General features: G+C 45.2%; 1 protein-coding gene across 2 annotated transcripts; it reads left to right on the top strand.

Annotated features, from left to right (window-relative positions):
- Window positions 1–302: 302 nt before the first annotated feature.
- On the top strand, window positions 303–110,892 carry RMP64 (ribonuclease MRP subunit p64). Of its 2 annotated transcripts, XM_086947884.1 has the most exons (9): window positions 303–424; window positions 35,728–35,882; window positions 61,066–61,142; window positions 61,270–61,401; window positions 69,077–69,154; window positions 70,623–70,987; window positions 96,763–96,824; window positions 109,132–109,403; window positions 110,275–110,892. In XM_086947884.1, exons 1-9 carry the CDS (start codon window positions 325–327, stop codon window positions 110,684–110,686), a joined length of 1,653 nt encoding a protein of 550 aa, XP_086804010.1. In that variant the 5' UTR covers window positions 303–324; the 3' UTR covers window positions 110,687–110,892. The 2 variants fall into 2 exon arrangements, with proteins under 2 accessions (XP_086804010.1, XP_086804011.1); XM_086947885.1 differs by lacking the exons at window positions 61,270–61,401; window positions 69,077–69,154.
- The last annotated feature ends 11,004 nt before the right edge of the window (window positions 110,893–121,896 follow it).

Raw genomic sequence — 121,896 nt, 5'->3', positions numbered from 1 at the left:
CTCGAGTCTCCGAAGTCTTAACGAACAGGAGTATAACATGGCTGTACTTTTACGTCATCAGCCAAAAGGCGTTTTATCGCACCCACTGAGGAAAATGAAACTGACTGCGTCCTTTTAATTACGACCCTTAATAGTAATCCTCGTCCCACTCTGAAGACCTTATTCAGTTTTAAATTAAATACTAGCAAATTGTGTCCTCTTTCTATGTGACTGAAACGAGTTAGGAGTAGGACCCAAACACTGAATGAAATCATGGCACATTGAGTGCCTCCGCCTATCACAATAAACCCCGCCCTCACGAGGACACCACGCGGGGCAAGCAAGATGGATGCGCTTGTAACGCACGTTGAACCTTGGAATCGGGTGGAAGTTCCGAAACCCGCAATCCACTGCATAGTGACCGTGCCTTTGAGTGACGTCACAGGTACGACGAGCCAGACTAACAGACTGATAGTGCATGTCACGTGCAAGAGTACTGTGTACTTCGTAGGCTTTTAATTTTTTTAGGAATACTAAATATCAAAATTAAATGATCACTGGAAGTGACAGACCGCCACTTTTAACTTTTATTTGCTTGATGTGAAATGAGGGGACACGTTTGCGAGGCATGTGGCTGCAAACGTCCCTAGAATGACTAAGGTTAAAATATAGCCTGTATTGTGTCTTTGGATACCCATATTTAGGGTGACCAACTGTCATGGGTGCAAATTCAGGACAGTGAGTGTAAAAATTCATGACAAAGGGTTAAAATTCAGGACAGGGGGCAAAATTCAGTGTAATGTTCTGTTGTCCCCCAATAAAGACGCTGCAGCCTTGGTCTCGTTAACTATTTATTTATCTATAAATGTCCCTAAAGAGCGCCGAGCCTCTACTGCCCGTACCGGCTCTTCGCGCCAATGAAGCGTGATGCGCGCGCAGCCTAAAGTGGCCCTCGGCACGTCACGTTGGTTACGTGACGTGCATACACTAGAGCGCGCTACTACATATCTCCCCTTTTTTTCCAATGCAGCAACAATAACATTACAGTCCACTGTTCCTTTCATAGTCTCTGAACCTGGCTGGTTTGACCACCACTCTACCCCGGCGGGTCAGTCTTACCGGGGTGTTGGGGGTCTCACTTTCGCCTCTTCCTCTACTCACTGGCGCAGCCTCGCCTCCATCTCTCTCATTCAATCCTCCTCCAGCCATCTGCTCCTGATCACTCATTCCTGTCTCTTGTCTTTGTCGGTCTTCTCCGTTCCCCTCAGGTACTGTCTCTGGAGGTTCCTGCTCAGCTGTTTCGTTCCCTTCATCTTCGAAGTCTGTTACACCTTGGTCCCAATTTAGGTTCTTGTTGCATCTTGCCATGCGGTCCTGCGACCACACGTTCCCGTCGCTCAGCAAGGCTGCTCTGCCCAGAAATTCTTTCACCTGCATGGGCTTGCTATATTTACTTTCTCCTTTCCTCTGCATCGTGGCTAGCTTTACTCGTACCCATTCTCCTTTCTCTAGACCAGTGCTCTTCACATTCCTTCTGTTGTCGTAGTGCTTGGTGTAGACTGCTTGGGCCTTCTCAAGGTTGGATCGTACTACGGCTGGGGACCATTCACTCATTACTGTTTTCTCCTTCCACACTCTGTTGTCTTGGGTGAACGGCTCACGTCCTCTCAGTATCTGGAATGGGCTATATCCCGTGCTTGTGGGGGTAATCCTATATGCCCACACCATGTGCCAGATCTCTACTTCCTAGTCCTTGTTGTCAGATATGGCAGCTTGGATTGACCCCATCACCACCCTATTAAACCGTTCCACTAGGCCGTTCCCGGCGGGGTGGTATATGGATGTGTGTCTGGGTAGGATGCCATTCCTATGCATGAAGTTGTTCCACTTCTCCGACCTGAATTAGGGCCCATTGTCACTGAGAATCGTCTTTGGAATTCCTTCCCTCACAAATGTATCAGCCAGGAATTTGATGATAGTTTCTGCGTCCATGGTTTCTTCTATCTTCAATTCTGGCCACTTTGAGTACCTGTCCACCATGACGCAAACATACTTTTGGATTCCCCGTATGTCCAGAATCGGGCCCAGGATGTCCACAGACAATTCCTCCCATGGGTTCTTCGGAAGATCAAATTGTCCCAGTGCTGGACGGAGGGGCTTGAGGGCTTTGTCGGCCCCCTGGCATTGAGTGCAGTTTCTGACGTGTCTTTCAGCTCTAATGTCCATTCCCGGCCACCAGTAATCTTGTCTGGCCCTCAATCTCAGTTTGCATATTCCGAGGTGCCCCTCATGGAGTGTGTCCAAAAGCTTGTTGATGAGGTTCGTCGGAGGAATCACCTTCTCTCTCCTGTGCACAAATATTCCCCTGTCGTCCATTGACAGTTCTCTGATTTCGAAATATGGCTTGAGTTCTCCGCTGATCAGCCTCTTTTCGGGCCATCCTTGGGTGATATGCGCCTTTACTTCCTTCAGGGCGTGGTCCTCCTCGTACGCTTGTCTCCACTCTTGGAGGCTGACGGAAGTCTCTTGGTCTTCTGTAAGCGCCACCCATTCTTCTGTTCCTGCATTGTCCTCCTCACTCAGTTCCATGGCAGCCGCCCTGCTCAGATAGTCTGCCACTCTATTCTTGTTTCCTGGAATGTGCTCCACGTCGTACCTGAACTCTAGTAGTTTCAGTGACATCTTGGAGATCCGAGGCGTTGCGTCGGCATGCCCACTCGACGTTAGCACCTTCAGCAAGGGTTTGTGATCCGTTCTTAATTGGAACCGTGTGCCCCACAGGAACTGCCTGAATCTTGTTGTAGCCCACACCACTGCCAACATCTCCTTTTCTATCACACTGTACCTCTTCTCCGTGTCGGTCAGTGTGCGGGATGCGAAGCTTATGGTGTCCATTTGTCCATGTCCCCTGTCCTGCATGAGGACGGCACCCAGCCCTTTGTCGCTGGCGTCCGTGGTCAGCACTGTCCTTCCTTGGGGGTCGTAGCCTTGGAGTGGAATAGCCTCCGCTATTTCCTTCTTGACCACCTCAAATTCTCCTTGTGCCTCCTCTGACCAGTGTAATTCTGTGTTTTCTCGTGTCAGTTGCCTCATGTGATGAGTCTTTGAGGCGAAGTGTTGCACAAATTTGCTGTAATATTCTGCCATGCCGATAAAAGATCTGACTTCATCTTTGTTGGCAGGTGGAGGTGCCTCACATATCGCTTTCGCATTTTCAGCTTTTGAGGTCACTCCTCTCACTCCAATTTCGTGCCCCAGGTATGTCACCGATTCCATTCCTATCCGTCACTTGGACCATTCTGCCGTGAGGCCCTTCCCTTCCAGGATTTGTAACACCTTCTCTAGTTTTGCGTCGTGGTCTGGCTTATGTCGTCCTGGAAGTATTGGACTCCGATGGCCTTCTGGAAGAGTTGGTGCATTAACTTCTGAAAGACTGCTGCCGCCGAGGCCAGCCCGAACGGCATGCGGCGGAATTAATAACATCCGAATGGGGTAATGAACGATGTGAGGTGGCTGCTTTCCGGGTGCAGGGCAATTTGGTGGTAGGCGGAGGTCAAATCGATGGTGGAATACCATTTGATGCCCCTGGTGCTGGTCAGCATCTCCTCTATTCTGGGTAGGGGGAACCTTTCCACCACAATGTTCTTGTTTAGCTCCCGTAGGTCGACGCACAGCCTGACCTTGCCGCTGGGCTTCTTAACTACCACCAAGGGCGCCAGCCACTCGGCGCACGTGATGGGCTCGATGATCCCTTTCCTCTCCAGGTCCTGGAGTTCTTCCCGGACTGCTTCACGTACTGCCAGAGGGATATTCCTGGCCTTGTGCACCACTGGTACCGCATTGTCTTTCAGGATTATTTTGTGTGAGAATTTTTCTAATTTCCCCACCGTGCCTCCAAATACCTTGGGGAATGCATTCCTCCACCTGTCCAGGTCTGGCCAGGTTCCTGGTTCCGTCAGTAATATCTGTTCTTTGCCTCCTGGGTCCAACTTGATGCCTAGGTCGCCTTGGTCTAGCCATCCCAGGACCGAGGGGCCTTTCTCCGACACGTAGAGTTTGCAGTAGGCGGATCGGCCCCGGAACTCAAAGTTCAGCGGTTTGAAACCCGCCATTGGTATGCGGTCCCCGTTGTAAGTGACTGGGCGGATGTCTAGCTTTTCCAGTTCCGGCCCTAAGTGCGGTGCAAATTTCTCCTCCCATACCGCTCTCTGGACAATGGTGTATGGGGAGCCGGTGTCGGCCACCACGCTGATCGTGATGCCGCCTATAGTAATTTCCAGGATGGGTTTCATTGTTCTTTTGCCGTCGATGCTTAGGACTTGTCCATCTATGCCCAGTACCTGGTCGTATATACATAGCACTGTGACCATGTCCTCCTCCGTCGCTTCTTCCTGGTCGTCGTTGTCTTGGCCTACAAATCTTACCATGCCCTTGGAGGCCTTTTTTCTGCACACCTTCTCATAGTGTCCGATTATTCCACAGTACATGCATTTGGCGCGAAACGCCGGGCATTTTCTGTCGTGGGCTTCAAGTGACCAGCTTCTGCATCTGTAGCATGACCTCCTGTTGCTTCCCGCTTGCTTCCCCGGGGGACCCCCGTTGCTGTGCCACCTGGTATGTCCCTTGTCTGCTACCTTCTTATTCTGGTGATCTTTACGGGGCTCTTCGTCGCCCACTTTGTTTACCATGGTGCTGGACGCAGTCTCCTTCGTCGCATCCGCGCACCTCCTTGCCAATTCTGCCCTTTTGACAATGACCATCACGTCTTTTAGGGTGGTTTCTCCGCTGGCCCATAGTTTGTCTTGCACAGATGTGCATGTGGTGTGCATTACCACCTGGTCCTTGATGAACTCTTCCTCCCAATTGTCATACTTGCATGTGGCTGCGAGTCGTTTCAGTGCTGCCACATATTCTTCTATCGTCTCTCCCGGGCGCTACTTCCTTTGTTGGAAGTTGAATCTATCCACTGACACACACACCGCCGGTCTGAAATGTTCGTTGAGGTAGTCGATTGCATGTGCGTACACGTCGTCGTCCGTGCTTGCTCTCTGCTTTGGTACTAAGCTTTTGTAAACCCTCAGCCCTTCAGGGCCTAAGTTCAACAGCAGGATGCGTTTCTTTCTTGACGGTTTGAACACCTCTTCATTCTCGTCTTCTAAGACTCCTATGAAACTGTCTATATACTCTCTCCAGTCCTCCCACTTCATCAGTGGTTCTCCCGGCCTGGGCAGAAACTTCACCGGCGCCGTCGCATATCCTGTTTGCGCACTCATCTTTTCGCTCTTGACCGTGGGCTGTGTGCTTGCTTGGCCTCTGGGGCTCCCCGGCGTGCTGTCTTGTTCTTCCTTGTTTGTATGGTTCTGGGGACTACCTGCGTCGGCCCCCTCGCTCTTTAGTAGGGTATCCAGCTCGGTTCCCCTGGTTTAGTGGATGGTGGCCTGATTTGGCGCGCTTCTTGTGCTTCCTCCCCGGGGTCTGTCTCCTCCTGAGGTGGTTGTTCTACCCCCTTGGGTGCTTTTGGGCTCTGCCGCGCTCTTTAGGGTACCTGTGTGGTAGCCGTCGATCTTCTTGGCCCTCTGGTTTGCTGTGGTGCTGCTTAGCATTGAATCTCCTGCCACCGGTGTTTTGCTGTGTCCCTCGGCGTGATTTTCTTGCTGTGGGGGGTTGGGGATCTGCTATCCCACCCTCGTCGCCATTGTAATGTTCTGTTGTCCCCCAATAAAGACGCTGCAGCCTTGGTCTCGTTAACTATTTATTTATCTATAAATGTCCCTAAAGAGCGCCGAGCCTCTACTGCCCGTACCGGCTCTTCGCGCCAATGAAGCGCGATGCGCGCGCAGCCTAAAGTGGCCCTCGGCACGTCACGTTGGTTACGTGACGTGCATACACTAGAGCGCGCTACTACATTCAGGACAAAGTTTCGGGACAAAAGGTAGGTTTTACAGACACATCCAAGGAGGTCTATTTATTTATTTATTTAATGTTTAGTATAGCGCGAACATGACCCGTAGGTATCAGAGCGCTTTACATTCCGAGGTAGGTAAACAATTAACATAGCTAACCAGGTACACAATTGACACCACTAGTACGCAGTTTGAAAATGAGGAGATATGAGGTAGGTTCTAAACGGCACTATATCTATATATCTTAACATGGGCGCTATATGAGGTAGGTCAAGGATTAATGTATCGTGCACAGTACATAAGTAATCCCATTTATATCCTAACATATTCATAAATTTGCAAACCTATCCATTGTGTATCCTTCCAGCCATCATTTCACTCCTCCACCCCTCCATCCACACTTTCACTCATCCATTCACCCACCTTTTCACCCTATCCATCCGTACACTAATCCATCCACTCTTCTATCCAGCCATTTATCCTTTCACCCATCCAGCTATCCTTTCATTTACTCATCCAGGCACTCATCCTTCCACCCATTCACCTTTTCAGCCATCCACCCACCCTCCCTTTCTCTCTCCATTGACACTTTCACTTAGCCATCCATCCTTCCTTCCATCCACCCATCCTTCTTCTCATCCACTCATCCTTCTTCTCATCCACTCATGAATCCATCCATTGACCCTATCATTCATCCATCCTTTCACTCATCCATCCACCCATTCACCGATCATCCACCCTTTCACTCATCTATCCATCCTTTCGCTAACTATCCATCTATTCACCCTTTCAATCATCCATTCAGCAATCCATCCAACCATCCTTTCACTTACTCACTCGCCCACGTTTTCATAATAATTATGAGCTGAGCCTTTGGCTGCAGAGTTCCAGACAGAAGAGGCCCATCAAGAATGTCACCCTCCCTGTAGTTCCTAAAGCAAGGGGTGGGGTGGCGGAGGGTTCACTATGCCCCTGCACATAGGCAATCTGAAAAAGTGGAAGTCATGAGTCATGCATGATGCACAGTGCTAGGGCGTGAGGCAACTGCGACATGGTGTTGTTTCCAGGGCTTTAAGCGGAATGAAAAAAGGGCGAGGGTCTCTCAAAAGGGGGTGTTCGATGTAATTAAGAGCGGGGCTTAAAACACCCAAGCTAAAAATCTGTGTTTAGCATAGTGTGCCGCCAGACTGGTATTTTGTCTCTTCTGTCATTGTATCCAGATAAATAACAAGTAATGTTACACCTACAACTAGCCAGAACTATTGGCTTTGTCAATGGCTGTTAGATGCATAAAATAAAAATGCTGCAACCATGGCTTTGTTGAAAATAATATTTAAACTGTACTTTTCTAAAATGATGAGACTGAAAGAACTCTAGCCCGAGCCTCTTCTTTTCAACTTGTTTCACCAGCTTCTTTGAATGAACTGGATTCTGTAGCCACATTTGCGTGTTTGCACATTCCTATCATCTAACAAAATACACTGCCCTAGACAGAAGCAGGAGGAGGCCCACCATGCAGTAACACTTCAGACTGGCCCATTGTCATTCTGTATGTGGCAATCAGCCTCACACAGAATGACAATGGGGGGTGGGGCTGCTCTTGTGCTCCGAGGTGGAGTGCGAGGCGCCCCATCAGGGAGCAGAGACCTCTCACAGGGAACAGCTCTGTTCCCTGCAAGGCCAAAATTACGGACAAAAGGCTTCCGTAAAAAGGATCTTCATGGACAACGGACGTGAGGTCCAATTTACGGACGGTCCGTGAAATTTACGGACGGTTGGTCACCCTACCCATATTACATGGATGAGAGTGCAGAAATTAAACATTCAGTAATGAAAGTGCAATGTGAGAGATTTGTCAGCGCGCATATGTGTCTCAAATTCTATCCCATAGGGCTTGCCAACGTCTAGGACTGGGAACGGTGTTGTCCCAATACAAACTTTGTTGCTCTCAGAGTGGAGGCCTCACTAGTTCTATTTACATAGACACGCGTGGGTATGCCGAATCATTCTTTTAAGAATGACAGACAAGAATTGTCATTTCAAAGCTTTATATTAAGAAAGAATTGGCAGATTTCAATAAACATACCATAAGCAAGTCTAGCAGCAAAGCATACAAATCATAAGTACAAAGAACTCACTACAGTTTTAAGTGAAATCCAGCATTGATTCACTTTCTAAAGGTCCGGGAAAAGGGGCTTTTGTGTTACAGAAATCCACATACTTTTATAGGACTCTAGACAAAGACTTTCCTACATTCTGTAGGAATACATAGTTCTCAGCTTTTACACCAATTGGGAGCAACCTAGAAGAAACATTTTACCACAAAATGCATTCGAGGATTATCTCATGATAGTAATACATTGAGATTCAGTCATTCTCACAGCTTTAACTGAGCAGTCGAACAGATAAATTAATGAAACTCTGATGTGCATTCATGGCTGATCCCCCGATAGTGATGTGTTATTTAGTACTTTGAATGGGAAGGTTTATGGACTAAGAAGGATAAGTAGCCGCTAGCAGTGGAATTAAGGAAATTTGTTGAAACCCTACCTACGTCAGATTTGATACCTGATGATATGTAGGAGGGCACATGGGAAACCTTGCAAGGGTAACTCCAACAATGGCAGGTAGCCTTACAAAAACATTTTCAAACAAGTCGCATAACTTTAATAGATTGATTCAATAAGCTTATTAATCATCTACAAAGAAGGCAATATACCTTTTACTCCTAAGAGTGGAAAAAGTGGATTTCTTGTTCGAAAAGAAGAACTAGGTGGGTGAGAATTAAAAAAAGATCAATCTCTGATAACATCTAGGGAAGAATAACAGAAGCGGTGAAGTGTAAAAATCAGTAAGTCTTATGGAAAATTATAGGGGAGAATAGTGGTTTTCTCTAAACTAAGATGAATATTATCATCAGCATGTATTGGCGAAAATATATAACTTCCTAGTACCCTTGAGTATAGTTATATACTACCACATGGGCTGCTTGTGTTTCAGTTCCGACTCCATCCTCTGTGCAATATATAACTGAGTTGAGTTTGCAAAGGAGATCAATACCTAGGAGGTATAGAGGACTCCGTGCACTCTCAGAGTTGAGAAATCAACAGCTAGTAGTCCAAATGGGGGCAAAAAGTGGGTAGGGAAACCTGCATAAAGCATGTTTCCTCACACTGCTCCAATAGGAGCAGTGCAGCCCTAGGTGCCACGCCAGGTTCTCACTGAACTGGAATAGAAACAACTGACCACCGGTTTCGCCCAGGCTAAGGCTCTTCAGTCGGATGTAGTTTGTTCCCAGTGGCACAGTGAGCACGGGACTCACATCTGGGCATACTTGTTTGCACTTAGGGTGCCGCTCTGAAGTATACAAAAAAGTGATGGCTGGAATGCTTGAATTAATCTCAACCACTGGTAATTACTCAGGGCTGCCTCCCGGTCCATTGTTATTTTGCACACCATGCCACCTCACTTTGAACCCAGTCATATGCAAGCCAATCTTGACCCTGCTCCAGTAGGAGCAGTACAGCCGAACTGCCATGCCAGGTCCTTTTTGAACAGGCAGTAACACAAGCCACCCAAGAACGTTTTTCGCCCTAGTTACGATTACTCAGTTTGTTGTCGCTTGGTTCTAGTGGCACAGTGATCATGGGATCCACGTCTGGCCATTCCCTTAGTGTGATACACTGAAGTATACAAAATAGTGATGGCTGGAGTGCTTAAATTAATCTCTGCCACTGGCAATTACTCAGCGCTAATCTGAGGTGGAATGGTGGGCAAACAAACAATGGATTGGAATTCGGTCCAGAGCAACTAGCAGTGGCTGAGAATAATTCAGCCATTCTATTCATCACTTTTTTGTTTACTTCAGTGCGGCCCGCCACTCCCCCAGGCCCATAAATGCATCATGTACCAAGGCCTGAGTTTTTATGCAATGTGTGTAATACAGGAAATAAAAACAACTTTAAAGTCTACTCTTTAGTCATACTCTGGAAATAATATACATGTTCCTGTGCTTTTAACGACAGATTGGGAGGGGTGGGGAGCAACACAGAGTCCAAGGGTGGGTATTTGATGGGGGGAATCACAGACGAAAGAGCTAGAAAACCCATGCACTCTTCTATAGTGCTAAATGAAAAAGGTTGTTCTGTAACTTTCAATACTGGAGGGTACGAGTCAGCCATTCAAAATGATGGGACAGAGGCTATGCTCCAGAAAAGGGGCTAACACAAGAGGAAGGCAATTCACTATATAAGGCGTAAGTAAATGAGATTGACAATAAAATTAATTATTGAAAAGCAGTGGGCGGCTCCGTGTCCACTGTAAGATTTTGGTTTGGTTCGCGAGAGGCTTTCGGCTACAGGCCACTAAAAGCTGTGTGGTAGGCGAGACTTTAAAACGGTCTCCATTTCTGATTTTGTCAGCAGTTGTAATTCTCTGGAAGCAGTACATGATAAATATGCAAAACAGGTGATTTCCTTTGAAATGCAGATATTATTGGGACATAGCATGAAACCTGTCCTCAAGTGCAGATCCTTGGACAATAAACAAAACAAATGCCAGTGCTGCAAAGAAATGTTATATTAATGCTGAAAAGCAATGATTAAAACAATTGCCCTCAAGAAACTGCTATTTCTGTTTCAAATAAAAAATTCAAAAAATGTTTTATTTATTTTTGTTTCTTTTCTCTTTTCTTTGTGATTTGTTTTTTATATACAAGTCTGTATTCTACTAACAACGAAAAAACTTTTTCTTTGTTTTAAGAAAACCCCTTTTATACACTCCAACCCATTCACTCTCTAAGAACTCTCTATGATCAACATCCCTCAAACATACTGCGACAGAATCATTCTCCTATTTCCCTTGTCTTCACATCCATACATACACCATGGCACACTCCACTCATACGCTACCTACCCCGGTGTTGTTTTTAGAAACACTATTCTTAATTGGGATAAGACATCAACACATCAAAACAACATCGACCATCTATATACAAGGCCATCTGATCAATGTACTGTGTTAAAGAACTGTGGACCAACTTTTGAAAACACAGATTGGCCTACACAACAAAACAAACAACGGTCTACGCGTTTCGAATCACCCCTTGCACAAAGCACAATGAATTGAGTACTGACCATCTCATCAGTACTCTGGGGTGCCTTTTTGACTCAGGACTATCATCAGCCGACAGAGGGATCTTAAAGCCCTCTGTGCCAGCGCTAAGACTATCTGCCCGATTGCTTAGTTCTGTTAATTGCAGATGGAGGCCTCCTAGTGTTTTAGGACCCATTTCAGTTGAAATCTATGAAATGCACTAGCATCGCCTCTAGTTAGTTGCGGTCATGGGTTGCTTACAGTGAAACCATTCTTTAATACACTGATTTGAAGAAAAAAGCCAGGACTAGTAAAGTAGTTTCTATGAAGCTAGGTGGGGAAAACCGAACAGTGATCCATGCCGGTATGTGACTGAAGACGAGTAGTGTCCCGTCAGTAATTCAGGGGTGCTGGAGGCGTAGTGTTAGCAGAGGGTTCCATGTCCTTGGTGCACAATTTTGCCAGTCCTAGATACCTTGTTAAAAGATTGTTTGCCAGTGTGTTAATCCAGTTTGACTGTAACAGGACTATGACTCCCTGAATGCAATGATTTGTGAAGTGCAAATTTTAGGCTGGAAAAAGCTGGCCTGTTTAAATGGAGTCATCTGGTAGTCCAGCACTTCTTTGAATGGCAGCACCTGCGGCAAACAGATGAGCTGAGCGCTGGAATGGAAGTGTCTGCATATTTGTCGAGATAATGCTCCAGTAATATGGACACAATGAAGAATTTTGAACCGATCTACTCCACAGGGTGAAGGACTAGGACGAGCACTGCCTTTTCTTTCACGAAGCGTAGCTTGAAATCCGCTCCTCAGAAAATGAGTTGGGTTGAGCTATTGGTCGCAGATTCCCCCACTCTTGTCCTCAGCCTTTGAAGAGGCGGAGCATGGCAAGTGTCAAAAGAAACCAAGATCATTCATACTCCTCTAAGAAAGTCAGAAGGAGACATATGATTGATCAGCACTGGTAGGGCTACTGTCCCCTTTGGGTAAGATGGGAGCACAAGTGAGGCATGACTCCACATCCATAGGTGTAGGTTCTGTTAAATAGCTTTCACCTAGCCAGGTGTTTATTGAGCTCCCACAGAGAAACCTTGGATAGGATGGTCAACCGTTTCTATTTCTGTTGGATTCTCCTGTCTTTGAAATATCCATCGGTTATTCCGCAGTGAGTCAAATTAAAATGCCAACTGTCCCCTGCTCTGCTCTTGATGCGACAGCACAATCTAATTGACTTGTGAAGGTCTCTGAGAAGAACAGTTAATCTGTTCAGAGCATCCCAGTAATAAGGAAGAGGTAACACGTAGGCGTGGGCTGGAAAGGCACAAGTGGCCAAGCAGGATGTCGGAGCATGGCACTAAGCAAGAGGAGCTTTCCAGAGGTGAGCCAGTATTTGGTGTATCTTTGTAGATAAGGATTTCCTTCTGGGAAAAACTCACATATGCTTTTTCAAATCGCAGCTCGTGCCTAAAGCTGTGCTGTCTATTACTGCTGCAAACGTGATTGTTTTCATTAGTGAATAGCATTCTGACAATACCTCCTTCTGCCAAACAAGAGTCCTGACATTAAACATTAGGTAATTATTTATGTAATTATGACCTTTATCGTGAAAACATATTTGTATACTGTAGTAAAACACTGTGATGTGAGGCTTTCTATTGGTACAAAATACCAAATATTGTATACACAGCCTCCTATGGTATAGATCAGTGTCTGAACTTCAGTGCAGTTTTACAGATTGTTTACCCAACTGTTTTGTTATGTGACTTGTGAACCTATGAATGGTTCATAGATGAAGCTGGCTGTCATCGAAATGGGTTGTACTCGATACTAGTGTTTTACTCAGTTAGTCTGAATATCAAGTCACAAAGCATAGAACTTGATTCTTGAATGCATAAATCCAAATTACCTTAATGCTTGGCCATTTTAATCAGTTATAAGGCCTCACCAAACATCGTAGGCCCTGTGCAGCAAGAAGTATTGTTTAAAGTTCAGAGGGCTAACAACCTGCCACAACATACCGCTAGGTGTTTTCGTTGTCTATCCTAAGTTCAATCTTTCAATTGCTTAGCTCAACAAGGCTTATTTTCCTTTCTCGTGCCAGCTCCTTCATGAAGCATGGACCAAGTGCATGCGTTCTTGCTCGTCTTTGTTCTTCAGTCTTTTTGCAAAACGCTATTTTTTGTATTTTATAAACGTTTCAGTATTATTCCTGGATGTGCAATGTGGTTTCCTACTTTTACCACAGGCATACGGTTTCTTAATAATATTGCTTTTACCCTTCCTTCCATCTATATTGACACTTTAGTTACTTACACCCACAACTGTATTACTCTATATTACTCCACTCTATGCCACTAAACTTTAAGCTACTCTATGCCACGCCACCTGCCATTCCACTCGGTCACTCTACATCACTCTCGTCCAGCCCCTCTTCTCTGTTCTAGCTACTCTGCACCTCTCCACTCAGCGCCACTCTCCTCCAGCCACTCCTCTGTATTCTATGCTACTCTGCACCTCTTAATTCTTCGCCACTCCACTCTATGCCTTTCTACTCTGCACCACTCCACTCTACGCCACTCTTCTTAATAGTGGCACTCTACTGTACGCCAGTAACGTTTAGCTATGCTAAACCGGAGCCACGCTGCTGTACAACATGGCTAAAAGACATTGGCAAAGGCAATATTTTTCACATAGGCGAGACCTAAATGCTTTACTCCTCTTTCTTACCTGTTTGGCTTGCATTAGCCTGGCTTCCTCCGCTTGTGTTTATCCCTCTCTGGGAGCATGCCTCTTTACCATTCTTATCATTGGCTAACTTGTTTCATTCCACTGCTCACTTTTAGGGAACTACTTTTATTTTATTTTTTTGGGTCTAGCACTCCATAAAAGTGCTTGTGTTTTACAGCTGTCTCCCTTGTGTGCTTCTCCCCTCTGTGTTGCTCTCTATACCGTGCTGCTTGCCCTCTCTTGTACTTCTCCATGCCTAAATCTCCTGCCAGGTGTTTCTCTCTGTTGCATGAGCTCCTCCCCTCACCTCTGTGTTGCTCTCTCCCGTTTTTGCTGCTCTTCCCCTCCACTGCCTGTATTTGTATTTTATTTCCCACCACTCGCTTCTCCGTTGAGCCCAGTCCTCAACCCCATACCCCCCATGATGACTTTTTCCCCCCCTATTTTATGTTGGAGAAGCAGGCAGTACTTTGTTGCCAGCCACTCTATCTCAAAAACATGCTTTTGCGCTACTCAAATTTCATTTTAATACATTTACTGAGCTATCTCTGTTCAGTAAATAAAAAAATGGCGTCCCTGTCCTATCATTGACATGTGCATCCATAGTGGCTCTTGTTATGCTTATGATATGACCGGACTGGATCATCATGCTTTTTTATGTTCTGGCTTGACAGTCAAAAGCCGTCCCCAGATAAATATTTGAGCTTCATTAAAGAGAGACTTTTGCTCCACCCACATGGTGAGAGCCAGGAGTGCATGTTTTGATTAGGCAGAGTTTGTGTGCTTTCACAAAAAAGTGCTTGCCCTCCACACCACTAAGATAATTTTGTTTATTCATCCAGCTGCCTAAGTATGTTTAATGGCACATACATGACATTGGAATGCTATTAAAATGTCTTAGATAAATAGAGAATTCATGTTTTTGCCCTCTGGCAGCAACACAGATGGAAGGAGGATAGTCAATAAGCTAATTAGATTTTAACTCTGTATTGACAAACAATGGCAGTATTATTCTACAGTTTTCTGCCTCCACACAAATACATATCCATCCCATGCTTTTTACTTGTAATGCTGCCTCACATTACCATACAACATTTCTTCAAAGCCAGACCTATTGGCATTGCCAATGTTTGTTTCTCCTTTTGGCCGATGCTGTACATCATCAGCAAAAGATGATTTTTGCTGATGCTGGATAGCATAGACAAAGGCATTAGCTGAGCCAATAGGTCCCAAAGACGAGACCTTTTGGCTTTGCAATGTTTGTGTAAAACATAACTTTTTCAGTGCTTTGGAACTTAAAAAACTCTGTAAGGTGTCTCCTTAAAGTAGCCAGAATTTGTTAGGAGAATACGTAGAATAGAGGACATGGAGCACAAAAGATCTGCCGGGAGACCACATCAGTAGGTTTATCGGCACTAATCCGGAATGATGAAAACACTGACAATAAAGTAGCTGTAAAGCATACCAGCAGCCCTAATCAGCAGTGCCACCTCTGAAACTTTTAAATTAGTCTTGAGGGTAATATCCTGGAACCCCCCATTTTAAGTAACAGTTTGAGCAATTTTATTGTCTGAAAAAAAATAATTTATATAATATATACATTTTGGACTATATTTTCCACCAGTCTAGTATGTGTTGGAAATTTGATTTTTCTGCCTATATTTATTATAACCATAGTATACCAGCAAATACCGCATTTGAGACCAAATCATGTTTTATTGTAGTTTAATTGGGGACAGTGGTCCGCGTGGTCATTACCTGTCTTCTATCTTCCATTTGGCTATCAGAATTATGTATGAATGGAAAGCACACCAAGAGCCTGTACTGGGAATATTTCTTTGGTGCTCATTTCCTGTTTTGAGACTACTTTAAAGTGCCTACCTAATGACCGATAAAGGGGCATGCCATTGTATAAAATGGTAGCTAAACTACGGGGTTGGATAGAGGGGTGAAACTTCACAGAAAGAGATCCACCCCTCTAATATGCATACGTATATGGTTCACACCTCAGATTAAACCTGTTCCTTTGCACCTCAGGTTTGCGCAGTTGTATACGCTGGCTGAATATCTCAGCAACTCATTGTCAGCCCGAAACCAATTACTGCTGATCTTGAGTTGCAACAGACCCTGTATGAGTATTCTAACTTGGCATCTGCAAGCGACTGCACTACATGATGCTGCTTTTAGGGAGGGTCACTAAGGTACTGCATATACGCTTACTTCAGAGAAAGCACAAGCTCACAAGGAGATACCCATGTAGAGTGGGAGGCATCAAGGGCATCATGAGGGTGGTCTGTGAAAACACCTGATGTGAAGTTCACATGACATCACACAGAGCCCTGAAAGAACTCAAAGATGACATGAGAACATTATAGAAATTAGTGACAATTGGCCCTACAGGGATGACTGAATTCTGAGGCACAAGTAAACAATATACCAAACTGCTGGACAGGCTAAGGTATTTGATTAATGTGAACAGCTTAACAGATAACACACTGCCGTTGTCCACACCGATCACCTATTTGACAGATAGGCCAAATTGGATGCTTGCCATTCTCCTGTGGCTAGGTTGCAGCTGGAGACCGGTGGACAGGTTTATTCTTAGTCTGACATCAATACAACTTTTTCTATAATGCTCTGTTATGATTTCAACCGTACGACCTAGATAAGACAATGATAATGTGAGTATGTAAAGGTTGCAAAGTTGAACAAACCGACCCAAGATGAGAGGTACGTTGAAGGCAACCGTTATCGTGGAGTAAATAAAGGAGCCATGAAAATGTGAGAACAGAGTATAACCCAGGAATCAGTGTTTCCCCATAGGATTTTACATCATATTTAGTGGCACCAACACTACTCCAGGAAAGATGTTTTCAAAAATCAGATGAACACTACTGTGCATCACAATGGAGGCTATCACTGTGGCCCAGCCCAAGCCACGTTGTGGCTCGAATATTGTCTTGTCTTACCTCCCACTATTGATGCAATGACTTCATGGTAAGAGTCCAAACTGGTGGAGTCTTCTCTGGCTCATAACCAGTCATGAGAGCCATAGGGGAGGGTGTGTGTTGTTACACCATGTATCCAGTATTACAAACTGGATACATGGTGTGTGGGCTTCCCTTTTATAAATCTAATTGGGTAGGTTAGTTCAGTTATTGCTATTGGCAATCAAACTACAAGATGCAGAATGCGCCAATTTTAATAAAAAATATCCTGGGCTTTAGATATTGTGTATTCTTGACATGCATCGGGGTGATAACCATAGTGTAGGAGTGTGCTTTTTCGGCTTCTCACCGGGTGCTAGTTTCAGAATGGGGTGCATGAGAGTGCTACTCAACCTCCAAATGTGTTCCTCATCTGTGATGAGTGAGAATTTGAGGCCTCTAAATACGAGTAATTAGGATACTTTAATGCAGTTTGAGGGGTTCATTTATACTACAAGACTAAGGGCCATATTATCAAGCAAGGGCGATACATTATCGCCGCTTTTATCGGCAGGAAACTGCTGCTAAAGCGGCGATAATGGGCTTGATAATATGCCCTTGTGAATTCCCATAGCAGCCCAGGTTCTGGTGTTAACCTGGGCTGCTATGGGAATTCACAAGGGCATATTCTCAAGCCCATTATCGCCGCTTTAGCAGCAGTTTCCTGACGATAAAAGCGGCAATAATGTATCGCCCTTTCTTGATAATATGGCCCCTAGTACCTATTTCGTAACGAAACAGATTGTTTTCTGTTTATGTTGTAGGCGTATATGTGCACAGCTGAGCCCACGGTCAGCTGTGCAAACAATTGGTCAGGTTCCTGGTATGAGAATGAAAAAGATTGATTGACTCCTGTTTGGGAAAATGTAGTGTTTTACAGTTATGAGTAATTCTTGATTTGATGGTATCTGGGGTGATGCATTCCGGTCACATGGCCTTATTCCCCCCCCTCCACCCAAATTTCGTGGGTTGAAACTAAATAATTGCTAAGTGGAAAAGAAAATGTGTGACTATCTGTATGAAAGAGATATGCAAATGTAAATTTCGTATGAGACTAACTATGGTTATGTGGAGGTAGACTTCGGTACTGGCGAGTCACAATTTGCTTGAGTTTGACAGGTATTTTAGCGATTTGAATAAAATGATTTACATAAAAGATGAAAGGAGATTCTAAATAGTCTAGAGCGGAGATACCAAGGTGATGAAAAATCTTCATAAAAACGTTACAAAAAGGATAACTTTTTTTTAAATTAAAGCCATCTAGATGGAGCATCTGCTTTTTAGAGTGATCAGAGAAGAACCGACGCCTACACTTTCAGGTCTTTCCTTGTCCTTGCTACCTCTCATTTATATTATAAGTGCACACCAGATTGAATAGAAGACCATTGGCCAATTTTGAAATTCAAGCTCGAAATCTATACTACTATAATAAAGGAAGAACTTTGCACCTTTTGAGGCGGGTAAACTCAGGAACCACAGCGCCAATCCACACACCCGATACATCATTGTAATCGTCAGGGTGTGCAGATGGACATAGGCTATATAAATAAAAAAAATACGTTATTTAAAAAATTGACGATAAAAAAATAGTTCCTTGCAAGTAGCGCCAGCCGCGACCTGCGTGGTGACATCAGGAGTGCGGGGAGGAGTGGAGTGCAGGAGCGGAAGAGGAGCGGCGGACATGGCGCGGGGGAGAAGCAGTGACGAACGGCGGAATGGCGGTGAGGACCGGCGGACAGGCGGGAGGAGCGGTAAGCGGTGAGGAGCGGCGGAGCGGTGAAATGAGGAGCGCTGGGGAGGAGCGGCGTCTGAGGTAAGGCTCCGGGCAGGCGGGGGTCGGGGCGGGCCGGGGACGGGGCAGGAGGGGGTCGGGGCAGGCGGGGGACAGGGTGGGCAGGGGCCTGAGCTGCTTGACCATGTCAGGGCGGGCGGGGGGCCGGGCTGCTGCACAATGTCGGGGCAGGCGGGGGTCTGGGAAGCCTGATTGCTGGCGGGGGATGGGGCGGGCAGGGGCCCGAGCTGCTTGACAACGTCAGGGCGGGCGGGGGGCCGGGCTGCTGCACAATGTCGGGGCGGGCGGGGGTCCGGGAAGCCTGATTGCTCCCGGACAAGGTCGGGACGGGCTGCTAGTCTCCTTATAAAACCAAAAGCTGAACCTGGTCTCCTTTTTGCGGAGCTGGCTGCCATTAACTGGGTAGAGGCCATGATAACTGGGCTTGAAAGTTTTCCATTTGCTTTATTAGTTCAGCACCTCCAAAGACATTTAAAAAAAGGTTATATTCGTGCCATTGGCATCTGGATCCAGGGGTCTGTACAGAGACTTTTGCTGTATCCCTTGCTCAAAGGTTGGACTTCAGGTGAAGACGAGAACATCTTGTCTCTTTTCTAACTCTCACTACTGTTAAACACTCTCCCCGTCAATCGGGAGAGAATATTCTTAAGAATTTTAGAAGAAAATGTTTGGGAGTAATACAGTTATTGAAAACATTTATTTTTCAAAATACACATTGATCCATTTTTTAAATGTTATCAAAAATATTTTTGTCTGTAAAATTACTTCTAGGAACATTTTTTTTTACCAGTGAAGTTGTCCTTAAAAATTTACAGCAAGAAACACTGTGAGAGTTGGAAGAATGTGCCCTTCACCTAAAAAGAACAAAGATTAACTAAACCTTGAGATTAGAATACGGAGAGAGTGGTATAATAAAATCCAATTTCTCTCCTTTTTTCGTACAGCAAACTTTTCTCCTAATTGTTTTGACCAAGCATTGTCCGCATCAAGAAGGCTCTATTTTTAATTTCAGCTTTGTGAGGAAAGCGTTTATGGTAGAGAACAGCAATAAAATGTTTAAACATCAGTAGTGAACTTTCAAATTGCTTCACTCATCACAGGGGCAGGATATTACAAGGAAACACTTCTTCACTACTGTTAATTTTGACCAAATTGTTTGCCCCTAATTGTTATATACCTCTTTATGTAGCAGGGGTAACACCAAACCAAGAATGTCTTAAAAGCAGAGGCTAATAAAAAGTGGTTATGAAAGTTGATTAAAAGTCGGGCTAACCCACTGTAAAGTGCTAGAAATTTTCTAGCAGTAGCTAACTTTAATAAATTAGTACATGTCTTTTAGAAATAGCAAGCTATAATAAAAGAGTTAATACTAAACATTTAGCGACAGTGGAGGAATTTTTGCAAACTCCTTTCGGGGCAAGGCTAAGAGAGATTCTCTTGACAATGTTCGGGAAAGTGTAGAGTCTGTTAAAGACATGGAGGCGAGTATTCTACTTCTCTGAATGTTTACTGTTCACCAGTGCAAAGATAAAACTAACATTTCCTTTGATGACCCTTGAGAGGAGCAGATGTTGTTTTTCGGCTTCTTCTGCTAATACTTCGATTTTGCACACATTTTTAAAAAACATACTGATTTTAGCTCTCTTCTGATTGTTTTTGCTCTCTTTTCTTTGTGGGGAACATTTGATTTTTGGGAATCTGATATTATTGGGGGGAACTTGAGAAATTTGGATTGAATTGAAATCTGGGCTGACGGGGCAGTCGGGACTCGAACAGGGGTGTGCTTTGTAAAGGACACTCCCGAGCCGCCATTTTTCCTGCAAGTGAGCGGTCTAGTTGCTCACTGGAGGCTTCAAAATGGGACGCTGCGCGCGAGACCTTGAGAGGAGCAGATGCTGTTTGTCGGCTCCTGCTGCTAATACTTCGATTTTGCACACATTTTTAAAAAACATACTAATTTTAGCTCTCTTCAGATCGTTTTTACTCTCTTTTCTTTGTGGGGAACATTTGATTTTTGGGAATCTGATATTATTGGGGGGAACTTGAGAAATTTGGATTGAATTGAAATCTGGGCTGACGGGGCAGTCAGGACTCGAACAGGGGTGTGCTTGGTAGAGGACACTCCAGAGCCGCCATTTTTCCTCCAAGTGAGCGGTCTAGTTGCTCACTGGAGGCTTCAAAAAGGGATGCCGCGCTAGCGTGCAGCGGACGCGCTCAGCGGGCACGCCGCTGGCGCGCCGAATGCGTGCCAAAGGCAAGCACATCTGCGCCAGTCAGCGTCCCGGAGGTGGCCGGCGAGGGAAATGCTGCTGATTACCAGGAGAAAAAGGAGGTAGGAGCGCTTGTAGGATTACATATAGTCGCGAGGTCCTTCTTCAAATGGGTAATCAGCATAGATGCCACACTCCTATATAATTGTCCATTGACTTGGCACCTCTGATTTGTAGTGTTTGTAAGTGAAAGGCAGCTGTTAAAATAACTGAGGAATGTACTTTTGTGAGGAATGATCCCACACATCATATTCCTGTTATGCAAACAAATAAGGGGGGGGGGGGCACCTCTCAGCGGCCTTGATAAATGCAAGATCCATAAGGAAACACAAACTGCAACTTTACGATTTACTCTCTGAAGCGAAGGTGGATACTCTGTTTATTACAGAAACATGGCTACATGAGGGATCTAATCCCACTCTGGCCAGTGCCATCCCTCCCAACTATAGAATAGTCAGGAAAGACAGACGGGAACAAAGAGGGGGGGGGGTAGCTGTTTTTTTAAAATAAAAAGTGCTTTTCTTGTATGTCCATCTCCATTACAGGCATGGAGGACGCCGAATATCTGGGTTTTCACATAAGGATTTCTGCTAACCAGTCGGTAGCGGGGTGATTATTTATCGACCGCCAGGGCAGACTGGTCGCTTTTTGGAGTCCATTAGCCATGCTCTAGCACCCATTGCAACTCGGTACAGCCAATTCTTTTTGTTTTAGGAGATTTTAACATACATTTAGATCAAAAGAAGGACCCGGAGACAAGGAAACTGTATGAGTCTCTGGAGATTCTAGATTTGATCCCTTGTGTGATATCCCCCACCCATGAAAAGGGCCATATTTTAGACCAGATTTTCGCCACATGTAATATTGAACTTGATGACCCGATTCCAATGGTATGGTCTGACCACTTTATGCTGACTTTTAAATTAAATATAGACCAGAAGACTAAGTCTAAGCCCCTACCTGGGGCCATCGAATATAGATATTTAAACAGATAACGTTGGATTCTTTGGCTGAAATATTAATCCATCATCCTATCCATTTGAAGGGCTCCCTGGCGGAGAGTTCGCTTGCTCTGGAGAATTGGCTCCAAAAATGGGCATTACAGCTTGACCCCCCCCCCCCCCCCCCCCCCCCCCAAGGCGCGTATCGCGGATAAGGGGAAAACTTTGGCTCTATGGTTTTCAGGGACACGTAGAGATAGCAAAAAAGCATGTAAATGTCTTGAACGATCATGGAGGTAAGATTTTGACCCCATAAAGAAAAATATATATAAACTGGCACTTGAAGAACACTATGCCAAAGTTCGGGAGGAGAAAACGAGCTTTTTGAATAATAAAATTGCGTTAGCCAGAAATAGAAGCCGCAGATTGTTTAAAATTATGAAGGTTTTTGTCTCTCCTAATGTCACTAAGAGCCCTTTTATTCCTTCGCTTGAATGGACGAGTCGGGTGGCGAAATTTTTCTTTGAGAAAATTGATACAAGACTCATTTGTGAACCATACTGATTTAAACCATGATATGTCGCCAGCACTGACTGTTGACTTAAAAAAGGAAATGCAGGCGGACTTCCCCCCTATTCACATGGAGACCTCCCTTAGTATTATGAAAGCGCGTAAATCTGGGTCACCATCTGACCCATGTCCTGCAAAGATAATGGCGTAAGTTGCGGAGGTTCTGAACCCTGGTAAGATCCTCCCTCTTTTAAAGAAACCTTCGGCCGATCCCTCAGTAGTAAGTAACTACAGGCCCATAACATTGCATCCGTTTTTTGCTAAAACTTTGGAAAAATATGTGAATTCGGTCCTTACTGATTTTATTGAATCCACCAATGCTCTTCATCCCAGTCAATCGGGCTTTAGAACTAACTACAGTATTGAAACGGCTTTACTGTTGTTGCCTCCTTTCTCAGCGGATATTCCCCAATTGAACGTAGGGGTGCCTCAGGGATCAGTATTGAGTCCTACTCTTTTTAATATCTATATGGCCCCTGTGGCCCCCCTGGTGGAGGAATACAGAGCAAAAATTATAACCTACGCCGACGACTCACAGCTGCTGTTTACGGCTGAGAAAGACAAGCAGCTAAATGAGCATGCAATCCTGTTATTCCTTACCAAGGTATTTGATTGTGAGGAAAAGTGTTTTTCTGATCAGTATCATCTGTACCGGGACTCCATTGTTTTTTCATTGCCATCTCGTGTCAAACACTTCCACACGACCCACCTGGTCATTTCTGCTGATGCCTGAGGAAAATCTAAACTGACACAACAAAAACCATCTTGCAGCCTGTATCTCTGCCCAGGGACTGTCACAAACCCAACCCACTGTTCTTTGCAGTTCAACTAAGAGCCACAAGACACTCACACCCTGAGTAAATGATTTATTTTCCATCTCCTGCTCCCAGCCACGTAAACATCCGTGACACCGTGATCAGGTTATCTGGACAATGGTCTGACTGCTGGTCCTTGATCAGGGTGATTAAACAATGACTTGAAAGACCAGGCTTTGATCAAGGCAATTGAACAATGACCTGAAAAACTGAGCCTTGATCAAAGCCGAGTGAACAATGATCTGTGTACCAAGCCTTGACCAGGTCACTAACTACAAACATCGTCTGGATCTGGTTATCAACTGTAAACACTGCCCTGATTAAACAATGGCCGGACAGCCAAAAGACTGGGATGAAAAATGTATAGGCTTGTAAGCTACAGAGTGAAGTAGCAGCCTCCTGGGTTTTGTCTCTGACTATCTTGGGACTCTGTTCCATAGCCCGGGCTATTGAAATAAATCTGGGTTCCTCCTGCAGACGAAGGCTCCTGTGTCTCCTTTTACGAAGTATGGAAGGTATGGAAAATTTGGGCGGTTCCCTCGCCACCGAGACCCAGTAAGTGGGTTATCCCGGTTCTTCAATTGGTTGCACCAGAACCAATTATCTTGCAATTCAGCTAAAACGGAAATAATGTTTTTTGGACCTACGCCCAAAGATAAATGGCGAAATTGGTGGCCCCAGACTCAGACACCTCCTGCATGCCCAGTCACTACTGTCAAAAATCTGGACTCATCTCTGTCCATGAAAGCGCAGGTGCAATCTGTGGTAGGCACGTGTTTCGGACTACTGAAGATGATGAGAAATTTCCCTCCTCTGCTTCCTCAGTCCCATAGGCAAACTGTGGTCCAAGCCCTCATTTTATCTAGGCTGGACTACGCAAATGTTCTGTATTTGGGAATCCATTTCCGCTGTGACGAGGAGGTGGGAGAGATCGATGCGCTACAGCACCACAACTAAGAGGCCGTATCCTAACTATAATAAATAACAGAAGGGTGCCGTCCGAGGAACGTGAGCGTTTGTTAAAGCACACAACGGTTTCCTTTGCTGTGTCACGCTTCTGACCACCGATAGCAGCATTTGAGGATCGTGCCTCTCTGTGAGAATAAACAAATCCATAAACATCCCTGTGCACTATTCGCTATAAGACGACCTAAGTGGACCTGAATGCCTGAGACCTCTCTCCCTTGTCTTTACATTATTAAAGGAATGATGATGAATAGTGATAGGTAGTAGTAAGATGGAGGCAGTGAACACTGACTAAACAGTTATCACATACCGAATCCAAATGTTATGAAGGAAAGGTGCCTTACTCCCTAGAACTACTGCATATAATTCCGGCTTTTAATCAACTTTGAAAAATTGGCTGAACATCCGTTTCTGTCCTGACGAAGACAACCAAGTTTGTCGAAACGCGTTGACACACGATATACAGCCATATGTTATGAAAGAAAAAGATTTTAAAAAAAAAACTTTATGAAGACGTTTTTTGATAACAAACAAATGAACTTCCTGAAATAATATGTCTATTGTGTAATTTATTTACTTTTTATGTATACGTCTATCTTATGTGTATATTAAAGTGTATCTTTTTGATATCATTTCAGTCCATTGCTTAAATCATTTTTTATAAATTTTGTGCTATTTTAACATTGTTTCTATAGTCAGCCAGCTTTTGTACTTTTCAGTCTGCCTGGGTATTTATCCTTACAAGAAAAAATATCTTGGGACTCTGTTCCATAGCCCGGGCTATTGAAATAAATCTGGGTTCCTCCTGCAGACGAAGGCTCCTGTGTCTCCTTTTACGAAGTATGGAAGGTATGGAAAATTTGGGCGGTTCCCTCGCCACCGAGACCCAGTAAGTGGGTTATCCCGGTTCTTCAATTGGTTGCACCAGAACCAATTATCTTGCAATTCAGCTAAAACGGAAATAATGTTTTTTGGACCTACGCCCAAAGATAAATGGCGAAATTGGTGGCCCCAGACTCAGACACCTCCTGCATGCCCAGTCACTACTGTCAAAAATCTGGACTCATCTCTGTCCATGAAAGCGCAGGTGCAATCTGTGGTAGGCACGTGTTTCGGACTACTGAAGATGATGAGAAATTTCCCTCCTCTGCTTCCTCAGTCCCATAGGCAAACTGTGGTCCAAGCCCTCATTTTATCTAGGCTGGACTACGCAAATGTTCTGTATTTGGGAATCCCTAATTACCTACTAAGCCGTCTTCAGGTGGTCCAACATGCAGCCGCGAAAGCTATTATGCTGGTAGGACCTAGAACCCGCATGACGAGCCTTTTGAAAACTCTCCACTGGCTCCCAGTGAAAAACAGGATACTCTTAAAGGCCCTTGTGTTGCCCTTTAAGGCCCTGCATAATAGTGGGGCATAGTACATTCGAAAGAGGATCATATCATCTTGTCTGGCGAGGACGTTGAGATCATCTACACAACATCTGTTGCTGATACCAACATTTTCTCTGGTCAGAAAGGGTGGTAGATCCTTTCAGGTGGTAGCCTGTAAAATATGGAACTCCCTTCCTCTTAGTCTTAGACAAGAGCATGAGCTTCTTAATTTCAGGCGCCAATTAAAAACCTGGTTGTCCCATCAATAATCGCAGATTTTTAGAGCAGTCTCTCTTCATCTTTTTTCTCTCAGGGGGTTTTTTGGTCTGTCAGCGCCGGGACACTCTTCGGAGTAGCCGTGTGCTATATAAATACCCCATAACATTACCATTAACATAATAACTACATTACCACCATGTAGTAGAATAAACAACCTATAACAACCAATCTGAAGCACTCAAGCCAATAATGTCCAGAAACAGCAACCTTTTTTCTTTGATTTGAAATTCCACTGAAATCAATAAAACTTGATCCACATTGCTTTCACCGTCGACATCAGCCCTGCTGCTCATGCTGTTCTTAGCACATCGTCTATCAAGAAAAGTCACACTGTTAATATCCTTGGCTTGGGAGCAGAAAAAGGACACAATTCAACCCTCTTTCCAGTTACTACATTTTCCCAGTTACCAAGACCGAATTGTTACAAGCATTGTCCTCATAAACTAGTACCAGCAATAACCGTCATATCTACTCCCTTTGTAGGTCGAGCATATCAGACAGCGCAAGCCCTGTGATTGCGAAAGTCATTGTGGATTTACCAAAATCATAGAGGGGCTTGAGGCCTCCACATTGTCTTCCACTGATTGGCATTTCTGTCACTCCTTTAGCATCTTCATATTTTAAGGCATTTTTGTCTATGTTGTGTTTGTCCTTCTGATGGAGTATAGCCTCTTCACCATCTCTTTGATTGGCTGGCTTCTATGCTTCCTTTGTTCACTTATTGGAAACTATTTTTTCTATTTGTTTAAGCACTCTGAAGTCACGTGTTTTCCAGCTGTCTTCCATATGAGCTTTTCTTCCCCTGCCCCCGCTGTCTCTGCCATGTGTTTCTTTCCATCCACCCGCACTCATGTTACTCTCTCACCCATGTGCTTCTGCACCCTGCACTCCCAGTTGCTCTTTTTCGCCCACGTTCTCTATCTCTTGTTGTTTCTCGCCCACCTTCCCAGTGTATTGCTTCGCACCGCCCCCTCTACAACCTGCAATTCACTCATTGATTATTTTTTTTAAAATAGCTTTTGAACTACTTTTTAAAACCACTCTTTTGCTATAACCAATCTATCTCGGATTAGCAGATTTAAAAAAAATGGTATGTCATATGAAGGCAGGTGACTGCCGGTTAAACACATGCATTTTCCTTCAAAATGATGTGCCAGTCACGCAATTGTGTTTTGTATTTTAGCTATGCTGCATTGCAGCCACGATGGCTGAAAAACATTTGGAAAGCCAATAGGTGAGACCTATTTACTTTGCAATGCTTGTTTGTGTTGGCAGGGATAATACTCACCTCCGTGTCTGTAAGAGAATCTAGACTTTCCTTAAAACTGTCCAAAATTTTTTTTTATATGGCAAGATGCAGAGACTCCTATTATGCTATTTCAAAGATTACTGATCACATTGACAGCCACTTCCTCACGTGGTGCAAACTTAAATTCTTTGAAGACTGAATCATTTGACCAGTCTACTGCTCTCATAATATTTTCTAGATGTGTACCTAGCTGGAACGCCTTCATTCTGTATCCATGCGAATAACCATTGTGTCGCTATCCAAATAACCCCCAAGCACTAAAGCATCTATTTTGGCCTCCTGCAGCACTCACTTCACCAATTGTGCCAACGTGGGCAAAGCCATTGCTTAATGCAGGGTGATTCATCGCAATCCATAGTTCCCTTACCCCTTTAGGTCGCAAGTCTTTTGTTCACTTTTGATACTATTTAAGTCCTCGTACAGTGCAAAGTATTACTTGGTCCAGAAAAAACATTGATGTGAAATTAGTCTTCGCTCTACCTGAGATCATAAGTCTTCATTCTGGAGAAAAGTATCTGCCTATCAGATTTAACATTCTCACCTCCGACACACTCTGACACAACACCGTACACCGCAATATCCCTAACCTACCTGACAGCTCCTTAAATGACAGTTCTTAATTGTTTAGTTATCTCATCAATAGTCGCAGCACCTCATTCACATCCCACATCCTATCTTAATGGGCCTGTGAAGAAGTTTGCGCTCTCACTCCTTTCAACAACCTCCACACTAAATAGCTTTTTCCCACCTGTCTGCCATGCACATAAATGTAGCCTTCTGATATAGCTGATCTATATAAATTTACAATATATAAACCATATCTTCCTTAAGTGCGAGGAGGAAATTTAGGACATGAACTACAGCTGAGGAAGAGAAGTCTAGCTCCTATTCCATACACGAGCTAGAGCATCTATTCCAAGCTGGACTATAGCTCTCATGCATGTCTTGGGCCCAAGATTCCTTGAGCAGCATGGCAAAGTTCCCTGGAAGTTCTCTGATGCCCCATGATTCCCTCAGATTCTGCAGCCAGTGCATCTCAGAAGATCCTTTTATATCACAGTATTGATCTTTCTCTGCTGGATTCATCACAATCGTTGTACTGTAAGGTAAAAGTACAAGTTGGTCCACTCGCACGCCCAGATACCATATTTGCATCAGCCACCAAGGAGTAATCAAAGTCAGGTCTGCTGACTGATTTCTGACTTGCACAACTGCTCGCAATCATCCTGAACAGATAAAATACATAACTCAATGGAAATTCAGGCGGGATGTCCACCTGGCAAGTACCCCAGTGTTCTTGCCACCATTATACTACTTATTACTTTCACTTTCAAGCTATGAAATTCACCAAATGGTGTGGTTCTCTATCCACCGCTCTATTTTACAGATTCAACAGGTGCTCTGATCTCACTGACATCTGGCGGTCCAAGCAAACATTTCAGCACTCCTTCACCAGATGGGCAAAAAACCTTCAGTTTTGCCCCTCGTAAATGATTGATGTACCACACCGCCCGTACGTTGTTCATTCTTAGAAGATCCCAGCACTACCCGTAGTCCTTCGCGAACATCTTCATCTCAAAGGTTGTGCCAATAGCTCCAAGTAATTTATGTAAAGTCCTGTTTCTCGTTTTGACAGTGGACCTCCTGTTGACACGGCCTCGCAATGTGCTCCCCAGCCTAAATGACAGACGTGCAAGTCTGTCATAGTATCCAATCTTTCGTCAAATATGGCCTGGCCTTTCAAGGTCTCTTTGTGACTGAGTCACCACTATTGCTCTGTCCTTGCCTCCACTGAGCAAGGGACCCTGTCTGCATAGGAGAGGCCTCTCTGCAAATGGAGTATCTTCATTTTCTGTAGGGCCCGATAATGAAGGGCCCTGGAAATCGCCTGTAATAATGACTGTCGTTTGCCCATAATATTTGCATGTCTCTGAGCAAAATCTGCAATTTGCCAATACTTTCCTGATCTCTTTCCCAATAAATCAAATATTTTGCACGGGTAATCTGAAGACTGTATTGAGTCTGTTTTTTTTTTTTTGATAATTCTTTATTGTCAGGAATTCAGAAGAGATAGCAGTACGACATTATGGCATTGCAGTAACATAACAGTAGCTTGTTCCCAAAGTGGGGATAGTACGCAACATAGAGTATAGTAACAGTTACCGTGTTCATGCAGGGCCTAATAGTTGAAGTTAATAAACAGATATATGTAGCACAAGGCCCAGTGTCTCCCCTTCCTCGAAACCCCATCCCGCCCACATAATTCCAGGGCAGAAGGCTGAGTTTTCTCTTACAGAGCATGAGCGGGGACTCATAAAAATAAAGAAAACCAATCAAAAAACCAAACAACCGTCATCATGATATCAGAGTCTGCGTACGTTCATCTATACCTTCTCACATGCTTACAAAATCAGCATTACGTTTAGAGTGGTAATGCGTGCATTACGCCTCCCGGCCCCTCCCCTGTGCACAGTAGCCCTCTATAGCCACTAGTCATCCTCCTCCTCCGAGTCTGAGTCCTCACCCTCTGGCAAAGCTTCACAAGGGTCAACTCTATATGCGTTCCATTTCAGCCACACCCGGTTCCATTTGCGGGGACAGGTATTGAGTCTGTTTTGAATCAGAAGAACTAGATCTCTTGGGATGGACTCTGGACTGATTTTTCACTTGATCAAAAATCCCAAGTCCTGAAGCAATGATATTGCCAGCTTCACCTAATGTTGAATCATTTCCTTGTCCTGTGCCATGAACCGCTTGTCCATAAAAAAAGATCATTTTAACCCCTCAGAACCTCAAAAAGGATGCCACCAATTTCAACAATTATGTGAAACACTCTGGGGAGGAAGGCCATCCAAATGGCACACAGGAGAATAAATGTGTCTTACCTTTTCACTGAAACTAAAGAAATTGATGATGACACTCTGAGTTCATAACCACTAGATTTTGTGTCTTTCAGATCCAGATGCACTTCTCAGTGTCTCTGTTGAAAAATATCTAGAAGGAGATGGAACGCCTTCTGTTTGAAATGGTTTTATCTGAGCCAGCCATTCAATTCCTTCAAGTTTATAACCGTTTTATCTCTAAATAGTCTCTTTCACCCAACAAAAACAGATTGCTTGATAAAGCTGGATCTGCTAATCGCACCTTCGGTATGGCTTATGTTTTCCGCACTATTTTCGGACCTCTTAAGCCAATAAATGAGACTCTTCTTGATTTCAATTGTTGTGCCTTGGAGACTTAAATTGGATTGTATTGAACTCCAGAGGAAATCCGGTTACAGCCTGCATTACCCATGCACCTTGGAATATAATTGGCAATTGTTTAAGCAGAGCTAACTTGCCCCCCAAACGGGACTCTCCCTTGTGGTGTCTTACCTGTTTATGTATACTGCATGAACCGCCCCCCCCCCCCTCCCATAGTCTGATGATGACACTTTTTGATGTTTTTTATACTCTTTGGCGAGAAGGTGGACTCAACATTGGTATGGTTTAAAGACCGCAGAGCCACAGTGCGTTTCTTGGGGCTTTTGACTTCTTTAATACAGTTCCCATACAATCCCCACCCGTCTGTTCCACAAATACAAAGGCTATTCCAAGAAGTTGAACTATGGGAAATGGTAGCCTTCCAAGCCAGTGGTGCAGCAGACAGCCTAGGTCTTGCAAAGCCATGGGCATAGCACTAACGGACATCGCACAGGATAGCAGGGGCATCAGCCATCCAGCTCCTCATCCATTACTACCATGGACACCAAGCTGCTTTAGTTGTCCTCAATGACTCGCTTCTAACTGGTGGGGATCAGGATTTATTAATTTCTCCCAGTCTGGCAATCCAGCATGTCCGAATGAAGGGTCTTGCAGATTGTTCAAAGGAACTGACCATGCCTTTCATTTCCTCGTCACCCAATTGTCCTCCCACACCAGAACTAATCTCAGAGGAGCATCTGTCTGTTCAACTGCAGGTGGTGTATCTCTAACTCTGCAAAGGTGCCATTGAACAGGTACCAGGCTTGTGAGATAACGGCTGTTATTCATACTACTTTATTACAGAAAAGGGCAGAGTCCTCGGACATATCCTGTACTTTCAGGCTCTTAATGCATTCCTTTGGAAGAACAAATTCAAACTGCTTAAGTTGGCTCCTAATCTGTTTTGCTCTCGGCTCACAGGCCTGAATAGTGTCCTTGGACTTTCAGAGCACATATTTTCATATACGTCTCCTGCAGTCCCACAGTCATTACCTGCAGCTCAAGGTGGGCTAGGAAGAATTTCGATTTCCTGTGCTCCCCTTTGGCTCTCACATCAGGCACTTGGGTATGCATGAAAGTGATAATAGTGGTTGCTACCCTTTTTTTGATGCCAGGAGTTCCCATGTTCCCGTACCTTGTTAACTGGCTACTGAAGGTTGGCTTACTGTAATCGGTTGTAGCCCATCTCTGGATGACGGAGGAACGCTTAGTCTTTGGCTTTCACCATGAATGAGCTGAAGTTCCATCTGATTGCGTCCTAGAGGCTTCCATTCTTCAGGGCAATTCTGGTTACAGTGAGGTTTGAGGATTTCCTCCATCACAGATCCAGGACATTTGGGCTATGATTCAGATGTTTCAGGTTCAGTCCTTGATCTCTGTGATGCTGGATCCTAGGCTTTTTGTTCTCTTGGCCTTGTGGAACCTCCTAGGCAGCAGCTGGCTCATGTAGGCTCTGCAATGCACCTGAAGTCTGTATTAACTCCACCCTGGCCTCAAAGAAGACTGTGCAGGATCTACAGTGGTGGCTAACTGACCCATATTTGTCTTGCAGTAGACCTCTGTCCGCCCAAATCTCCTCCCCCGACTCACAGTGGTGCCTGATACAGATGCATGAATATACGGTGCAGGGTCCTCTGGGAGGAGGTGGAGATCGGAGGAGACCTCTGGTCCCCAGGAGAACCCCTTCTCCACAGCTGTCTCCAGAAGCTTCAGTATTCGTTTGGCCCTGAAGGTTTTCCTGCTGTCTATTGGGAAAAATTCTCATGGACAAAACCACCGCCATGTGGTACTACATCAAGCAGATCAAGTGGAGCACCAGGCCCTGTTCCAAAAGACTTTGCTTCCCTCGAGGTGTCTGGACCAGCAGAAGATATTTTTAGTGGTTAGCCGCCTTGTGGGGATCCCTGAATGTCACAGAAGCAGAGTTGAGCAGACATTGCCTTGCGGATCATAAGTCGCAACTGCAACCGGAGATGATGCAGGGTGTATTCGATCACTGGGGACAATCCTGGCTGGAACGTCAAACGCGAAGTGTCAATAAGTTTGCATATTAGTTTTCATGAGAGCATGTTTTAGGAGACTCATTCCAGCGGGAATGGAACAAAGGACTTAATGTATGCATTCACGCCGCTACCGCTTGTCCCAAGTTCTGAAGAAGTTCAAGAGTGACCAGGCCCATCTTGTCGTAATTTCTCTGACTGGGACAGGAAGGTGTTGTACCTGGACCTCCTGAGCTTGAGTGTCTGTTTTCCGATCAGGCTGCCACTTTGGGAGCAACTCCGGTCATAGCAGCAGGGTAGGGTCCTCATCCAAACCTCTGCAACTTACAACTTCATGCTTGGTGATTAGGAGGCGGTAATTGGCGGTGTTTGAGCTGCCATCTAAAGTGGCAGATGTACCTCTTGTGGCAATATGTCCTTCCATGAAATCCCTCTGTGCTGGGCACTGGGACAAATATGTTGCCTGTTGTTGTGCCTGGAATACTGACCCCTTACAGGCTAAGCTATCAGGAATTCTGTTCTTTGTTCTTTCTTTGGCCCAGCAAGGACTTACGATGATCAGGCAATGTAAAGGTTCTTTTTGAGCCCTGTTGGCCTTTCTACAGCCATCCATTTTTTTTATACAAACAGTTGTGATGTGGTTTATTTAAGGTTTGAGTCTTGTTACCTCCCAACTCATTAGTGATGCCCCGTTGGGCACTTAACTTGGTCTTAACATTTCTTATGTGTATGCCCTTTGATCCTTTGCATAGTTGCTTGCTGTGGCTCACAACCCTGAAAACTATCCTACTAAAGATTATATCCACTTGTTGCATTAGTGAAATGCAGACTCTTTCTGTACAACTGCCTCTACCACTTTCTTTCCAGACAAACTGGTGCTGAGGACTCGGGCAGCCTCCTTACAGAAAGTTGTGACTCTCTTCCCTGGCGGGCAATTGATCACTCTGTCAATGTTTGCTTCCCCTCACCTCTCAAAAGGACTAGAGGCTTCATTGGTTGTATCACTAAGGCACTTTGAGTTTTTAGATCAATCGCTCCAAGACCAGCGAGTGGACTACCAACTCTTTGTGGCTTTTTTCTAGAGTGAAGAAATGGAAGGTAGTGCAAAACAGTACTCTGTTGAGGTGGGTACTCCTCCGCTTGAAAATCCGCTACGCATTGGCTAAACAGCAGCCCCACTGAGGGCCTAAGAGCCAAAATCCACCCAGGCCAGGCCACCACAACAGTGTTGGCACAAGGGGTGCCTGTATTTGATAAGTACCAGTCTGCAGCATGGGTGTTGGTCCGTATGTTCACATAGGACTGCTGCATTAATATACAGGTCCGATTGAAAAGGTTACTTTGCTCCCTCTTGTCTGCAGGACTTTGTGATCTGAGTCCACTCCCCAGACACGCCACCTGTGGGATGTACTGCTTTGTTATCTGTTCCAAAATTGAACAGTCTGTGGTTAGAACTGTCCTTCAGACGAACACATTTCTTAACTTTGGTGATGCTCCTTCTGATGGATACAGTAATCGCAGAACCTTCACACCTGCCCACTGCCCCTAATTCTGTGGAGGGACCTCCTACATCTAAAAAGGGCCCAAGTTAGAGATCAGCACACTGCCAGCAACAATTGTTTACACTTTGTGTCAGAAGAAGTAAAAAGGACACCTTCCATCTAGAAACTGTTGTCCGCTCGCAGAGGTGGCCCTTATAAGTGACACTGCTCCATCGCTTCCAGGGCGGGAAAGAGCCAACATGGAGCTGCCCAGCTCCAGCTACCTCTGTGCGGAAGCACTGTTGAAGATTCTCTAGATCCAGTGTGGCCCCTGGGGATGTTCTGAAGTTGAGGATTCCTAATATCCACCAGAAAGTGCCTTACCAAAGGTAAGTAGCTTCTTCTTGTGGAACATTTTGTGTGCGCGTGGGGAGGGGGAGAGAATGCACTACTGCTGCCTGTGATGTACCTATTCTGTAGGTGCAAAGGGAGTTTTCTTTCAACACTCCTCCCACCCTGATAATATCAAAAATTCTGCCTCTTAAGTAATGAAAACGTGTTTAAGAATCTTCACAAACGCTCAACACGGGTTCAGTATGGGTAACAAAGAAACTGTAGTGCGATCTTCCCTAACTCGAAGAATGGTCGGCAGCAGTGTGTTTCGGCGCACATAGCACCAGCACGTTATGTTCAGCAGCAGCATAAGGTTCCTTATGGGTGAAAAATAAACCTGGCTACTGCTTCTCCTGTGTCTCCTCTTCTTCATATTACTAAAACGTCCCCAAAAAATGCAATATACAAATTCTATTTCACTGCTAATGCTTATTTCCATTTTCTGAGTAGCTCAATAGTTTCTCTCCCTATCTGTTAGTAAACTGTATATTGTACATTCAGTTTTGGCGGAGTAAGCTGTATTGATAGGTGCTGCAATTCTGTTTCTTAGAAAAATGCTTTACTATGGGACCAAATGATCTGCAAAGCTCTGACCTGCTCAATGTCCACGTGTTCTGCTGAATTGGTTTCGTAACAAAAATTCTAGAGCAACTCCTAGTTTAGTTTTTATATTTATTCATATATTTTTTTAATGCAGATTTGTAGGTCAGGCCTGACCACAGTGGCATTCATGCAGTTTTATGTATCAAACAGTTTATCATTCAACTTGATAATGTATGTAGAATCCTGTCAAACTTGTTGAAGGAAAAGATCATGATCCTGCCTCTTGCTGGGGATTTGACAATTTCAAGCAGTGGTTTGTACCCCTTGCCTCTCTTCTGCTTTTAAAGACACCATTTCTTCGGCCAAATGAGAGTTGATACCTTCGCTGGACAGTTATCATGTACATCCTAGGATGGGACCAGACATTGATCATAGATTGCTGTCCTTGGAAATATGATTGTTCATGTCTTCCTCTGATTCCCCTTGAGATCTCTCTTCATTATTTTACATATTGGTCATATTGTCTAACTGAATCAGTTTGCCTGGTGAATTAAGTATTTCTTCTCAAGTTAGGACCATGTTAAATTCCAAAACATTTTAATTCTAACCATGGAAATCAGTGCCAGACTGGGAACCGGAACCGGCCCTGGCAAACTGCTCCGCTCGCCCCCCTTGGGGCGAGGGGGAGTGCAACCGAGCAGTTTGCAAGGGACGGTTTCGGCCGATTTTGTTACAGGGGGTAAATATTGCCGAACAAAAACTACCCCAGGGGCCAAAAACCTGCCCCCACCCTAGAGGCCTACCGGGGAAACGATCTGTGCCCGCTATGGTTAGTCCGACCCTGATGGTCATGTCCACCCCCATTCTTTTGACTTCCTTGGCTCATAACTGTTGCGTGATGTTTTTTTGTGCTGATGCAGGAGTTTTTATTTGTTGTACTGTCTGTCGTTTATGGCTGAAGCAACATTTTTCTGATATTGTGTATCAAATCAGGCAATGTGTGGGCAGATTGTACACACTTGTATGCCAATACTGATCCTGGTTTCCCTATTCCCACCTAGGAAAAAATGTTGGAGCAATTGCCAAAGGATGTCATGTGGTGTGTGCACTGCTTAAGAGTAAAGTATTAGCGTCTGAAGTGAAGGTCCTGCAGGCCATTCTGTACATAAACCACAATCCGCTGGGATCCCACAGCACGTATCTTGCTCTGAAACAGGTAAGCTTCACTGATGCATGCAGTTGTGATAGGTGGCATTGCCTTTTTAAAAAATATATATTTTTATTAAGGATTTTTCCCCCGTATATACATGTACAGAGCACTTAATTTATAAACAGGAGAGACAAAACCATTCTCAATTACTACAGGCTAATACATTACAATTACCTTCATTGCATTCTTAAATTAATCATATTTTTATATACATACCAGTCATGAGAGAACAGTCGAAGTGTTAAGTAAATTTGTGCTACAGCTTAAAGAAAAGAGTTAAAGATGAGGGAAAAGAAAAGAGGACAAAAGAAGAAAAAAACGAGAGATGACTTTTTTAACAGAATAGAAAAATGAGGAGAGCAATACCAACAAGCCAGATTATATCATCTAGTTTAACGGTTTAACAAGAAATTCCCTCCTTCCATAATGTGATAGGTTCCTAAATTTGTGTTCCTAATTTTTTCCCCTTTTTCCCCCTTCTTGCATATATTGCAATTTCTAAATTGTATATTGACAATAATTTACCTAACCACTGGGAATAAGTTGGTGGCAAAGAGTCCAACCATGCCGTGGCTATTGATAATCTCAGGACTGCCATGTCCAAAAAGATAAATCTATTGCCATACATCTGCATGTCTTCGTTATTAACTCTTAAAAGTATTATTGTTGGGGTTAGGACTATCTCCTTTCCTAGTAGTGTACTTAAAAAAGTTTCAATAGGAGGAGCTTCGCAGGCAACCAAGATGGCCGCGTGAGCTCGGAGCTCCGAAGACCCTCCGATCCTTCGAATTAATCCTGTCGCCTATCCTGCCCCACGGAAGTGGGAACATGTTGTTGAACTGCTGCTGACACGGGACTCGTTCTCCGATTGAAGTTCCGAGGTCCCTAGGTGGAGTTACACTGTGTGGAAGTTTGGGGACGACGACGTCATCATTGCCCGGGCCTGCATGGGTGACTGCGACGCTGTTGCACGGCGGTGGTCTGGGGAGAGAGAGACTGTCCTGCCTCGAAGTGTCACCCGTGTTGCTCTGGAGATTGTTGGAGCTGACCGAACGGTGCGCACGACTGCTAGCGCTTGCTGATTTGGTGGTCCGGCAAGGGCCAGGGGGTCTTCCCGACCGTAGTGACTTGTCGCCTAACATGGCTGGCGAGGTGATTCCGACAGAGGGAAGCCCCGGGTCAGTAGAAAATCATCTCTCTCTGTCCACCAACACAGAACGTTATGCCCACCCAAAGAGTTCGCCCGGTGTTGCCGCGAGGCCTAAGGACATGCAACGTGATGTGTCGCCGGACGACTCGGCCCCAACCCTCCGGGACGTCATGGGCGCTATTGCGGGCATCAAAGCCGAGATGCATAAGCAACATGAGGTTCTGACGCACAAGGTCGACACGCTGGCCATTGAGATCAACTTGATTAGGGCCGATCTGGGCAAGACTAATGACCGGGTCAAGTCACTCGACATAAAATCGTCTAGCCTGACCTCGGACGTAACGGACCTGCAATCGGAGGTCCGCGACCTAAAAGTTGCGAACTCGCTGTTTGCCCGCAGGCTTGATGATTTTGAAGGACGGGCCAGGCGCCAGAACGTTCAAATTGTAGGTGTCCCGGAGGGGGCCGAGGAGGACGCCACCGATCTTTTTGTTGAGAACTTAGTCCAGAACCACCTGGCCTCTGGTGGCCTCAGCAAGTTCTTCTCGGTGGAGCGAGCTCATAGACTGCCCGGAGGCCGCCCGAAGCTAGGGGCCCTCCCGCGTCCTATCATCGCCCGTGTATTCAACTTTAGGGACAGGGACGCTATCCTGCAGGCATCGAGGAGAGGTGGACCGCTGAAGTTTCAAAATGCTGACATTAACTTTTTCCCGGACTTCACCCAAGCGGTACAGAAGCGAAGGCAAAGTTTCACGGGCGTGAAACGTAGACTGCGCGAGCTGGGGATGAAGTACTCCATGCTGTTCCCCGCAAAATTACGTTTTGAACATGATGGCCGTGCATTGTTTTTTGACATGCCTGAAGTGGCCGGGGACTGGCTGGACACTTTGCCTCAGCGCCGGGAGGAACCCGAGGAACAGTCGGAGGGGGCAGCTGGTGGCCCCGATCCTCAGGAGTAGAAGGTCCCTTTAGACTATGTTCGGACGATGAGTCTGCCCAGGCAGTTAGTTACACAATATTGTATTTTTGCTGATATCCTTGCTTTATGAACGGGGGAAACGGGGGGGGGGGGGGGGGGGGGGGGTTTGGTCAGTCTCCTTTCTCCTCTAGGGGCTTTTCGTAGAGTAGTTTTTTGGGGCGAGAGGCACACTGCTAGTTGGGTGGGGCTCTTTTAGTCTAATGCAGGGGTGCAGGGTGGGGGGCGGATGGGTTGTTTGTTTTCTATGTATTGTCTTTTTCTCTCCTTTTCCTACTTCTTGGCAAGGCAACTGTTCTGTTGTTGATTATGTTATAGCGACGCCACTCTGCAGGGCTGGCATGGACCTCTACATTGACGATGGGGGTAAGAAGTTAAATGTTCTGAGTTGGAATGTTAATGGGCTGGGTGATCGTATTAAGCGAGGTGTGGTGCTGCAAATGTTTAAGAGATGCATGCCTGATGTCATCCTGTTACAAGAAACTCATCTGATTGGGAATACGTGCCACGCACTCAATAGAAAAGGTTTCAAAATGGTGGCACACTCTGGGTTCTCTTGGGGGTCCCGTGGGGCGGGGATTATGGTGCGCATGTCACTCCCGTTTGAGGTGGAATCCAGCTTGGTCGATGAGAGGGGACGCTACGTCGCCGTCACGGGTAGGTGGGAGGGGCGTACCCTGGTCTTGGTCTCTGTTTACGTCCCCCCTGGTTTGCAAACAACTACGTTTCAGGATCTTGAGGGCGCCATTTTGAGTCTGCCTGAAGGTTTGCTTATAGTTGGTGGTGACTTCAATGCAGTTGGATCTGGGACTTTAGATCGTCATCCATCCAGAGATCTTCGGAGCGAGCAGTCCTGGCTTCTTGGATACCATGGGGCTTATTGATTGCTGGAGACTGCTTCATCCCTCTCAGTGTCAGTACTCCTTTCACTCCGGAGCACATGGTAGCCTCTCCAGGATTGACTATGTCCTGGCATTGGCTGCCCACGCTTCGGCCGTCTCTGAGGCCCGTCTGATGGCCAGGGGCATTTCGGACCATTCCCCGGTCTGGGTGTCCTTTGACTTTGACATCGTGGTGGCTAAGCGGGTGGCGCCAGTCAATCCGTGGTACTTCCGTAACCCTAAGACTCGTGGACTCCTGGCTAAAGCCATTGAGCTCTACTTTTCTGAAAATACGGGCTCAGTGGCGTCGGCCATATCCCTATGGGAGGCCTTCAAGACTGTCTTGAGAGGTGAGGCCTTCTCCTTAATAGCCGAGGTGCGCAGACGTAGAGATAAGGATGTGGTGAGGCTGGAATCAGAGATTGCGGACCTTGACTCCCAATTGGAGACTGATCCGACGCCTGCCCTGCTCCACGCTCTCTCACTTAAGCAGTCGGAGTATCGGGCCACTGCTACTGACGCCGCCAAGGCAATGGGCAGAGAACAGCAAGGGAGGATCCACGATGTCGGGGATAAGGCAGGCAAGCTTATCGCGTGGCTTGACAAGGAGATGGCCTCCCGGGTGGTCCCTGAGGTGCTGGGGGAGGACGGCTTGGCCGTAACCGACCCCAGCGCTATGGTCACGTTTTTTGCCGATTACTTTGAGTCCGTATACACCTCGGCTTCTGACATGTCCGAGGCGGACTCTGCCGCTCTTCTTGAAGAGGTGGACCTTCCGTGTTTGTCGGACACTGAATGCGACGACATGGACAGAGGTATAACGGCGGACGAGGTCGCACTGGCTATACGCTCTTTAAGATCCGGCAAGGCACCCGGCCCTAATGGCCTCCCGGTGGAGCTTTATAAAATAAAGGCTGACGCCATTGCAAAGCCCCTACGGAATATGTTCCTTGAGGCGCGCGAGAGGGGCGAGCTCCCCCCCGGACCAAAGGCTGCCCACCATAGTGGTCATTCACAAGGAAGGGAAGCCCAGAGACCTCTGCCGGTCGTATCGCCCTATCTCTTTGTTGAACGCCGAGCCCAAAATCCTGGCTAAACTGCTGGCCAATCGGCTGGTGGGTGCGATTAGCGATTTGGTCCATCCGGACCAATCTGGCTTTATTCCTCACCGCAATACCGCCCTTAATCTTAGGAGGCTCCACGCGGTCATGGCAAGGATCAGTACACTCCGGGAGCCGACCGTGTTGGCATCCCTGGATGCGACAATGGCTTTTGATTCCCTTGAATGGAATTACCTTTGGGCGGTGCTGGCGAAGTTCGGGTTTGGCCCTGAATTTCTTAGATGGGTCAAGCTTTTGTACGCTAGTCCACTCGCCAATGTTGCGGTCAATGGCCGAGTGTCTGCTTCTTTTGCCCTTCGGAGGGGCACCGGGCAAGGTTGCCCCTTGTCGCCCTTACTGTTTGCGTTGGCGCTGGAACCTCTGGCTGCTTGGTTAAGGGTTCACCCTGACATCAATGGGATACGGTGGTCTTCCGGCTTCGAGGACCGCTGGTCTTTTTACGCGGACGACATTTTGCTCTACCTCACCTCTCCTTGTAGATCCCTTATTGTGGTTTGTGACGTGCTGCATACCTTTGGCAGATACTCGGGCCTGGTCATTAACTGGTCAAAATCTCACTTATATGTTTTGAGCGGTGTGACTCCGCGACTTCCCAGGGGCTGCACCATACAGATCGCGAGGCAGGGGTTTAAATACCTGGGCATCTATATTTCAACCGATGCCCGGACACGTTATGCGAACAACTTGCTTCCCCCTCTTGTGCGCCTTCGGCGCGACGTAGAGGGGTGGCGGAAGCTACCGCTTTCCCTGCTTGGACGTGCGGCGCTGTTCAAAATGATGTCCCTGCCCAGATTCTTGTATGCGCTTCAGAACACTCAGGACCCAGTCCCCTCCGGGTACTTTAGAGAGGTCGAAGGTTTGCAGCGGACCCTTCTCTGGGATGGCAGACCACGTATCGCTATAACCAAACTGACGCTTCTGTGGTATGACGGCGGCATCGCCTTGCCTGATATCCAACGGTACTATTGGGCCTCTCAACTGGCCGCCCTTAACCATGGTTTCTACGGTCCAGCCGATAATCCGGGGTACCCCATGGACCGGTGGCTCCTTGATGGTGGGAAGTACTACAGTGCGTTGTATTCAAGATCTCTGGATGGTGGAATGACGGGCCCCACTAGGACAGCTGTGCACATATGGAGGTCTGTCACAAAGGCACAGGGATGGAAGGGGAGGCTTACGTTGGCCACCCCGCTTTACGACTCCGACCTATTGGGTAAATTGTGGCACACAAAGGGGTTTGATCGGTGGGACCTTATTGGTATCTCTAGGGTCGACGACATGATGGCCAAAGGGGAGATAAAGTCTTTCGCCGCTTTACAAGTGGAGTTTCAGCTGGGAGCGACGGAATTCTTTAGATATGCCCAACTGCGACACGCCCTTATGGCGGTGCTACTGTTGGGTGAGAAGGTCCCTGAGTCGTCCCCGCTGGAAGACAGGGTGTTGGATGGTCATATGCCGGACAGTGCCATCTCATTGGTTTACAAAAAACTGATTAACGTCCGAACGTCCGAACTGACCTCATTTTGAGTGTGAGAGACCAATGGGTGAGGGATGGAGTTGAACTGGATGATGAGGATTGGCAGTGTGCGGTGTCTTCTCCCAAGGAAGTGGCAATCCCAGCTTGGTCCAATTAAAAATTTTGCATAAAGTGTATGTGACCGGCCTCCGGTTGATCCATATGGGCCACTCGGTGGACGGTCTTTGTAGGCGTGGTTGTGGTGCTTCCTATTGGAGACGTGTCCACGTGTCCACGCGGTGATGCGTGAGGTGACTGGCGTTGATTTGCCGGCAGAGTTCAAAAAGGATCTCGAGAAATTCTCAATGGAGAAAATATACCCCTACAGCAGCGACAGTTATGTAGCACCCACATTCAGTCGCAGTGGCAAAAGAGCCGGCTCTAACTATGGCACTTCAAGTTCAGATGGGACATCCAGTGACTCAGATACATCACAGCCCGGATCATCCAATCAAGCCCCACGGGGTCGTGGAAATAAGAGAAATTGGAGAAACCATTCCCAAAACTTTGGTAACCACCAACCATGGTGGCCTATCAACCCATGGATGATGGGTCCAACCTGCCCTCCACAGATGGGTCCCCCCTTTTATCCACCACAGATGCAACAAGGCCCGGGATCGTTTCCTTTTTTAGGTTTTGGCCAGAGACGAGGCCGAGGCAGGAGGAGACCAGGGGCAGTGCAACAGCAAGTCCACTGGAACACGGACACGAACATCCCGCAACAAACGGGAATGGGCCTACGCAGCGGGAAGAAAGTCCCCCAAGACGCAGCGGGAACGAGCAACCAGCCGGCCTCGTGATAAACCTTAGTTCACACACCCTGTCCACCAATGAGGAACTTCTCCTGAATAAAGGATTGGGATTTGTGGCTACCCAAAAAGGTGATTCCTTTTTGGCCCAAATTGAACTTTCCAAACTCTTCAGGAAGATACGATTACATTATTTTTTTGCAAAGAGTACCTCTTTGGAGACCACCTGTATGGACGTTAACACTGGCTTGAAGAGACCGTCTTCATTCAATCCACCCAGTGCCACACTACCGCCGAAAGTCCTCACCTTCGAAACGGCTGTTGAAAAGGATGTCACGGACCTATACAGAAAGGATGTTAAGCCATTTATGAATCTCTCCAGAGATGAGAAACAAGCGTTGCGCTCACTCACCGCCAACGATAATATCACCATAAAACCGGCTGATAAAGGGGGAGCGACTGTAATTTTGGACACTACAGTGTACAGAAATGAGTGTCTACGTCAACTCAGTGACCGTAAATCCTATTTACCACTGAGATCTGATCCTACTGAAGGTCTACAAAACAGAATAAGTGCCTTGGTAGAAGAAGCCACGAGTGAGGGATGGATAACCTCACAGGAAGGACAATATTTGGTCACGCAACATCCAACAATTCCTTACTTTTATTGCTTGCCCAAAGTCCACAAGCCTATCAGGCCACCACCTGGGAGGCCCATTATCTCTGGCATTGGGTCAGTATTGGAACCCCTTTCTACTTTCGTGGATTACTTCCTCAACCCGATGGTCAAAGCCATGCCCACCTTTCTCCAAGACACCAAAGATGTCCTAAGACTTCTTCCGACGATACAACACAATATGGAGACTGACATCTTAGTATCGTTCGATGTCGAGTCCTTATACACCTCGATCCCTCAAACTGAGACTCTAGAAGTAGTGGGTGCACTTCTGGAGCAGAACAACCATCAATCGATGACACCAATACCATTCATAATGCAACTTGCAGAAATGGCGATGAAAGAGAACTACTTCTGCTTTGAAGACACGCTATATCTACAAACGTCCGGGACCAGCATGGGCAGTGTTTTCGCGCCGAGCCTGGCGAATCTATATGTGCACCATTTTGAGCAACAGAATGTTTTCACTAACACCAACCCATACCTATCGTCAATACACGTGTGGAAACGCTATATTGATGATATTTTCGTAGTATGGCGGGGCACTGAAGAACAACTGCTATCATTTCATGATTGGTTAAACAGTGTAAACCAATATCTGAAGTTCACCATAGAGCACAGTAGAACCTCACTGGCATTCCTTGATCTGAGACTACATGCTACCCCTGCAGGTATTGAGTCCGAGTTATATCGTAAACCCATGGCCAGGAATGCTTTGTTACGGTATGACAGTTGCCATCCAAGAGCCCTGAGGGACAATTTACCCTTTGGCCAGTTTTTGAGGGTCCAAAGAAACTGTTCCCAGAAGGAGTCCTTTGAAACGCACTCCAAAAACCTGGAGGAACAACTGAAGGAGAAACGATATCCTAAGAAAATCATTCGGAGATCTAAAAAGAGGGCCTCTAACAACCCGAGGGATGCGCTTCTTGCAATCAATCCTCCTAAAGAAAAATCAGACCGGATTGCCTTTGTAAATACCTTTAACAGCCGATCCAACCAGCTGCAGAAAATCATAAAGAAACATTGGTCCATCCTAAAAACGGGAGGTGATAATATTCCCCAACCCATGTTTGCATATAAAAGAGGACCCAATTTGAAGGATCAGCTGGTTCACACACGTCCACGCAGTAAAGAAGAGAGACAAGTAGGAACCCTGTGGGATTTACCAGCTGTGGTCGGCCACCACCCATGTGGTAACTGTTCTGTCTGCCCTCAGACTAATAAATCCACAGAGGTTGACATTGGCACCAATCGCCCATGGACACAGAACAGGTTTACTAATTGTAACAGCAGCAACCTGATATATCTTATCAAATGCCCGTGTGGATTAAGGTATGTCGGTATGACTACTAGAAAGGTACGCACACGCATCCAGGAACACAAAAGCACGGTGCGTTGCCGCAAACAAGCAACCAGGCTTACCGCACATTTCCTGGAGAAAGGCCATGGTCCAGAAGATTTTTACTGGACAGTTCTTGAACAACCGCACATTCCAGACTCATGTGCAGATATAAGCAGGTTCCTGTTCAAGATAGAACAGAAATGGGTATACCGCATCAACAGTGACAAGGATGGACTTAACGAACCCATACCTTGGATGTCCCTCTGATTGTGCGTAATCATTACATACCTCAGCACTGCACATAATACCCTTTGTAAATCTGTTCCCACTGTCCCCCTTCAAATATGCTTTATAATATTAATAGCGCATCACTATTCCCTTGTAGCGCATTAATAATAACATCAGCAGTAGTAGTCATCTTCCAAATCCACGGCGCTTATGTGCATCAGCTCCAAGAGCGCATAGCGCGTTCATATTATCATCATTGTTAGTAGATGTCCCTCCATTGCGCAATAAACCCTGGTATTCGTAAATACTACTTTCCACTCTTTTGCGCATCCCTGTAAATCACTTAGGACCCATACTTTACTCTGGTAATATCAGTATACTTGGTCCTATGTAGTGGGCTCCTAGAGCGGACTACAACTCCCAGCAGTCTCACCATCACGTGACTGCTCGTCAACGCGCTGGTTCCGTGAATCTAACAAAACGCTGGCTCACTCGGCGGTCGGCGCCCCCCCGAGCAGTACTGAAGACTGCCTGGAGACGCCGACGGCCAGGTAAGCTAACGCATTAGGCGTAGTCTTCTGATGCCTCGCTCGACTTTTCTTGCCGCTAGAGGACAGCCTAACACCAAGCATATGCGGCGCCTCTCTTTATCCTGAAACGCCGCTTTTTCAATGCGCAGCGTTTTTTTTTTTTTTTTTTTTTTTCTCTGCGCGTTCTGAAACTGACACGCTTTCTGTAACTTTAATATTAAAGCGACCTCTGTCAGCATCTCCTAACTGACGCTGTACGGCCCCTTCGTATCACCTGTCCCCCGCGTGTGGCCACGGCCCCTGAGTTATGACAGCACACGGCGCCCACGCATAGCCTGGTTATTAATAGCCCGGTTTATCTGCCATCTCAAAGTCTTTCATGCTACTCAAATGTGTTAGTGATTTATCACTGACCGCTCTACTAAACGTCATGTGATTTCTCACAGAGCGGTGCTCCTTTTACCTGAGCTGCAGCCAGGTGGGGTGAAGCTCCTCAGCCTACACATAAGGGTGAGTGCTTGCCTGAAATAACGTTCAGGCATGATTGAACATACTGTAATGTCATTACGAATACAAATAATAACGTGCATTGTATTATTTGTTTGTTTGTCTGTCGTTTTGTTTTACATGTTGGATCCCTAACCATTTCATTGACAGTTTACGGTTGAGAACGCCTGGACTTTCAGGTGACACTTTTAATTATTAATTTTTGAAAGCAGTAGTGTATATACAGGTCCTGAGGAATGCATTAAGAACATCTTACAATATGCTGAAACATGTCGACCACTAAGTGCGGTTATTATTTAAAGCCTGCACCTACACCTGCCTTTTAACCTTAGGGTTTGGGGGTTATTATTAAAATTTTCTCTACCACCCATTCACCTAATTTTAGTACCCTTCACTTTTTTCATCACTATACACTGCTTTTTTCAGCAGCCACCACTACACTTCTCTGTTCTGCTCTCATACCTCATATTACATCTCGGTCACGGTAATTTTTACCGGCCGTCTTGCCTCCTGGGTAAGGAGATCCCATATGATGATAATAAGGGCGGTACAGTGTGGCTTCTGATGGGAACAATATTTCCCTCCTGGTACCCTTGAGTCTTGACTCGACCACACTTTTACTATTTCTCACTGTTACTGTCTGGTATAGTGGATCCTACTGTCAAAACTTTTCTTTCTCTTTCTGACCCCCAGATATCAATTGTTGTGATAGATTGTGTTAGGGGCGTATATCTGGTTGGTCGATAAACTTGCCCTTAGACCCTCCTCACTTGTTGTTGTTGTGTTACTGGTACAGCTAAGGCTGTGGGTCTTTTTTTAAAAATCCTGTTGTTGACCACATTGGTCACAATGCAATAAAATATACTTTGAGTATCTCGCTCTGAGGCTTGACTGTTCCACCTGTCGAAACTCGGAGCTATGGCTACTAACTGGGGGTTAGCATTCGAAAGTGCCGAAGTACAGAACATCTTAGATGAAAACCCTAGCCTTCTGGACAATGTGTCCGCTCCATCTCAGGCAACTAACAATGATGATAATTGGAACAAAATCTTGGTCTTGAAGAAATCCCACTCTCGTACCTCTGTTCATGGCATCATCATGGCCCAATATCTTAGGGGCAACTGTGCACCCACAGGCCTCATCGTCAATAATGCACCACGCCTCTTTCTTGACGATAAGCAATTTCTTAAAGATTGGGCACTAATAGCCTGGAGATGCACGAGAGATTGGTTAGTCCTGATCATTAAAACCGCGAAAAGAGTCGCGGATAACATTCTAATTGAGATTCAGGTCTTGGAAGGTCACATAAAAGCCACTCTTAAAAGTGGGCAGTTTAAAAAAGGACAGGATGACACGGATAAGACCAATAAAGACTTCAAGGAATCGATCTTATCGATAAAACTAGAGAAGTTCAAAAAGGATCTCGAGAAATTCTCAATGGAGAAAATATACCCCTACAGCAGCGACAGTTATGTAGCACCCACATTCAGTCGCAGTGGCAAAAGAGCCGGCTCTAACTATGGCACTTCAAGTTCAGATGGGACATCCAGTGACTCAGATACATCACAGCCCGGATCATCCAATCAAGCCCCACGGGGTCGTGGAAATAAGAGAAATTGGAGAAACCATTCCCAAAACTTTGGTAACCACCAACCATGGTGGCCTATCAACCCATGGATGATGGGTCCAACCTGCCCTCCACAGATGGGTCCCCCCTTTTATCCACCACAGATGCAACAAGGCCCGGGATCGTTTCCTTTTTTAGGTTTTGGCCAGAGACGAGGCCGAGGCAGGAGGAGACAAGGGGCAGTGCAACAGCAAGTCCACTGGAACACGGACACGAACATCCCGCAACAAACGGGAATGGGCCTACGCAGCGGGAAGAAAGTCCCCCAAGACGCAGCGGGAACGAGCAACCAGCCGGCCTCGTGATAAACCTTAGTTCACACACCCTGTCCACCAATGAGGAACTTCTCCTGAATAAAGGATTGGGATTTGTGGCTACCCAAAAAGGTGATTCCTTTTTGGCCCAAATTGAACTTTCCAAACTCTTCAGGAAGATACGATTACATTATTTTTTTGCAAAGAGTACCTCTTTGGAGACCACCTGTATGGACGTTAACACTGGCTTGAAGAGACCGTCTTCATTCAATCCACCCAGTGCCACACTACCGCCGAAAGTCCTCACCTTCGAAACGGCTGTTGAAAAGGATGTCACGGACCTATACAGAAAGGATGTTAAGCCATTTATGAATCTCTCCAGAGATGAGAAACAAGCGTTGCGCTCACTCACCGCCAACGATAATATCACCATAAAACCGGCTGATAAAGGGGGAGCGACTGTAATTTTGGACACTACAGTGTACAGAAATGAGTGTCTACGTCAACTCAGTGACCGTAAATCCTATTTACCACTGAGATCTGATCCTACTGAAGGTCTACAAAACAGAATAAGTGCCTTGGTAGAAGAAGCCACGAGTGAGGGATGGATAACCTCACAGGAAGGACAATATTTGGTCACGCAACATCCAACAATTCCTTACTTTTATTGCTTGCCCAAAGTCCACAAGCCTATCAGGCCACCACCTGGGAGGCCCATTATCTCTGGCATTGGGTCAGTATTGGAACCCCTTTCTACTTTCGTGGATTACTTCCTCAACCCGATGGTCAAAGCCATGCCCACCTTTCTCCAAGACACCAAAGATGTCCTAAGACTTCTTCCGACGATACAACACAATATGGAGACTGACATCTTAGTATCGTTCGATGTCGAGTCCTTATACACCTCGATCCCTCAAACTGAGACTCTAGAAGTAGTGGGTGCACTTCTGGAGCAGAACAACCATCAATCGATGACACCAATACCATTCATAATGCAACTTGCAGAAATGGCGATGAAAGAGAACTACTTCTGCTTTGAAGACACGCTATATCTACAAACGTCCGGGACCAGCATGGGCAGTGTTTTCGCGCCGAGCCTGGCGAATCTATATGTGCACCATTTTGAGCAACAGAATGTTTTCACTAACACCAACCCATACCTATCGTCAATACACGTGTGGAAACGCTATATTGATGATATTTTCGTAGTATGGCGGGGCACTGAAGAACAACTGCTATCATTTCATGATTGGTTAAACAGTGTAAACCAATATCTGAAGTTCACCATAGAGCACAGTAGAACCTCACTGGCATTCCTTGATCTGAGACTACATGCTACCCCTGCAGGTATTGAGTCCGAGTTATATCGTAAACCCATGGCCAGGAATGCTTTGTTACGGTATGACAGTTGCCATCCAAGAGCCCTGAGGGACAATTTACCCTTTGGCCAGTTTTTGAGGGTCCAAAGAAACTGTTCCCAGAAGGAGTCCTTTGAAACGCACTCCAAAAACCTGGAGGAACAACTGAAGGAGAAACGATATCCTAAGAAAATCATTCGGAGATCTAAAAAGAGGGCCTCTAACAACCCGAGGGATGCGCTTCTTGCAATCAATCCTCCTAAAGAAAAATCAGACCGGATTGCCTTTGTAAATACCTTTAACAGCCGATCCAACCAGCTGCAGAAAATCATAAAGAAACATTGGTCCATCCTAAAAACGGGAGGTGATAATATTCCCCAACCCATGTTTGCATATAAAAGAGGACCCAATTTGAAGGATCAGCTGGTTCACACACGTCCACGCAGTAAAGAAGAGAGACAAGTAGGAACCCTGTGGGATTTACCAGCTGTGGTCGGCCACCACCCATGTGGTAACTGTTCTGTCTGCCCTCAGACTAATAAATCCACAGAGGTTGACATTGGCACCAATCGCCCATGGACACAGAACAGGTTTACTAATTGTAACAGCAGCAACCTGATATATCTTATCAAATGCCCGTGTGGATTAAGGTATGTCGGTATGACTACTAGAAAGGTACGCACACGCATCCAGGAACACAAAAGCACGGTGCGTTGCCGCAAACAAGCAACCAGGCTTACCGCACATTTCCTGGAGAAAGGCCATGGTCCAGAAGATTTTTACTGGACAGTTCTTGAACAACCGCACATTCCAGACTCATGTGCAGATATAAGCAGGTTCCTGTTCAAGATAGAACAGAAATGGGTATACCGCATCAACAGTGACAAGGATGGACTTAACGAACCCATACCTTGGATGTCCCTCTGATTGTGCGTAATCATTACATACCTCAGCACTGCACATAATACCCTTTGTAAATCTGTTCCCACTGTCCCCCTTCAAATATGCTTTATAATATTAATAGCGCATCACTATTCCCTTGTAGCGCATTAATAATAACATCAGCAGTAGTAGTCATCTTCCAAATCCACGGCGCTTATGTGCATCAGCTCCAAGAGCGCATAGCGCGTTCATATTATCATCATTGTTAGTAGATGTCCCTCCATTGCGCAATAAACCCTGGTATTCGTAAATACTACTTTCCACTCTTTTGCGCATCCCTGTAAATCACTTAGGACCCATACTTTACTCTGGTAATATCAGTATACTTGGTCCTATGTAGTGGGCTCCTAGAGCGGACTACAACTCCCAGCAGTCTCACCATCACGTGACTGCTCGTCAACGCGCTGGTTCCGTGAATCTAACAAAACGCTGGCTCACTCGGCGGTCGGCGCCCCCCCGAGCAGTACTGAAGACTGCCTGGAGACGCCGACGGCCAGGTAAGCTAACGCATTAGGCGTAGTCTTCTGATGCCTCGCTCGACTTTTCTTGCCGCTAGAGGACAGCCTAACACCAAGCATATGCGGCGCCTCTCTTTATCCTGAAACGCCGCTTTTTCAATGCGCAGCGGTTTTTTTTTTCTCTGCGCGTTCTGAAACTGACACGCTTTCTGTAACTTTAATATTAAAGCGACCTCTGTCAGCATCTCCTAACTGACGCTGTACGGCCCCTTCGTATCACCTGTCCCCCGCGTGTGGCCACGGCCCCTGAGTTATGACAGCACACGGCGCCCACGCATAGCCTGGTTATTAATAGCCCGGTTTATCTGCCATCTCAAAGTCTTTCATGCTACTCAAATGTGTTAGTGATTTATCACTGACCGCTCTACTAAACGTCATGTGATTTCTCACAGAGCGGTGCTCCTTTTACCTGAGCTGCAGCCAGGTGGGGTGAAGCTCCTCAGCCTACACATAAGGGTGAGTGCTTGCCTGAAATAACGTTCAGGCATGATTGAACATACTGTAATGTCATTACGAATACAAATAATAACGTGCATTGTATTATTTGTTTGTTTGTCTGTCGTTTTGTTTTACATGTTGGATCCCTAACCATTTCATTGACAGTTTACGGTTGAGAACGCCTGGACTTTCAGGTGACACTTTTAATTATTAATTTTTGAAAGCAGTAGTGTATATACAGGTCCTGAGGAATGCATTAAGAACATCTTACAATATGCTGAAACATGTCGACCACTAAGTGCGGTTATTATTTAAAGCCTGCACCTACACCTGCCTTTTAACCTTAGGGTTTGGGGGTTATTATTAAAATTTTCTCTACCACCCATTCACCTAATTTTAGTACCCTTCACTTTTTTCATCACTATACACTGCTTTTTTCAGCAGCCACCACTACACTTCTCTGTTCTGCTCTCATACCTCATATTACATCTCGGTCACGGTAATTTTTACCGGCCGTCTTGCCTCCTGGGTAAGGAGATCCCATATGATGATAATAAGGGCGGTACAGTGTGGCTTCTGATGGGAACAATATTTCCCTCCTGGTACCCTTGAGTCTTGACTCGACCACACTTTTACTATTTCTCACTGTTACTGTCTGGTATAGTGGATCCTACTGTCAAAACTTTTCTTTCTCTTTCTGACCCCCAGATATCAATTGTTGTGATAGAGGCCCGGCGCTGCCTACTGAATGTGTGGGGCCCCACGGACTACAATATTGCCCAAACCCAATGGGCCACTCTGGGAAACATGGTGGCGAAGCGCGACATCGCTCAGAAATGGGGCGCCCCGTCACCTCCCTCTGTGGAACTGTGGAAGACCAACATGGATTGGTGTATGGTTCGCGAGAAAACGGTGTACGTGGCCCGGGGCAAGCCCAAGAAGTGGAATATGATCTGGGGGGCTTGGAACGAGTACAGGGGTGATATCTGTCTCCCTCCCGACACTGCCCCATTGGATATACGACTTTCTCCCTAGCCCTTATTTCCAACCTACTTACCATTTCATTACCATCCTGTGTTCCTTTCCTCCCGATATCGTCCATTTTGTACTGCTCAGTTGCACTCTTTGGGCATAAGGCCCTGCCTTCTCCTGCGTTTGGGTATTGTCGCACTTGTGTACTTATTCCTTGACTTTTCATACTGGTTTTGGTATTTCTTTAGGTTCTTTAATTCATAGGTTTTTCGTCACTATAGTATAAAACTAAACCTGGTACGATTTTATAATATGTACTGTGTGCACTGATCATCCTTCTTCCAATAATGCTGCCTAGCCTCAGGGATGTAAGGCTAAATAGCTGTGTGCCTTGATTTGTAAATAAAGGTTTTCCAAAAAAATAAAAAAAAAGTTTCAATATCTTTTTTGTTGTTTGCAAATGGGGACATAAAGCAAATATATGTGCTAGATCTGCCTCTGAACTTCCGCATCTAAAACATGTGATGCCCGCTACCCCTCCTCATTGGGCTATCTTTTCAGGTGTATAATATAGATGGTACAGGGTTTTATAATGTTGTGCCTGTAATGAGGCTGAGCAGAGAGTTTGTTGCCCCAGCTCCAATGACTGATAGAAAATTTGCACCCCAGTATCTAGACTATTTGCCCACATTTTTCCATATCATCTTGTTTTGATTTTGTCAGTTCAGAATATAGTCTTTTAATCGTACAATCAACACCCCTTTGAATAATTTCCATTATTGGGTTTTTACCAAATCCAGCCGGTCCCCCCCCCCTTTTTGTGAAAAGAAAGCTTCTGACTTGCAAATATTTAAAACAATGTCTCGTATCTAAATCATATAGAGCCTGCAGTTCTGAAAATTGTAGCAATCCTTGTGGACCACTCACATTGCCAATCATAGTTATTCCCTTTCTCCCCCATTCATCAAAGGCTAAACCATTAAATACCTCATACGGAAAGGTAGGGTTGCTCTTCATCCTTGTATAGAAGTTGTATTTCCCCAGGCCCGACTTTTTAGCAAACGCTTTCCATACCGTATATGCAGCCTGAAGTGTCTTAAATCTAGTCCTTTTAAAATAACTCGCATCGGTGAACTTCAATAACAGTTTTTCTGCTTCTGCCCCCATAACCAGGCCGTATATGGCTAATGTACCTAATTTATCTTGCCCTTCTACCTCGGGCCCCCCCTAAAAGGCCCGCCATATACGGAAAGGCCGCTGCCCAGCAATAGAGTTTAAGATCTGGGAGAGACCACCCTCCCCTTTCACGGGGAAGTGACCTATATCGCAGGGCTCTCCTAGTTTTCCCCTTCGCCCATAAGAACCTGTTAATTATGTGCTCACAGCTTTTAAACCACTTGGCTTCGAATAGTAGTGGAATGGCTCTAAATATATATAAAAATTTGGGTAGAATCATAATTTTTACGACATTAGTGCGACCAACAATTGTTAAGTGTAAATTATCGAGCCTATCCAGCTCCTTCCTTACTTTAGCTATTATGGGTGTGATGTTTTTTCCCACTAATATGTTCAAGTCAGCAGTAATAGTCACTCCCAAATATACTCCTGGCTGAGCTACCCGGGTATCAGAGCAATCTGCCTGTTGATTTTTGATTATCTGCGTCTTGGTGATATTTAGCGCATACCCTGAGATTTTACCAAATCTATCGGCCTCCATCTCTACCTCCCTTATCGCTTTCGTGGGGTTCGGTGTAATCACTGCCACATCATCAGCATATGCAAGTATCTTGCATTGACCCATACGTGTGTCCAGTGGGATAATTCTCTCACTCATCTCTGGTTTGCGTATCAAAGGGTCCATGTACATTGCAAACAGAAGCGGGGAACAGGGACATCCCTGCCTTGTTCCTCGCCTAACCTGAAAGACGCGTGTGGATCCTGAATTAACCCGTATAGAAGCCGCTGGGGCAATATACAATGATTGGATTGCTTTTATGAATCCTTCTATAAACCCTGCTTTGATTAAAACCTGCCACAAGTAGTCCCAGGAGACCCGATCAAAAGCCTTCTCAGCGTCTAATAACATAACCGCCATCGGGTCCCCTGCGACTTCTGCTGCATCAAACAGAGTAATTACTTTACGTGTGTGATGGGTGGTGCCTCTACCCGGAATTAATCCATGTTGGTTGTCCGAAACAAGGTTTCCTATTATTTTGGCGAATCTTTGAATACATTTTCGTGTCCGAATTCATTAAAGTAATCGGCCTATAAGACCCTGGCTCAGTAGCAGGTTTTCCCTTTTTAAGTATTATTACAATTTCCGCTCCCCCCCAGGTCCCTGGTATGGATGCCCCCATCTGTGCCGATTTCATAATTGTAACCATATCTTCAGCCAGCACATCCCAAAAAAACCTTATAAAATTCAATTGGTAGTTGGTCTGGGCCAGCAGCTTTCCCTTAGGGAAGATGCGTCATGGCTTTTTTGATTTCTTCCAGGTCTAACGGGTCCTCCAGCCTTTCTGCCTCTTCTTCTGACAAAGTGTCAAGCGGGATTTCATTTAAGTAGTCCTTTATTTCCCCTAAGTCGCTGTCCTGCCTGTCATCGTATAGTGTCTCATAAAAATTCCTAAATACTTCCCGTATTTCTTCAGAATCTATACGCAAGGTACCTGTAGTGTCCCAGATTTCCCTTACTACTCCTAAAGCCGCTTTTTGTCTAGTGCGAATGGCCAGCATGCGCCCAATCCTGTCGCTGAATTCATAGCATTTCTCTCTTTTTATAATAAAAATTTTAGCTGCCCTTGTTGCAATCTCTTCTTCTGCCTCCATTTTCACTTTTAAAAGCTTGTTTAGGACATGATCCAGTACGGCCCCTATTAATACGCATTGATGTAGCTCTTCCTCGACTTCGAGGATCGCATTGAACATTTCTCTATTTCTAAGTTGCTCTTGCTTGCGTTTAAAGGTGCTAAAGCTTAATGTCTCGCCACGCACCCCTGCATTAAAGGCATCCCAGACCATCCCTACTGTCGTGCTACCCCTGTTAATTTCAAAAAAGCTTTTAATCCATTTTTTCATATGGTGAATATAGTTATCATCTTGTAATAACGCTCTTTCAAAGGTCCAGATCCTTTCTTTTCTTCTCTCAGTAGACGGTGCTAAAGTTAAAATAAGCGGGTTATGGTCACTAAATATGCGTGGAAGTCTATCAATACTAGATTTAGAAAGTAGTGCAGCTGATATATAAAAATAATCCAGCCTTACGCATAGTCGATGTGGGTGTGAGTTGTATGTGAACCCCTTCTCCTTTGATCTAATTTTCCCCCACACGTCTGTAAGCCCATTGTTCGTTGCCAAACTAAGCAGTGCTCGGTATACCCTTTTTTTCCTGCCCTTATATTTTCCAAATGAGCCGACCCCTAACCCGTCTGTCCCATTGATGTTAAAATCTCCAGCAATAATCACTCGAGGAGACAAAGCAGCAAGCTCCATATCTAAGAATTCAAAAACCTCAGGGTCATCTTCTGTAGAACCGTATACCACACCAAGAGTAGTCCATTCCCCTTCCAGGTAACATTCAGCAAGTGCCCATTTTCCCCACTGATCTCCCATTTTTTTCCTAGTGATCACGTTTTTATTTCTTGCTAATATAGCGAACCCTCTATTTTTAGCACCTTGCTTTGAGCATACTAGTACGTGAAATCCCAGCTGTTCCAGCAGATTTTCCTGTGAGACCATGATATGCGTTTCTTGTAAAAAGATAAAATCTGCATTCATCTGCTTTAATGTAATAGAAATCCTTTGTCTTTTTTGTCGATCATTGAGGCCACAGACATTCCATGTTGCTAACCTAATACCCATATCTGTTTTGTAGTATATTTCCCAGCTGCGCTTTCTAACAGGCCCTTCTGCAATTTACTTAATCCAATATCATATTGCTCAATCTTATCTTTTGCCCATATGTCTCTGCCTGCTGTACCTAATCTTGACAGTATTTTGTCTATTCCTTCCTTGTATTCTTCTATTGTGTAGTGCTCTGTACTCCCCCACTCCCTCCCCCTCCTCTGACAACTCACCCTCGAATGCACTCCCCCCATACTGGCAAATAGGTCAATCCTGACCTATATCTGACAGCCAGGGCCCCTGGGTGGTCCCTCCCTCCCCCTCTCCCTTGCTAATATACCAATCCCTCGCACACCCTTCCCATCGCAGTGAAAGCGTAAATCTGATCCAAGATCATACTTTTAAAAAAAATGTCCCCACCTTCCCTATTCCACCCTGTGTCACCCGATAGCCACATTTCCTAAGATAACTACTCGTAGTTCAAGGCTACCTCTTAGTTGTTGGTTGTCTCACTGCAACTACTTGACTGCTCTCACCTCTGTTCTCTCTGAGAGAGTTGAGATAGTCTTGGGCCATGACCTCTGAATAAAAGATTCTAAAGTGACCGTTAAGACCAACTTTTAACCGTGATGGAAACATTAGATACTCCTCGCAACCTGCATTTTGGAAAGGAGTAATTAGCTGACGCATACGCCACCTCCTTTCTACCGTGGCGTGGCAAAAATCAGGTCGGGCAAAGAAGGTTATGCCTTTATATGAGCGCTTGGCATGTGGTTTTGCCTTGCTCATTATTTCTTCTCTTAACAGATAGTTCCCCACATAGACCAGGATTGCCCGTGTACTACTAAACGTGCTCCCCTTTTTCTGAGTCAATGGGAACCTGTGTGCCCACTGGATTTCATTTTCCCAGCCCCACTTATCTATATATCCGGGAATGCACCCTTGAGTAGATCAACCACAAATGCCCGCACATCTTGCCCTGCTTTCCCTTCCTTCCCTTCCTTCACCCCAAGTAGTCTTATGTTGTTGCGTCTCTGTCTATTTTCGAAATCTTTGATCTTCCACATCACATCTGAAGTAGTCTTTTCTTGTTCCGTTCTGGTTTCTTGAAGTTTTAGCACTGCGTCTTCTAATTTGCCGGTTCTCTCCTCCACCGCTGTAACTCGTCCTGCTACTTCAGCATATAGTTTATTTACTTTTCTTAATGTTCCCTGTATCTTTTTATTAGCTTGTCTTGCCCTACGACTCTCAGTTCTGGCTTCACTCTGAATCTGTTTTAGAGTAGTGAACAGAAGGTCGAAATTGGAATTGGGTCCAGAGCTCGCGTTAGGAGTTGACCCCTTTGTCCCTGCTTGTAATTGCAGTGAGTCGCTAGCTTCCTCATGGTGTAACTGTGAAGTAGCTGAATAATCCCAGTCTCATTCTTTTGCGACTTCTGATTGCTCAGGGCTTAAAGAGATCTTAGCTCTACTGCGCGGCCTATGTTTTATCTTGGTGACTCGACGGTTAGCTCCTTTCTTTTGTATAGTGTCCAACTCTGATTCTAGGTCTGATTCCTGGCTCTCTCTTGAAAGCGAGTTGGGTTCAGGCTCAATATCCGTACCCGTATCCGTGTCGGTTTCAGGGCCCTCACTCGGAGTTGTCTCTGAGTCTTCCCCCAACTCGCTATCCTCTTCGTCGTCATCTTCGCCATCTTTCCCGGTAAAGAAACACTCATCGCTGGGTGAACCTATGGCTAATGTAGAAATGTTATTTAAACCTCCATTCTGCAACTTGGGGTCAGCTTGTATCTCCTCAGTGCTTATACTGTTCGTGTTGGTGTTGTTCCGACCCTCTGTATTGGAGACATTCTCGGTTACCGACATGGTTGCTTCGGCGCATTCAGCCTGACCTGTCAATTTAACGGATGGGGTCAAAGTCTTTTCCCCCGTTATAACAATGCTACTATTGCTGCCAGTTTGAGCTGTCTTGGCACCGTTAAGTTCAGCGTTAATGTCAATGTCATTACTGGGCTTATGCAACACATTGCAAGCTCCATCATAGGTTCCTGACGTGACTCCGTCTGCCCCTTTTTGTATTGTAACACCATCTGTGCCATTGATCCTCACTGCCTCCCCAAAATCAGTCTGCGATGTTGCTCCAACGTGCCCTTGTACCTGACTGTTTATGGCTAAACGAACATCCAAAGAGTCAATTTCTCTTGCTTCTTTCACTTCTCCCTCCGCCCGTTTCACTCTCCCGGCCTCTGCTATGTCAGTGCAAGCTCCATTGCTCACCTCTCGCTTGTCCTGCATCTTGCGCTCTGTGACCGACCCTGTCACCTGCGCGTCAGCTGCTGGCTAGGCGCTCGCTCCGTCGCTGCGTTCTCCGTTATACTCCACAAGCATAACGGCTTCTGTAAGTTCGGGCGGTGGAGACATGGAGAGCGGTACCTGCTGCGCTGGGAGCTGAGGAACAGATTGTCTCCGCGTCTCCCCTTTAGCCTCACTTGTAGCCTCACTTGTTTTCAGCAACGCATTCCCGGGTCTTGCGGTAAAGGATTCGATAGGTGGCATTGCCTAAATCACCCTTATTCGCCATGTGTTCAGAATGGATTTCACAGCTTTAGTGAGTTGGTGCAAACATATGTCGGTCTGACTCTACACTGATTATAACGGAAATAAATGTCAGTATTATAGGACACATGGATCAGTAGCACTTGGTGCAAGGATGACCATATTCATGACCATGCTCCCAAACAAAAAAAGTTCCAAATCCTTCCCTTTTCTATCCCTCCGCTATCCTTTTAAGTCCAAATAACAGACTAACATGTCCACCACTCAAATTAATTTCATATTTCACTATAATAATTCACCACTAATCCTTTATGGGTTACGGAGTAGCGTGCTACTCGCCGAAAAAGCACTTTGACGCCTTCCTCAGGGGTAGTTAAGCGATATATAAAAGCAATTACAATACAATAGGTGTATTTGTGACTATATATTTATTCCCTGTAAAAACCAAAGGTTACAGGGACATTATAGTAAGGCTCAGATTTCGCAAATCAAAGGACGGTAGAATTGGATACAAGGCTCGAACATCAATGTTAAACATGTAAAAATGGGCTGTCAAGTACACAAAGCGATCTACACAAATCAAGAAGCAGAGAGGCATGTAACGGTGCCACTCAGGGTTAAAAACACCCTACTACCTTGGTTACAGAAAACATAGGTACCCACAAAAGTAACCTGTGAAATAGGATTCAACAAGATATACCCTGGCACTCCTGGTATTTAAATTACAAATATGTTACCTTATTGAGTCTGAACTAATAAAACAGAAGTCTACTTTAACACAGGAAAACACCAGAGATTTGTTTATACAAATATTCCTAAATTTGTTCTGTACACAATTTCCAATTTAGCTAAAAACATTTCAATTGCAGTATTTGACAGGACTGAGTACACTACAAATGCACACAAATAACAGTGAAATAATGTTCCTTGAATAGTAGTAACATAAATTAGTCCTTGTAACAGAACACAAGAACAGCCAAAACATGTTTCGTCACATCCGTGACTCCCTCAATGCTCTGGAGAAATAATTACGTTATTAGATGACAGTAGTTCGCCAATAATTTCACGCAGTAGGTATGTCACTTCACATTCCAAGTAAGGTCGGAAGGTTCAACATTCAACCATGAAAGTCCTAAATGACCTGAGTCAAATCCCAGATAGTGCAATTAATGGGGTCTTCGAGATAGAATTCACATCTTATGGCCATGGAAAATCAATAGCCGCCGGGTAGTAACCGTAGTACAAATTCATAGGCAACTCCTGACGGACTCTTATAAGCCCATGTCTTAATTGTGGAATAGCGAACAATTCAATGCATATCAAATGCGATACGGACGCATCGAAGTCCACGATTACGGACGGTCTGCTACAACAGAGAGGGACTTATCCTAGTTCTTCCAACTAGCCGTGTGTTACTATAAATACGGCTCTTTTTTGAATTGTTCGCCATTCTACGTTTAAGACACGGGCTTATAAAAGTCCTCGTGTCTGTTACAAGGACTGATTCACGTTACTACTATTCAGGGGACGTTATTCTACTATTATTTGTGTGCATTTGTAGTGTACTCAGTCCTGTCAAATACTGTTATTGAAATGTTTTGAGCTGAATTGGAATTTTTGCATAGAATAAATGTATGAATATTTGTATAAACAAATCTCTTGTGTTTTCCTGTGGTAAAGTGGACTTCTGTTCAATTAGTTCTTACTAATTAAGGTCACAAATTTGTAATTTAAATATCAGGAGTGCCGTGGTATATCTTGTTGTAAGGCTCAGAGTTTTTACTCGTATAAAACCAGTGAAATTCAGCAGTTATAGTTACCTGAATTAATTATAACATACGCCTCTGCGATGCACTGCTTATGACCTCACATATTACATTACTCATGACATGGTCAGTGACATCAATGAAGTGTTTATCTTAGCTTGTTGGTTTCTACCTGGGCTGTGGTTTTGAGCCATAAAGTGGAATATAGTGCAACAAGGAGAAAGCGTAATAGAGGAAAAGATCCTAGTGGAACTGCACCACCAGGGGATGCACATCATTGTCATACAGTGGTGACCACAATCCCTCTTTCTGTATTTATATACTTGGGCCCTAGACAGCAGCTTAACGTGAGCATTGTGTCTCATCTTCTTACATCCTATTTTGAATACGTTTTATCAATTGGGTTATCGACACCGTTAAAATGAAATGGCTTCCTCTTGCCGAGATACATCATCCTGTCGTTGGTTGTGCAATACGGGAAAATGGATCAGTTAATTTTTTTTACTGAGAGATACAGTCTTTGGATGAAAACAGGTGTTTCGGCTGGGGGCCTTGGCGGAAATACAGGGCACTGAGGGGTGTCACGTTGAAGAGGAATCAAAAAAAGCTTGTGGTCTCAAAGTTCAATTCACAGTAAGGACTGATGAGCCACATAACTTTGTACCACCATAGTTCCCTAGGCAGCTATGTTTACTCAGCCCTTGATGAATACTCTCCTCTGAGCATCTTACTTGTTGACCTCAAGAAACGAGTGCTTGTGTTGCTCTCTAAAGTTTACCCTCTTTAGTCCTAGTGGAATACCACCTGGTCTTGTGCCCTGTTTTCTTTACTGAGCGCTTAAACTTACCATACTATTCTGACGTACCTATGTCTTAAAAGTCTGAAAATAGGAATGTTTTGACCACCAGCGACCATAGAGTTGAACTTTGTCGCAGCAGTGCAGCCCACGAGCCCTATGTTTGTGCTTTATTGCCTACATTTTGATACATGTTTTGTATGTTTAGAATGGACATTGCATAGTCTCTGTCACATGCAGAGTTAGAGCTTATCTGGCAGAAGTATTTCCTACTTTTTCAACTATGTTTTGCTTGAAATAAAGGTGATCTAGAAATTAAAAGCCAACAGTATTAGACTGCCCGTTGTTTTTTGTTGACTGTATAATTTTTGCCAGAGGTCTTTTAGGAAACCCTATGTGAATATAGAGAACTTGTATCCAATTTCTGCAACTTTTCTCTTTCAGGTTCAGCAATGTTTGGATCGTTTAACAAGAATGAATTTGGAAAGTTCAATTCAAGACTTTGTCGAGTTGTTCCCAAAGTAAGTAACAGTGGTGAGAATCAAAGCATTTCACCTGAAAAAACGATATTCATGTCCATAGTTTTTTTTTTGGTGCCATGAAAAAGTTTATTGTAAATGTGATCCATATTTGTTTCTTCCTCTTCAGTAAAAAAGATTTGGAAAATACTGAAATATGCTCAGTTCCTAGCCAGCCCTTGATCGAGTTTGTGGCAGTGAAGATCTTGGGTGGTTGCAAATTGTTACTGCGGCTACTGGACTCCTGCTGTAAAGCATTTCAGTATCCTTTTTCGTTTTAGAATAGGTTTTAATTTTTACATATGAAATATTAAGTCTGACATGAATTGTAAATAAACCAGAGCTTAGCAATTGTGTCTAGTCTTAGTATTGCATAACAAATGCATGTAACAACATGACACATGTAAAGTGACTACAGAAACACCACAGCTGCATCTAGCTTGCCAGAATGCAGCAGCATCTTAAATCCCTCTTCCTAAAACATGAGATCTGAAGTAGGAATACTCTCCCATGGCAGTCCTTCTGTTTCATATTCCAAAATTGCTTATCTTCTTTTCTACCCATCCCTCTTCCCCCTTCAGCGTAGAAAGCGAATGCTTTACAAGTTACAAACCTTTGAGGATGCGGTCTTTTCTCAATTATATAGACACCTCAGGGATATCCACACCAATTGCTTAATTGATGCCTTCCTCTCAATAAATTGTTAGCCAGCCATTCTTCATGAAACATTCTAGAAGAGATTTGAAAATAGAGTAGATCTCCCCCTTTACAAATGAATGACCCCACCACGAGGCACACACAAACGATTTTTCATACCTAACTTCCTTGAGCAAATTCTGTGATGTGTCAGATTATTCAGAGACTTACTTTAACCCGTTGCGTGGGCCGTCCGAAACACACCCACTCATTAATTCCCCAGCACCGCAGCGGAATTTGCGCTGTGGTCAAGGAGTTAACGTTCAGTTGATTTAGGCCAGATATCCAGTTTAAGTTGATCATCCCAGAGCTATGACTTGCTACTCATAGGCACTTGTTCTTGTGTTTCTGCCACTTGAAGTTTGGTTGGTGAATTACATTCATGAAGATTGAACGAAGGTTTCTTTTTTTTACCTGGTAATGGGCCAGGGCAAGTGTCTCGCTGCAAACCACTTCTGCCTGTGTTTCAGTGGGCTGGTGGCAAACTCCACAAGTAGCCATCCACTACAGTACTTTTACAGTTGCGTTCATGTACAGCCATACTTCATTAGTGACAATTTTTAGTTTGACTTTGTGCAGGGTGTAATAGCAGCCTAGTTTTTAGGATACTGGTGTAAATACAACTAGCACCTTGAATTTGGGCATCGCTGTTCCATGGTGGGTTAGGAGAAATGGTAGAGATCTTAAAGAGGAAGGAGAGTTAGAAGTTGGTATATTTTTGGTGAAACATTTGTCCATCGCACAAGTTGGTGATTGCCAAGCCTTTAGCTTTCTGTTTTGGTATTGATTCTGCCCCAAGCGTTGTATGTCACGAGAAAAAGCGGTATTTTTGTTGCCTAAGCTCTTCCCATTGCCACGATGTGTGTTGGCACATTTAAGACATTGGTAGTTCTCCTTCAACAAAAAACATACTTGGTCAAAACACTTTCTAGATGTAACCACATATAAAAAGATGTAACATCTCAACTGATTTTAAATGAATACTAATGTATTACAATGATAGGATGTCAATTTACACAATGAAATGCAAAATCCCATTAAAAAGTGTAAACAAAAAATAAATAAAAAGATGTAACATCTGACTTTGGCTGATTGTAGTTCACCCTCGGTTCTTCAAATGAATATTTAGTAAGGAATGCTCATGCTCTGTTTATATATACACAGCATTGAATAGTATAGATACATTTTGGAGCATAAACAACAACTTAAAATGCCTGTGACACATATTTCTTAATGGAATCTCTAATGCGTGCACCTGGGATATTTCCCCTTATGGAATTGCCTAATTATAACTTGTTACATTTGCTGTTATGCAAGCTGATTTACAGCATGCCCGTATACCTCTGAATTGATTGGTAATGAGCAGGGCCTAGTTCAGCTTGATGGGAAGTATGATCCATTCCTGCAGATTTTGGTAATGTTTTCCAGCCTAAGTATGTCACTGGTAATTTCATCCAGGTCTGTGGGTCTTTGGAGAGCTCAATATATCTTATTTATGCTTTAAATGGCATTTAAATGAGGGTGCAGACAAACCTGTCCACAGCAAGCAGCAACAGTCCTGCTGCAGACCAGACCTTAAAGAATACAACTGTCAGGATTGACAACAAACTGTTGGAAATTCAAGGTGACGAAGGAAAAATTTCCTAGCTATCATAACAGAAAACTTCAATTCTATTAAAGACTCGGAGCTAAAGAAGGATTATGCTTATCTCTCTTTGCTTCATTCCAATAGCAGAGTGATATATCAATGGGGTAACCCTATAGACCACTGGGCCCGGGTAAATAGTGGTACACAAAAGAAAGGTCACCGTGGAAATGATAAGCAAAATGTCAGAGAACACATATGTGGAAAATGCACATAGAATTATGACAGCACCAGATAACAAATGCGATGAATGACATTAAACAGGGGTTGTCAAAGGATCAACGATTCAGATGATAGAAAGTATGTCAACATCTACATTTTGTAAAAGCAGGTGCAAATAAAGTGACAAGTGCAAAAGTTTGGGCTGGTGCAGGTAATGTGCAAGGGTAAGGTAGTGCATATATATATACATCCATAATTGAATTAAAAACCTATCCTGCCAGATTTCTGGCATATACAATTAATGCGACAACATAAACAAAGGAAGCAGTTATAGAGTCCCTGTCAACCAGGTTTGGTGTGGAAGACAAGGGAAAAGGTCAACGTTTCGCTTGTCACTTTATGCTGCAGGGACTTCGGGGTTTATCCTGTGAATGACAGCAAAGAGTGTTCTAAGCTTAAGCGAGGTGGAGCGGTGCGGGACGAAGCCAGATAGAGCCGGGGATATAATTAATTCCATTATTCGGGACAGGCGATTTGCTATGATTTTAGCTAAGATTTTGTTGTCCAAATTTAGCAGGGACAGAGGCCTATATGATCCACACTGGGAAGGGTCTTTACCAGGTTTGGGAAGGAGTATTATAACCGTATTAGAACTTTCTCACGGAGGGTAGGGTGGAGCAATGCTTTTCTAAAGCCTCCGCGCATACTTCTATGAGTTGCGGTGCGAGTAAATCTTTATACTCTTAGTCGAAGTCCCCAGTGAAGCCATCCAACCCGGGGGCATAGGAGCCCCGAAGCCTGTCGATGTCTCCCATTACATCTCCTATCAAAATGAGATCTGCCAAAACATCTTGCATATGTTGTTCAAGATAAACCAGAGCGATCTCATCAAGCTTTTGTTCTTGTGCTTCGTGAGAGCTTTGAAGCGTACAGGGTTGAAAAAGAAGCCTTGAATTCGTAATGAATGTCGATTGTGGAAGTGAGGGAGCGGTCGTCTGCAGTGCGAATCTCAGTGATGAATGCTTTATTATAAGGCGGACGTAGCATCTGGGCTAAAACCGTGCCTGGTCTCTCGCTTTCCCTGTATCGCCTAGCATTCTGGTATTTGCCCAAGTATAAAATTTCCCGCTCAGCTGTTTTCCTGTAATCGGCCAGCAGAGTCAAGCGCTGCCCTTCATCCGCGGCGCATAACGACTGAGCCGAGGCACTGTCTAGCACCGCAAGTTTCGTTCTATGCGTGATAAAGTGGTTCGGAGATCTTTAAAGACCCCGGCGTGTTTGGCAAAACAAGCACCTCTGATGACTGCTTTGAACCCCTCCCAAAGCACTGCCCAGGAGTCTACCGAACCAGTGTTAATGGAGAAATAGTCTATGGCCTCACATATTTCTGCCTTAAACAGTTTGTTGTGTAACGCGCGGCTGGGGAAGTGCCTTTGACGTTCAAAGCCCTCAGGGCGGGGGATCGATAGGTGTAGCAAAACCGGGGGGTGATCGGAATATGTCAGAGGGAGCGTTTGCACCGACCAGAGACATCCGGGGTGAGCAGCCAAAAATCTATCCGAGTCCAGGTCTTGTGGGGGCCTGAATAATGCGTGTATTCGGTAGTGGCATGATTGCGTGTGCACCAAATGTCCAAAAGTGCAAACTGCTCACAAAGCTCCAGAAGGGCGTGACGTGCGCAAGGTTTTGTGTCTGGAGCAGTGGAAGTGCTATCCAGGTCGGGACTTGATAGCAAATTGAAGTCCCCTCCTACTAGTAAAGTCTGCGGCGCCAACCTAGCTAGCTGGGCATGAAGAGCATGGAAGAAGTCTGGAGAGTTGGTGTTAGGAGCGTGCACACATACAAGAGCAACTTGGAAGCCAAATAGGGACCCTGCAACGATAAGATACCTGCCCTCCTCATCTCGGATGATTGAACCAAAACTGAATGGGACCCTCCTATGAATCAAAATGACCGTCCCTCTCGCATAGTTACTGAAGTTGGCAAAATATTTTTGTGCCCCCCAGCTGGCACCAAAGCGTGCCACGTCAGTTTTGGAGAGATGCGTCTCTTGCAGGAAAGCGATATCACATTGAGTCTTAAAAGGTAATGGATAACCGGTCTCCTCATGCGTGTGTTATTAAGGACCCGCACATTCCAGGACACCAGGGATAGGTCTGAGGGCCCAACTATATTACCCAACCTGCCCATCTTGGCACAACATCAACATTGTTATAGTCAATAAGCGAAAATAAAACAATATGTACAATAGTGAACTGAATGGCATTGCCAATAAACATTTTGTGCAACCATGAACACCCCCCACCCAGCCAAACCCCAGAAGAAGTGTGGCCAATCCCAAAAGAAAAATTGCTCTTAAAGTACCGATCAACTTTGTGTATGCGTGACAGTTCCCAAAAAAGGTACCCTAAAACAAGAAGAAACAAATCCGAAGGATACACCATGGGGGGTGCCAACCCCAAGGGGCTAAACCAGCTATCTAGAATATAATATAAGAGGATGGAGAACATATTCCTAGTATTGAAATGTGCAGCGAAACATACACTTTATGATGAAATTAACCCAAACCAGAGCCAGAGAACAGGTCTGCACTAGCGTCTGAACCACTATGGGGAGGAGAAGGATTCCCTGCGCTTTTTGAGGAGTGGGTTTTGTTTTGCTTATAAGCCTGATAAAAATTCCTGCGCTTCAGTAGGAGTATCAAAAATGCGAGGCCTCCCACCCACATCAACTTACAATCTAGCAGTGTACAACATGCCATATCTCAAACACAAGTTCCTAAGGGTAGCCTTGACGCTATTGAATTTGCGGCGGGCATCCTGCACCATGGCTGTGAAGTCTGGGTAAAATAATAATTTGGAACCTTGCCAGTCAATGACCCCATGTTCCCTAGCAAGTCTCAAATTGGAGTCTCTGTCACGGAAGTTCATGAGGCTTGCGATGATGGGCCGGGGAGGGAGGCCAGGATTGGGCCGGAGCCGAAGTGATCTGTGCGCCCTTTCTATCACGAAGCCAGGGGTGAACGATTCTTTGCCAAACAAATCTGTTAACAGAGTCTCGACAAACATGTCCATACGACCAGAGGAGGCTGTCTCTGGAACACCAAGGATGCGTATGTTGTTGCGCCTGCTGTGCGCTTCGAGGTCCTCGTTTTTGATCGCCACTTCTTTGAAGATGGGCTCCATGCGTTTCAGTCTCTTAACAGATTGGGCTGTTCGTCCTCATTGTCAGAGATGCAGTCCTCAGCTACATCAAGCCTCCTGTCGAGAACCTGTATCTTAGACCCAAGGCTTGCGATGTTTTGATCAAGTAAATCGAACCTGCTATTCAGTGCTTTGAAGCCGACCATCATTCCCTGGAGAAGAGATGTGGCCTCCTGGGGGGGGGGGGCGCGGGGGGGCAAGGGGGGGGGATTGGGCAGGGAGGGGGGGGGGGGGGGATTGGGCGGGGGGGGGGGGGTCCATCGGCGCGCTCTGCATTTTGGTCTTTGTCCGCCATGCTTGAGATGTGAAGTGGAGCGTCGTCTACAAGTTTTTCAAATGGAAGCGTTTTTTGTTTGAGGTCTATACCGCGAGGGAGCAGGGCAAATAACAGGTTGGTACAAGAGCAGGATTCCCACAGAAAGAGCCCCTCGATCTACTTGTGTGCTCCTTCGCCATGCCTCTCCACAGGGAGCTGTGTATCCCAAGGAAATTGGTGAAGGAGCAGTAGCTATTTGTTTGAGGGAGGAGAGTGCAGAGAACGGAGCCAAGGCAAGGAGATTCAGCCATGCTAGGGCCGGGCGGCAGAGGCAGGCAAACCGCTCCAAATCCGGGACTCAGCGCTACGCTGTTAACGCTTAGTACAGTGATTGTGTCCACGTTGGCCAAATGGGAGGCTCCCACCTCAAGACGATTAAGAGATAAAGCATGGCAAATGCACACCACAGGGGACAGGCAGGTCATAGGCCAAGTGTCTGCCAAAGTGTATGTCTCCGCTACAGTCACCGACCTCCAGTAGGGCCGCAGAGTGAAGGAGGAGGCCGCTGTCATGCAGAGGGGCAGCGCCAGCAAGCGCCGCCATTTTGTGTTGGGTCGCCAGATAGAGCGGGCGGCAGGCGCGTCACACTCGATCTCCCCCCACCAGGAGTCCCAGCTCGTCTCGATCAGGTAGTCTGAGGACGGGCCCTATCCCCGCCTCCAACCTGCATCAGGAGAGGGTGCGAGGCCGCCAAAGGAATGAGGCAGTGCGTCATTGATCGCTGAGAGTGGGGGGGAGATTCCCGCCGCTAGTTCCTACCCGGCGCCGCCCCGGGCCGAGGCCCGCTCACCCAGGTCAGCAGAGTTTCCACTGCGCAGGTCCACGAGCGTCACAATAGCGTAGCTCAATTTTCAGTAGGCCGCTCCAGCGGGGGCCTCACGTCGCGTTATCTCCGGTCAGGGGGCAGCTCGGGATTCTGTTTTTTGACCGGACGGGTCTGGTGATATTCTGCTCAGTGGTGCTTCGTGTCTCGCAGCATCAGTAGGGCTAGTATCGGTGGAATATGTGCAGAAGCTTGCGAGCCCGTCGGAGCTTCAAAGCCAGGCGGCCATCTTGGTCGCCGGCTCGGCCAAGGCTAAAGGCAGTTTACTAGACAATTATTCTCTTTGGCCTAATTTTCAAGGTGGGATTCAGGGCATTCCAATGTTGGGGTCAGGTTCTTGCTTTAAGCAAACAAAAGGTGACACTGGCAATCGCTTGGCTCTTTTGCTCACCATGCCACCTCAGTTTGGACCCAGCCATATGCAAATCATTCTTGACCCTGCTTCTCATGGAGACAGCCAAGCCCTGAACACAAGCAGTCCAGGTCTGGTGTTGCCCTATTTATGGGCTCATCAGCTCACTGTGTCACCGGAACCGAGCTGTGCCCGGCTGTGTTCTGGATCAGGAAGGACCTGGCCTGGCAGTTCGGGCTGGACTGCTCCCATTGGAGCAGGATCAAGACTGATTTGCATATGTCTGGTGCCAAATTGAGGTGGCGTGTTGTGCATATAAACGAGGGACTTGGATGTGGGCCTGAGTAATTACAAAGGGCTGAGATTAATTCAAGCATTCCATCCATCACTTTTTTGTATACACTGATGAACAATGACCACAGTCGTCCTGATGTCATCACCTATCTGTATCTATGCCATATTGTCAGAGCTTCTTTTGAACACCCATGACACGCAATGAACATCCAGCCGTCCTCTTGAGCTCCATTCCATTTTAGTTTTTACGTTACAACAATGTGCTGCCACCAATCTGGTCAGTGTTGCAGTCAAATGACAAGACTGTACCATCCTAGACTGCCGTGCACTGATCTTTCTGACCAGCTGTTTAGCATTTACATGCTGCAGGTTTATATTGTTCACTCCTTGGATATTTGTTGTAATTTTTCATAAGATATCTATTTATCCTTAACGTGATAATTCAGTTTGACTGTTCAACATCTGTGTCTGAAAGAATACATAGTACTCAATGTTGTTGTGCTAGGATTGCTCAGCAGATTATGGTTTGTATTACTCACATATACAGATTCTTTGAACCGATAGTATATGATGTCTTGCACACACCTACTCAGCATTGTTGGAAAGGAATATTTGCCAAGAGGATGAAGGAAGCGATATCAATGCAACAATATGTCATAAGCGGAGCATCAATGCTGAGGATTGGTTGAATAGAGCCATTACCAAACCTTGCTTGTGTTTTTTTCTGGTTGTACTTTGTGGACTCGGCAGGGTAAAGGTTGGCAGTTACTTGGTGACTGCAGCAGGCTCAAACCTTACTGCTGCTTTGGCTATACAGTTAAATGATTAATTTAATTTTTATCCAGACCTATTGTCATCACAAAATCAAAGTGGGCCCTAGAGCTTTAAGCCCTCACATCACATATAGATCTTAAAACCACAATTTATTTTCCACATTTATTTTTAAAATGAATAACTAGGTTTCGTCATGGAGGATTACAACATGTGACAAACAACGATGCTTGTCTCTTTCAATGAAACAGCTGTTTGAAGTAGAGGAAATATGATCAGCACATCCTGGTAGGAAGCCATAGGATTCTGAACCAAAAATTAGCATTTTTTAAACTTTAGCTTAAGAGTGCAAGATTAATAAATGGATAGTTCTGATTAGAGAAGGTACTGGTGAAGTTTAAGTGTTTTTAAATTGAAAATGAAATGGTCTGGGAAAGTATATATTTTCTGTCTCTTTGCTATTTAGATTTTGCCCAGGTTTCTTTTCTGAGATCTCACCAACCTTTGGGGCGGATGTTTTCAAAATTACAAAAAAAAAAGATTTGTTCATGGGGTACATGTTTGGCTGATGTCAGATATGGTGTGAAAATCTTAGAAAATAGGATAAACATGCTCCTTAGACATGCAAAAGCTTTCTTCAATTTGAAATAGAATGGTGAGGAGGTCAGGAGAACTGTGTAATTCTTTATGCTCAGTTCTACTTCTGAAATCATTCTCTCCCCACAACGCTAAAAGTTAATAGAACTGTCTACTGATAAGTCATTCGTTATGATCACTTGTTAGAGCATATTATATCCACTCAATGAATTGAGCTTTCTGCCTCTGCCTGATGTTTTTGATCTGGTCTAGTTTTTTTATATTAGACTGTTTGATGGACTCCATCCACTCCGATGCTGTTCCTAGTCAGGGTCCTTTATGTGATTTTTAAATTCCACTTCCAACAGCATACAAGGCAATACAAGACACAGTTCCTTCGCTATCGGTTTTGATTGGTTGCTCCTTGATTTTCTTCCTTTATCTCCGGAATGCCTACTATGCTCTTTGCTCAAGAGACAATTATATCTCAACGTTTTGAGATCTATGTGGCAAATGTCCTTAACAGGCCAAATAAGAGCCAGCTTCAGCTGGGGTGCATGGGTGATTTTCAGAGTTAGGGCAAATGTAGGTGATTAATGTCACAATTGTATTGTATGTTTAAATGTGTTTTCTTTACATTCTCAGGGTTCTTTTCAGAGGTATTTTGAAAAGCTTTACTCCCATATACGGGCCACTATATGGTTTGCTGCAAGACGTGTCCATGGTGCAAAAGATGCCATACTTTAAAGGATTTACTTTTCCGCTTAATATCATAGATTTCCTCGGCCCAGGATTTTCAGAGGTTGTGCCTCAGCGGTTGACCCCCAAGATACCTCTGCGAAAAGGTGTCACTAAACTGCTAAATAAACTATTTCCAGGTGCTGAGCTTCTTTCTAAGCCTCGGTCTGCTTCCGCTTCTGCAGTTCGAACAAAGGTGAAAACAAAAAATAGACCCGTCGACCAGAGTTTGGATGTCGGGAAGCCAGTATGGAAGAAGCGAAGGAATATAGGTGAGGATGTATATGTTTAGGTCTCGCCTAAGACAGTGCAAGCGTTATCTGTTGCAAGACATATTGTTATCTTACAATGGACGTAGAGCCTCTTGTTGCTTACCATTGGTTGCCTTAATTGTCATCTGCTTACTTCTTAATCGCATGTGGGCTTTCATTCCACTTTTTGTTTTTGTCCCGCTCCAGAACACAAACACATTACTGTGCCCTTTCACTGCTAATTTTTACAGGCGCTAAGAATGCATGTGTTTTCTCACCATCTCCCTCATGTGCTTCTCTTCCCACATCACTCGTTGTCTTCCTCTTTCTCGCCTATGTGCATCTCCCCTACACCCCTCACTTTGCCTTCTCGCCTGTATGCTTTCTCTTTGCCAGCTCCACGTTGCTGTCTTTAGCTCATTTGATAAATCCATTCCCACCTCGTGTGACTTTCCCACCAATGCCTCCACCCATGCTTTCTTGTTGCTGCCGACCCCCCACATTATTACTTCCGTATCTTGTCCTCTGTGTTGTTTGCACCCCAACACATGAATACTAATCCAACTCGCATCGGTTACTAAAATGGAAGCATTTGCGCCATTTTGTAGGCAAGCCTACAAAATGACGCAACCAGCAGCATCAAAAACATTTTTTAAATTCTTTAGCCATGCACCACATCTTTAGGAATGCTGTACCATCGCTAAATTACAAAGCAAATGGGCCCTAAAGGCTAGACCTATTTGCTTTGCCAATTCCGGTGTTATTTAGCCTATAATTTTGTGCTTTTGCAATTCTGATTTGTTTGCTACGCAGATTTCTGCACATATTTCATTTCTTTTGTTTGAATTATTTGTTGATGTCAACGTGCATACAGACCCATCTGAGAATTATCAAGCAAGTCATAAATTAAGTCTTCCATGGTGTCTGAGAAGTTGTAACGCTGATGTGACCCACATAAATAAGTCCAGAATACAACCGGGTGAAGCACTGTTGTCATTTTTTAAAGATCAGTAATTTTTCTGAGATTGTTTTAACAAGAGTTCATTGGAGCAGTGGTTGTAGTTGTTGCTATGCTGTTCCATCCAGGGCTCTTAAAAGCATCCCACAGGTGAAATGTTATTCACGAGTACAATTACAGTACTTCTGTTGCTGGCTCTCCATTGTCTATTGGAATTTCTGTTGACTGTGAACATTATTAATAAACCACCATCTGCAGTCTGTTTGCTATGTCTATAATATTATGGTCTTAGTAAATGGGCTATCGTCATCTACTCTATGCAATAGATAATAAGCTGTTAACTATGAATTTAGTAAACAGATTGTTGACATTTCCAGTGGCACAACTACTTTTAATGGACATATCACAGTAAGTTGATATATAATATAATTTTCCATCAGCTCCACTTTTTACTTATAGTACTGGAAGATACGCGGCACAACACAACTTCATAATAAAGTAAATGATTTCCGTTTGAAAAAGACGCTGCACGATTACGACCCAAGACGCCTCAAAATGTCCAGATACACCGTCAATGATAATGCGGACATTTTTTGATTCAATGAGTATCAAAGAGTACCAACACGAGGCCCATGCTCGAGACTCTGCAGCAGATGAGGGCTCCTTCTTCCATGGCGACAGTTTGGGGTCCGAGTTCGAAATCCAGGACATTCCACCGGTACACACCGGGAGTACAATCCCCCATTCATCCTGACCACTGTGTCAGCAAACATCCCAAAGGGCTGACAGTCTGGTTTGGAGCGACCAAAGCCCTCGCATGGACCGCCACTGCTTTCAGGCCATTGACAGCACCAAACAGCTGTACCGGAAACACTTAGCCCTGGCTCCGAAATAGCACATGGCCCATGCCACCAATCATCAGCCTCAAATTGAGATTCTGAATCGAGAGCCCTGGCGCTTAACACTTGGTCTGCCTTTGCACCAAAACCAGGTACATCGGACCAGAAAAACACTGCATTGAAACCATCAGCACTGAAAGTCGCTTTGTGAACAATAGTCCTTTACCACAGCAAACAAAAGACCATGCTCCAAAACTGTGCAACCAGTACTTGAACATTTACAAGAACATCTCGATGTCAGGCAAAAACAACTATTGATTCTACTTGACATGGCAGAATTATGGTTACACCTCCCCAAACCAAGGAAAAGCCATCAAAGAGACTGACCTTGGAGAGCCCATGCCCAACAAGGCACAGAAAAAGCCCACCACCAGTGACACCAATGGCAAACTCTCCACCACCTTCACCTCCTCCCCAGAGAGTTCATTCGCTTGGGGGGGCCATGGTGACTGAGTTGATGAAGGGGACCAATACTCTGTTCCCCCTCAAGGTGATCTGTGGGACACATATGACACAGAACCGCCTGCAGACACGGATCCCAATCTGTATCAGGCTAAACCTTAATAATAAAGTAGCTTATAAAGCGCCTGGTTAAGCCATCCCGGCGTGTCCCCGCGCTGTGGAGAGAAACCGCAAGTAGCATTATCATCTCACCCGCCCACACCTTAGCTTTATAAATTGTACAGATGAGTTTTAAGAAGACTTCTGAACTTGACCTCCGATCTTTCTAGTCTGAGGCAGATCGAGAGTCTGTTCCAGCTTAGAGCCGCTACGACTCCAAAAGATCGACCTGCCATTTTAGCTCTTTTTACACTGGGAATCGTCAGCTGGCCCGTCCCTTCTGATCGTAAAACTCTACTCGGCTCATACCTATGTATCAGGTCTTGGAGATAGGATGGAGCTTTTTGCCATAGTATCCGATGGCATATTAGGAGAGATTTATACATAATCCTCTTCTTGACTGGTAACCAGTGAATAGCCGCAAGAGCAAGCTTAGAGGTTGCTCTTTTTAGGAGTCTCAGAACTAGTTGAGCGGCCGCATTTTGAAGAACTTGCAGACGTCCCAGACTTTTTTTTTAGTAGCACCTAAAAACAGGACATTTCCATAATCCATACGGGACGTCACAAGTGCCTGGGTCATGGTACGTCTAGCTTCAAGAGGAAGTAGATCTAAGGCAGAGGTCTTCAAACTTTTTGATGCCGAGACCCCCTTGTAAAACCTTTTTAGGCGTAAGGACCCCCTTCCGAGAAAAGTTTCTAGAAACTGGTACTCCTCATCATCAACTTTTGACAACCATAAATGCGCCTGTTAGACCTCATCACATCCCTCCATCATTCATCCACCCACACTTTCACACATCCATTCATCCACCCTTTCATCCTTCCATCCATACATCCATCGTTCATCCATCCACCCTTCCATCCATACATCCATCCTTTACTCATCCACCCTTCCTTCCATCCACCCATCATTCATCAACCCACCTTTTCACACATCCATCCATCATTCATTAATGCAACCTTTTATCCATTCATACATCCATCCACCCTTTCATCTTCCCATCCATACATCCATCCTTCATCCATCCACTCTTTCATTCTCCCATCCATCATCCCTCCACCCTTTCATCCATACATCCATCCACCCGCCCTTTCATCCATCCATCTACCCATCATTCATCCCCCCACCTTTTCACACACCCATCCATACATCCTTCATCCGTCCACCCTTTCATCCCTCCATCCATACATCTATCCTTCACCAATCTATCCTTCATCCATCCACCCTTTCATCCTTCCATCCATACATCCATCATTCATCCATCCACCCTTTCATCCATCCATTCACCTATCATTCATCCACCCATCTTTTTACACATCCATCCATCATTCATCCATCCACCCTTTCATCCATCCACCCTTTCATCCATCCATCCTTCATCGGTCCACCCTTTCATTCTTCCATCCATACATCTATCATTCACCAATCTATCCTTCATCCATCCACCCTTTCATCCTTCCATCCATCATTCATCCATCCACCCTTCATTCATCCATTCACTCATCATTCATCCACCCACCTTTTCACTCATTCATCCCCCACTTTTTCACACATCCATCCATCCATTCATCCATCACTCATTCATCCACCCTTTCATCCATCCATTCACCCATCCTTTACCCATCCACCCTTCCTTCCATCCACCCACCTTTTCACACATCCATCCATCCATCATTCATCCATGCAACCCTTTATCCATTCATACATCCATCCACCCACCCTTCCATCCTCCGATCCATACATCCATCATTCATTCATCCATCCACCCTTTCATCCATCCATTCACCCATCATTCATCCACCCATCTTTTTACACATCCATCCATCCATCATTCATTCATCCATCTACCCTTTCATCCATCCATCCATCCTTCATCCGTCCACCCTTTTATTCTTCCATCCATACATCTATCCTTCACCAATCTATCCTTCATCCATCCACCCTTTCATCCTTCCATCCATACACCCATCATTCATCCATCCACCCTTTCATCAATCCATTCACCCTTCATTCATCCACCCATCTTTTTACACATCCATCCATCCATCCATCATTCATCCATCCACCCTTTCATCCATCCATCCTTCATCCGTCCACCCTTTCATTCTTCCATCCATACATCTATCCTTCACCAATCTATCCTTCATCCATCCACCCTTTCATCCTTCCATCCATGCATCCATCATTCATCCATCCACCCTTTCATTCATCCACCCACCTTTTCACACACCCATCCATCCTTCAGCCTTACATCCATCCATCCATCCACCCATCATTCATCCACCCACCTTTTCTGTGCCTCTCTCATGGGGGGGGGGGGGGAAGGGGTCAGTATCTCTCTGCGTCGTCGTCCTTCTTCTTTCCCACTCACAGGAGGGCATCTCTGTGCCTCCCTGCTGGGGGCGGGGGACGTGTCATGGGACCCACAGCTCCAGGTGCGCAACATCCATTGAACTCAAAGGGCTAAACTACAGCCACTCCCCCAGCCAGCCTCCCAACCCCACCCCCCCAGCTCCCCCCAGCTCGTGTATGTGAGCCAGGCTGAAACAGCTTCAGGGACACACACACAGTCACACCCAAGTACTTGAAAGGTCTTTAAAAGACCTTTTACCTGTTAATGAGGCGTTGATGTTTTTCACACCTCGGTGTGAATTAGGCCTCCCCGTGAGCTCCCTCAGCCCAATGCCAGGAATTGCACTCTGCAGAATCTGCGACCCCCCTTCCCAGGACTCCACGACCCCCCTGGGGGTCGGGCCCCACAGATTGAAGACCGCTGATCTAAGGTGTGATTAAGTGTTTTTAGCACCCCAAAACACTTTCCCACTAGGCGACGAATGTGGCCTTCGTAGGATAGTATGGGATCAACCCATATCCCCAGATTCTTTGCCTCCTTACAGGGAATGGGAGTGGGACCCAGGCATGGTGACCACCAATCCGCTGTCCAGCTGAGGTTAACCCCACCAGCCACCAGCACCTCGGTCTTGGCGCCATTTAACTTCAAACAGTGCGAGTTCATCCATGAGGCCAAGGCCTGCTGCATGCAGGCCTTAAAGTTGGATGCCGCAGTTGGAGGTGCTTGAAACAAGGAGATCAGCAGTTGGGTGTCATCGGTGTAGGATACTAACTCCACTCCATACGCTTGCACCACTTCGGCCAGGGGGGCCATGTATAAATTAAATAAAGTTGGACTCCGGGCAGAGCCCTGAGGCACCCCCTGTTCCAACGCCACCTCTGTGGATTGAAAAGAGCCCCGTTAGACCTGAAAACTTCGACCCGTAAGGAAGGATTTCAACCACCCCAGTGCGGAACCTGTGACACCACCACTGTTTAGACACTGCAGCAAGATGGAATGAGCTACAGTGTCAAACGCCGCACTGAGGTCTAACATCACCAGCGCCATGGTGTGTCCGGCATCTGCCCCTCGTCTTAGGGTCTCAGTAGCTCTCAGAAGGGCCGTCTCAGCCGAGAATCCTGACTGGAAGCCCGATTGGGAGGAGTGCAAGATGTTAGCCTTCTCTAAGTGTGCCATCAGTTGAGAGTTTGCCACTTTCTCAGCCACCTTGGCTAAATATGGTAGTAGAGAGATTGGCCTAAGGTTCTCAAGTACTTCATGGCTCACATTAGGTTTCTTCTTTATAGGAAGAACTACTGCTTTCTTCCAGTCTCCCGGAAGGGTTTGGGAGACAAACGAAGTCTGAAGTACATGCCTGATGTAAGGTTCCAGAACCAGCAGGCTCTCTCCCAACACCCTAGGGGGTGCCGGGTCCCTAGGGGAACCAGACTTAACACTTAGACAGATACTACATAGCTCCTCCGGGGGCGCGACCATAAAGTACTCCAGGCAGCTGTCCGTCTTGCTTACCCCGGTCACTTCTTCAAAACATAACCCATTTTCTGTTTTTTTTTTTAAAGGAAGCGTAAATATCCCTGACCTTCCCTGCAAAGTATTCTGCTACTCTGTTGCACTCCACCTCCGAGTCATTGTCTGGGGCGTTAGAGCTCGCCACCAATGAAATCTCCTTAAAGATTTCGTTCCCCTCCAGATGATACTACCGCACACCATGACATCATAGGTAGAGTGGCTGGTTATCATAAGGTTCAGCTCCACACGGAACAGGAGAGATGATTTTCTATTCGAGACAGTCTTCCACTCATCGGTTGGCCCAATCTCTGACCATGCTTAAAGGTAAGACAAGACATAAAACAGATAGTTTAAAGAACCAGTAAAAGCAGGGTCGTTGCACCATGACTGGATAAAAAATATAAGCCGTTACCTACCGACCCAATATACATAATGAGTCAAGTAACTACCACCAGACTCTCTCTAGTGCTTTCCATAGCATCAAAGACTGCAAACTTGCAAATGGCGAGGCACCCCCACTAGTCAAAGAGACTAGGAAAATCGATGCTGTGGGAAAGAGAGTGGCAGCACAATCACCAACCATTGGAGGATAGCCAACTCCTTTGGTCTCCTTTCCCTCTACGACAGGGCACACTGGGACGAAATGGAGGCATTCCTCCAACATCTCCCAGAACAATACAAGAAACAGCAATTTGAGATGGCCTCAGAGGGCAAACTAATAGCTAACTCCTCGATCCGCTGTGTACTAAATGCAGCTGATAGAGATGGAATTGGCATTAACACCAGATTCATCATTAGAAGACATGTCTGGCTCAAGGTTTCAAGCTTCAAGCCAGAAGTGCAACAAAATATCCTTGCACTTCCTTTTTATGGTGAAAATCTCTTTGGCCCTCAAGTAAACAACTTACATGGGAAATTTAAGAAGGACAATGAAACGGCCAAAGGAACAGTGGCGTTACAAACATCTACGCAAATAGGGACTATTCGTTGCTCCCACCATCGTGGAGCAGCAAAAGGTAAACCTGCAGACACCTCCACTGCATATCAGCATCCCCAATCACACGATACATCGTGCAGAGGATATTATAAATTATCCTACAGAGGAAATAATTGCTGATGCGGAGGTAGAGACGATTACAATAACCATCAGCTACCGCCACAAAGCCTTGACTTAACTGCTGTTTCCCCCGTATACTACGCCTGTTAGGGTAAGATTTCAACAGTTCTTCCCTGCATGGCGAAATATCGCGTTTGACTTGTAGGTGTTGCATATTATTAAACATGGTTATTGCCTGGAGCTTACTTCAATACCACCAAACATTCCACCCCACTCACACAGGCTGCCAGCAGACCATCGACAGCTGCTCAAAGAGGAAGTAAAATCTCTTCTACAAAAGGGAGCAACTGAGTATGTGCCGATACACCAATCGGGCACAAGACTTTACTCGCTTTGCTTTCTCACTCCCGAGAAGGACGGGTCTGACAGGTCAGTCCTAGACTTCAGACCCTTAACAGGTACATTCTCTCAGAGCACTTGCATATGGTTACTCTACAAGATATCATTCCATTGCTACAACAAGGCAACTTCATGGACGCATTGGACATAAGGAACGCCTACTTTCACTTTCCTGTTCACCCAGCATATCCACAGTACCTCAGATTTGTACTAAATGGAAAACATTATCAATTCAAAGTACTTCTGTTCAGAGTCACTACAGCCCCAGTGTGTTCACCAAATGTCTAGCAGTAGTAGCAGCTCATCTACGCAGACAAAACGTGCACATTTTTCCATTACTGGACGACTGTCTCATCAAAAGTTCAAACAGTCAGAACTGTTTTCAACACACTCAAACTACTATAAACTTGCTTCATCGTCTAGGTTTCATAGTCCATGCAATCAAGCCCCAGCAACATGTACAAATACAACTTTATCTCGGAGACCTCATACATTCTCAAACAGGGATAGGTGACCCAAATTCAGCAAGGATTCAATCCTTTTAAACACATCCCACAGTTTCAGCTGCATCAGCAGATAACAGTAAGGGCAGTGATGCACCTCCTAGCCACCGTGGCATCATGTATAGCCATAGTACCTTATGCCCTATGCGCCCGTTGCTAGAATGCTTAGCGCATCAATGGTCTTAAATGGACTGTCAGCTAAAAGATCTAGTGATGATCGTCTGTCAAGCTTGCCCCTCTAACACTCTTCTAAAAGGACAGCCTTTCGTAAACCCAGTTCTGAAGAGGACCATAACAACTGATTTATAACTCAAAGGTTGAGGAGCCCAATCACAGGAGTTGACCGTTCAGTGTCACTGGACACCCAGTCAGACTCCTCCCCATATTGGTCACCTAGATCTGCTAGATATTCATCAAGGACTGAAAGCATTCCTTTCGCACCTCACAGGGAAAGGGGTTCTCATCCAAATGGAAAACATGACTATTATATGTTCTCTGTAAAAACAGGGGCACCAGGTCACCTCAGCTATCTCAATTAGCACAGACCATTTGGAGGTATGCTCTCTGACACAACATTCACCTGTTAGCAGAATATCTAACAGGAGTGGACAACGACTTGGTAGAACTCCTCAGCAGGAGACTGCAACAAGTCCACAAGTGGGAGCTCCTCCCACTCTTCCAACAATGTGGTCACCTGAACATAAACCTATTCGCCACAGCAGAAAACCCAGATGCTCAAACTTCATCTCCAGATTCCAAAACCCACAGTCCAAGGGCAATGCACTATGGATGAATTGGTCAGGGATATTTGCTTACGCTTCTCCCCCTCTCCTGCTGCTTGTTTGTGATTCACAAACTGTGACCGACATCTCTGACCCTCATCCTAGTGGCTAATACATGACCTAGACAACCATGGTTCACCACCATACTGGACTGGGGGAGGTATTCCCCTTCCCCATAAAAATGAACTTGGGCCTTAAAATGGCATGGGGCCGCACGCCCACTCCCAAAAAATGTATGTGCGTATGTGGGCTTTTATTTCATACAGATGGGAGCCTTTTTTTAATCAATTTGTTTTATTTTACCGCAGTTCCTCTGCCGATCCACAGTATCATTTTAAGTTTTTGGTGCCGGGGAGGTGGAAGATACGCCTACTCATAAATGCATGGGGGAAATACATTTTGGTACTCCCCCCCCCCCCCACCCCACCCCCCTCCCAATTTTCAGCCCCCTGCTTGAAGGATCACTCCAATACATTCCATGAAGATACTTAGGTGGTAGACTTTTATTTTAAAGTACTGTGAAGATGCGTCAAATAGCACCAAAGTTATTCGCAAACCAAAGAACCTATTTCCTGTGGAAACATGGTCCTAACTATAATGTAAATGTGGGTGTACTTGTAAAGCGCACTGCGACTCCATGGAGTATCCTGGCGCTGAAGACCGCTGGGGAACCCGTCCTGGTTTTCCCTGTGAAATGGTCCCTTTCTGGGTATCTCCAAGGTGAAACCAGGCATCCCCGGCGTCTATGGGGGGCCGTTGTAGAGATGAGGCAAGTTTAATGCCCACAGTTGCCGAGTGTGTTCCCTGGTTAGAGTAGGCACCGAGGCGAGAATTATCGAGTCCGTTTTGTCCCTGGTCCACGACCCTGCCGCGTCGGGAATTGAACCCTGGTCCCGGGCCGTTCTCTGCTTACGGGTCTGCCGCCTCTAACCAGTGAGCCACACCAATGACTCCATGGTGACCGCCACTGGGATATCTCCAGTGGCAGTCCCAATGGGGTACTATGTTTCCATAAGTAATAGATTCTTTGGTTTGCGACTAACTTTGGTGCAGTTTGAAGAATCTTCTATATATATATATATATATATATATATATATATATATATATATATATATATATATATATATATATATATATATATATATATATATATATATATATATATATATATATATATATATATATATATATATATATATATATATATATATATATATATATATATATATATATATATATATATTCTCCATCCATGCTGGGTTGGCAGTTCTTGTTTGAATGTAAGATTATCATGTAGACATTTTAGAGTTGATGGCATCAGTTTAGAATGTATGTTAATTTGATTTGTGGATGGCAGTTGCGTCTGTGTAAGGTGGCGATCGGACGTATGTAGGGCATCAACATTCCATCATCCGTCCAATGATCTTCTCGCAGTGTAACCATTCATAGTAAGGTGTGTAGCTCGTGGCATCTACACCCGATCATCCGTCCAATGAGCTTTTCGCAGTGTAACCATTCACAGCAAGGTGCGTAACGCGTGGCATCTACACCCCATCATCCGTCCAATGAGCTTCACATGGTGTAATTATTCACAGCATGCTACCCAGTGGCATCTACACCCAATCATTCGTCCAATGAGCTTCACGCAGTGTAACCATTCACAGCATGCAACCCAATGGCATCTACACCCATCACCCGTCCAATGAGCTTCTCGCAGTGTTACCATTCACAGCAAGCAGCTTAACTCATGGCATCTACACCCCATCATCCGTCCAATGAGCTTCATGTGGTGTAGCCATTCACAGCATGCAACCTAATGGCATCTACACCCCATCATCCTTCCAATGAGCTTCACACAGTGAAACCATTCACTGCAAGGCGCGTAACTCGCAGCATCTACTCCCTTTGATCCATCCAATAAACTTCACATGATGTAGCCATTAACCTCATGCCACGCGTGCCCTGCCTATAGCCAAACGTTTGTCCATTGAACTTCAAGTGGTGTAATCTTTCACAGCATCAATGGCTAACCTTGACATCAACATTGCATTATCTGTCCAATGTCCACGTGGTGTAACTATTTACAAAATGCATCTCGACCACCGGCATCTACACCCCATCATCCGTCCAATGAGTTTCACGCGGTGTAGCCATTAACAGCATGCCGCGCGTCCCCTGCCCAGTGTTATGTTGTGCTACTTCTCGACACCCTGGACTTATAGCTAATCATTTGTCGAATGAACTCCATATGGTTTAATCATTCACAACATGCACCGAGCAGCTACGCCGCATCGTTTTTGTCCAATGAACTTCACATGGTGTAACCACTCAAAGCATATATTTTGGCCCTCAAGGTGAGCCTGTATGTTTTTTAGACCAAAATCTCCTAATTGTACATGTAAAGTATGTGAAGGGACTATTTACAGTTGAAAGCACTGTTGTTAATCACGTACTTAAAACATGCAACAATTGTTTGCTTGGTGCCTTATAATAAGTGCCATCATTATGTAAAAACTTGCAGTGCTAACTAAATAGAGTTAGGTCTGAAAATGTTATTAGCAGTAATCCATCTTTGCTGCCAAGTCCCACTTCTCTCAGGCAAGTATAGGTTTGACTCCAGGCAGGGTTATTCAGAATTTTCATAATCCTACCCAGTGTCGCATTGAGCAATGCGTGATACATATTTCGCATTGTGTACCTTGTAAATACAGTAGTTAATCAGCACTCTTTATGTTTTTGTCTTTTTATTAAACAGATGTGATAGTACAGCGCTTAGCCATGCAGCCTTCAAAAATGACAACAGTTCAATAGCAATCAAATATTACAATACTGGTTAAGCATATTATCTTATCGCTCCTAGGTCTAGTCAAGGTCTGTGCCCCCTTTTTCCCTCCGCAGTTCCTCCGTTGGGGAAATACATATATCACACCTCAATGCATTTCATTGAGCCCATTTATGATCCCATTTCTTAGGACAGCCCCTATGCTTGAATACCTTTCTCTGCAATCATTGCACTATCCATGTCATTTGGCCACCGCTGAAACATAGGCAATTCTCCGGTTCCCCAGAGCTGGGCAGTGTTTCTCTTGGCAAGGGTAAATCCCAATGAAGCCCACGTGCGCTCGGTCTAGGTTAGGTCAGGGGCCTCCCATATGTTTAGCAGGCAGAGCACCGGGGAGCCGGTGATATCCATCCCACCCACCTCCTTAAGTGTGGAGACAGTTCTTTCCCAATATTGGCGGATATTTGGGCAATCCCAGACTGTATGAAAGTATGTGCCTTCCCCAGAGCATCGTCTAAGGCACTCCGGGTCAGGTCGGCGGACCAATTTGACCAGTGTGTGTGCGGAAAGATATGATCTGTGCAGGATTTTTAGTTGGATCAATCGAAGCCGCATTGGGATTGCCACCGCCTAGGGGGAAGAAAGTGCCTCCTGCCAATCGTCATCTTCTAAATACTCAATGTCTGCTTCCCATAAGTGCCGGAGATGTATCAGCGGGTCCGGCTTGTTGTTAGTTAATTTACGATATGTAAGGTATATTGCTTTACCTGACATGGGCTCCGTTAGGAGTCTGTCTTCCATTGGGGATGCCTCAGGCAAAACCTCACCATGTGGTATAGTGGTAGTTATAGTATGGCGTATTAGCAGGTATCGGAAGGTCTCCCGACTCATTCAGTTGGTATTCTGCTTGTAGGTTGCTAAATGGGACTATCTTGTTCCGTTTCCAAAGGTCGCCAACAGAAGAAATGTCAATCACATCCCATTTGTCAAAACCCTGGCATTTACTAAGCGTGTCAAGTTGCTCGGTCTTCCACAAAGGGGTGTAAGCGTTATTTTCTTGTGCCACCCCAGTGTTTTTTGGGTACGGTGCGAATTGCAACTGTTTGAGCCGTGGGACCTGTGAGTCGTTGACGTCTGGGATTAGAATAAAGTGCCCTTCGATAACCACAAGGACTCATTACCCATTTGTAAGTTTGATATGCCGTTCAGACGGCGGTGCATAGACCCATTGGTTAACAATTGCAAGATGGGAGGCCCAATAGTATTGTTTGAGGTTGGGCAATGCGATACCTCCATAGTGTCACCCTCTCGTCAGTTTGTGAGTCACGATTCGTGGGCTCTTCCCGTCCCATAAAAGAGTTCTAACTTCACTCTCTATGCTTGCGAAAAATGTATCTGGGACCTTGTAGGGGGTGTTCTGTAACACATATAAAAATCGGAGTAGCACCAACATTTTAAACAGTGCTGCCCTTCCCAGAGGTGTCAGTGGTAAGCACCGCCAATGGAGCAGGTAGTATGGAGTCTGGTCAGAGGAGCCTTAAGATAATTGTCGTAAAACTGGGATGGATGTGGGGTATGTGTGTATATATATATATATATATATCAAGATATTTAAATCCTTTGGTTGCAACCGTAAGGATTATGTCTTTGGGCTGCCTCGGTAAAGGGTCTCAAAGCATATATAGTATGGATTTTTCCCAATTAATAGTATATCCTGAATGTGCACCGAATATTGCAAAAATATGAAGGATCCTATGGATCGAGGCCGAGGGGGCCGCAACATACAGTAAGACATCGTCTGCATATAGGGAGATTCTGTCTTCGTCGTGACCGTCCATTTCAGCCCCCTAATCATGGGGTCACCGCTAACCCAGGTCGCTAACGGTTCCAATACTAGAGCAAACATGAGAGGCGACAGGGGACAGCCTTGCCTGTTTCCACGCTCAAATCTGAATCGGCTGGAGATATTTTGGACGGTCACCCAAGCACTCGTCAGCAGCAGGCTGTACTATGGCAACACCCTCTACACGGGAACCACAGCCAAACTCCCGAAAAGACTTCAAAGAATACAGAACGCTTCCGCACGCCTCATCCTCGGCATCCACAGCCACATCACTGCCCACCTGAGAGACCTGCACTGGCTCCCCGTCAACAAGAGAATCACCTTCAAGCTCCTGACCCACGCTCACAAGGCACTCCACAACGCAGCCCCCTAATCATGGGGTCGCCCCTAACCAGGTCGCTAACGATTCCAATACTAGAGCAAAAATGAGAGGCAACAGGGGGCAGCCTTGCCTGTTTCCCCGCTCAAATCTGAATCGCTGGGAGATATTTTGGACGATCACCCAAGCCCTCGTCAGCAGCAGGCTGGACTACGGCAACGCCCTCGACGCGGGAACCACAGCCAAACTCCAGAAAACACTTCAACAAATACAGAACGCCTCTGCACGCCTCATCCTCGACATCCCCCGCCACAGCCACATCACTGCCCACCTGAGAGACCTGCACTGGCTCCCCGTCAACAAGAGAATTACCTTCAAGCTCCTGACCCACGCTCACAAAGCACTCCACAACGCTGGACCAACATACCTCAACAAACGACACACCTTCTACACCCCGAACCGCTAGTTTTGTTCCACTGACCTCGACCTCGCCACCGTTCCACATATCCATCGAACGACCACCGGCGACCGATCATTCTCCCACCTCGCCGCCAAGACATGGTACACCCTCCCCATCCACTTGCGACAGGCCCAGGACCTGCTGACCTTCAGGAGACTTCTTAAGACCTGGCTGTTCGAGCATTAGCTGCACTCCCCCTCCTTAGCGCATTGAGACCCTCACGGGGGAGTAGTGTGCTCTACAAATGTTTGATTGATTGATTGATTCAAGCTAGCCTAGCTGATAAAGGGTGTTACTCCTAAAACGGTTCCAGGATGCTTGTTTCCGGTTCAGGGAAGACCTGGCTTGGCAGTTCGGGCTGGACTGTTGCCATGAGGCACAGGGTGAAGACTGAGTTGCATAAAGCTGGTCTGAACTGAGGTGGCGAAGTGAGCTAAAGAATGATGGTGGATTCAACCCAGATCTCTGACTGGGGTGAGTGTCTGAAAGGTTTCAGTGCTCCATCCATCATCTCCATGTGTTTGATTTGTTCTCCCTAAGTTGGCAGGGTATGCCCAGATGTGGGGACCTTGCTCACTTTGCCACTGGATTCAAGCTAGCCTGGCTGATAAAGGGTGTTACCCCGAAACCGGTCCCAGGATGCTTGTTTCCTGTTCAGGGAAGACCTGTCTTGGCAGTTCAGGCTGGACTGTTCCCATGAGCCACAGGGTCAAGACTGATTTGCATATAGCTGGGTCTGAACTGAGGTGGCGAAGTGAGCTAAAGAATGATGATGGATTGAACCCAGATCTGTGACTGGTGGTGAGTGTCTGAAAAGTTTCAGCGCTCCGTCCATTATCTTCATGTGTTTGCTTTATGCGGCAAAACAAGCCAGAATATGCAGCGTAATGCAACTCATTCTGTGATAGTATTACTTAATAATTTCTCATGTTTAGACTTGCAACACTGTATGGAATAGGTTGCACCTCATTAGTACCAGTTTAACACTAAAATATAGAAATAAGCAACATAAAGGTGACCAGTCAACCTTTGCGAAGGGCTTTTCACTGCACGGCAACATTTGTTGCTCCGTTTCTAGTTCATTTTGAACTGGAATTTTTTTATGTTGTTAAAATCTGCAGATTATGCAGCAGAATATGTGGCAAATGCAGCAAATCCATAATTATGCGAAAAATGCCACAGTCATACAATTGCATAATTCCTTTGGCCCTGACAATAGATTTTCTTTAAGTAGTCTGTAGTCAGGTGGGCACAGTAACATTTTCAGGAGCGTACCCCAGTACAGAAATCCTGTTTTCCATCTCCCTGTATTCTTATGATATTCACCTCTTTTGGCTCTGAAAGAGGGTTGTCTGGCCGCGACCAGCCATTAAGCAGTTTGTCATTCGTTGAACTCTGGCCTAAGCTTTCTGGTTTCTAATTGAATTATGACAATCCTAGTGTTGGATTTATCTCTTGTTTACTTCAACAATATTCATGAGTGTGTGTCTTTAGAGGTGCTGTGCGTCAGAGGCCATCATTCTCATTTGGTCTCCCATTGCATTTGACCACTGTTGTTGTCAATAATTCTAATGTCGTTCGGTGATCAGATCTAACTACCTGGAATTTCTCGTCACACCTCGTTTTTCCAAAGCCAGAACAGGTGGACGCTCCTTTGTAGTTAAAACAACCACCCTCTGGAATTCCCTACCCTTACAAATCAGGAAGGCTTTCCGTAAGCTACTAAAAACATGGCTATTCAACCTCCCCTAGCTCTCACAGGCCATATATTGCTAACTGCCCCTATTCTCTTCTCCGCACAGCGTCGGGACACTCCCGTCGGGGGTAGCCGTGCGCTCTACAGGATACTTTATTATTATTATTGATGCACACGGTATTTCAGTTGTACTACAATTTCAATTGCAACCCCCAACATGTTTTAACTCCTGTGTGATGTTGCCAGAGGATTATGCTCTATCTTAATGGTCTATTTTGAATTCAGTTTTCTATTTCATGTGCTAAGAGGCCCTAGTTATAAGGGACAGTCACTCCTGGCGCTACCACGACAGACCCCAAAGCCAGCTGAAGGAAGAAAGGGGAATGTTTGACCGCATTCTGGCACATCTCAGATGCACCATCCAACAACCCCAAAAGCCCATCAGTTCATCCTGCTCCCCATTCAGGGGCCAAACAATAACTCTAAAAAGAAAATTTGCTTTATAGAGTGATGCCACCTTCTCGGACACATATATTTAATCCAGCAGGAGATCAAGTATAATATCACACCTGAGCTACACCTGGGGGGAGGGAAAGTGTGAACTGAGTTAGTATTGAAGATATACCCGCACATCTCGTATATGATGTAAGAGATCCTTGATGCTGTATAATTAATACAACTTTTTAAAAAATACATTCGTTCAGTTCAGAAGCAAGGTTATTTAGATTAGATCTTTCGGCCTCACCCTACTAGCAGATCACCAGACCAGCAAAGGGTTGCATGCACATTTCCTGGTCTGCTTTTTCTTTGCTATAACGTACTACCCTGATTTAAAGATTTTTAACCTCAGCACGTTCCTATAGCATACCACAGTTGTTTGCTTCCTCTACATTACATGTGGGACATATGTCTGGTTGACCCTCATTCATTTCAAATATGATGCAAGAGTGATGCAGATGGCTAAGTTGTATCTATTTGAATCTGGCATTCCTGCTTACTTTTCTGAAAGCGTTGGCCACATTTTGCCTTTATACATCTGAGAACTCCTGCCTGATGGTGTTGTTGCACTATATTTCAGTTCTTCTCTGGTTTACATGCAGTTATTATCTCGATCAATATGATCGCTGGACTCACTTTCTCTACAAAATATAAAATCATTTTCAGTTCCTTATCCTGGAGTGCATGCATAAACATTTCCCACCTTCTATACAAGTACTGTCTACTGACTGGTTTGCTCTTCTGAGAAGCCAGAATATTATTCCATTCTAGTAATGAAGGTATTATGCATGTGTAGTACAGACCACCATCGGTTATTACCTTGCATTGATCCATTATGTATTTTTATTAGGTTAGTAAAAGTGACTTGCTCACTGCAGTGGTGAATCAAGGCCTTACATTACTCTCTGGTGTGATGGGTGTGTCCCCTGTATAGTATATACGTGTGTTCCCCTGCCCTGAGGGCCAACTGCTTATATATCTGGTATACAGATTTTTTATTTATTTTGCCTCTGTAGTCACTCTTCACTAAGCATGTGCATGTGGCCAAAGCCTCACCCTGACTTTGAAAGGCCCTGGACCTGTCTTGTGAACTGGGGTGTTCACCAAGCGTACCCTCAGTTCCGACAGTGGACTACTGTCCCTTGTATGAGTATAGCGCATAAAGCGGTGGTGGCAGCATAAAATTAATTGTGTGACCATATCGTATTTTATGTGGGTCATTTTGGTTAAGGCCTGTGTAAAGGTCTACTTCAATCAGTCTATCAAGTCGTATCTGTAAAGTGTGGCTTGTCACCGAGAGGGTATCCAGACGCTGGCTGAAAGTCTCAGTTGAAAAGGCAGGTCTTGAGCTCCTACCTTAAGTTGGTCAGCGAGGTGCGGAGGTGGAGGGATAGGGCGTTCCAGGCTTAGGCTGTGAAATGGGAAAAGGAGCATCCTCCAGCATGGCAGCACCAAATGCATGGCATCTGTGCGAGGGCAAGATTGAGCAGTGCCGATGTTCCTGGGGTGGGGGGTGCGGTTCGGTGGAAGTGCAGACGGTGGTTCATGTACTTTGGTCCTTAACCGTGGAGGGCTTTGAAGTCGTGTCACAAGCTTGAACTGGCACCTCTTCTGGACCGGGAGCCAGTGGAAGTCTTTTAGGTGCTGGATGATGTAGGCTGTCTTGGGCAGGTTAAGAATGAGTCTGGCAGCTGCGTTCTGGATAGTCTGTAGTCTTTGTATGAGTTCGGGGGCGGTGCCTGCATAGAGTACGTTTCCGTAGTCCAGTCTGCTGGTGATGAGGGTCTTCTTTGCCATCTTCCTGGTGTTGATGGGGATCCACTGGAAGATTTTGCGAAGCATGCAGAGTGTGTGGAAGCAGGCTGAGGAGACTGCGGTGACCTGATGTTTCATTGAGAGTTCGCTGTCAAGGGTGATGCTGAGGTTGCAGGCGTGGTCTTTTGGCTTGGGGGTGGGTGCGAGTTCCAATGGCCACCAGGAGATGTTCCAGAGGGCGCTGTGTTTGCCAAAGATGACGACTTCCGTCTTGTCTGTATTGAGCTTGAGCCAGTTCTATTTCATCTAAGTGGAGACGTTCTTCATACAGTGGAAATGTGTCTTTATTGAGGTGAGGTTGGCTGAGAGAGATAGTACGAGCTGGGTGTCGTCAGTGTAGGAGATGGAGGTGGGGTTGTGCAATCTGACGATGTCTGTGAGTGGTGTCCTGTAGATGTTGACGAGGGTTGGGCTGAGAGATGAGCCTTGGGACATGCCTCAGATGTGTTTGGCTTGCAATGTGAAAGAAAGGAATATGACTCTCTGGGTGAGTCCAGTGAGAAAGGATGCCATCCATCTGAGCTCGGACAAGACGGAGGTCCTCATCCTGGGCTCCTCTCCCTCCGCCTGGGACGACTCCTGGTGGCCTCCCGCCCTGGGCACCGCACCCAAACCGACAGACCATGCACGCAACCTGGGCTTCATCCTGGACTCCTCCCTCTCCATGACCAGGCAAGTCAACAACGTCTCCTCGGCATGCTTCAACATCCTACGCATGCTACGGAAGATCTTCTGGTGGATCCCCACCGAGACCAGGAAGACCGTCACCCAGGCCCTCGTCACCAGCCGACTGGACTACGGCAACGCCCTCTACGCCGGGACCACCGCCAAGCTCCAGAAGAGACTCCAGCGGATCCAGAACGCCTCAGCCAGACTCATCCTCGACATCCCACGAACCAGCCACATCTCCGGACATCTGCGAGACCTTCACTGGCTCCCCGTCAACAAAAGAATCACCTTCCGCCTCCTCACCCACGCACACAAAGCCCTACACGACCAAGGCCCGAGCTACCTCAACAGCCGAGTCAACTTCTACGCTCCCAAACGCCACCTCCGATCAGCCAACCACGCCCTCGCCGCCGTCCCCCGCATCCGAAGAGCGACTACAGGAGGAAGGTCCTTCTCCCACCTGGCCGCCAAGACCTGGAACTCCCTCCCGACCGACCTGCGCCTGACCCAAGACCACCTCTCCTTCAGGAAGAAGCTGAAGACCTGGCTGTTCGAGCAGTAGCGGCTCCCCCCCCCCCAGCGCCTTGAGACCCCACGGGTATGTAGCGCGCTTTATAAGTGTCACTGATTGATTGATTGATTTGTTATACCAATCTCGTGTAGGCAGTTGATGAGTTTCTGGTGGGAGACCATGTCGAAGGCTGCGGAGAGGTCAAGCAAAATCAGGGTGACTGATTCTCCTCTGTCCAGTAGGTTGCTGATGTCGTCAGTTGCAGCTATCGGGGCTGTCTCAGTGCTTAGTTTGATTTGCAAGCCTGATTGGGAGGGGTCCAGTAGGTTATTAATCGCCATGTGTTAGGTGAGTTGGTGGTTGATGGCCTTTTCCAGGACTTGACGAGGAATGGGAGTAGTGAGATTGGTTTCTTGAGGAGGGGGCTGACCTCTGCATGTTTACAGGCATCAGGAAAGGTGGCAATGGTTAAGGAGGCATTTAGGATGGTGGTGAGTTGGCGGCTGATCTCATCTCCTCCTAGGTTGAAGATTCAGTCGGGGGCAGGGGTCAGTGGGAGCCCCTGAGTGGATGGAATTCATGAGGGTGGCTGTGTTTTGTGTGCCGAGCTGTTTCCAAGCGGAGAGCGGATAGTCAGCAGTGGTGGTCAATCGGTGTATGAGGGGTTCGGGGGTTTGGGGAGCGAGTCAATGAGCATGCTCAGACCCTTGCAATGACATTTTTTTTTAAGCATGTTTGAGTGTGAAGCAAGTATAGCATATATATGATGTGAGTGAGCCAGAGTAATGAAGCCTAGTAGAATCCATTTTGTATGATCCTGGCCTGGCCTAGCCAGTACAAGACAGTGGGAGGAGGGCTACCTCCCCAGACAATGGATGTTTATTTCAAGCAATCCTGTAGCTGGGGATAGGAGTCCCAGACACTGAAGTGAGGAATAGGGATAGAGCTGTCTAGAAATTCTATGAGCATTTTGGTTAGCTAATTAGTCTTCATGAGCACTGACATTTGTTGGATCGCTTGTGTGAGGGGGCGGGACTGCAAACTCTGTTGTAAATGGTGGGGACATCTCTAGGTACGACCTGACCTTTTGTCCATCCCAGATTACTGCTTCAGTTGGGCTGAATACCTCCATAAATCAATCAATCAATCAGGGGGTTGTTAAGCGTGACTACTCACCCATTAGGGTCTCAAGTCGCTGGGGGAGGAGGGGAGGTGTATGATCCGGTCCATCTAGGAGGGGGTCTGTCGAAGAGCCAGGTTTTGAGGTTTCCCGTGAAGATGGGGAATGAGGTTGTCTGTCTGAGGTGGAGCAGTAGGGTGTTCCATGCTCTGGCCGCGAGGAAGGATAAGGAGCGGCTTCCTGATCTGGTCTCTCTGGCGCGGGGAGTCACGGCGTAGGCGAGCTGGGCTGATCGTAGGGCTCTTTGGGGTGCGTGGAAGTTGAGTCGGCTGTTGAGGTATGCTGGTCCTGTGTTGTGGAGGGCTTTGCGTGTGTGGGTGAGGATCTTGAAGGTGATTCTAGCCACAATGGGGAGCCAGTGGAGTGTGCACAGGTGTTGGGAGATGTGGCAATGTCGTGGTAGGTTGAGGACCAGTCTTGAGGCGGTGTTCTGAATGTTTTGTAGCTTGTGGTGAGGTTTTTGTTTATTCTGGCGTAGAGTGCTTTGCCGTAGTCAAGTCTGCTGGTGACGAGGGAGTTGGTGACGGTTTTTCTGTGCTCGAGGGAGATCCATTTGAAGGTCTTGCGTACGAGGCGGAGGATGTGGAAGCAGGAGGATGTGATGGAGTTGATTTGGCAGTCCATTTTGAGCTAGGAGTCGAGGATGATACCAAGATTGCGTGCGAGGTCTGTGTGAGTGGGTAGGCTAACGAGGGCTGGGGGCCACCAGGTGTCGTTCCAGGCGTTGGGGTGGGGGCCCATAATGAGTACTTCTGTTTTGTAGATGTTGAGTTGTAGGCAGCTGCTTGTCATCCATTTGGCAACAGCTTCCATGCCTTCTTGGAAATTGTGTCTGGCTACGTTGGCTTCGTTGGATAGGAAGAGGATGTGTTGGGTGTCGTCTGTGTATGAGACAATGTTGAGTCTGTCACGAGTGGGGCCATGTAGACGTTGAAGACCGTTGGGCTGAGGGAGGACCTCTAGAGGGCTCCGTAGGTGGTTGGTGTAGGGTCCGAGAGAAAGGGGGGGTAGGTCTTACTCGTTGCGTTCTGTCGGAGAGGAAAGAGTAGATCCAGTTGAGGGCCTTGTCCCGTATCCCTGCGTTGTGTAGCATGCATATTATGGTGTGGTGGGATACTGTGTCGAAGGCTTTCTCCTTTGTCCAGTAGGGAGCGGATGTTGTCTGTTGTGGCGTGGAGGACGGTTTCTGTGCTGTGGTTTTTTTCTGAAGCTGGGTTAGAACAGGTCGAGGATGTTGTGCTCTTCGGTAAATGTGGCGAGTTGGCTGTTGATGGCTTTCTTGATGATTTTCGCTGGGAACGGGAGCAGGGAGAAGGGTCTGTACTTTTTGAGGTCGGTGAGGTCCGCTGAGGGCTTCTTCAGGAGAGGGTTGATCTTGCGTGTTTCTAGTCATCTGGGAAGGAGGTGTTTGCCGGGGAGCAGTTGATGGTGTGGCAATGCATGGGTGCGAAGGTGTCGGTGGCTCTGTTGAAGATGTGGTGGGGGCAGGGGTCTGTGGAGCCCCGGAGTGGATTGACTACGTCGTCTCCGGTGGTGAGGGCTGTCCAGTTGTCATTCGTTGGCTTAAGGGTGTCGGCGGTGGCTGGTGGGGGTTCTGTGTGTTGGTTGTCTTCGTCAAAGTTGTCGTAGATGTTCTTGATTTTGCAGTGGAAGAAAGTTCTGAGTTTGTTGCAGAGGTCTTGTGAGGGAGGAATGTCCATTGTCTCGCTGGTGGATTGGGCGTACTCCTTGATGATGTTGAAGAGTTCTTTGCTGTTGTGTGAGTGTATGGAGATTCGGTCCTCAATTGCAGTTTTCCTCGTGTTTCTGATGAGCTGGTGGTGGGTGGTGTTGGTGGCTATTAAGTTGTTGTGGGCTTCTGTGGGTTTGGAGTTTCTCCAGGTCTTCTCGAGGCGCGGCAGGTGCATCTGGACTCTCGGAGTTGGGGTCGTCGTCTTCCGCGGTGGTCTGGGTGGAGTTGCTGGGTGAGGAGGTGAGCTGGTCATTGGTGATTTTGGTCCAGTTTCTCCTTGGTAGCAGATGATGGTGTCTGTGGGTGGTGGGTGTTCTGAAGGAGAAGTGGATGCATTGATGGTCTATCTACTGGAGTTCAGTGGTGTGGCTGAAAGTGATGGAGTTTCCTGTTGTGAAGAGGCAGGCCTAGGGTGTGTCCGTTTGAGTGCTTGGGTTCGGTCACGATCTGGCGAAGTCCAATGTTGATGGAGGTTGTCCAGGAGGAAAGTGGTGTTGGGGTCTAGTTGGTTGCCGAGGTGGAAGTTGAGGTCTCCCAGCAGGGTGTAGTTGGTTGATGCAATGGCGTGCAGGGATATGATGCCCGTGATGGAGTTGGTGAATGGTCTGCGGGGACCCGAAGGTCGGTAGATGAGTATACCCCGGAGGGTGGTGATAGAGGTGGGCAGTATCTTGTAGTGCAGGTGTTCCATCAGGTCTGTTGTCTCGTCGGGTAGTGTGCTCAGGCAGAGGGTGGATTTGTGGACGATGGCAATTCCTCCTTCCGGGCGAGTGAGGCAGTCCTTCCTGGAGATCTTGTTTCCTTGGGGAATGGCAATGGCGATATAAGATCCCAAGGTGGTGTTGGTCCAGGTTTTAGTGAAGAATGCTGCGTCCGGGGTGGTGCTGTTGAGAAGGTCCCAGATTTCGGTGATGTGTTTGTGGAGTGAACGAACGTTGAGGAGGGTGCATTGCAGGGTCTTCGTCCCGGGTGTGTTCTTGTGAGCAAGTTGTGCTGGATCCGCGTTCCTGGGGGTTCTGAAAGTGTACCGGCAGCAGTGACAGCTTAAGGGTCAGCGGGTGTCGGCTGGTGATGCTGGTTTGCAGTTGTTGTTTCGGCCTGGGTCAAGCGTGTGGAGTGCCGCTGGGTCGTAGCGTTGGTGCGGAGGTCCAGGGTTCCTTGCGCTGGTCGTGGTCGGGTCGCGGACGGGCGCAGATGGGCTTGCCTTTGGCGCGCCAGCGGCATGTCCCCTGCGGGGCCGAGCAACATCCGGCATTTTATAGGGGAGGTGGGAGGGAGGTACAGATGGCAGGCGGGAGCGGGTAACGGCGGAGTGTTGGGGCTGGGGCAGCAGCATCAGCGGTGGGTGGGGTAGTGGGAAACGGGCGAAACAGCATGAATGGATAAAAAAGGGCACAGTGAAAAGATAGTCAACAGGCGCAACAAGGCAAAAAACAAACAAACAAACAATGGAAAGCAAGGCAATAAGCAAACAATGTGGACAACAGCGAAGAGAAGTACGACAGGAGGCAACCTAGGCTCGAACCCCTACCAGCATGGGCAGAGGCACAGCACAGCAGACCGGAGGTACGGGTGGAGAGCCGGGCAAAAACCCTCTGACCTCTTTTGTGCCTTGTTGTGGGTGTTCGAGGATGGAGCCATCCCCAAGGCTCCCTGCAGTGAGAAATCTCACGATACAAAAAGGCTGTGTCTACAGAACAGCCTGCAAAGGACTCCTGAAGGAAGTTTCACCCCAAAACGGTTCTACAGTTTGCGACAGCTGATCCGCACCCCCTGATTAGACGTTTTGTATAAAAGTGGGAACCACATAACCCTCCTTTGTTCTGGTTTCCAAGTCCTTTAGTACCAACATAGGAAGCGCTCCGCAGAGTACCCTCAGAACTGCTGTACAACCAGGTCTGCTGTTTGCCTTATAGTGGCACTTAGCATGTTTGTCCACCGGACTGTGGTTGTGTCCACTGGGTGAGCCAACAATTGCTTTACTTAGTACAAAATGAAAAGGCTATGTTCAGTTGCTTTGTATATTTAAAGTAGATGATGGTTGACCTTTTACTAAGCCCATATTATTGTGAAAATAGAAGGCAGATTACAGGTGATAGTCTTTGAATTGTTGTCCTCAATCAAACAAGAACTTCATGTCATGTTAGGGGCTTTAACGGTTGACCTACTACATTAAGAGTGTCTGGTGGTAAAAGTGAGTCCTCTAGTCCCAGCTTTGTGGATTTACGACATCACTGGTAAATTAAAATAACGCAGTAAATATTGCCAGCTAGCCTCTGACTGCTCCTGTATCCCAAGAGAGCCTCACAGTGTGCATATCCTTTTAACACAGCGATACCAAAGGGGATGATGGATGGAGCGCTTGAGCAAATCAAACACTCGCCCCCAGTCAACTGATCTGGGTTTAATCCATCATCATTCTTTAGCTCACTCCACCACCCCAGTTCAGACATGGTCATATGCAAATCAGTCTGACCCTGTGCCTCATGAGAACAGTCCAGCCCCAACTATCCTTTTAACACAGCATACCAGTATGTGATCTACTCATTGCTTTAAGTCACGTAGGCCCTCTAGCATGGTCCCTAGCAGATATACTGCTAGATGCATCAACGTTCGATTTTGCAAGTCCTTAATTGCGAAGTTTAAGGATTCGCTTTTAGGGACTCGAAAAATCAGATGCATGTAGGATTTGCTAAAATATTAGCAATTCCTAAATATTCCTTATCTGCGACGCGCAGGGTGCGATTCGCAAATAAGGAATGACATCTCATTGATTCCTATGGGCCAAGAGGCCCATAGGAATGAATGGGGAGGAATTCTCAATTTGCGATTAGCAATTAGCTAATAGCAATTCGAGAATGCAATCTCAAGGGTGAAGGGTATCCAAAGGACACCCTGTTGCACCCCTTAAATTGGCCTGGACACTAGTATTGCGCACACACATGTCCCAAGAACATGTGTGTGTGTAACATACAACTTTGAAAGATGCACTTTAGTGCATTTCTCACAGTTTTCGCCATTTACCATTCATGCACTGCATTTAAGAAATCTCAATTTGAGATTCCTTAAATGCAATCGCAAATAGAGATTCATGCATTTTGGATGATGAATCCCAAATGCATAAATACCGGTCGCAGAGGGGCAGATTCTGGGAATCTGCCCCTTTGCAAACGGTATTTCGCTTGATGCATCTAGCTAATAATTTCTAAATTATTACCTATCTGTCTGTTACTCAAAAATAATCTATTTACCATTGTCTCTTCTGCAGAGAAATTGCCGGAGTTTGATATAAAGTCGTTGTGCAAAAAACGCCCGCTGAATCCTTCACAGGTTTGTATTCACAATCTTTGTACCAGAAGATACTTCAGAAACTTTATTGAATTTTTAAATGAAAATTTCCATATGTTTGTGCGTATATAAACCGAAAAAATGACCTACACCCTACACACATTTGCCACAAAACAGTCGGAACACACCATTGCAAAAAGCAGGATAAACATGAATAACAAACAGAGTAGCTACTTACTCGACTATCCAGATAGGGGAAGAGGATTTTGAAAGCTCTAGTCAAATGTCAGTGCAGTTCAGCAGGCCCGGACTGGCAATTTCGGGCACCGGGAAATCCCCCGGTAGGCTGGATGGGGTGGGGGCCGGTTTTGTGACAGGGGGGCCGGTTCTGTTGCTGGGGGCCGATTTGGCCGTGTCGGACCGACCCTGCAAACAAACCTAGCATTAACTTCCTTTCCTGCTCACTGCCGCCTGCCCTGAACATAATGATTCTCTGCATAAAATGCTGGTGCTGTGACGTGAGCAGTGATCTGACCCGCCAGCCGATTTCACTTCATTTAGGCCCGACTCGTTATAATTTAAACCCCACCTGACCATGTGATCATGATGACCTAGCTGCTCACTGATGTCACCCCCTCCGCGTCTGCGCACAGCGGTTTTAGTTTAGTTCAGCCTTGGGGTGGGGTCTGCTGCCTGGTAATGCTCATGCGCAATTAAAAGTAAAAGGGCGCGTGACTCTGAGGCAAGGTCAAGGAGGAGGCAGGCATCGCTCGCTCTCAGAGGGCAGACAGACCACATAATTTAACCCCCCTGTCTGCCCCCCGCAGCCACAGGTGAGTCTATTTACGACTGGACCAGGGGAAGACCTCGGAATCGGACTCGGTCCGGTCCCGGACCTCTGATCCAAACGTGTGCCTGATACCAGGCAGGTTCTGAAATGAAACGGCCGTCTCCAAAAAGTGTATGAATCGCCTGCCCAGTCAGTGCCACAACACCGAGTGACGTACACTCGTCTAAGGCAAGACATCCCCTGCCCGCCAAACCCCACTTCACACAATTACCTACTCGCAGATACCCACAGCCCAAGGAGGGAGGGCTATGGGTGAAAATAAATCCCAAGGTCGTTAACCCTGTCCTCTCCTCAAAATAGGCCCGTTCCAGTAAAGAGTGAGAGCGCTCTGTCCAGCGCTTGGATGAAGTGCTGATGACTATTTTCAGAGGCCCTACCGAAAAGGATCATTCTGTCCAAGCAAACAAAACAAGGGGCCCTTACCCTGGTCAGACCTTTAAACTCTTGCATGTGTAAAAAACAACAATTAACGAGCAATGCTTAAGAACAAGTCCAGGGCAATACACAGCTGAAGTATACAATTGCCCAATTTAGACAGAAAAACAATTCAAATAATTGCAGGGAAACTGAAAGAGCATCAGTGGGAGCAAACCGCAATTCGTATTAGGTTTCATTTTCAAAGCGCTCTAATCTATTGAAACGATTTATGACTTTCCTCTGACGAGGAAGCCACTGCTCTCACACGACGCCTCCATGTATTCGCTCCTCTGACTGTACCCCGGAACCCAGGGTTAGTGGTAAATCCAGTGATGGTTGTTGATGACTACGATTACTTATGTACTCTCAAAGATCCATCCATCCGTCACCGAGGAGCCACACAGCCTTCCCTCATCACTGCCTACTCCATCCACCACCCCTGACCCCACCTCTGTCCAGTTCATCTTTGCCTCCGTGTCGGACTTCTTCTCTTGTCTCCAGCATCCTCCATCAATTTACATTGACCCTCTTCTCGTCTCTCGCGCATACGCCTCTCTTTGTCTTCATTCTCATAATGTTTTTGCTTTTCCTTCCTTTCTTTTCCTCCCTCTCCTTCCTTCCTACATCGCTTCTCCTTCGCTCCCACTTGTAAACTGTTGCTTATCGTCCCTCCCCTGTCTGTCTCTACTTCTCTTCCTCCATTCTCTCTCTCCCTTTCACCACATCCCTTTCTGTCTTGCTTTTTCACTCTTCATTTCCTTCTTCCCTGTACCGTCCACCTCTATCCTCCGCCTCCACCCCTCTGGTTTCTCCACCGTTATCGTCTTCTCCCTCCTCCGCCGCATCTCTTCTCCCTTCTACCATCAATGTAAACACTTTCTTTTCTCATAAGTGCATTTCCTTCGTCCCACCCCTTACGTCCATCTCCTCTCTAGTCTTATTTCTCTCACGCCCCTCTTTCACTCCACCCCCCTTCCTTTCTTCATACTTCTTTCCTTCTCTCACTTCCTTTCTCTGTCCCCTGTCCAGTCCTATCCCTCACTCCATTTTCCCACAGGTGCTTCCTGCCTCGTTTCCATCTCACCCCTCACCTGCCCTCTCTTCTCTCTCTCCATTTTCCTGTGCCTGTTTCACTCCCTCTAACTCACCCCTTCCCTTTTCCCTTCCGTGCCTAATCACACTCTCTCTCTCCACTGCCCTTTTTCTCTCTCCCCTCCCTCGCCTTTCCTCCTCATCCTCTCTGTCTGGCTGTGTGTGTGTGTGCTCATCTCCTCCGAACCTCCTTTCTCTGACTCCCTTTTCTTCGCCCTGCTTGTCTTTCCTCCCCGCCCATTTGCACCCTTCCTCACGACCCCCTTCCCGTCTCCCTAGCGGCCTCCCAGGGCCAGTGCCACTCATGCCCTCTGCCTGGTCTCAGTGGCTGCGAGCTGCTGCAGTCTGTACCCATGGCTGTCTGTCTTTCCCTCACTGACCTCACCCAGTCAGGGCTGAGCCCGTCACTCTCAGGCTTGGCTGAGAGTAGGGTGCACATTTGCACTGGACTCCTGTCTGCAGAGGGCCCGCACCCCGACACTCTGGGCTGGGGGAAGGGGTGATGGCTAAGTTTGCGCTGCCGCCCTTCAAGCCCGTGAACATTTGCACGTTCTGCCTGAATTCAGTCTTTAGCCAGCCAACATGGTCAGGTGTCCCCTCAACCCAGCCAATGTGGTTTCACTTGCTTGCAATATTTAAAATGTTAAATAATACTTGTGAGAAAATGTATTTGGTACTTTGGCTAATGGTGCTCGAATAAATTATTGGACACGGGGGTAGGGCACTGAATTAAAAAGTTTGAAGACCATTGGTCAGATGATAAGTTGCTGAGCTTTGAAATCAACACCAAACGTATGACGCAGTTCAAATAATTCCTTCCCTCTCTGTGCCTACAATTGCAAATCAGTGCACCTGTGTAATGCGCGTATGTGTACAATCCAGTGTACTGTGCAGAACTCTAAACAACTCTAAAAATGAGTCCTGCCTCCTCATCCTTCTTGATCTCTCGTCAGCATTTGACACGGTCAAACATGAGAACTTGTTGGAGCTGCTAAGTACTAGGATGGGGCTATCGGGAACTGTTCTCAAATGGTTTTCGTCTTTCCTTCTCAACCGGTCTCAGAGGTTCAAGATCGACAATGTACTATCTACACCTGTGCCTGCAGATCTAGGGGTTCCACAAGGATCCACCCTCTCTCCTACGCTGTTCAACCTCGTTATGGAACCCCTCGCCACCTTGCTTCAAGCATCCAATGTTCAATTCCATATGTACGCTGATGACACACAACTCTACCTAAAGTTACAGTCCCCGGAAGATATCAAACAGCTGAATTCCACGCTTATTAACACCCAATCCTGGCTGGCCGATAATCACCTCAAACTGAATGCTCTAAAAACTGAGTTCCTACTCATCTCACCTCCGGCGAAAATCTCCACCACCCAAACCTGGCTCAACAACCTAACAGCACTCAATGTCCAACCTACCATCGTGGACTCGGCGAAATCCCTAGGCATCACACTCGACGCCAAGCTCGACATGCAGCAGCACGTCAGCAAAGCCACAAAAGCAGCTAATTTCCAAATTAACACGCTGAGGAAAATTAAACCCTTCCTCCCGGCCAAAGACTTCCAAACTGCTGTACAAGCTCTAGTCATCCCTCGAATAGACTACGGAATTGCGACCCTCAGCGGTCTCCCACAATCCACAACAGCACCCTTAAGAGCCTCCCTGAACGCTGCCGCGAGACTCATTACTGGCTCTAGAAAGCACTCGCACATATCCCCAGACCTAAAGTCTCTAAAATGGCTGCCTTTTGAAGCCAGAATACAGCTAAAAATTGCAACTATGACACACGCGGCCGTGCACCACAAGGCACCCAACTACCTCGCTCAAAAGCTGTCTATATCAGGAGGTTCGAGATCCAATAGGAGTACTAAAAATCTACTCCTGAAACCTCGTAGATTTCGGAAAGCGAAAACTTACAAACGCTCCTTCTCAGGAATGGCACCCAGGATCTGGAATGCGCTCCCTCCTGAAACAAGGCTAATCACCTCCACTGCACTCTTCAAGAAAGAGGTGAAAACAATGCTTCTGGCCAAGATCTCCTGATCGCTACAGATGTTGGGTCAGAGACTCTGCATTGCTTGTACCGCTGCTCTGCCTATCCCCTGGCACTATACTCGACTTGTTGGGGGCACTATTACGCTACTCTCTTACTACCGACCAAGATATGATACACGTTGGTTTACTGATCCACCTGTACGCCATTGTAGTCGGATCAATGACCTGTGCTGCTCTATACTACTCCCTTACCTTATCATATATGGATTGGTTTTATGTTTGTTTTTATCATCCATGTTATTACCATGTTACTTACCTTGTTATTACCATGTTATTACCATGTTACCATGTTATTTACCTGATTATATATGGATTGGTTTTATGTTTGTTTTTATCATCCATGTTATTACCATGACACTGACTATTATACTGTTCCCATTATCTCTGTTTACTCCTATTGCCCCTTCCCTGTCTTTGTGAAGCGCTCTGATATCTGTAAGGATCCTGTTCGCGCTATATAAAACTTTGAATAAAATAAATAAAATAAATAAATAACCCTTCCCCCTCAGCCCGTGCACATGTTGACATGTTGTATCCTGGCAGACGCCTTTAAGCACTGACTGCACAGCTTTTCATCTGAGCTGCTGAGCACAGGGGACATTGTGGTAAACACGGCTTAGTGGGTTAATGCATGTGCTGGTGAGCAGATCGCTATGTAGGGGGACAGATTAAGACATTTCAGAGGGTTAATGTAGCTGCTTTGAAGCTCACTAACCTCCAGGTTCCAATCCGGTAAAATAGCATAGAGGTTAGTGCACCTGCTGCAGAGTACCAGCAGGGAACAGACTTTAAGTCAGCATATATCAAAGATTTTAAGTGGACAGTCCTTAGCTGGCCCTCCGATTCTAAGGTCCCTAACTTTACAAGCAAAAATACTGGTCAGTTTCACAAGAATGACTGTAAAAATACTCAGTCAGGGTGATCTAGGTCACCCATGCAGCCCCGCTTACATTTCACATTTTACTTATTGCATTCCTTATGAGTGTTTGCTTTCTCCATATGTGTTTCTGTAGTTTTTATACAGGGTATGACTCTTGTACAGTGCATATTGTGAACTGATCTGACTCTAGGCTTATGAGTGAGTTCAGGTTGTTGGTGGGTGTTTACGAAGGAACACGATTGATAACTCTGCAGCTGAGGTTGAAGAAGAGTGGGTTTCTTTCAGTTCCTGTCAGTAGGTTATACAGGTATTCAGACTGAATGCACATCCCATCCTTGGCCTCTCCGCAGACCGCACAGAGCGATGGTCTCATATTTTGCAATGATAACTGTTGGGAAGTGTGTGAAGGAAGTACACAGCTGTCAAAATATAGACTGTGCCAAAGGAATAGAAATGAAATGCTTCCAGGTGTGTGCGTTGAGTGTGGCAGGGAGGGTAGAGTGGAGAAGATAAAAACAGGTATGTGCAGAAGGCAAGAGTGAAAGGAATGGCGCAGAAGAGGAAAGAGATGACACTGTTTTGCTATGACGTGAAGAACAGAATGTTAGTTCCTGTGTTTTCAGCCATGCCCTTCCTTACATAGACCACGACTCTTGGAAAATAATTCTAATTCTACTTCTTTTACCACATCCCTTCTAGAGACCCCTTGCTGTTTTTATCCTACTTGAAGCACTCGGTATGTACATAGTACACTAAGTAAATGCGTCTGTTGTCCATATGCGTGCATAACCCGCAGTCAGCAGGCTCGATTCCTCATCTGACGCGTTTTCACTCATGCTGCAGCCAGCTGCAGGCTGCAGGTTCAAATCCCAAACCCACGAGCCGCAGTCTACCCTACAACAGTGGGTCATTGAGTGTACCCAGTCCCTTTCCAGTCTTTTCATTTCTCTCAGACTCATTATTCTCATGCTCCTCATGGTCAACAACTTCATCCTTCTTACACAACTACAGTATATCTAATGTCATTTGCTTGTGCCTTTTAAAGGAAAATAAAGAAGAGAAAAAAAATCAATAGCGAAAAAAGAAAGGGATACAAAGGGGAGAAGGAAGTGAAAGAGAAGCTAGGATGGGAAAGAGTCGAAGGCAGAGGAGACAAGAGGAAGAAGTGAGAGAAGGAATGGAATAAAGTAATGGGATGAAAGGAAGGAGGAACAAGGGTAAGGGAAGGAGAAATGAGAGAGAGTTAACCAGGATAGAAATTAAGCAAATAATCTTAGGTGATCATGGAGAGATGGTAGGGAAGAGTGGTAGGGAAGAGTGAAAGGTAAAAGAAAGGAACACAATGGAGTGAGAGGGGAGATTATATTTAGAACATGGGTTATAAAAAAAGGAGAGAGCATGAGGATAAGAACTGAAAGGATAAGAGAGCAGAGGAAAAAGAGGAAAATCAAATGGCAAAAAAGGTTTAAGAATGGAGAATGTGATATCTGAGTAAAAAGCGTATAAGGCAGGATTAGGAAAAAGAGTAGCAAGGGAAAGAAAGGTAACTGAGAGAATGCCCTTCTTTCTGGGAAAGAACACGTTTAAAAAAAAAAGCATAATAAACAGCTTGATGAAGATTATTGAATCTGACTGAAAGTACTTGAACAGGAGTGAATGTGAAGAAGCCAGGGACATCTCTTAGGAAATTTGTTTAATAGCCAAAGTAGTACAGTCAGAACATACTATTATATCTTGCAGTTGCATTTTATGGAGATAGTGGTCTTGTTCTACATGGTGCTCCTCAGTGAGACACTAGATGCCACCCCCAGTGTATTTATTAAAATGCAAATAGAAAATAGGATACAAGTCAGTACTTGTGTCTATTTTTGGTGCTCTCGTAAAAAATGTCTATGGGTGCATATGAATGGGTGGGTAACCAGGTGCTCTTTAAGGTCATCATCTACTATTTACTGTGCTTTCAAAGTTGATACAATTGAATATGTAATGAAAAAATGTGCTGTAAAATTCACCATTTTTGTCTGTCTTTTTCCCAAACCCTCCTAGTAGCGGTCGGGCTCGCTGCGCTCGCTCGCTAAGCTCGCTCGCTACGTGCCGTACGGGGGCTGGTCTGGGAAAATTTGCCAGGGCTGCTTTCAGTTCCCAGTCCGGCCCTGCAGTTCAGTGTGGAAAGTATGTTTTGTGCTCTACGTAATGGCCAACTGAAATATTGTAGCCATATATGTCTAGTATAAGAAATGGACAATTGCTGCTTGCGTATTTGTTTAGGTTATTGCTATGAAGACAAAAAAGTGTGCTCTGTACAAACCAATAATTTTAAAAGTAGCCTTTGCTATAAATGCACCTTGCTCTAAATTACTGCACTTCAGTTACAGAGTGTGTGATTTAGTTTCCAAAATTAGCTGCATGCAAATTTCGTTTGCCATTTTTCTGTTATGTGAATGACATATTTTTCAAGTCTGTTATACAATGATAAGAACAGAGTAAAAAGAAACTATGAAGTATCTAAGTCCATTTTCCCTCATCCTCATTACTGTACCCATCACTAACCGCGTTGACCCCAGCTCCGCTATTTCTAAAACTGATGAATAGTGAATACAGTGTGAGATCAGAGGTCTTGTTATGCTCTGTTTAAATAATCAACTATATATGCCGTATTTATCTAAGCAATTGATGCTTAAAGGCAGCTACACTTCAATTAGACATTTTAGATGAAAAACAAGCATTCTGGGCATTTTCTGGAATTGAACTTTCTACATCAGCCAACTGTATTCTTAATTTTCTTTCAAAACATTTGCATGGGGATGCCCTGGCTAGTAGCTTCATCGATCCTTGCTTCAGAAGCCAGGGATGGTATGAGGTTCCCTCACACGTAGTCGTTTTGAGCATACTGTGTTGGGCACTTTGGCAAAGTTTAACATGCCTCAATAACTACTGTTCTCTCCCATGGTCAACAAACGGCTTGCTTATCAACAATGGATTATCAAAAATATTCTTATTGTGTGCTTGTATGCCGTTCTATGAATGTGCACCAAATATTCCCCCAAGAAGTTGTCGCTTTGGTTTTGACACAATAAGTGTTGAGCTGATGTTACATGCTGGGGTGGGAGAGGGACATGGAGCGGGGGAAAGGATGGGGAATGGAGTGGCAGAGGGTGAGGTTCGAATAGGGGATTGGGGGGGGGGGGAGTTAAAATTACGTTTTCTCTAACGCACATTGGGAACTTTGCTTTGTACTACTGGTACTGTTGCCTGCTTTGGTGTAAATGTGTTCAGTAGCTATCAAGAAATTAGCCTTACAAAAGGTGCCATTGGGTTAGAAAGTTGAAGATATCTGGACCTTTAGTCGGTGAACTTTCCTTGAACTTCAGTTCGAGCACATTTCACACCACTCAAATAATTTTTTTTTAAAAAAACTGTGGATAAGAACCTTTTTCTCCCCATAAATCCATTTTAGGCCCCAGGGCTAAAAAACCAGGGCCCAAAAGACTGACTGGCTAGCTTTGAGAGAAAATGTTTTTTTTCAATCTCCGTTACAGAAAGGAATTTGAAATGCCACAGAAGAGGGCATGGTGAGCATACCCTGACCTAAGTAGGATAGCCCCCAATAATCCCACACAAGATTTGTAACTGAAATATTGAGACTTTTGCCAGTCCAAACCTAAGTGGACATTGACATAAAGTCAGCATTTACTTTGAAATCGTGTACTTGCACCTAAATGTTTTGATACACGGACTGTTTTCCCCAAACTCTTTTTCAGGACCTTAGACTCTACATTCCCAAAATGATACCCTAAGTGTGCAGTCCTGTTGAGTGGAAAGCAAACTATAGAAGGAGATCCAACACAGGTTCATCCGTTTCAGAGTCTGCTGCCTACTACAGACGACATTTGCTATGGGTGCCATTTTGGATGTGTCAAGTTTATGGCCACTGTAACGGGCCTTGTTCAAAATAAAGATTCTCAAAAAAGCACCAAAACCAAAAGAATTGGATTAAGCTAAATTGTCTTATTAATGTAGCTTTTACTTTAATAGTAAGTCCCAGGTGTGACTTAAAGGTATATTTTATTTGTAGAAGATTGAAAATCCATCCAAAACCACGAGAGCCTTCAGTATTCTCTAGGGGAATACTGAGTTTAGCTATCCAGAGCTGATCGATCATGCAGTTTTACAGTCTTGACCTTAAGAGGTTAGCGAACCATGTCCTGTGTCTATATTGTGGCTTCCTGCTTGGAGCTGAGAACCTTCACAAAGTTGTCTTGTTTCTCACTCACCAACTAGTGCCTAAAGACGTTATATCTGTAGCCCAACCACAAACCATGATGTTTCAAATTTCCGAAGGTTAGCTTCATAATTTGGGTGCATGATCTGATATCCTAAAATACTCTAATTGTAATTCTAAGACACACATATTTATGAGAAGATGAGTTAGTTTGAGGAGGAGACAGCTGCTCTTGCTGATGGGATTGGTTGTGAAGTAGGGCTGCGTTGGTGTTAATGTTACTTGTTCATCTTTTAACTCCAGTACATTGAGTATGTTCATGTTTGTGGGTATTGGAGTTATCTAGGGCACTCCAGTTGTGCCTTATATTATATTGCTTACTAAATGACACACATTCTTTGGTTGCAGTTGAGGTAGTCAGTGGATTTTGTGCCAATTGTATTAAGTGTGTGTCTGAGTGTTTACATTGGTGGTGTGTCAGCTCGGTATAAAAATATTACAGTAACAAGTAAATTAAATGTGCAAGGCAAAAATTCAATATATCCACAGTGTGAGGGCACTGGTATTTTGCATAGAGGTTACTTGAGAACATTTAGTGTTTTCTTGGCTAAAATTCTCTTCCACCTGTGGTAGCCTTTGCAGGGACCTATATGCAAGCTGGTATGCCAACAATATTGGAATAAAGGTCTGTTCCATTCAAGATGACTTTTAGATATTGTATTTTTCTCTTCTGCCCCTTTTACTATTGCTTTGAATTTTCCTCATACTGATTGTCTCAATATGTCCATGAGTGCTGGATCAAGCACAGGTGGAGATGATCCCTTGCCTCCTGACTATAGCAGGCTTCGGTTTCTTCTCGTATTTTTGAGAGAAGGGTGAAGAAAGTTGTGTAGACATCTTTAAACATGTGCCTAGTACTCAGTGGATGTTGCTTCATTCTATGAAAATGCAAACAAGCTCCCCTGTAGCTAGAGCCATGTACAGACTTCATGGAATATAGTAAAGTGGCCCGATATTCATGGAGGGTGGACATCTTTTCTATTTGGTGCGCCTCTCAGATGCAAGATTCTTGCTATTATCATGCAGGGATATATACTCTGTCCACCCATTAGTAGCAGTTCTCCTAAACAAATAATTTTAGGCAAAGATGATTTGTTATAAGTCTCAACAAAGAATAATGCAACAATTTGAAGAGGGACCTTGTAACAGCATTGGCTTGAAGAAGCACAAGACCACGCTAAACAAGGAAAAAGTTGTTAACCACAAAGATAACATTTTTAATTGCAGACAGTTACACTAATAAACCTTTATTCCAATGTATTATGATGATAGAAAATAGTGATAAAGTATAGGTCTCTCGTTTCTTTAGATAAGCAGTTAAGAGATGTTTATTCATCAACCATTGTTCATTTACGATTGTGAAAGAAATTAAAGAAAATCTTGACTCAGTAATAAAAGAAGACCAATTGATAACCAAAACTAGCTAAATCAAAAAAAAAGAATTGAAGCATTCTTAGACTGCAACGATTGCAGCAAAGTTATCAAAGCAGGATTTATTAATCATGCATATATAGGCAACAAAAAAAATTGATCTGTGATGGTACTTTCCTAATACATTTGATTATATGCCCATGCGACTTCAATTGCAAGACTTCACACACCAGTGAGATAAAGGAGCACAAATCCAATGTACATACTTATAATGCATTTTGGCAAAAGGAATTAGACAGTGAGTCAAATGTTTAGATTATTGATTTAGTATTATCAAAGGAAAGCAAAATAAATGCAGTTCTGTCACAGTAGAAAATGTACTTGTGAATTGGAAATGTTCTCTCTAAAAATGACTGTATAAAGTGGAAGACGGGTTAAGTCATCTATGAAAATGTTCAATTACTTTAACATAATATAGATCACAAAAATATGAATGGAACACTGTTATCAGTTGATTCCTTTTAGAGATATAAGACAGAGGGACGTAATGGGGACACTTTGAAAGTAAAAACAATTAGTCACACTTTAGTCTAAACAAACTAGAGGCAAAACAAAGAATATACACTGTATCGGAGCTATAAATCAACAGATATATGGTGACTATGGAACACAAAATACTATAATTAATAGTAAGTAATATGGATGCCAGTGTTCAGGTACAAATTACAACAACGGTAAAAGACAATAAGGTATACAGAGGTAAGATTGTTATAGTTTTTGGAATGTGCCAGAAAAACACATCACAATGGAGGTTTTTTGAGTTTAAAGGCAAGTGAGCATCGTCACGTGGGAATGGCATATACTTTAGAATAGCCAGTTGGGGTGGTTTTTGCTCCCTGTTCTACTTTCTATAGTCTGGTTGACAGATCAACCTGTTTATTGTCAGTCATTGAAGCCTCCATTCTGCCTGTCCTTTGAACTGCCATTATGTTGCTCATTGTTTTGGACCCTTATTTGGTCTAATTGACGGAGTGTGTGTAGCCTTTTCACATTTAAGAAGTGATATCTGCAGGTCCCTTTTTGCCTTTGAGACCAGTGGCATTTTGTTCTATGTTTTTCTTTTGGAAATTATATTTTGATAGTAAAATGTTTTACCAGTGCTCTATTACTTTGAAAGGGAAGCAACAGCTCACTCACAGCTCTGTGAATTAATAATTATTAAAACTAGAACCTATTTATCATAATCATTTAATCCATACTTTGTTTTTTCTGGCACAAATATCTAGGAAGCAGTTTATAAATATTGTTTTCTGATGTGAATAAAATATGTGTTACTGCAGTCTGTTTTTGTAGTAAAAAGGTTTTATTTTTATTTGTTGCCTGTCTGTATTTTAGGAAACCACACCTGCACTAAATATTCATTCTTCGAAAAAAGACAAATCATTCATTGTTTCTTCACCGCCCTGTTTGGAATCTGAATCTATAGAATCTATCACATCCTTTTTCCCGAAGATTGAGAGAGTAGAATCTTTCAAAGAATTGTCTGTAGAACTCCAAGCTGCTGTGAAATGGTGCCGTACCAGAAAGCTCAAGTCGAAAGTCCTCTTTTTAGGAAACAGGTCTTTAAAAAGTAAACGATTGAGTCATCTGGAATCCCTAGGATACAGGTAGGTCTGGCATAATTCTTTTGTTTGGAAGATTTATGTAAACATTTGGTTGATTTTGTAAACTGAGCTGTATCTGACATTGGATAAACCAAGCAGTTTGAGAAATCCTTTAATCTATAAAATCAATGCAATATTTTACATTGACTAGTAAGATATGACTGAGAACCAAATGTTTTGATGAGAAAATACTGTCCATTGAAGGTCAAGAGGGACCAATTGTTGAAAAAGCTAAATTGTTTTAGAACAAGTATTGCAATTGTAAGCGTACAATGTTAAGTGTAGCATGTAATATTCTCATCTACATCTAAACCACTCCTGAAGTATCAAGGAATAACATTTTCAAACCTGATCCAAATAAAGAAAGTCCCCCTGGGCAAAAGCCTGAATTAAGGAGACCTGTTATGTTTCTATAAAATGGTGAATAGAACACCTTAAATCTTAAAGTCTTGGACAACTCTCAGTGATACACAAGGTCAGAAAATATGTGTATTTTTGGCCCCTCAGACGGTCACGGTGGTGAGAGAAAGGAGAAGCAGATTCCGAAGGCCTTATGGGCAAGCCACTTTTGACCTTCATGCCAATGGCTGCCACAGCTTGCTGTTCTCCCAATACGGCCTAGCCAGCTGTGTAATTGAAGGGGGGTAAACAATAGCTGGTAGCCAATATCGGACTCAAGTGGGGTGCTGTTAGAACTAGTTGAAAGAGTGCCCTTGCTCCAGTTCAACAGAGGGAGGTGGTACTCTTTGGAATAATTCATCTTTTAAATGTATTATTTGAAGGTATTGTTGCCAAACATATGCTTGCTTTTGTCTGGTTGGTCTGTGATTTGCATGATTAATAATTCTAATATATTCCAAACTTTTTTTTTTAGTCGGAAAAAGAAATTACAGTGTATGAAAGCATCAGTCTGTCGATTCCTTCTCTGTGGCACTGGGAATATAGCATTCAAACGGTCTTTTCCAAGAAAACTGAAATGCAAAAAAATTTATTTTAATAGGAATAATGCAGTGTTGAAGCTGTCCAAACTGAAATCTGCACAAGAAATTAAAATATCCACAAAGAAAACCTTCAAAGGTATTGCTGAAGATTTTCAGCCAGAAGATAGAACTGTTTCATACATGTGTACTGAAACAATGGTGTCATCGTGTCGGACCAAATCTCTTCTGGACACTGGAAAACTTCCTGTCCAGCCTTGTGAATCAGAGAGTAGTAAAAAGATTGGAACTGAATGTAGCATTGACAAAGATGATATAGACGACATTTTTGAAGGGATGGATTTTTGAGAGAGTTTATTTAAAAAAAGTCTGTTTTCAGTTGGCTGATATGTACTATTTTTCTATGGATCTTTTTACTATGTTTTGTACAGTATTAACATATATTTGAAAGAAAACACATTCAGTATACGATCAGTTTATTTTAAGATACATAATTGCAATATAATGAAAGTAATTTGCAATCAAATTAAAATCTGTTTATTTTTCTACAAGTATTTGTTAGTGTTCTTTATGTTTATAAAATGAATTAAGAGAACAAATGAGCACATCTTAAAAATAAATGGGAAGCACATCTTGTTACTCCTGCAGAATATGAGAAGTATGAATTCTGTTTTCCAAGGTTTTTGTGCAAAGTGGCTAGTTGTGAGCTTTTACTTTATTCTGGCATAGACATCTTTCAGACTAGGTGCTAATACACAACGGGGCTCCTCCGCTATGGCGGAGTAGCGTCGCCCCACTGGCTCAGAGCCAGCCGATGAAAAAGAAACCATGTCTTACTATTCTATTTTTCAGCTGCTGGGTCTGAGCCAGCAGGTGCCAGGAGCTGCAGGGCTGTGCTATGGGATGGGGGAGAAGTGGTAGATGTGAACTTTTAAGTGCGCATGTCAGTTTAGCTGGCTGTCCCAGGCTGGCCAAACTGACATGCTCACTTCGGCTTCCTCAACTGACCTGTATTTCACAGCCGGTTTGGAGAAGAAATACGGACACCCTGTGACTAGCGAGCGATAATCTTGTTTCATTCTTGTAATTAGTAAAATGTTAAAATGTGATTTGATCCCTACATAAACCTATGCTTATATTTGAACTTAGTGGCCTTACAACTAATAACTAACCAATGTTGTGTATTTTTGTACCTCGAATGTGATATTGTGACTATTCAAGGAATGAATAGTTGTAGGGCTAACTGCTGTGTGTGCTGCGCATCAAACGAATCTGCTGTAACCCTGCGGACCAAGTTGAGGCTCAACTTGGCTGCAAACAGAGGTTCTTAGCTAGAGGCTACCCTCTCAAAATCATACAATCAGCCATTGACAAAACCCAGAAACTAGATAGAAACTCTCTATTGGTCCCAAAAAAGGTCAGAGAACCTATTGGCATGACTGTTGGTAACCCTGATACTGTTTAGCTCACAGGAAAAAGAGATATCCAAAATCATAAATAAGAACTGGGCGCTAGTAAGAAGTGACCCAATAATAGGAGCTGATATGCCTGTTAGACCTATCATAACCTTTAGGAGGGAGCCATCAATGTATGGGGACTTGGTCTCTAGCAATCCTGAAGTGTTACCATCAAGCGATTGGCCTATAAAAACCAATGGCTTTATTAAATGCAGGCCCTGTAAGGCGTGCCAATATGGAATTAATAAAAAAAGTTATTGTACCGCTTTTAGCAAAAAAGAGATTAACCCCTTCAGCGCGGCGCGAATTTTCGCGCTGTGCTGAGGGTTCTAAGGTTCTAACGGGCTCATGACGGAACGGTTCCGTCATCAGCACAGCTCACCCGTAGCTGATGACGGAACCGTTCTGTCATCAGCATGGAAGGGGTTAAAATCTCTAAACCTCTACAATTTAAGACGGAATATGCCATTTACGTCTTAGAATGTAGCTGTCCCTAAAATATGTGGGCAGCCCTAAATTGCCTGCGAGCAAAAGAGTGTTGCAACATATACGGGCCATTAAAAACTGTGACCCAACTTATTGCGCGACATTTTCGTGAGGTCCATGAAAATAATTTAAACAACCTCTCGTATTATGTCATTGACACTCTCCCCAAAACCAAAAAGGGTGGCGACAGGGAGCAAGCAATGAGGAAATTGGAGACACAGTACATATTTTAATAGTAAAAATCCTGGAGGCCTGCATACTTGCTTATGAATTTAAAATACCCCGTTTGGATTTGAACCCGTAAATCCTTCTCTATGCTCTGCTTTCTGATAATGAATTAGATATGCTTTTCTTCTGATAACAATTATAAATAAACATATAAATTTTGTTTTGCCCTTCTGTAGTAATAATCTAATGTAACAACTTACTGGAGCTGTCCTTTCTCCAAATCGATGAACGTTTTCGAATTTTTAACATTTTAGGTTTTTTTTCACTACATGCACTTCATTTCACGGGTAATGGGTCTTTTGTCCATTTTCATAATAAAACTCAGGTGGTTATCATTGAAATTATATATAATGCAAATTAGCGTTGAAAAGCTGCATTTATGCAGTTATTACAAGCTATATTTGAAATGTTTTACATTAGTTAAATCCACTGATTCTTCATAGGGCCCATGTATCAATTTCATTGATTTGGTATATTTAAAGCTCCCCGTACCGATGGAGATTTTATATATTTATAGAGATTAAAATCTATTTTTGTATTTGTAAATCTATATTAAGTTAGTATTTGAAAATTCTTGGTTTTATGTAAGAATCATGTAAGTGAATTTTTCTAAATCATTTAGTTTTTCAAAGTTTTATATTTCGATGATACATCGCATGTCTAAAAAGCATTGACCGATATATAAGCACCCAAATGTTTTGTTTATGTCTATCATCCACCTTAATCACGTGCAAAATAGTGCAGCTTTATAATTGGTCCAGAATCAACCTAGCGTTGTCATGTGATCAAGCCACTGAGGTGGTGAAACACATAATGGCCGACGAAGAATAAACTGAAGTTTTTGCACTGGTACTGGGTCTGTGTCTGCTTACCGAGGAGGCGAAAGGTGGTGTGTTGCAGCAACCTTGAGATATATATATATATATATCTCAGAAATTCATGATCCCATCACTTCCCAGGCGGGCGAAATGAAATCAGTGGACCCAGCGGATTTGGCAGGTAGATGTTTATTCAATTATATATATTCATTTGATTTACTGTGGAAAATGTACCTTTTTGTCTCTGTTTTAGCTCAGTAAAAAGTATTTTGTCATCCCTTCAGCTGTGCAGCTCTAATGCACTCTGATGCTGCAAAGTGCATCCAGGTTACCTCAGTGACGTAATCACCAAGGCTTCACGATGCTCTTCAATGCAAAACTCCCTTTGCCTCTTCTCAGTAGACTTGGATATGGATTTTGATACAACTGCTCAGGGAGGCATAGTGTGACCAGAAAGGGGGGGTACAGGTAGGAGACTCTGCTGTGGAGTGCAGCTGTCCAACTAATACAACAGTGAGGAGCGAGACTCAGACCCAAATATTTCAACCCTGTCTCCTAAAGTATTAGGAGGATATCAAAACAAAGGCTGTAAAACGCCCTGGGTAGAATAGATTGTAAGTGTACTTAAATGTCCTATTTAGCAAGGGATTTGTTTACCACACCTAAAGTAAAACAAGCCCACTAGAGAAGTGGCGGTACAGCTTTCCACTGATTTCCACCTGATTTATAGCATGGAATACATAGAGCACACAAAGGGAGACCAGGAAATACAGCAAGCAGATTATTGTCTTTTAAGACTCTTGAAGTTTCGAGCACCATTGTCACCACTAGCTATTTAACCTATCCATTGTGTGACCGTTCTTTCAGTTATTTCACTCAATCTTGATCTGTTTATGCTAAAAGACCTAATTGCCATAAAACTTGACTGCTGACAAACACATTACCATAAAGCAGGCAGACAAAGGCAGCGCCATAGTAATCATGTCCACTACAGACTGATATGGGGTGTTTCCGCCAGTTGTCAGACCCTAAATATTTCACCCCCATCCATTAAGACCCCACTGGGTATCTAATTACAAAGATCACCTCAATAGTGTCCACCGCAGAGGCTCAAGGATGGATAATAAAAATGAGGTAGACTTTCTTATGACTAGTCATCCCAAAATCCTGTATTTTTACATGCTACTCAAGATCCACAAAAGTGTTCGCCCACCTCCAGGGACACCCATTGTTTCAGGGATCAATTCATAGCTTGAACCACTTTCAAGGTTCTCTGATCACGGTTTCCAGCCTTAGGTTAGGAGGACACCTATCTTTTTACAAGGCACAAGAGATGTTTTGAACCTCATAAGAGACACAAAACGATGCACATCAGATTGACCTACTGCTAACTTTAGATGTGGACTCACTCTACACTAACGTTCCTTTGAGGGCCACCCTTGAAGTAATAGGAGTACTCTGAGAACAATTTCCATTCGTTGTATTGTGGAATGTGCTACTATAGCTTTGACAGAAAACTTTTTCAATATGGGGAGCAATTATACCATCAAACCCAGGTTACTTAAATGGGGATTATCTTTGTGTAACAGGATGGATTCCCCGCAGATAGGTGACATCTTTAAGATATTTATGGTGTTGGTAAGATCCATAGTAACAGCGCCACCAGGAGCAGCCTGCTAACTGCTCAGCTCATCTTCCAACTGACAACACTTACACCAGGCACCCAAACATTCCACTCATATCAATCATACCAACATTCAACACAGAACACTCACACTGGCTGAGCAGCTAGTTACAAGGTAAAGTTGAACACTATAAACATACCTTGAAAATTCTACACTTTGCCCCCAGCTTGGCATGTCTCTACGCTGCCAATTTGGAAGAACTGCACAGTTTCTGCACCAGTAATCCATTTAAGACATCATCATCCTATGGTGCTGATTTATTGACAATATCCTCATCTTTTGGAAAGGTGAGAGGACAAATCTGCAAGGATATCTGTAATTGGATCAATTCTTTGAATCCCTACTTGGGATTCTCTAACATTTATGGAGAGGAACTCCACTTTCTCGTCCTCATGATTAAACGGGTCGGGACACATCGGAGACTAGTACCTAAAATCAAAACCTACTGACAGGAACAGTCCGTTGCATCGGAGTCACCATCCTAAATCTCTTTGAGATAACTTACCTTACAGGCAGTTCTTACGTCTATGCCGTAACTGTAGTACACTACAAGACTATGATACACAAGCGCAATCTCTCTGCCAATATGAAGGCACAAGAACACCCTCCCCATTGTGCGAGGAGAGCAGAAAAACATGTTGGAAACTGTTATTGAGAAGTATTACTAGAACCCCAAGGAAAGCAGCACAATGCCTTGCTGACACGTGGCTACTTTCTCTCCTAACTCAAACAAAATAAGGAGTATTTTCAGTAAACGTTGGTCCATTTTACAAACTGGTGATTTGTCCTTCAAACTCACCCGATTTGCATTCAAACGCACTAATGAACTCAAAGACATGTTGGTACATACAAGGCCACACACTTGCAAACAATCTGAACAGCAGTTACTCTGGGACTTACCCCCCTGTCAAAGGACACTACCCTTGCAGGTTGTGTTCTGTTTGTAAGTTCACTGAAACCACAAAAGAAGTCCGATTAGGCACCAATTTCACTTGGACACAAATGGCGCACACAAACTGCAATTAAAAAAACTGTCTTTAGGGTGACCTGTCCCTGTAGGATGAGATATGTAGGAATGACCATTCGACCAGTAAAATTGAGAATAAATGAACACCGCAGCAATATACTCTGTAACAAACTGATTAAAAAAATGAGCACACATAATCTCAGATAAAGCCACTCACCTGATGACATAAAATGGACAGTTTTGGAGGCACGCCCCGACATGAACAAAAACACACTGTTCAGAAGGGAACAGAAATGGATTTTCTGTTTTATGACACATCTACATGGATTGAACAATGAGAATCAATGGACCTAAATGCTACACTAGGTGCAACACATAAGGTTGAGTTACCTACACATTGTCACCTTGACTTTATATACACATACTTTTATGTATTGCTTTGCAATTCCTTGAAAGAACAAAATTGCACTTGGCATATACCTTTTTGATCAGGGTCACGTCTCTACCCACTCGTTGGATGCAACCTGATTTGCCAGCAGTTACTTTTTATCTGGGTCTGGTGACATAATTTTTCATTGTTTAATCACCAGACGCCTTGAGCATAAGAGACGCAGACACACATGACTGCACTTTGATTAGCCTGCTTTTTAGTAAAACAATGACTACTTCATTGCCTTGACCTTGTTCTGATGCTGATTATTGTCTCCCCTACTGTTATGCCCTGCTGTTTTAAAATATATATATTTTTATTGATAAAGTGCATGACAGTCAGATCTACAATAATTACATACAGTACTTGGAAGTTACGTTTAACATCAGACCTGGGACAAAGGCCGGAAAAGCACATATATTAAACAGTTACTTCTCTGTCTCTACTTCTCCGCATTTCCAATTCCACCACAAATGATACACATCTCCCCCCTACAGAAATTCCATTTCGACCATTTCCTATCCCACTTCTCCGGGCATCCCCTAGCTATAAATACTTCTTTCTCCGCTACCATACATCTATGGAATTCTTTCAGCCACACTGCCACTGCCAGCTGCGCCACTCCACCCCACCCTCTCACTATCTCCCTCTTGACTAGCGTGAAGCCTAACTTTGCCAATTGCTCTTCCGTCTCAGTTAGGTCTGTATCTTCTCATACTTTAAGCAAGCCCAAGCGGGGCGTCAGGCTTAGCGTCTTCCCCACCGCAAATTGCACATGAGTTGTGGCAATGTCTCATAGTTTCCGCACAAACGGGCATTCCCACACCATATGATAAAAGGTAGCGGCTGCCGGCAACCCTTCAAACACAGGTCATTTTGTTGAGCCCCGATTTTTGCTAGTGTTATTCCCGTCAAATAGGAGCGGTGTAAGGTACGAAGCTGTATTAATCTAAATCTAAGCGTAATAGCAGCCTCTCTGGGCGACATAAGCGCCTTTCGCCAATCCTCCTCATCAATCGGCCCAAGGTCTCCCTCCCAGTGCTCCTCAAGCTTTCCGAAGGTATCGGGCAAATTATTACTAAGTTTTTTATAAGTCAAGGAGATCGCCTTGGACTGCAACAGCCCATCCAACAAGCGATCCTCAAGGGGTGACGATTCCGGTATGTCCTTGCAGTTAGGAAAGGCCGCCTGCAAAGCATGCCTAATTTGCAAATACCTAAAAACCTCTCCTGGGGCCAAGTGGTAGGCCTTTTGCAGCTCCTCAAATCTAAGAATCGCTCCTCTTTTAACCAGGTCTTTGACTGTCGAGATACCAATGACATTCCACCTATCAAACCCCGGGTGATAGCAAAGCATGCCGAGTTTCTGTAAATATCACAGTGGCGTTGCCTTGGTGAGCACCATTGCCCATCCCAGACGTGAGTTAGCTAACCGCCAGATCTGTATCGTATGTAAAATGGTGCCAATATACTGTTGCTCCTTAGTGCAGGAATACAGAGCCCCAGATAGCCTGAACGATCCATCTGATACCTTTCTAGGGCACATGCCGGGTCATATCTCCATCTATTCACAGCCACCAATTGAGAAGCCTAATAATACAACCTTACGTCGGGCAACGCAATGCCCCCATCATACCATCCTTACATCAATTTCTGAAGCGCAATCCTTGGGGCTTTACCATCCCAGAGCAGTGTGCGTATCTTCTCCTTCCACCGCTACAAAATAGGTATCTGGAATCCGGTGCGGGCAGTTGTGGAGAATGTACAGAAATCGTGGGAGAGCCAACATTTTAAAAAGAGCAGCGCGGCCCACCAACGACAGAGGCAGCGACCTCCAATGCTTGACATCTGTGTGCAGCCTGCCCAACGGGGGTGCCAAATTGCAGCTATAAAAGAGAGCCCGATCTGGTGTGATAAAGACTCCCAGGTACTTAAATCCATCCGCTGAGACCACCAGCGTGCAATCTTTAGGGAGACGGAGGATCTGCCCATGCAGCACATACGGTACAAAAGGGGGTGGCAATGGACGGAGCATCTGAACCAATCAAACACTCACACCCAGTCAAAAGATCTGGGTTTAATCCATCACCGTTCTTTAGCCCACTCTGCCACCCCAGTTCAGACATGGCTATATGCAAATCAGTCTGACCCTGTGCCTCATGGGAACAGTCCAGCCCGAACTGCCAAGCCATGCCTTACCTGGACCGGAAACAAGCTTCAGAGGACCGGTTTCTGGCATTCCAGCCGTCTTCAGCCCGGCTTGCTTGAATCCAGTGGCAAAGTGAGCAAGGGACTCACGTCTGAGCATACCCTGCCACACTTATGGCGGACAAAAGCGTACAAAAGGGGGTGGTAATGGACGGAGCATCTGAACCAATCAAACACTCGCACCCAGTCAAAAGATCTGGGTTTAATCCATCACCGTTCTTTAGCCCACTCTGACACCCCAGTTTAGACATGGCTATATGCAAATCAGTCTGACCCTGTGCCTCATGGGAACAGTCCAGCTCGAACTGCCAAGTCATGCCTTCCCTGGACCGGAAACAAGCTTCCGAGGACCGGTTTCTGGCATTCCAGCCGTCTTCAGCCCGGCTTGCTTGAATCCAGTGGCAAAGTGAGCAAGGGGCTCACGTCTGAGCATACCCTGCCACATTTATGGCAGCCAAAAGCGGTACAAAAGGGGGTGGTAATGGACGGAGCATCTGAACCAATCAAACACTCACACCCAGCACATACAGCATGGACTTACTCCAATTAATTGCATACCCCGAATACTTCCCGAAGTTCGTGAAGATGTTAAGAACTGTGTGGGTTGATTTTTATGGAGAGGCAAGATATAGCAATATATCGTCGGTATAAAGAGATATTCTGTCTTCACACTCCGGCGACCATCTAAAACCCCGTACCATCACAACGCGACTAATCCAGGCCACCGGGTGCCTCTCCTTAGAGTGAACTGTCAGGACGTGTAGTTGTTGACTCTAACCTGCCCCTGGATGTCAGTATACAGCAGCCTCACCCACGTATACATTTAGGGCCCAACCCAGCTCCCACCAGAACCTCAAAAAGATACGGCCATTCGATCGAATCGAATGCCATGGATGCATCGAGTGACAATATAACTGCATCCTCCTCCAGATACTCCAGACGCGCCATCACATTTGGAGCCGGCAGATGTTAAGGGCGGTGTTTCTTCCAGGTATGAAGCCAGACTGGTCTGGGTGCACCAAAGAGGAAATCACCGTTCCCAGCCGCGTGGCGAGGACTTTTGCCAATATCTTTGCCGCAACGTTTATCAGTGAGATCGGCCTATAGGAGCGACAGTCGTCCACCGGCTTTCTGGCCTTATGGATAACAACTATACTGGCTAGACGCTGGTCAGGCAGCAGAACTTCCTTCTCCCAGCTTTCCTGATACATTGCCTGAGAGGCCACAGCCTGAAGGAACTCCACAGGGGTACCGTTCGGCCCCATCGCCTTCCCAGACTTAATTTGGCCGATAGTCTTTTGGATTTCCTCAGTTGACAGATCCGCATCTAACATATCCCTGTCCATCTCCGAAAGAGTCGGCACGTCGCTATCCGCCAGCAGCTGACGCGAGTCCTCCTCTGTATATGTCTTGGAGGGAGAATACACCTTCTCGAAGTGATCCGCAAACGCCTCTGCTATATCGCTGGGGCTGTGCAGGACCTCACCACTGGGTAATGTTAGTCGGGGCACCCACCGTGCACCCTGTTCCCTCCTCTCCAGCCACGCTAGTGTTTTTCCTGCCCTGTCTCCAAGCTCATAAAGCCTGTGCTGGGTAGCTGCCTGTTTTGCCAACATGTTTACGTGCTTAGAGCTTATACTCCTTCTGCTTTAATTTCAAACCATGTAGTGCATCCTCTGAGAGATTTAATACGTAAGCCGCCTCAAGCGCTCGAAGGGTTTCCTCCAGCTGTACCAAGATCTCACTCCTGTTAGCAATATATTTCACTTTCAACGACAAGGCATATCCCTTCAGGACCACTTTATACGCCTCCCATAGCATTTGCGCAGAGTCCACCGACCCTAGATTTTCTGTCAGGAAATACCCAGTTTGCACCCCGAGCTCCTCCTTGATATCTATGCCCTGATGTTTTTGATATATTGTTTGTAACATAATTCTTGTTTTGATCAGGTGAATTTAATAACACTCCCCTTTGTGCACCGTACTAGGCCAATAGGGCAATATGGCGCCCGCCGCTGAGACTTTCCCTGGGACAGCTAGCCTTTTAGCTGCCTCTGTCTGACTGCACCTGGTTCCAATTGATTACAGGCGCCACGGTACTTGAGATCGCTGCCCGGGTTGCTTCGGCACTTCAGAGAGAGTTGATCCTGGGAAGGTCGCCCCTCATACCTTGGCTACATACACTGGTAGTACTGGCTGACTACAGAGGCGTCCCTGACCCTCTCGCCTTCTTACAAGACGGATCACATATTTGTCCCTCACGCTATCCCGTAGATACTTTTCTGTTTGTTGTCCAGCACCCACAGTTAGCGTCCATCCACACCTCAATAGGGTGAGTTCAACCCATGTGGCACAGTGATTGGAATCTGTTTGTGGTGTGTGTCACATTTGATTTCCCTGTTCAACATATTTTTAGCTACAGGTAAATGTGCACAGAGTACTGGCATGATTTGCAGTGTGATGCGTGCCACACCAGTGAATTTTCATTGTGTGTATTTTCAACTTGCCTATTTCTATTACGGTTCGGTTTTTATACACTCTGGAAGGTATTTATAGATATTTAGGTAGTTACCTGGTGATTGGAAATTGGATTATACAGTACTTCACAATTCAAGTCACCATGTGGATTAGGGTACACTGGTCTTGCAGAATTGCCACCAGATCTGTAGCTCACTGATTGGGGCATAAAACGGGTCAACCCATCAGCTGTCATAGATCATCGTTTCTGATGATAGCTAAGACGTTTTTAACCTAGGCAAGGGGACTCCCTTATTATAACTTGTTAGAGGACCTCCTCACCGAATTTTAACTTGCACTTTCTTGATATACATGTCTAAATATTTTTACACAATTCTACACTACCTAACCTCACACCTAGGCTTCTCAATAAAATTACAAAAGGCAGACCTAAAAGATCTCTGATAAAGAGCCCCCTTCTGGGTGCCCATCTTGCATTTCAGTGTGGGCCCGACGTAGAGCTCGCCCAGTGATGAAGCACGACACCCACCTGGGCGCTCCCTACTGACTCCCCAGGGCTCTACTGACCTGTTCATAATTTTCTTACTGTTTGACAAAAAAAACGGCATACGCTTCTTCTCGTGTTCTAATTGCCAGAAGAGTCATACGTTCTGCCCATTAGATTACAGTAATAGAAAACAAAGGCCTGTATAGAGGCCTCTTCTGTTGGAGTCTCACCACAACTGTTTGAAATTCTGCATCAAGCATTGTAGTTGCCTCAGAGACGTCCTCGTCAGGCCCATTAAATCTGTGAACTTTGCTA

This window comes from Lissotriton vulgaris (assembly GCF_964263255.1).
Source record: "Lissotriton vulgaris chromosome 8 unlocalized genomic scaffold, aLisVul1.2 SUPER_8_unloc_1, whole genome shotgun sequence".
NCBI classification, from domain to species: Eukaryota; Metazoa; Chordata; class Amphibia; order Caudata; family Salamandridae; genus Lissotriton; species Lissotriton vulgaris.
Note: the sequence above shows the minus strand (reverse complement) of the source record. Positions and strands in the feature narration are given on the sequence as shown.

Coding starts and splice junctions, on each gene's coding strand:
- RMP64 (XM_086947884.1), top strand. CDS start 325: ATGGATGCGCTTGTAACGCACGTTGAACCTTGGAATCGGGTGGAAGTT. Junction 70,988..96,762: donor GAAGAAGCGAAGGAATATAG/GTGAGGATGTAT, acceptor TCTCTTCTGCAG/AGAAATTGCCGGAGTTTGAT. Junction 96,825..109,131: donor GCCCGCTGAATCCTTCACAG/GTTTGTATTCAC, acceptor TCTGTATTTTAG/GAAACCACACCTGCACTAAA.